This window comes from Pleurodeles waltl, chromosome 9, assembly GCF_031143425.1.
Source record: "Pleurodeles waltl isolate 20211129_DDA chromosome 9, aPleWal1.hap1.20221129, whole genome shotgun sequence".
Taxonomy (NCBI): domain Eukaryota; kingdom Metazoa; phylum Chordata; class Amphibia; order Caudata; family Salamandridae; genus Pleurodeles; species Pleurodeles waltl.
Window position 1 is genome coordinate 434470259 of NC_090448.1, and position 144179 is coordinate 434614437.

Sequence of the window (144179 nt, forward strand, 5' to 3'; positions counted from 1 at the left end):
GGACAAGCCAGATACGTTATTGCCAGCCTGCTTAGCACTGGCCATTGGTGCATTTTAGCATACCAGTACACGAATGTGCCTTGATCCACATACACCTCTTTTGAGTGATCCAAATACTCCTGGGATATCCTCTCAATGGTCATTGGTGCAGCCACTTGCTTGATCTCTTTTGCTTTCATCGCTGTACTGGACTTAAGCCCTGCCACTTGATATCAAGCCAATGCAGAGGTTGGGGCCATGTCTTCTGTTCCTGTAGTTGTGGTTAATGCTGTGTTCTTGTTGCTGGTGTTGGCTGCTATGAGACAAGACCGCCCTCTCTGGAAGTTTAAGGGGGCACCCCAGGACTTCTGCCCAGGAGTGGGACTCTAATATTTTTATATTAAGGAGTATGAGAAACCCATTGGAAGGCAAGGAGGTGTGGGTGAAAAATGCAAAAAAAACAAATGTGCATGTAATATAAAGCACTGCTCATCATAATCATATTCATAATATACTTATACTAAAATTATCCTCATGCATGTTATTAAAATGATAACAGGCAAAAGTAAAAAATGAACAAAATCAAAAAGCCACAGCCCTCTCCTATAAATCTCCCTAAAAATGGTTTTGAAACTGGAATAAATAAACTGGAACAAATAAAGGGTGGCTGCACAATATGACTGCTGGCCGCACAGGTCTGTAGTTAGCATTATATTTTTGAAGTGTCACGGTCCTCAGCTATGACCAAACATTAAAGCTCTGCTGTACAGGTGCATTTGTTTCCAAATACTGTTGCTATTACTAAACAACCCCCCCGAATATCGTGATTCAAGTATTTGACAGAATATTGAAAGAGAAGTGCATATAGATAAGCATAGATATATAAATATATATTACCTAGTGCCAGTTGCTGCTAGGTAGTTATAGTTAGGACCATGTTTCCATAGAAAAAGCATTGTGTGACTTGCCTATATCTTTAGCACTGTTTCACAAATCTTCATGAAATGTTTTTATTTTAAAAAAGTGTGCCAGTGATTTTTTTTGCACACTCAAAGTTTCAGGGTAATCTGTCAGCGGGGGCTGAGAAAAAGGGGGGAGTCAAAAAAGTTGCATTTCCCATGTTAATTCCAATAGGACCTTCAGACACAACTACAGCCTGAACCACTGGACGGATTACACCAAATCTGGCAGAAAGCTAGCTTTTGATACGCAGATTATGCATTTGCTTATTTGATGTAAATCCGTTCAGTAGTTTTGGAGATATTAAAGGGAAAATAAAGTTGTATATCTAGGGCAGTGGAACAATTGCAATGATTTGTGAAAAAAGATGAGCTTGTGCAGGGAAATTAACAGCTTTGATTGTCTGTCAACACTTCAAACCAGGAAGTGTTGGCAGCCGTCTTGTGACTCAGCTTCAGTCGAGTCCCACTAAAAATGTGAAAAAAGGAATAGCGGCCAGAGAAGGGACACCCTTGCCCCTTAGCTCTGGTGGCGGGGACCCAGAGGGACACCCCTGGGCTAAAAAGCATTTTTTTTTAAAGAAATGTTGCCTCAAATTCACGGCTACATTTTTTTTTTCCAAAGCACCGACTCCCGTGCTTGTTTCTGTAAGGTCTCCGGATGGGCCAGGTCCCCGGGAAATTTATATTTTTAATGCGGGAGGTCCCTCTCAGCTGCCCACAGCCCAAGAGACTGCAATCTCCCCGGGGGTTTAAAAAAATGAAACGCCAGGGGTCGCTTTGCCCCCCCACAGCCAAAGGGACCATCACCTCCCTGGGGCTTCAAACAATTGTAACAGGGTGTCTCTTAGCCCCTCCCACAGACTTAGGGACCACCACCTCCCTGAGGCCTGAAATAAATATATCAAAATGGGCACCCGGCACCCCACAGCCCCAGGGACCACCACCTCTCCAGAGCATTTCTAAAAAAAATATGTGCTGGGGGCTGCGCAGCCCCCTGCCGCAGACCCGGGTTCCACCACCTATCTGGGGCATTTCTGTAATTATGTGCGGGGGGCTGCCCACTCCACTGCAGCCCTTGGGACCACCACCTCCCCGGGGCAAATGTTAAAAAAAGAACATGAGTCTGCTTCGGACCCCAGCAGCACCAGGGACTACCAGCTCACCAGGGCCATTTTAATTGGAGAGGGCCACGTGACCCCTCAAGGAGCCACTTGTGGTCCTGGGGACCGCCACTCCCCAGGGCCGATTCCTGCTATGTCCAGGGATGACCAACCCTGGGACACCCTGTTTGCTGTGGCTTGGCGGCAGTTTTGACAGTTGCCGCAAAGTCACAGCAAACACTCTACTTGCAGCGAGGGAGAGCTATCAAACAGAGAAAACTGCTCTAACACAGAAGAAGCTGCTTTGTGACAGCAATGCCGGCTCCCACAGGGGGTGGTTAGCCAGATGGGACAGTGGGGGACTTCAGGCTCCCCCGTGGTCCCCAACATTTTCACTAGGTACCCTGGGGACACCCAGGTCACATGGCCAGAACCCAGGTAATGGGGTCGCTGGGTACAAGATCTGCCTGGGGAAGGGGGGCCGTGCTCCAGCTCCGGGAGATGGGGTCCCCAGGGTCGAGATCAGCCTGGGGAGGGAGGCCAGGCCCTGTGGCGAACCCCACTGCGCATGGCCAAAGGCCATGCCCAGCACTGGGTTGGGCTGCTATAGGGGTTGGCTGCAGGGCCTGGCCTTAGGGCAGGCTCTGCGGCCAACCACCCCCATGCACTGCTAAAGGCCATGCATGGTGGTGATTGGATTAACGCATTGTAATGAAAATTACTTTGTTAAAAAAAGCATTGAAATTCACTTAAAAAACCAAAGGTTAAAGGGATGTTATAGTTAAGCTCGCTTTTTAAATGTACAAAACCATAGAAATACATGTGTATTAGTTAGAGATATCTCAAGTAACTATAACTTGTGCCCCAAGGTAACTATAACTCACACCATGCCGTGCACTGCTAATCACCCCAAAAATTACAGCACTCATGACATCTCTAATAACATCAATGATGATATATCAATGTAATATTTGTAGTAAAATATTTGACAAAAAATGTGTTTGGTGGGAAGTGAGTTACAGTTACATTAGGACACAAGTTATTGTTAATTGAGATATATATATTGATATATATATTGCATTGGTACATATATGTGGAATGAGGAATAGAAAAGCTATACCTAGGTACCTGTCAATATTCTGGATTTGATGTTCTGTCCTTGATATTATGTGCAGTTGATATTCTGTTTTGATATTCTGGGTAATTCAATGTGAAGGAATATGTGGATTTTTAAGGTACATAATAAAGCACACTCAATCAACTTTTAACAATCCAACTTTAAAACCTATTAATGAGGTGGGACTTAAAGTAGAAGGATGTAATGTTGTAAAATAAGCTGACTTGCAGCTTTATGTGACCCTCAGCTCAGAGCCCTGCCCACCAGACCTCTTAGCTGAGGTGGTGGATGTACAGACTTCACACTTAAAATGTATTTGCTGGAGAATGAAATACCCGGGACATTCTACATCAGGAAATCATCACATCTGGAAGGCCCAAAAGGATAAATTTAACCGCAAGTAAAGTTAGGCAACTTCATCTGGTTCATAAAGTGTGGAGTTTCCTAATTTTGGCTAACTTCCTGAGAGATGTTTTAATTTAACTTGGAACTGATTTAAATAACTGTACAGAGACCCTGCAGCATATCCATATGTGAGAAAGGCCACTTTTTGTCCTGGTTAGCTTCTACGTTTTGACTGGTATGTGATGTAGCCTAAAAGTTGTTAGCGCCCAGGGCCCCTGCTAACCAGGTTCCCTGGGCCAAATCTCTTTCCCTAAAACCGTTGTGATGCCTTAGCACAATTAGTAACATCTTTAGCTATCACTATAAGTCCTCAGTAAATGGTACGTTGGTACCCACGGCATGGGGTACTAAGGGTAGGCCTCTCAGGCAGCAGCACAGAGTGCCCCACCCTCCAGGGCCATGCATCCAGAAGCATCCTGCACTGCCATTGCAGGCTGAGTGTTCTGATGCAATCCTAAAAGACAAACTTGACATGGCACACAGTCTGTGTACCCTGTCCACCATACACTGCATGCTCTATAGGTAAGTCACCCCTCTGGCAGGCCTTCCAGCCCTAAGACAGGGTGCACTATCTGGCATATGTCAGCATAGATGCACGAGCAATATGTCCTTAGTGTGTCCTTGCCAAAACTGGGACATGGTAAGTGAACAGGGCAGCTATTTTAATACATATTCTGGACACTGGTCAGTACATATTTCACAGCTACATGATGGCTACCTTGAGCCCTGGTATGTTTGGTATCAAGCAACTCAGAATAATAAATCCAAACTGGTACCATCATTGGATGTATTGCAACGTGTACCCAGGGGTAACCTTAGAGGTGCCCCCTGCAAAAGCCAACTACCCTGACATGGTTGCTGGCTGGTCAAATCCAGCCTGCCACCATCAGACTAGAGTCTGAATCCCTGGGGCGAGAGATCCTGCTCTCTGGGATTCAGAACACACCCTTCCTGGGTGTAGGTGCTAAACCCCCTTCCATCAAGAATGTGCACTGCCCTGCTAGAGAGCTTCAAAGGGCTTATCACCCTTGAAACTCGACACCAGGCCTGCTGCTAGCAGCAGATAGCTGCCCCCATTGCAAACCCCCACTTGTGGCAGGAGCAATCGCGGGAAACCAAACAAAGGACAAGAGGAGTGGTCAGTCATGGCTTGCACAACCGCTATTGTTGCATGTGAGGTGGCCTCTCCATTTCATTTTCCTACATCTTGCATGGAAGGAAAATAGCCAATCAGGTGTAGAGAAGTGACCTCTGACCACAGGAAATGGTCACTTAGTGGGTGTAGCCACCCTAAGGTAGATGAACCACTGGTCATTACTAGGTTCCCTCTAAAACGCCCACTAAATACAGTATCAGACACTGTAGGAAAGTACCATCTTGCCTGGCATGTTACCCCCATTTTTCACAAGTATGTACTTTTGTTTTTACCTGCCTCACTGGGATCCTGCTAGCCAGGACCCCAGTGCTCATAGTTTGTGGCCTGAATGTGTGTATCTGTGTAGTGACTAACAGTGTCACTGAGGCTCTGCTAACCAGAACCTCAGTGCTTATGCTCTATCTGCCTTTAAAATTGCCACTATAGGCTAGTGACCATTTTTACCAATTCTAATTGGCACACTGGAACACCGTTATAAGTCCCTGGTATATGGTACCTAGGTACCCAGGGTATTGGGGTTCCAGGAGAACCCTATGGGCTGCAGCATTTCTTTTGCCACCCATAGGGAGCTCAGACAAATCTTACACAGGACTGCCACAGCAGCCCGAGTGAAATAACGCACACATATTTCACAGCCATTTTACACTGCACTTAAGTAACTTGTAAGTCGCCAATATGTCTAGCCTTCACTTAGTGAAGGTTAGGTGCAAAGTTACTAAGTGTGAGGGCACCCTGACATTAGCCAAGGTGCCCCCACATAGTTCAGGGCAATTTCCCTGGACTTTCTTGAGTGTGGGGACACAATTATACTTGTGCACTACATATAGGTCAATACCTATATGTAGCTTCACAGTAGTAACTATGAATATGGCCATGTAACAGGTCTAAGATCATGGAATTGTGCCCCCATGCCAAATCTGGTATTAGGGTGCCAATCCCATGCATCCCCGGGGCTCCACTATGGACCCCAGATACAGCCAAACCAGCTCTCTGGGGTTTTCTCTGCAGCTACCGCTGCTGCCAACCCTCAGACAGGTTCCTGCCCCCCTGGGGCCTGGGCAGCCCAGTCCCAGGAAGGTAGAACAAAGAATTGCCTCTCAGAGAGGGTGTTACACCCTCTCTCTTTGGAAATAGATGTTAAGGGCTGGGGAGGAGTAGCCTCCCCCAGCCTCTGTAAATGCTTTGAAGGGCACAGATGGTGCCTTCTTTGCATAAGCCAGTCTACACCGGTTCAGGGAACCCCCAGCCCCTGCTCTGGTGGGAAACTGGACAAAGGAAAGGGGAGTGACCACTCCCCTGTCCATCACCACCCCAGGGGTGTGCCAGAGCTCCTCCAGTATGTCCCAGACATCTGCCATCTTGAATCCAGAGGTGTGAGGGCACAGTGTAGGCCTCTGAGTGGCCAGTGCCAGCAGGTGATGTCAGAGACCCCTCCTGATAGGTGCTTAACTGACTAGGTGGGCAATCCTCCTCTGAGGGCTATTTAGGGTCTCTCCTGTGGGGCTTTTCCTCAGATAACGACGTGCAAGAATTCACCAGAGTGTCTATGCATCTCCCTCTTCGACTTCTGCCAAGGATCGACCTCTAACTGCTCCAAGACGCCTGTAAAAACTGCAACAAAGTAGCAAGAAGACTACCAGTAACATTGTAGCACCTAATCCTGCCAGCTTTCTTTCCCGACTGCTACCTGGTGGTGCATGCTCTGGGGGCTGTCTGCCTTCACCCTGCACTGGAATCCAAGAAGAAATCTCCTTGGTGGTCGACTGAATCTTTCCCCTGCTCCAGCAGGCACCAAAAGACAGCACCACTGGTACTCTGGGACTCCTCTCATCCTGACGAGTGTGGCCCCTGGAACACAGGTGGTGGACCCCAGTGACACAGACTGTCCAGTGGTCCAACTGTCCAAATTTGGAGGAGGTAAGTCATTGCCTCCCCGCTCCAGACAGTAATCCTGTGTACTGCGTTAACTGCACCTGCTAGGGCTTCTGTGCACTTTTCCAAGGAATCCTTTGTGCACAGCCTAGCCCAGGTCCCAGCACTCCATCCTGCATTGCTCAACTCGCTGAGTTGACTACTGGCTTCGTGGGACCCTCTTTTGTAGTATTGAGAGAGCCGCTGTGCTCAGTTTTCTTAACCCTGTGTTCAAGTACTTCTGTGCATGGGCTCTCTGTGTTTCTGAGGGCCCCCTCTGTCTCCTCTTCCAAGTGGCAGCCTCCTGGTCCTTCCTGGGCCCGGGCAGCACCCTATTACTTTAACTGTAATCTTTGCGGCTAGCAAGGCTTGTTTGCAGTCTTTCTCCTAAGAAACAACTCTGCATCCTCCAGAACTCCATGGGACATCTTCTGTGCAAAGGAGAAGTTCTTGGCACATTTTGTTGTTGCAGAATCTTCAACTTCCTCCACCTGGAGGCAGCCATTTTGCACCTTCATACGGGGTTTAGTGGGCTCCTGCCCTCCCTGGACACTTTCACAACTCTTGGACTTAGTCCCCTTCCTTTGCAGGTCTTCAGGTCCAGGAATGTGTCTTCAGTGCTTTGCAGTCTGTTGTGGTCTTTGCAGAATCTCCTATCACGACTTTAGTGTGTTTCTGGGGAAGTAGGGTCAATTTACTCCTACTTTTCAGGCTCTTGGGGTGGGGTATCTTGGACACCCTTAGTGTTTTCGTATACTTCCAGCAACCCTCTACACACTACACTAGGCCAGGGGTCCCTAAGTGGTTCGCATTCCAATTTCTTAGTATATGGTTTGTGTTGCCCCTAGGCCTATTGCATCCTATTGTATTCTACAGTGTTTGCACCATTTTTCTAACTGTTTACTTACCTGATTTTGGTTTGTGTGTGTATTTTGTGTATTTTACTTACGTCCTGAGGGAGGATATCGCTTGAGATATTTCTGGCACATTGTCACTAAAATAAAGTACCTTTATTTTTAGTAACTCTGAGTATTGTGTTTCTTATGATATAGTACCTATATGATATAAGTGGTATAGTAGGAGCTTTGCATGTCTCCTAGTTCAGCCTAAGCTGCTCTGCTATAGCTACCTCTATCGGCCTAAGCTGCTAGAACACTACTAATCTACTAATAAGGGATAACTGGACCTGGCACAAGGTGTAAGTACCATCAGGTACCCACTATAAGCCAGGCCAGCCTACTACAGACACCTAGAAAGATGGTCCATTCCAGACTGAAAAATGACCAGGTGGAAGCCCCAGTCGATGGATTATGGAAACCACCTGGAACTCCCACCAGAGTGCCCCTACTGACCTGCAAGCGACTCTCAAATTGAAATGCCTCCTGCTTCCAAGGGTACCTTTGCGCACCGCTCCTGGCTCACCGATTAGCTCTGTACCTGACCGCCCTGTGCCCTGCACTGAAGATCCAGCTTTGCTCAAAGGGTTCCACACCCCTTGCGACTTCGACACCCCAAGGGGACCCACTGGATTTACATTTAAGTCTGCCTGTTCATTACTTTTCCAAGTGGTCCTCGTGGAGGTCTGGCACCAGCTCTGTTGATGTTTTGCAACTGCTCCTGCCGGAACCGGGAGTCACCCGGACTTCTCCAGCTGGTCCAGGGTACCCATTGATGAGCTCAACATACCTGCAAAAGGAGACATTGGTAAACACAATGCCTGATTTACTGTGAATTTTCAAAGTGATTCTCCATTAATTCCCATGGTGAATAATTGAGCACAAACAGATTGTATTAAAACTTTAAAATTTAATAACTTAAAAAGTACTTACCCGATTTTGATGATCTTTGTCTTAAACATTTTAAAAAAATCTGACGTATTTTTATAAATTATTCTTGAGCTATTCCTTTGATTGTGTGACTTGCTTTATTGATACTGTCCGTACAAAAAATGCTTTGCAGTTCTCCAAGACGAGCCTAACTGCTCGACCAAGCTACCATAAAAATTGGAGCATTAGGTGGTCTAGTTTTTAACTCTGTAAACCAATGTGTGGATGCCTGGACCCCCTGCACAGTGTTCCTAGCTTTGCATACTACATAGAGGGCCAGCCTCCTACACCATCAAGAACATTTTGGGAAGTTAGGGGTGAACAATCTGTTTAAACATTTTAGGGATGCAACAATGGGAAAAACGAAATACAATGTAAATGTCATTTTACAGGGAAAGTTGGGAAAGTCCCACAATTAATTTCACTGTAAGTTTGTAAGAAAAGATGAATAGTTCTATTACATTTCATCAAAAGCACCAATCAAAATGTAATTGCCAGGCTCTGACATATAGCCCTTACAGTTACAGGTTATGTGAATGGTGTTGTACAAAAGGAGACTTTTGTTAGACATCAACCAGCAGGACGAGAAGTCATGGTAAAGTATAGGAGACTGTGTGAGCCCAGGATGGGTCAATTTGAGGCCTGTGACCTGGCTGAGGTCACTAGCAGATGCACTGCCCCTAATGCTTTGAGTGATGGTTTCACAGTTTGCATCTAGGATCCTGCTCTGTGATAGCCTCTCTCTTTGATGGGGCTTACATGGTACCTCCTATTTGGATGTGTGGTTCTAAAAATTCTGGACCCATGTAATTTACTTTGCCACAGCAGTACGATTTTAGTATCAAAAGACCGATAATGACTAGTACACTAAGCATGAGCATTTTCGCCCAATTCCAGCAGCGTTTTCACCTCGAAATCGCCATTTTCGTCCTGCACTCGTGGCTCCCATTTTATACACGGCAGCCATTTTTAAAAGTTGCCCTCACATAGGCTTATAATACAGTCAGATTTGATTCCAAGGACACGTACACCTTGATTGACTTTTCTCTGACCTGGGCAAGCTGGAACCATTGCCTCAGGCCAAACCTGTTTGGTCAGTCCCTCTCCCAGTGGCCGAATCAGATAGCATCAAGGCACACCATGCCATAAAACCCTTATTATCGCTCACACACCCTGCCTAATCTTGCTCACACCTGCACCTGCTCTTTTCTTCTTCTTACTTTACGAGGGGGAGGTTCCCGTTTTTATTGGGGGTCCACACTTATCTGATGTAAAATACTAGTCCTTGCTGGGTAATTTATTATGGGTTAGATGACATGAAATATGAGGTTTCATCGTGACACTGTTTTTTCCTTTGTAGTGAAAACATGTGAATGACCAACCAAAATGTCAAGAATGTTTGCCTGAAGCTTAAAAAACTGTATATAAGGAAACCTGACTTTGCATTGAAACACAGTCTCCTGAGAACATACAAATCGTGCTGTTGTACTTCTAGGACGCTTGTCACTTGGTTGCAGCCAATAAATTCGATCTTTGACTTCACCTAGAAGACTCTGAGTTTCTGTGGTCTGAATCAGGAAAGTACCCGAGGTCTTTGGGTGTACCCTGGCACCGCTGGGTTACCGGATCAGTACCGGTTCTGAAAAACCCAGTACCTCAGATGCTACAGACTCCTCCATTTCCAGATTTATGGCCATTCTCTAATCCTTCACCTGCAGAAGGCTTCTAGCATAGGACCCTCAAGGTGCCACTCTATATGTGGCAAACATTGCTTGGACGAGCATGCTCATTTCTGAGTAATGAATGTAGAAAGCATGGCCGCCTGCCATGTGTACTGGATACTGAAAATATTTACTTGCAGATGGATTATTTGGCATTACTACTGGTGCATATAAAAGTCAAGCTTCATATTATGAAACAGCTAAGAAACTGCCATTTTAAATGTGCACCAGAAAGACAAACCTTTTTCTTCATAGAACTTTAACCTCTCAAGAAGTAGTCCAGCAAATGTAGACATGGCTGATATGCAATAAAAGAGAAGGCATCAACACTTCTCAACAAGAACACATACCAAAAAATAACAAGGGGGTACCACTGTTAAGCAATTTGCAAAAATCAATGAGTATCAAATAGCAATGGTTAGACCATACTAGTATTTTAAAGGCCACTAGGCAAGGTGATCATTGGATCTTACACTAAGATTCCTTCTACAAAATAAAGTGCAACATTATCATTTGAAATCATGTAAGGCCAGGTGTTTGGTCAAAACATAATAAGCTATAAATTCTACTTAAAATCTCCAGTCACCATTTCTCTCTGTGTACCTAGCTCTCATTTTGGTTCTTTATGCTCTCTTGTACTTTCTCTATTCACTCCCAACCCCCAATCTCTGTCCCTGCTGACTCTCTCAACCTTTTCCCTATATCCCTTTCTGTTTGCTGTTGCATCTGTCTTCCTATTCCTGTCTCCCCTCGTCTTGTGTGCTTTTCCTATTTACCCCCCTTTGTTTCTCTTAGTCTTGTCTATTTTTCTAGACCCTCTTCTCTCTATCTTCTCTTCTGCCTTCTGTGTATTTTTCAATACTTGTATTCTCACTTTAGCCTTTTTCTCCACATACCATTTATGGCAACTGAAAATGTCTCTTACGAATGCATGGCCATTAGCAGCACCTGTAACCTTTCTGCTACTCATTCCCAGGCGCCTACCATCCTGGGGGCATCCTCAAACTGAAGATGTCCGCTACAATAATGAAACAAATAAGTTAAAACAATATGCCATCATGTCCCTGAAGCTTGTTGTCAATTATTGTTGGACAGGATATAGGACTGCATGGATTTGGTGGGTTTTAACTGTTTTAGGGAAAAGGACAACCCACTGATGTTCACCACATTACTTTTACAGTGTGATTGACTTCAATGGGTCATCCACAGTAGCGGGCAAGAAAATATTTCTGGTTAAAAAAAAAAATAGAAGATTTTTTTTTTGCATACTCAAAGTCAGTATGCAAAAGAAATGCTTCCCAATAGTGTGAAGTTTGATTTTTGTTTTGCTGTATCGCGCACTGACTTTACACAGCAAAACAAAGTGAAAGCGAATCACACAAATGAAACTGAGGAAAACCACAAATGTTTACACTTCTCCCAAACGCAGTAGTATACCAGTTGTGTGAATGGGCCATCACCAATGAAAGGAATGGCTCCCTATGTTTGCTATGAGACAAAGAAAGATCATGATTTGCCATGCATATTGACTAATCCTAGCAAAGTGGGTAGCTGAGGTATTTAGGCCAGAGCGAGGTCAGCACCCACAGAAATCATAAAGGCCCAGACATTTCTGAAAACAAAATACCTGGAGAAGTCTGTAGTGTTATACTTTGTATGGATTTCAATACTTTTTCTTAGCCAGAATACCTTGCAAAAATAAGACATTGGCTAAATCACGGATTTTTCTTATATTTCTGTGAAGGAGAGTTCCAGAATCTAAGAGGATCCATAGAATTCCTAACACCAGGTGTTCCCACACTTCACCCAATAAAAAACTGCACAAATGTTTACCAACTATTATGCATTTAGTAGATTTCTTATACAAAACCTCATAACAGCAATTTATCTGCTTTGACCATACTTAAGATAAAGATAAAACAGAATTCTAAAGGAGTCAGTATATTTCAAAAAGCAGATTCATACTACAAAGATCATAAATTGCAATATACAAAAATTAGAAAATGTTAGTCGATGTTCAGCAGAGATGTTGAGAGGGGTCAATTATAGTACAACTTTCAACCTTAGATGCCTTGATTATGGCTTCCACAATATTTGTCTCAATGAGATAAATCTTCATTGTATAGACTCTGGCAGGGTTATCTAGATATTAAACCATTTTTGAAATATAGGTGGTCATTATGACATTGGTGGTAAATGCAGCTTACCGCCGTGGTGACAGCTGCCAACATACCGCGGCGTTGATGGATATCCATTTGCCATATTATGACACACACACACCAATCCGACAGAATACTGCCACATACACAAATCCGCCAGCCCAAAGGTCAGTGGTAAAGTGTTGGTACCAACATCCATACCGTTAAACCAACAAAACAACACCTACCACATTATGACCCACGAATCACTAAGGCGGACATTCAGCGGTTGTAAACCATTGACAGTACACACCGGCGTGCTCAGAATGGCCACCCAAATACAAAACAACACTACATTGGCCAAAACAGAAATCACACAACTGACACTCATACACACAACACATCCACCCACCCACAGCACCATAAACCACACACCCACATTACCCATAAACCTTTACGAACACCAATTATTGCCACCAGACTGAAACCAAGACCACTGAGACAACTACACACCCACACACCACAAACACCCACACATCCGTCACTCACCCCACATCTCACAACCTACCATATTACTCAATACCCTCCCACCAACACACACCACATAACATCCATGTCCCCACTAAGGCACCCCCGTTTCACAGATAAGGAGCTGTGGGTCATGGTGGAGGAAATAGCCAGGGTTGAGCCACAGCTGTTTGGAGCATCGGTACAGCAAATATCTATTGCCAGAAATATGGAGCTAAGGTGGAGAATCGTGGACAGGGTGAATGCTGTGGGACAGCATCCAAGAACAAGGGACGACATCAGGAAGAGGTGGAACGACCAACGGGGGAAGGTATGTTCTGTGGCAGCAAGGCACCAGCTCGAAATACAGAGGAATGGTGGTGGACCCTGACTTACCCCTCACAGCTCACCGCATGGGAGGAGCCAGTCTTGGCGATAAGACATCCTGAGGGACTCAATGGAGTTGATGGAGGACTGGACACTGGTGAGTCAATATTTACTACTTATCACCCCCATACCTGCATGCCATCACACCCCCTCACCCTCACTCCCATCATTCCACTACATCCCACACACTGCACCTACACATAGGACTAACCCCAATGCCTAGCCCTGCATGCTATACCAATGCATGGACAGCCGTCCTAGCCCTGCATGGACATCCATCACAAAAGCATGCACAGCATGGAGAACTAACAAGCCCACAATAGACCACCATACACAAACAAAGACAGCAGGGCAACAGCAATGATAGAGGGGAAGCCAGGGATGTACAATTTGTCACAGACATGAGGCATAATACATCACTTACATCCCCACAGGTGCACCAGCCAATCTCAGTGGAGAGGAGGTGCCACGTCTAACCAGTCCCCCAACAGAAGATGTCCCCAGTGATGACAGTAGCTCTAGGCTTCAAGATCTGGATGAACTACCTGGCCCATCAGGGACCACTGATCAGTTGGACACCCCAGCCCAGTCAGAGTCCACCGCAGAGCCTCCCCATCAGTATCCAACACCACAGCACTCACCCAACAACCCCACTCGTCTGTCCCCAAGACACGCCAATCAGCAGTGTGGCCACCTGTACAGGGACCCTGGTCCATACCTCACCCACAACACAATCAGGGTCCTGGGGTCAGTGACAGTGGGTACACCATTCAGAGGACAGAGGCATAGGGCTTCAGGGACACTGGGAGGACCACTTTGTGCAAGGGGGAGGACAGGCCCATAAAACAACTCTCCAGGAGGCACTCACTAATGTCCTGGGGGCTTACCAACAATCCCAGGACAAGATCGGCCCTATCCTTACCAACATGCAGGAGAACAAGCGGCTGCAGGAGGTACACCATCAGGAGATTAGGGAGGATTTGCAGGCCCTCAACACCACCATGATCTCCATAATAGGGGTGCTGTCATACATGGCCAACATTATGGGGGAATGGACCGCACACCAGCGGGCCCCTACCACTAGCCAGCCTACTGACCAGCCCCCCACTTCCGCTGCAGCTAGTGGGCAGGAGGCCCTGCCACAGGACCTACAGGCCACCGGCACCCCGCCCCCTGCAGAAGGGGAACCACCCCGCAAACATTCCATGGGACCCAGACAGAAGCCTGAGACACTTGCCAAGACCAAGACCAACGCCAGGAAATAAGATCCTCCTGAGTGTCCCCCTTGTGTTCCACCCTGTCACCTTGTCCACTATGAACTGCATTTGCTCCCCTTCCTATGGCCACTGGACACTGCACCTGTTCTACAAACAGAATGGAACCATAACCTGGACTTTATTCTACCTTCACCCCATTCCATTGCACTTTCCCGTCAATTATTTGCACTACAATAAACACAGTTGAACACAACTTGACTGATAGTATTTAGTGTGATGAAAATGAGCATTTATGGAAACAGCCACATCATGTGCAAATGATCTGAAAACTTTGCATACTATTAATGACTTGTAGCTATCTGTAGTCATCACATTAGAACTCTGTTGTAATATCACCAACATCTGCAAAATGAGAAGCCATTGGTGATAGTAAGTAGAGATGCAAGGAAGTGAATGCCATCCTGGTACAACCACACAGATAAAATCAATATTCAGAGGAATTGTCAGTTACACTGTCTCACCTATGTGTCATTGGAAGTATTGATGTATAGCTGATGTTTTGTTGTCCATATCTTCATCCTCTGCCTCCTCATCTTCACTGTCCTCAGGGTCCACTGCTGCCACAGGGGCATTTCCAGTCTCCTCCTCCTGCAGATAAGGCACATGTTGTCTAATGGCCAGGCTGTGCAACTTGCAGCATGCAGCATGCCACTACTATCTGGCAGACCTTCTCGGGTGAGTAGCACAGGTATTCACCTGTCAGATGCAGGCATCTGAACCTGGCCTTCAGGAGGCCGAAGGTCCTTTTGATATTATTCCTGGTTTGCCCATGTGCATCATTGTAACAACTCTCAGCCCCTGTCCTGGCATTCCTCACAGCAGTCAGGAGCCACAATAGATGTGGGTAGCCTGAGTCACCTGCAAGTATTGAGGGACAAACATTAGCCTTATACAATAATATGGGGTTAAAAACAGAAGGCATACACTGACATACATTGGGTGGGCACTCAGGCTCACCTATTATCCACACTATGTGCCTCTGTAGTTGTTCCATCAGCTGTGGAATGCTCCTATTCCTCAGAACAAACACGTAATGCACCGACCAAGGATACTTGGCAGTGACAAGGGAGATGTACTGGTCCACCAGGCGCACGATTTACACATTGAGTAAGTGGAAACTCTTCCAATTCATGAACACCTATTCATTCTGGCGGGGGGGATAAATTGCCCCAACAATATTTGGTATATATCCCATTGCACAGAATCCTGCTTTCACAGTGGCCAAATCTTCCACCTGGGGGAAAGCGATGTAGCTGCACATGTGTTTGACCAAGGAAGACAGAACCCTTGCCACCACAATTGAGAACATTGGCTGTGACACTCCTGCTGCCAAACCCACTGTCACTTGGAAAGAACCAGTTGCCGGGAAATGGAGCACTGATAGGACTTGCACAAGAGGGGGATCCCAGTGGGATGATGGATAGCTGTTATCAGATCAGGCTCCAATTGGGCACACAGCTCTGTGATTTTGGCCCTGTCCAGTCTATAGGTGAGTATTATGTGCCTCTTCTCCAGTTTAGCCAAGACCACAAGGGGTCTGTACATGGGGGCATGTCTCCTCCTCCTATTCATCCGCAGTGGCTGATGAAGGGAGATACCCTGAAACCGGTTCTTGGATGCTTGTTTCCAGTCCAGGGAGGACCTGGCTTGGCAGTTCAGGCTGGACTGTTCCCATGGGTAACAAGGTCAAGACTGATTTGCATATGGCTGGGTCCAAACTGGAATGGCATGGGTGACAAAAACAATGGGTTTAGGCCCAGATCTCTTTCCTTGAGGTGAATGTTTGACATTGTTCAGCATTCTGTCAATCACTTGTTCTTTTTGCAAGTGTAAGCTACAGCAATGAGAGTCAATTATAAATTGTACCTGACTTGTAATAACTCTGCTGTGGGACAATAGGCTATTAGAACAACGGAATGTTGGGAGCTCCACTGAAAACAATGGAATGCTCTGGGCTTCTAATGGATGGTAGAAGCTAGGAACTCCAACATTTCAGTGTTATCTGTCTTAAAGGCCTCACAGAGCCCGAGGGGATTTTAACACCCTCATGCTCTCTGAGGCCTTCACTTTAGTAATTAGAAACTTTTGGCCTCAAGGGGCATAATCTTCTAATAGGTTTAGAGCCAACAATAGCTGGCTATACTGGACATTAAAGGTCCACTCCCTTGTTTAAGGTCACTGGAGAGGGCCTTTAATGGATGGTGTAGCCCACTATGGCGGGCTCCAAGGCTGTAATAAAAGCACCATTCCATGTTGGAAATGTGATTCTTAAAGGCTAACTGAATAAAGAATTGAGATTTTATTAAAGACAAGAAGGCTAACATTACACATACATCTTTTATTTACTCCTTCTGAGCAGCCCCTTTAAAGCTTGTCAAATAGAACCTTGAAACATAACAATGAATAGAACTCTCAGTCCCACAAAAGAAGCCTCTCTTCCATTTTATTCCTCTTTTGTTTGAACTTCCATCATCAACTCTCAGTATTTCATCAAGTTTCCGTCTTCGTTATCATAAAGCAATGAACTTTCTATAAACAAACATTAAACATATGATCATTATATCACTATCCTTGGTAATCACTTTTATTTACCTGGAACAAAATACACTATCCACATACCAAGTCTTTCTAATAGAAAGATGTATATATATATATATATATTAGAATCACCATTCACCCGATAACCATCTCCCAAATCCACAAATCCAAATGGGAAGGGTGGGTGGGATACAATGCTAGCCTCTGTGTCTTTAATAAAATCTTGATTCTTTATTCTGTTAACCTTTAAGTATTGCAATTTTATGTCAAGGCAGGAGGCAAGCATTATGCATGTTCAAAGCTTTTGAAAGCATAATTAGACACATGTACTACAGCTTTAAAATAGAATTCCCTAAAAATTTCATAATTTGAAAAATCTGCTGCCCTTAACACATCTTCCAACCGTCCTCCTGATATGAATATATTGCTCGCCATCGCACCCCTAGTGGAATGAGCTATAAATGTGGTTAAATCTACACCCACTTCAATCATCACTGACTTTACCCAGCAAGCAATAGTCGCATTTGAATCCCCCTTAAAAGGTTTAACGTAGGATATAAGCAATTATTCTTCTCCTGCACATCTCTTGTCTTATATTCTGAACTCATACTCATTCAAACATTGTACCCCAAACAAATCCAGAATGGTATCAAAATAAGGATAAAATGTTGTACTATACATAGTTTCTATTCTTTCACAAGTTTCCCATGTTTGGGAAACCTCCAATGCTCTTACATCAGATACCCTTCTGAAAGATATCAAGCATAATAAAGCAAATTTCCAAGTCAGGTCCCAAATTCCTAAATACCTATTACTTGGCCAACTTTGAAAAATTTTAAGTAGTGCATTAACATCCCACAAAGTCTGACTCAGAGACCTTTTAAGTCTAATTCATTTAATTACCCTGCATGCTAAAGGGCTTCTACCACTAGAGATTCCTTGAACTAACAAATGTCCAGCTGCTATTGCTCATCCATAGCAGTTAACAATTCTGTGTGACATACCCTCCTGAAAAGGTTCTGTTAAGAATTTTGCAGCTTCTCTTTCATCAGCTTGTATGGGATCTAGATACCTTTCCATGCATCAACATACCCATACTGACCATGCCCCTTTTAACATTTCCTGGTACCTGGTGCCCATGAATCATTCAGTAAATCTGTAGCTGTTCCTGAAAGGCCCGAGAATGTTCCTAAATACCTGATATTTTCCATACTAGAAGGTTTTGTAAGCCCTCCTGAATTAAATGATGTTCCACTAGGTCTATTTCCTTCAAAAGACCTTTGCATGACAGTATTAAATATGGAATGACAACTGCTATTTCCAACAGTGTTGGGAACCAAGGTTGAGTGTTCCTGGGGTTAACAAAACAATCTGACATTTCTGTCTTCTCACTTGAATCAACATTCTCTGAATCATCAAAAATGGAGGAAAAGCATAACCCTGCAGATTCCTCCAATCCTGCGTGAATGCATCCATTGCTACCGCTCCTTTATCAGGCCTCCAACTCATGTACTTCTGTATATGAAAAGCCAGTCTGGAGGCAAAGAGATCTACTCCAAAAGGACCCCAAATCCTTAAGACGTTTTTGAAATAAATCCTTCCTCAACTTCTAATCACTGTCATCTGTTAGATTTGTTGAGTTCTAATCTGCTACCACATTGGAAATGCCCGAAAATATTTTGCCTACAAACTTAAATGGTGTTCCAAGCAGACTTTCCATATTTCTCATGTTAAATCTGACAGTTTCTTTGAACTGGTACCTCCCAGCTTGTTGATGTAAGTTACTGCAGAAACATTGCCCACATTTAGAAGACTAACATGACCCTCCAATGGTGTACTGGAACTCTGTAAAACAAAAAACCCTGCTGTCTATTCCAGACAGTTTATATGACTCTGTCTCTCCTCCATAGTCCATAAACCTCCTGTTTCATGTCCTGAATAAAAGGCTCCTCAACCTAAACTGCTTGCATCTGACTCTAAAACAAATTCCACTTTTGTTCCACATTTTGTTTTTCTATTCCATGTTTCCCAATTTTCCTTCCACTACTGTAAATCTACCTTTGCTTCCTGATTTAAATGTATCTTGTACCAATACCAAAGGCCTCTGGACAACCCCACTGTCTTTAATCGTTGGTGCCCAGTAACACAACAGACCTGGAACTGGAAAGATTGCTTGTATTGAAGAGGATGAAAAACCAGTTTCACAAGCTAATTCCCTCAATTGTATTTCTTCTTTCCTTAAGAGCAGAGAGACCTCCTGCCTTATTTTCTTTATCCTCTTCTCTGGTAACTGCAATTGAATAAAATTTGTGTCCCCCCAGAAACCCTAAGAATACAAAAACTTTGCTTTGGAATTAAAACAGAATTCTCCAGATTCCAAAAAACCCAGATACTCCAAAAAGTCCCTTCTCACAACCAACTTGTGTTTCAATTCTTCTGTATCCTGCGACATAATCAAAATATTACCAAAATAAATTGTCACCTGAATACCTCTTTCTCTCGGATATACCACTACTGGCTTTAAAAGCTGTGCAAAATACAAAGAGCTGATAAAAGTCTCCTTTCCACCTGAATCTTAGAAACTTCTCATATTATTCCTCCATAGGGATAGTGAAATATGCATCTTTTAGATCCGTCTTCACCAACTAATCTCGTCCCTGAAGTACATCCCTTAGTAAATGTGCTCCTTCTATTTTGAAATGTCTGTAGGTTACAAATTGATTTAAATGTCTAAAAATCATTACTGGTCTCCAACCTTTGGCCTTCTATTCCCCCCAAAAAACTGGACTTTCAAAACCTGCTTCTTCCATATTTGAAACGTTTCAGATTGCTCCTTTGTCTACAATTTGTTCAATCTCTTTTATGACTACAACCTCCAAATCCATATTGAACACCAACTCTTTTGGTTCCTTCTCTTGATAAGGATGACTTGTGAACTCAATTTTATAGGCTCTTACAGTTTCTAACACCCAATCATCCCTTGTAATCTCCTTCCAATGATTTTAAAATAGTTTCAACCTCCCTCCCACTTTTAAGTGGATGAAACCAGAAGATGCCTGCATACTCACCTTGTGTTAAATTGGAAGACTGTCCTTGTCCTTTATTACACTGATATCTAGGAACTTCCTTGCTTTCCTCTGTTGTTTCCATAACTCCCACCAGAAATGTGCCCAGAAATTTAGGACATAAATTTGCTTGCTCAAATGGTTATCCCCTCCTTCCAGCCCATCCATAAAAACTATTCCTGTAAAAGACTGTTCATGTTAACATCTGCCTAGTCTAAACTAGTAAAAGTCTGAACGTTTTTACCCAAAATATGTCCATGCTTTCGCCAAATAAAAGGCATTTTGCCTCTTCATTTTGTTCTTTCTTTGCCAAATCAGCCAACTTTGGGTTAATTTGCATCAAAACTTTGATTCTTCTCTCTGCTAAAAGTCCAGAGTTGGCATTTCTCAAAAAACAAATAGCGCGTGGGCACCAATCACTAAGTAAGTCAATATTCAGATCCTTCCCCTTCAAATAAGCATCTTCTATTAGGGAAAACACCCATTGGAATTTTCTGAGTTTTGCATACTTTGGATTTGTCATCCAATAAACTTACAAACTCTTCATCAATGTTTGTGTCATAAGATAAATCCAAAACATATTCATGCATATAAGAATTTTGAACCCGTCCATCATAAACATCTGATATACCATCAGTTGCAGTGTTAAACTGCCTCTCAATTGTGCAGCTTTGGAAACCTTCTCTATCTGAATCACATAGGATTCTTTTCTTTTTTAAAGACGCTTTGTTAGGCTTTCTCTTCTTAAAACATTTACTTCCAGGGCCTCTAAGATCTTCTCCATTTTCTGAAATAGAGAAAAACTCTTCATCATCAACATTTTTAGATTGTCTTTTACAGCTTCTTTTACAGTGAACTGTACCACATTACTTAATTCATCAGTGAATATTTTCCTAATCAGATCCCTGACTCTGGTCAGCATTGCCCCGTTCCTCCTTTTCCCGTAGAAGAGGGAAAAATCAACCAAAAATTATGTTTTTTATCAATGATAAAGTATGAATATGTTTGTAAGAAATATTGTTTTGTGTTAGTAATATAAGTGAGACCAGGCTCAATTTAGATGTACAAATGTTCTTTAAATGATCCTCCAACATGTTTTCTGAGAAGGGCCTCTCTACCCTGCTATCATTGCTAGGCAACGTCACATGCAGCATCAATCTCCTTAAGAAACAATTCACTGTATATAATAGGCCCAATTCCTTTTAATAGCCTATTTGCAGAGACCGTCGCCAAGCAATGTTTAAAACAACATGCGCTACATAGAGATGTGTTGAGCGGCATTGATGTCAACGGTTACCTCCATTTAATAAATGGCCAGACCAGTGTAATGCTCCATGTCTTGTAACGAACGCCGCCACCTCAGACTATGTTCTGAAAGCAACAAAGCTCTGTTCGACAGCAGACAATGGCCTGACCCATGTAAACACTCCGGGGGTCATTCTGACCCCGGCGGGCGGCGGTTGCCGCCCGCCTGGCGGGAACTGCCATTTGGCCGCTCCGTGGTCAAAAGACCGCTGGTGCCATTCCAACTTTCACGCTGGGCTGGCGGGCGCTACCCAAGGTAGCCCCCGCCGGCCCAGCGGGAAGGAGGCCTGCAACACAGAAGCCGGCTCCGAATGGAGCCGGGGGTGTTGCGGGCATGCAACGGGTGCAGTTACACCCGTCGCGCTTTTCACTGTCTGCTAAGCAGACAGTGAAAAGCCGCCCTGGGCCCTGTTAGGGGACCCCTGCACTGCCCATGCCAGTGGCATGGGCAGTGCAGGGGCCCCCAGGGGCCCCAGGACACCCGTTCCCGCCAGCCTCTTCCTGGCGGTGAACACCGCCAGAAACAGGCTGGCGGGAAGGGGGTCAGAATCCCCAAGGCAGCGCTGCTTGCAGCGCTGCCCTGGCGGATTCGCCCAGCAGGGTATTCTGTGTACCAAATTTGTCACTGTAGATTAATGACTTCATATTCTAATTCTTATTGGCACACTGGATCCCCCCTTATAAGTCCCTAGCCTATGGTACCTAGGTACCCAGGGCATTGTGATTCCAGGAGATCATTATGGGCTGCAGCATTTCTTTTGCCACCCATAAGGAGCTCATACAAACCTTTTTTCGGGATTGCCACTGCAGCCTGAGTGAAATAGTGGACACACTATTTCACAGCCATTTTTCACTTCACTAGGTAACTTATAAGTCACCTATATGTCTAACCTTCAATTACTGAAGGCTAGGTGCAACGTTACTGTGTGTGAGGGCACCCTTGCACTAGCAAAGGTGCCCCCACATTGTCCAGGGCCAATTCCCCGGACTTCGTGAGTGCGGGGACGCCAATATAAGCGTGTACTACATATATCTCAAAACATATGTGTAGCTTCACAAACGTAACTTCGAATATGGCCATGTGAGGTGTTTAAGATCATGGAATTGACCCCCAAATCTAAATATGGTATTGGGGGTCCAATCCCATGCACCCTGGGGGCTCCACCATGGATCCCGGGTACTGCCAAACCAGCTCTCTGAGGTTTCCACTGCAGCCCCAGCTGCTGCCTCCTTACAGGTTTATGCCCTCCTGGGGATTGAGCAGCTCAATCCCAGAAAGGCAGAACAATGCATTTCCTTTAGGAGAGGGGTGCTACACCCACTCCTATTGGAAATAGGTGTTACAGGCATGGGAGGGGTATCCTCCCAGAGCCTCTGGAAATGTTTTGAAGGGCACAAACGGTATCCTCGTTGCATTATCCAGTCTACAACAGTTCAGGGACCCCCAGTCCCTGCTCTGGTGCGAAACTGGGCGAAGGAAAGGGGAGTGACCACTCCCCTGTCCATCCCCACCCCAGGGGTGATGCTCAGAGCTCCTCCAGAGTATCCCTGGCGTTAGTCATCTTAGATTCCAAGGTGTGGGGACCTCTGGAGATCTCTAAGTGGCCAGTGCCAGCAGGTGACATCAGAGACCCCTCCTGACACGTGCATACCTGGGTAGGTAGCCAATCCCCCTCTCAGAAATATTTAGGGTCTCTCTGTAGGAAAGTACTATCTTGCCTGGCATGTTACCCCCAATTTCACTGTATGTATGTTTGTTTTTGCCCATGTGTCACTGGGATCCTGCCAGGCAGGACCCCAGTGCTCATAATGTATGCTCTGTATGTGGTCCCTGTGTGGTGCCTAACTGTATCACTGAGGCCCTGCTAACCAGAACCTCAGTGTTTATGCTCTCTCTGCTTTCTAAAATTGTCACTGCAGGCTAGTGACTAATTTTACCAATTCTCATTCGCACACTGGTACACCCATATAATTCCCTTGTATATGGTACTGAGGTACCCAGGGTATTAGGGTTCCAGGAGACCCCAATGGGCTGCAGCATTTATTTTGCCACCCATAGGGAGCTCACACAATTCTTACACAGGACTGCCACTGCAGCCTGAGTGAAATAACGTCCACGTTATTTCACATCCATTTTTCACTGCACATAAGTAACTTATAAGTCACCTATATGTCTAACCCTCACTTGGTGAAGGTTAGGTGCCAAGTTACTTAGTGTGTGGGCACCCTGACACTAGCCAAGGTGCCCCCACATTGTTCAGGGGAAATTCCCTGAGCTTTGTGAGTGTGGGGACATCATTACACGCGTGCACTGCATATAGGTCACTACCTATGTGTAGCTTCACAATGGTAACTCCGAACATGGCCATGTAACATGTCTAAGATCATGGAATTGTCCCCCCAATACCATTCTGGTATTGGGGGGACAATTCCATGATCCCCCGGGTCTCTAGCACAGAAGCCGGGTACAGACAAACTGCCTTTCCGGGGTTTCCACAGCAGCTGCTGTTGCTGCCAACCCCTCAGACAGGTTTCTGCCCTCCTGGGGTCTGGGCAGCCCAGTCCGAGGAAGGCAGAACAAAGGATTTCCTCTCAGAGAGGGTGTTACACCCTCTCCCTTTGGAAATAGGTGTGAAGGGGTGGGGAGGAGTAGCCTCCCCCAGCCTCTGGAAATGCTTTGATGGGCACAGACGTGCCCATCTCTGCATAAGCCAGTCTACAGCAGTACAGGGATCCCCCAGCCCTGCTCTAGCACAAAACTGGACAAGGAAAGTGGAGTGACCACTCACCTGACCTGCCCTCCAGTGTGTACCAGACCTCTGCCATCTTGGATTCAGAGGTGTTGGGGCACAATGGCCTGCCCTGAGTGGCCAGTGCCAGCAGGTGACGTCAGAGACCCCTCCTGATAGGTGCTTACCTCTCTTGGTAGCCAACCCTCCTTTCTTGGTAGCCAAACCTCCTTTTCTGGCTATTTAGGGTCTCTCCTCTGGGCTATTCCTCAGATAATTAATGCAAGAGCTCACCAGAGTTCCTCTGCACTTCCCTCTTTGACTTCTGCCAGGGATCGACTGCTGACTGATCCAGGACACCTGCAAAACCGCAACAAAATAGCAAGACGACTACAAGCAACATTGTAGCTCCTCATCCTGCCGGTTTTCTCGACTGTTTCCTGGTGGTGCATGCTCTGAGGGCTATCTGCCTTCACCCTGCACTGGAAGCCAAGAATAAATCTCCTGTGGGTCGACGGAATCTTCCCCCTGCCAACACAGGCACCAAACTTCTGCATCACCGGTCCTCTGGGTCCCCTCTCATCCTGATGAGCATGGTCCCTGGAACACAGGAGCTGGGTCCAAGTGTCTCCCACAGTCTAGTGGCCCTTCTGTCCAAATTTGGTGGGGGTAAGTCCTTGCCTCCCCACGCCAGACAGCAAACCTGTGTACTGCGTAATTTGCAGCTGCTCCGGCTTCTGTGCACTTCTCCAAGGATTCCTTTGTGCCCAGCCTAGCCTGGGTCCCCAGCACTCTGTCCTGCAGTGCTCAACCCGCTGAGTTGGACTCCGATGTTGTGGGACCCTCCTTTTGTGACTCTGAGTTCACAGATTTCTAAGTGCCTGTTCCGGCACTTCCGCTCGTGCTGCCTGCTTCTGTGGGGGCTCTATGAGTTGCTGAGCGCCCCCCATCTCCTCCTCCATGGGGCGACATCCTGGTCCTTCCTGGTCCCCAGCAGCACCCAAAAACCTCCACCGTGACTCTTGCAGCTAGCAAGGCTTGTTTGTGGTATTTCTGCCTGGAAACTTCTGCAACATCCAGCACGCCGTGGGACATCTTCCATCCAAAGGAGAAGTTCCTAGCCCTTTTCGTTGTTGCAGAATCTTTGGCTTCTCCCACCCGGAGGCAGCCATTTTGCACCTTCATCCGAGGTTTGGTGGGCACCTGTCCCCCCCCCCCCGGACACTTTTGTGACTCTTGGACTTGGTCCCCTTCCTTTACAGGTCCTCAGGTCCAGGAATCCGTCTTCAGTGTTTTGCTGGTGCTTGTGGTTCTTGCGGAATCCCCTATCACAACTATTGGGTCTTTCTCGGGTAGTAGGGTAACTTTACTCCTACTTTTCAGGGTCTTGGGGTGGGGTATTGTGGACACCTCCCATAGGTCTGGGGTCCATTTGTGATTCGCATTCCACTTTTGGAGTATATGGTTTGTTTTGCCCCCAGACCTATGTCTACCTATTGCATCCTATTGTGATTCTACATTGTTTGTAGTGCTTTTCTTACTGTTACTTACCTGTTTTGGGTTTCTGTACATATAACTTGTGTATATTACTTACCTCCAAAGTGAGGGTATTCTCTGAGATACTTTTGGCATATTGTCATTAAAATAAAGTACCTTTATTTTTAGGAACTCTGAGTATTGTAGTTTCTTATGATATTGTGCCATGTGATATAAGTGGTATAGTATGAGCTTTGCATGTCTCCTAGTTCAGCCTAAGCTGCTTTGCCATAGTTACCTTCTATCAGCTTAAGCTGCTAGAAACACCTCTATTCTACTAATAAGGGATAACTGGACCTGGCACAGGGTGTAAGTACCACAAGGTACCCACTATAAGCCAGGCCAGCCTCATACAATCTCCTCTGGGTGTTTCCTCAGATTTGGTTTGCAGGATTCCTCCAGGACTCCTCTGCATCCTTTGCTTCAGCTTCTGACCATTAGATCAACCGCAGACTGCTCCAGGAACTGCTGTAACTGCAACAAAGTATCCAGTACTACTCCTGTGACCTGCAACTTCAGCCCCAGCCAGCAATTGCAACAGTTTCCAAGGAATGCACACTCTGAGGACTGCCTGTCTTTACTCTGCACCAGAAGAACCAAAGGAATCTCTTGTGCAGTGACAGAGTCACTTCCCTGCTTCAGCAGGCACCTCTCTGCAATGACAACCAGTACTCTGGGACTCCTCTCTTGTTGATGAGTATGATCCCTGGAACACCGGTGGTGGACTGAACTGACCCAGACTGTCCAAAGGTCTAGCTGTCCAAATTTGGTGGATGTAACAGCTTGCCTCCCCATGCTGCAACTGTACTCCTGTGCACCACGTCTTCTGCAGCTCCTTGGGCTTCTGTGCACTTCTTCCAAACGTTCTTCATGCACAGCGTGGCCCAGGTCCCCAGCACTCTATCCTGCAATGCACAGCTCCCTGAGTTGTTCTCCGGTGTTGTGGGATCCTCCAGTGTAGTGCTCCAATGTCCGTACTTTGCATCTCCTTTGTCCCCATGTTCTGGGACTCCCGTGGGGGCTGCCTGGTCTTCTGAGGGCTCTCTGAAGTGCTGAGAGCCCCCTCTGTCTTCTCAGTCCGAGTTGAGACCCCCAGGTCCCTCCAGGGTCCAGGCAGCTCCTCTTTGACACAAATTGAATACTTGCTTGAACCAAGGCTTGTTGGTGGAATCCAGCAACGCAAACAGCCTGCATCCAACAATTCGACGTGGGACATCTCTTGCACCAAGCAGGAACCCACAGCTATCTTCTGTGATGCATTTCTGTACTTTTCTTCCAACCGGAGAATCCACTTCTGCACCTTCTTCCAGGTTGGCAGGGGCTCCTGTTCTTCTTGGACTCTTCTTTGACTTCTCAACTTTGTCTCCTCTCTCCACAGGTCTTCAGGTTCAGGAATCCATCAGTTGTTGCTTGCAGTCTTGCTTGTTTCTTGCATAATTCTTCATCACAACTTGTAGTGTGTCCTGAGGAAACTTGCTGTACTTTACTCCTGCTTTCCTGGGCTCTGGGGTGGGGTACTTTACTTACCTTTGGTGTTTTCCTACACTCCCAGTGCCCCTCTGTACACAACACTTGCCTAGGGGGAATTTTGACATCCGCATTCCACTATTTTAGTATATGGTTTGTGTTGTCCCTAGGCCCATTGCAATCTATTGTATTTTCTACTGTTTGAACTATTCTATGACTGTGTACTTACCTGATTTTGATTACTAGTGTATATATTGTGTATAATACTTACCTCCAGAAAGAGTATTGCCTCTAAGATATTTTTGGCCTTGTGTCACTAAAAAGAAGTACCTGTATTTTTGGTAACACTGAGTATTGTCTTTTACTGTGTATAAGTACTGTGTAACTATAGTGGTATTGAAGGAGCTTTTCCATGCCTCCTAGTTCAGCCTTGGCTGATCTGCTACAGCTACCTCTAGACAGCCTAAGCTGCTAGAGCACTGCCTGCATTTCACTAATAAGGGATAACTTGACCTGGTATAAGTACCTTAGGCACCCACTACAAACCAGGCCAGACTCCTACAAGCAGTCTAGAAATATTGTGGCATTTGCCAGCCTGCACCAAAACAAGTCTTGCACAAACGAATAAAACCAAATTCTTCCAGGCCCTGGATGGCGGAATTTATCAGGAACTCCATGTTACACGTATTAGCTGCTCCCATTTGAAAGTTATCACTTTTTGAATGTAATAAGGCAACCCAAGGTTATCCTATAAGAGAGGTAGGTCTAGTGAAAAATGAAATTAAGAGATTTTCACTACCAGGACATCTAAAACTTGCACATACAAGTCCACCATTTTAAATACACTGCACTCTGCCCTCTGGGCTCTGTAGGACCTAACCTAGGGGTGACTTATATGTATTAAAACGGAGGTTGGGCCTGGCAAAAGTTTTATCTTTCCAGGTCAAAATGGCAGTTTAAAACTGCCCATACAGGCTGCAATGGCAGGCAAAAGCCATGTTTACAGGGTGAGTCCACCACCATTTTTTTTCTATATTCTTTTGTATTGCAATAATATCACTCAGCGGCTGATAGTGGGGAATGCATGCACAGAACTTATCATTGGGGAACATTGCCGGGTATGTGATATAATGTGCCTGCCTCTGATTTTGGTTCTTAATAGATGTTTACAGGGTTACTTAAGTGGGTGGCGCAATGAGTGCAGCAGGTCCGCTGGTTGCATCTAATTTACAGGCTGTGGGTACATGTTGTACCACTTTACGAGGGACTTACAAGCAAATTAAATGTGTCAATTGGATGCAAGCCAATGTTACCATGTTTTGAGGTCAGAGAACAGCCACTTTAGCACTGGTTGGCCAATGAAATGAGATCAGCAAGAATGGCAGAGTAAAGCTAAATGTTTGGGGGAAGACCACCCTATGTCTGACAGGTCCAACAGGAGGGTTAGAATATCTGACTGATAGCGAAGCCTTACATTCCTCCCTTGCCCACTTCTTAGGTCAATATCCAAGACCCAAGCCTAAAATAATTTAGAGGGATTTATAGATTTGGCTTTAGTTATTGCTAAATGATGCATAGTCATGAATTTGCAGAGTCAGTCCTCCTCCTCCCCCTCAATTGTTAAATGGCACCATGACGTGAGCAATGGGCCAAATGCAAGAGTTTTTTGTTCTTCATGTGGAGGAGTAGTAAAATCATGGCAGATTGTCAATAGCTCCTCTCAAGACCTTGGAAAATCCTTAAATGAGGCAAGGGGAAGAACTGCCCATGGAGAATGAGTGATTGGAGGATTACTGACCATTAAGTGCAGAGGTTTTTTGTATACTGAGATATTCAGGCAGTTTTCCTAAATTGTGTGTTATATTTACCCTTTACCAATTGAATCACTAGGAGATGTTTGTTTAATTGTTAATTTTATTATAATACTTTGCTGGATTTACAGACATTTCACTGTGGGACACACACCAACTCATTCGCAATGATGTGTTTGTCATTTTCTTTTTCTTTTTTTACAGTGGGCACCCCACCATAGCACAGCACCCCTTCCTTCCTTGCCCACTGGCATTTAGCCACCTACAACAGCAGTGCTGTTTATGTAGGTGCTGCAGTGCAGGCGGTAAAATGTCTGTCAGCAGGAATTATGAGGCAAAAAACCCTCATACTGTTTGCTTACTGGCTGAAGGCCCAATTTGAAAACACCGATTGTCCTCCCCTACTTTTTATTACCATACCTAATATATATTAATGCTTCTCGTGTATGTATCCAATTCACAACCTGTAACATATAGGACAGTGAAAGGATGATATCACATTGAATGAATTTGTTTAATCCATACATGATATCCATGTATAATCTATGAAAAGAGACAACATAAAATTAATAAACATATTTTCAAAAAGACGAGAGTATGAATTACCTGACAAAACTGGTTTGGATTTCGTTTTTTTATTGCAGGACTGGAAACAAAAATCAATCCTGGCAGGAATGTTCAACAAAATCTAACATTGAAGGAGACCTTTCATAGTTGATCCATGGTACAAGGGGGCTTGTCATTCGGCTCCCTCAAACTGTTATTGACAATACATTATAGGAACAACAAATAGTGAAAATAACAATTCCTCTTTAAATTCCAGAAATATCAAGATCTGTCACTACGTATCCATCTTTCTCCTATCCCTTTTGCAAAAATTGAATGTTTTGTGTGCATCCTGGATATCAACCTCAGAATATTGATGGGACAAAAGATTGAAAAAAAATATTGACACATAAGTAAGCCTAGACTTTCTATCCATATCTCCACATATATGCAACTTCACAATGTATATATATATATCGTCAAGGTACATAATTGTGGAGTTAGGAATTGCTATTTGCATGAGATTATTTGCACCATGAGCACAAATAGTAATGTGATGTGGTACTAGGCAAGTTAGCATTGCTAGCTAAGTACTGCATTTGTGAAGTGATAAAAAGCACTGCAGTCGCCATTAATTGAAGACAGCTTTGGCAGAAAACCAGTGGTGTCACCTCCAGTGCAGCTGGATGATGAGAAATCCAGCTTATGACATCTCCTGTGCAGATGGATAATGTGAAATCCAGTGATGCCATTTCCACGGATGTCATTTAGAGGTCGCCAGGGGTCGCAGGTGCGACCCCCAGCTTGACCCTTACAACCCCTGGCACTGCCTCTGCGAGCCCTGGCATCCAAGGTCGCAAAATCAGTGCCAGGAGCAAAGGAGCAACTCATGGTTGTTGCTTGGGGCCCCACTCCCTTGCTGTTAATCGTTTTTTTATTACAGTAATAGTGACTAATATAATATTCATTATTTGTGTAATAAAAAATGGAGTGCAATCAGCTGGGATATGAACCTCCTTGGTTGCTGAGGTAAGTAAAAACATATTTACATGTATGCTGTGTGCATGCGTGCGGGTGAGATAGTTCTTATGTTAAAGAGACTGTATGTATGAGTCAATGTGTGTGCATAAGCATGTGTGTGTGCGAGTGAAAGTAAATATGGAATGTCGTGTGATGTCACTGACGCTACCCCTGGCACTTTGGTGAATTGACGTCCATGGCCACCTCCTGTGCAGATGGATGATGGTAAATCCCGTAGTGTCACTTTCTGTGCAGATGGGGGATGTGTGATCTGACTCTCTTAAGTGTTCCGTAGCCAAACCAGGCCCTCACATCACTTGGTTTGGAAAATACTTAACACAATTTGAGCCTGATTGTTTTGTAATCCGCTGGTGCTCAGAACCATTTAATATTTTGAAAATATGTTCTTGCTCTTTCACTACAGGGAGAAACAGTTTTCACTTAATTTTCTTGTGATCGAGTAGTCAAAATGAGACTCACACACAAGTTGAAAATGTAGTTTATTTGATGGAAAAAGGGAGAGGAGGAAAAAACACAGTTTCCCTGAAAAATATCCTTCAGTTGTTTCAGACGGGAAAGTATGAGGCGTTTTATAACAGAAAAAAGTACACAAACTCCCTTCTTGGATTTTATCTTATTAACGGCGAAGTAGATAATAGCCCGACTACATATAAACGTAATTGTGTCTTTAAGTACTATATGTGGCAGATTTATATGTATTTTCCTTATTTCCTCTTCATAAAATCATTTTTGTCCAGTGCTGCTCCTTTTTCCACTGTAGAAGAAAATAGCGATGTACCCTTCAATAGAATCATGTGGCTTACATCCAACTTGAGAAACATATTTTATATTATTTTCTAATGTACTAATTTTGGCCATGAAACAAAAAGCCTGCACAATGGCTCAGTGAGGTGAATGCTTGCCTGCTTCACAGGTCAACCGGTATGGAGTTTACTTTGCAGAATGCCGTACAATCGCCTAATGGCACCCCCTAAACTTTCCTCAAGTCGCTACGTTCCTGAAACCCTTCCACTCAGACTTAATTAACTTTTTCGCTGGGTGCACCTCCATGGTTGGCAAGAAATCTGACATACACTCATGGACGTCTGTTCACCAAAATGCCAGGGGTAGCCGAATTGACATCACACAACCTCTGCCCTTCACATTCACATAGACATACATTCATACATATACATTCTCTCACGTAAACACTCTCACCTGTAAACACGTACACAACATACATTGAAAAGCATTTTTTTACTTACCTCAACTGCCAGGGAAAATTCTATGTCAGCTCCATTTTGTATTAAAATAATACTGCAAAATGTAATTTTCTTCACTATTAAAGAAATAAAAACTTATTAGAAAACAAGGAGAATGGCGCCTTAATGTACATTAATAAGGACAATCTATGGAGCAGCTGCTGCTCTATTCCAGGCACTGATATTGCCCCCTTGAGGCCAGGGGTCGCAAGGGGAAACCCTTAAATGACGTCCATGCATACAATCTCTATGTTACACTTACCATTTTTCTCTTTACAGCTGGCTGGGCATTCACATCCTCTAACTCTACTCTCTTCCATGTCCTCTTTCCATTACTTACACGTGCTCACCTCCCACTCTCCCACCCATCACCGTCTCTTACACAGTAAACAAATTCCAGATCGCGCTGCTGCCTCTAGTATCACATACGTTCTTTAACTTACGGGTCCTCTTTCACAATGGGGATATAGGCATTGTCAATCTCCAGGATCCAGAAAGATGATAACCCTCCTTTATGACAACGTGTGTCTTTGTTTATACTCTCACGTGAGCTCCAGGCTGTTAAAAGAAGACTGAAGGCCAATAAGACACCCGACCAACCTATCGTGCAAGAAATTGCCCGCCCACTGGTGTTATGTATTTGTAAAAACAGAGCACTGACTGCTCCTGATGCTTATCTGAATGCACAGGTGGCAGCAGAACGTGACACCAGGACGCAGCCAATGGCGCTGAGGACTCATTGTAAGAGTAACATTACTGGCCCATTTAAAGCACTGGCTATCAAAATACATAACACGGGATAGTTCGTAAGTTTGATCGAGTACCGATAGACGTCTCTTGGCAACCACCTGATTTGAATCACGCTATTCTTGAGAAGCATAAAAGTGACCTTTGTCTTGACCTGGTGCAACATCCGGGAGGGAGATAGAAATGCTTCCATTCTTCAAGAAGTGGTGTGGGGCAAGTCCTCCTAAATATTTCGATAGCTCCCTTGTTGCTTCCCTCTCTGAAAGGTATATCAAAGTGACCCTTACACTTTCAGGTATAATAACATGTAATGTATTTAATCAAGACCACCGGCATAGCAATAGTTTAACTGGCGTAGGTAAGGAAGGAAAATAACGGACAATGCAGTGTTTTGAAAAAATGATTAAGCGTAGTAGCCTGTTTCAAGGCCATTGAAGATTGTTAAAGTCCCGAACCATCCCAGACCTGAGCTATAGCAGCAAGTGCCTCTAGCCAGGGGGAGGTGTTTCAAAAGCATTATGCCCCAAGGCAGAAGGGTTACAGGGATATCTGGCCTTTCCACTCACTAGGGGTAAAATGTCATAAATTAAAAAAGAGATAATCATTGGGATGTTGGAGCAGAAGGCTGATACTAGCCACTTTGGGACCTGAGCCACCACATTGCCTTGGATGGAGCTTTCAACATGACAGTATCTAATTGCTATTCATCCTTTATAGACCAAGATACACAGCACAGATTTGAAATTAAATCAACACAGTGCAGCAAGTGAAGAGCGCCTAGTCAGATGGTTGTGGAGCGAAATCGCAGTCATGATTTTTACCTTTGGACTTAGTCACACAATGGAAGTCTAAAAGTTCCAGGGGGACAAGGCAGAAGGCTATAGCCAGAAACAGTTCCATGAGGTCAGATAACCATTTGGTGAAAAACAGCTGAAACTGATTTGCTGCTCAGAGAAGAATGTAGGAGGAGAAGCCATGAAGTCAATGCAGCTGACGATGCACCTCGAGTGGATAAGCGAGCAGATTGTTCTTGGTCTCTTCCTATTTCCCAGAGCACTTTTTGGTCAAATGTTGTTCTAAGGCCTCAGTTTTGGAAATTTTTGGAAATTGGCCATCTGGGCACCTTTAGCACCACAACCGAGTATCCAGGAGTAGATAGACACCTCTTGGGGTTCAGGACTCACTCAGGCTAAGTCCAGGTGCAGGATCAAGATAGTGGCAAGCTCTTATGTTCCTGTGGCTCTGAACAGGAGGCTAGCAAACTAGCCCTTGGAGTCAGTTTTAGTAATCCTGTGTGCAGGTGTAGATGTAGGGTTCAATGGCAGACTGGCCTCTGAGGGTTTAAGATAGGCTCCAGACAGCAAAGCAGTCCTTCGAGGTACAGCAGCAGTCTGGCAGAGTAAACAATAGGTCACAGCAGCATGCAGTCCTCTGAGAGTCCTTCCACAGGTCCAGTAGTGAATTGAAGAGTGGCTCTGAAGGTCCTTTTTTTATACTCTGGTGCCCTTCTTCTTGAAGGTGGGAGAAGCTTCTGGAAAGGTTCTTTGAAGTGCTTGGAATTTCTTTACTCCTCTGACCTAGCTCTAGCCTTGCAGCAGTGACAACAGAAGGTCTATTGTGAGGAGACAGGACACAGCCTATTCAAGTGCAGGAGGGGCTGCACTCAGCTCCCACATCCTGCCTGTTGATGACCCATTGAGGTACACTTAATCCCTCCATTGTGTGGTTGTCTGGGAGGAATTCACAAAGTCTACACCAAGTCATGAGACCTAAGACAGGTTGCATGCAGAAAGGGCTAAGGGCAGGATAATACCAACTTTCTAAAAGTGGTACTTGCATAAGTGTAATGAAAAATCCAACTTTACCATTAAATAGGGTTTATCATTACAATTTCATATCAGCAAGCATAACGTATCCACCTCGCCTGCATTAGAAATTACAGCATATTAAATGGAATGAGGACTCTCCAATGTCATTCTATAGGATGGGTAGGCCTCACAGTAGTGAAATATGAATTTGGACATTTTCTACTACCAGGACATGGAAAACTTAAAAGTACATGCCCTACCTTTCAAGTACACATCCTCCTGCTCTGTGGTCTACCTAGGGCCTGTATTAGGGATGACATATGTGTATTAAAAGGGGAGTTTAAGGCTTGTTAAGGGGCTTTAAATGCAAAGTCGACATGGCACTGTTATACTTTATTCAGGCTGTAAACGCAGGCATTGAGCATGTGATATGGATGGCTACATTAGTGGGTGGCTCATTAAGTGCTGCAAGACCACTGGTACAATTTAATCTACAAACCCTGTATAGGAAAGTACCATCTTTCTTGGCATGTTACCCCCATTTTTACCTCTATGTTAGTATGTTTTTGCCTGTCTCCCTGGGATCCTGCTGGTCAGGACCCCAGTGCTCATAGTTTGTGACCTAATGTGTGTGTTGTGAATAGTGCTTAACTGTGTCATTGAGGCTCTGCTAGTCAGAACCTCAGTGCTTATGCTCTCTCAGCTTTTAAATTTGTCTCTATAGGCTAGTGACATCATTTATCAATTTCTATTGGCACACTGGACCCCCCCCCTTATATGTCCCTAGTATATGGTACTTAGGTACCCAAGGCATTGGGGTTCCAGGAGATCCTTATGGGCTACAGCATTTCTTTTGCCACCCATAAGGAGCTCAGACAAACCCTTTCACAGGACTGCCACTGCAGCCTGCGTGAAATAGTGCACACATTATTTCACACCCATTTTCACTGCACTTAAGTAATTTATAAGTCACCTACATGTCTAACCTGCATTTACTGAAGGCTAGGTGCAAAGTCACTAAGTGTGAGGGCACCCTTGCACTAGTAAAGGTGCCCCCACACAGTCCAGGGCCGTTTCCCCAGACTTTGTGAGAGCGGGGCGCCATTACAAGCGTGCAATACATATAGGTCAATACCTATATGTTGCTTTACAAAGGTAACCCCAAATACGGCCATGTAAGTTGTCTAATATCGTGGAATTGTTCCCCCATTCCAAATCTGGTATTGGGGAGCCAATTTGATGCATCCTGGGGGGGCTCCACCATGGACCCCAGTACTGCCATACCATCTCTCTGAGGCTTGCATTGCAGCTACAGATGCTGCCACCTCACAGACATGGTTCTGCCCTCCTGGGATCTGAGCAGCTCAGTTCCAGGAAGGCAGAACTAAGCATTTCATTTGGGAGCAGGGTGATACACCCTCTCCCTTTGGAAATAGGTGTTACAGGATGGGGAGGGGTAGCCTCCCCAAGCCCCTGGAAATGCGTTGAAGGGCACAGGTGGTACCCTCCTTGCATAAGCCAGTCTACACTGTTTCAGGGACCCCCAGTCCCTGCTCTGGCGTAAAACTGGACAAAGGAAAGGGGACCACTCCGCTGTCCTTCACCACCCCAGGGGTGGTGCCCAGAGCTCCTCCAGTGTGTCCCAGACTTCAGCCATCTTGCTTTGCAAGGTATGGGGACACTCTGGAGGCCTCTGGGTGGCCAGTGCCAGCAGGTGACTTCAGAGACCCCTCCTGATAGGTCCATACCTGATAAGGTAGCTAATCCCCCTCTAAGGGCTATTTAGGGTCTCTCCTGTGGGTTTCTCTTCAGATTCTACTTGCAAGTTCCCAGCATGAACCTTCTGCAACTACTACTTCATCCTCTGACCTCGGATCGACCGCAGACTGCTCCAGGAACCACTGTAACAGCAACAAAGTTTCAAGAAGGGCTACTTTTCCTCTGCATCTTCAGCACCAGCAAGCAACTTCCACGGTGTGCACACTCTGTGGACTCCCTGTCATCACCCCGCACCAGAAGGACCAAAGAAATCTCCAGTGGAGTGACGGAGTCACTTCCCTGCTCTTGTAGGCACCTTCTAAGTCGACGACCGGTTGCCTTGGACTCCTCTCCAGGCGATGAGCCTGCTCCTTGGAACACAGGTGGTGGACCCTTTGGACACAGAGCTGTTCTAAGGTCCTGCTGTCCAAATTTGGAGGAGGTAAGAGGTTTCCTTGCCCGTTAGTGACAGTACCCCTGTGCACCGCGTCATCTTCACCTCCTGAGGCCTCTGTGCGCTATTTGCAAGAATCCCTCATGCACAGCCATGCCGAGATCCCCAGAACTCTATCCTGCGATGCTCTTCGACTATGGAATGCCACTCTACCAGGGACGTATGAGTAAATTAAATATGTTAATCAAACCAGGTTCAGAGAAGTGAGCACAAACACTTTAGCATGGGGAAGTAGAAGTAAAGTGTACAGAGTCCTAAGGCCAACAAAATTAATTCATTAAAGCATAGGAGGAGGAAGGCAAAAAATGTGGGAGTGAGCCTTGCAGAGATGGTCAAGTTTAGCAATGAGTAACCTGCCATCGTCGGGGGCATGGCTAACCCAGCCAAGATGTTGGGCGTGTAATACAGTGGCTCCGTCAGGGCCTGTTAAAGATCCTGCAATACAGTCCCTCCCCGGGGACCAGCAGGGAAGGTCACGCAGGACCGGTCGATTGGATCCGGAGGGGAGTGGCAGAACCGCGTTTGAGGCCACTGGAGCGGCCCCACGCAGTAAGTGGGGGACGGCCATGACGAGGACTGGAACCCGGCCCTGAAGCTGGGTGCAGACGTAGGACAGCCTTGCCGGTGGCTGCGATGAGAGGCCGTGAGGCACGGCAGAAGACGTACGGGCGCTGCTGGACTTAGAGGTGACGTTGCAGAGGTACGATGGAACCTCTCTGAGCCCCGTTGGGCCCTCGGACCTAGCCTTCCCCCTGCAGAGCCGTGGGCGGAAACCAAGAGTTAAACCCTCATGCGATTCCAACAGAGAGGCCTGGGCTGGGGGTTGGAACCTGGGGGCGTGGCCTGTACTGTGCCCAAGGGTGCTGAGCCGGAGACGTCTTGGAGACGGCGAGAAGAGCAACGGAAGCCGCTTGGATCCCCCAGAAGCGTGGGGGTGCTGCATAAAGGTACGGGGAGCCTCTTCCCGGCTCCTTCGCCGCCTACAGGCCCAAACCGCATTGGTGGATGCAGGAGTGAAGGCCCGAGACTCTGGGAGGGGTGGGCCTGCTGGGGCGTTGCGACTGTTTGGAGTGGAGCGGGTGGAGGCAACGCCGGGCCACCGAAGGAGCTGAGGAGCCATGAGGGGCAGTCAGCAGCTGGCAGACCCATCCTGGGCCAGGGAGGGACCTCCCAAGATACTGGTCCCCCCATTTCGGCTGCCTGTGCGCCGCCTCGTCGCTGCCGCCATAGGCTGAGAGGGGTGAACACAGCTGGCACCTAGGCAGAATTGGATCGGCATAGTAGACATGTAGAGGGCATCTCAATTGGTCGGGGCCAGCAGGGGAGGCTCCCATCGGGCCAGAGAACCGTCGCTCCGACACAGTGACTCCTGCTGGGGTGCGCTCCAAATGTGACCGGCGAGCATCAGAATCATTAAAGCGAGAGGCCCCATACCAGTTGGACATTCAGAACACAACGCCGCATACTACCGATGACATCCAGGAGCCTGAACAAGGGCAACGTAATGAACCCGCAAAACCCCAACCGATCGCAGCAGGGGGAATATGGGAGAGCTCACCCAACCAACAGTGCAGGCTACACTGGATAAGATCCTAGGTGCGATTGAGGATACCAAGGCAACCCTGCAACACAATATCAATCAAGTGGCAGTGGAGATAGGTCTCCTGAGGGCTGACCACCAAAAGCTGACGGACAGAGTGCGGGAGGCAAAGACTACGCTGACGGAGCTAACACCGAAACAAGAAGACCTTGCAGCCACAGTAGTGAATCTAACTGACCGAGTTCTGCGCCTGGAGCGAAGGGCAGAAGAAGCGGAAGGGAGAAGCCGCAGGAACAATGTACGAGTAGTAGGTCTTCCAGAAGGTGTGGAAGAGACAAGCATGTTGGAGTTCCTTGAGGAGTGGCTGCCCACGGTGGTAGCGCCAGAGCATCTGACCCCGTTTTTCTCCTTGGAGCGCGCGCATCGGGTGCCTTTGAGACCCCTAGAGCCGGGGAGGCCATCCCGTGTGGTGGTGGCTAAGCTGCTGCACTACAAGGACAGAGATGCTTTGCTCCAGAGGGTCAGGGAAGCCAGGCCCTTCAGGGTGGCGAATGGTGAGGTGACGCTATTCCCAGACTTCACAATAGACGTCCAAGCTCAACGGGCTTCTTTCCTGGCTGTATAGAGGGCACTTAGGAAAGAAGGTATTCAGTACTCACTTCTTTTCCTAGCCAGGCTGAGGGTGATTGTTGATGACAAAACCACATTCTTCCAGAATCCCGAAGAGGCATGGGAATGGCTGGAGGCACACGGAATAGAGGGAGGGCATCATAATAGGAGTGACCAAGCAGGACGTGGACAGCGTAGGGGCCAAAGGAGACAGCGGAACAGACATCACCCACCGGCTGAACGACCAGGGCTCAAAAAGAATTGGCAAAGAAGGCAGTCTTGGAGGCAGCGGCGTCCATGAATAGGGAGGTGTCCTTGCCGGAAGGTAGCGGGGGAGACTCGGACCGTGCTTCTGTGTCCTCGGCGGATGGTTCTGGCTGCTCCGCAACCGCCCCAAGGTGACTCCACAAACTGCGGATGAATTGGGCTGAGTGAACCCATAGTTTGGCCCCGAGGTGAGGAGCACAGTATAGACAGTAGGCCGTGACAGGCATAGAGCCACCCCCCTACTGGTTTCTCGGTCACTCAGCTTAGAATGGCAAGATCTATATCTAACTTGCTGACTAAGCTGCACTGTTGCACTGTTTTCTGGGCCGCCTACAGTTGGAGAGGTGCCCTGGGGATGGGGATTTGGGATTTACAGTTCTACGTTTTGATGGTAATGTGGAAGATGAGGGTCGTATATATACAAGAATTGCAAATGGAGGTTGGGGTGCGAGGTCTCGGGGGGATGGAAGGTCTGGTTTGCTATAGATACATCAGCATCGCATATTATAACTTCCTAACGTGGAATATGAGGGGTATGGGGTCACCTACTAAACGACATAGAGTGTTGTCCTATCTGAAAATACGGGGTATACATGTGGCTATGCTACAGGAAACACACCTCACTGCAGGTGAAAGTGAAAAGCTGAGACGTAGATGGAGAGGGCAAGTGTTTGCTGCCAAGTACTTGGCTTATGCTAGAGGAGAACTGGTGTGGGTTAGAGCGGGAGTCCCATTTGAAGCTGTTTCTACTGAAAAAAAAAAAAAGAGTAACCTGCCATCGTTCACATACATTTGTTTATTCAAAACATTTTCCAATGTAAAGTCTGCAATTTAACAAATAAACACAAAGTACAATTAATGCATAACATGTCACTAAATCTCTATGCTTTCTGCTTTACTCAAAAGAATAAAGTCTTTCAATATTAAAGGAGCTTCCCTGTAAAAAAACACAAAACGTTAAAACCCTTTAGAGCAAAGATTGCTTAAATGCATCCTACCTACCCAAATCAGCTGATCCTTAGTTTCAATGAAAAATTGCTTTGATAAACTGACTTGTACCATTTATCAATTTTTCATCCTCCAGCAACTAGTTTTTCTAATTTCAAATGTCTTTTATCTACAGCTCTATAGCTGAGTGATCTGAGAATTCATTTGGATAAATGTTTGTTCTTCTATTCGAGAGGTTGAAAAAAAATTAAACTGAGCAGCTGAAATATACTTTAGAAATGTATGAGTAAATTAATTTATGTACCGGTTCTCTCTTTGACACACATCAATTAAATCTTAGGCCCAGATTTCTGGTGGCCTAGCGCCATTCCAATGCCACATTAGTGTCTTTTTTTTTAAGCTAATGTGGCGTTGGAAGGGCAAAAAACGGGCAACCATATTTATAAAGTGGTGCAATGCTTGCATTGCACCACTTTGTAACCCCTTGCGTCGCTTTATGCCTGTGCCAGGCATAATGTATGCAGTGAGGCATTCTGGTGCTAGAGGGGACCATAAAAATGGCGCAAAGGAACCTATGAGATTCCTTTGCACCATTTTTATTGGCAATTTTTAACACCTGCTAAGTGCAGGAGTTAAAAATAGGCTCCCATTGTGTTCAATGGGTCTCTGGTGCTTTGCAGGATTAGCTTAAAAAATGTTGACGTTAGTCCTACAAAGCGCTGGAGTAGCATAAAAAATTATGACGCTAGTCCCCCTGACTACTGCCATGGTGTGCCATATTTTAAATAAGGCGCAAACATGGTGGCGTTAGGGGGGCGCTAAAGGACTCTATGAGGTGCAAGAAGAGTGGCGCTGCACTAGGTGCAGAGACACCTTTCATAAATCTGGGCCTAAATCTATTAGATACTAAGGGCCAGATTTACAAGCCCTTAGCGCCTCTCAGCACTGCCATAGCATCATTTTTTTACGGTAAGTTGGCTCTAAAGAGGTCATTCCCCCTAGCCCTATTTACAAAGTGGGGCAATGCATCCATTGAGCCACTTTGCAACCCCTTACACCACATTATGCCTGTACCAGGCATATTGTGTGAAGGAGGGCTTTTCCATGCAGGGAGGCCTGAAAGCAGAGAAATGTACAAGATTTCACTTCCCCATTTTTTCAATCACTTAATGCCTGCCCAAGACAGACATTAAATTGACACTCCTGTATTAGCCTAAGAGCCTCCCTGTGCTTTGCTGCACTAGTGCCAAAATGTTTGGTGCTAGTGCAGCAAAGTGCTTCAATAGTGTTAACAATGTAGACACTATTGTGGTAAAGACCAACATGGTGCGCTGCATTGTAAATTTGGCACAACCATGGTGTCATTGGGGGGGCACAGGGGAAGCTAGAAAAGTGGCTAATCACAACCGATGCACCTCTTTCTTGTAAATATGCCCCTAAAAGTATATTTTCACAGTTTTAGGTTCATTTTTCTTTCTACTATGACTTGAGAAAACAAGAGTAATGTTTTGGATAACACTGAAATGTCCCCAAAAATGTAATCAATGTTTAGATGCATCCGCGTGAGAAACAGATTTATAATTTGTGAGGGATTACACTGTATCAGGGAATTGAAAATAGCCAAAAGCAGTTTTGAAGTTATGGAATAATGAATACCACCACAATCACTCCACAGTGTCTGACTCAAAGGTATGCATTTGAATGCCCAATTTTTTTTAGGACTACATTTCTAGCCTCTCATGCATAGCACTGGAGCCCAAAGAGAACCTGCATTTGAAGCACGATTTAAGCATTTTAAAATGGTCTAGCCTGTACAGTTGGATGCACATTTCTTATAACAAAATAACAGACTTTTTGTGTGATAGAATCAAATTGCCCGATTCACAAACTGCACGTTTCGTGAAGTTTACACTTTTAAGGTACGTTACCACTTTTCAGTATTCACAAATTGCACTTGTGTAGTAAGTAACACTTTTGTAGAAGCTCACACTTTTGAGATAAGTCCAGCAACACACATAGCCAATCATTCCACAAGAAATTAATGGAGGTAGGGACTTAAAATAAAACCCTATAAGAAATAATGTTAAATACAATTAAATCATTTAAAATAATTAAAATACTAATAAATATAAATTAATATTAAAATTATACAGATATACATATTTATTATTTAATTATAAAATAGTTCATAACCTATGAAATATTTTATAATTACCTTTATTTACTTATTAAACAGTTAACAGGCTAGTGAATATTTTGTAATTAAAAAATATATTGGTTTCCATTTTAATATATTTTTAACATTAATTTATATTTATTTATATTTTTAACTATTTTAAATATTTTGTTTTGCTTTAACTTTATTTAGTAAAAAGTGCAGTTTGTGAATGCCAAAAAGTAGTAAACATACTCAAAACTGGAATTGTGCTTGAAAGTGTAAGTTACCTTTGTGAATCAGATCCATGTTTCTATAGCTTTTTGCTTGTTATCATTGTTGAGACCATTAGCATTGTAAAAAACTTTACTATCTGAAAAACTTTAATATCTGAAAGCTTTCATGCAATAGTACAACTCTGAGTCTGCAGCCTAGAAGTTACTAGTATTAAAGTGCTTAGACCTTTCCATGAAATGCATAAATGCATAAGTATCTAGCTTCCCACAAAATAATTATTTTACCTGCATGTTTAGGCTTTTTGTTTTGATTTGCCTACTCATTGTACTCCCTTCCACCTTTGTATTTTTGCCTTCTTCATTCCTCCTCTACTGCTTCCATTCCAGGTGTCTCATCCCACCGTGGAATCACCGTGGAATCACCCAACCAAATTACAGTTAATAGGTGCCATATTGTGAGCCTCTTGTCCGAGTCTGCATCATTACATGTATGTAATCATTTTAATTAATCTAATCTAGATCTGGAGACTATTCAGGAAAAGAAAGGGAATGAGTGAGTAAATTAAAAAACTCAGTTTTTGGTGGCTTTTGTAAAAATGGACCACTTTAGCTTAAAGTACATTTTTAATGTTGCTTGTTGGAACATTTGTGAATCCCCCCGCCCCCGCCCGGTTTAAATTTATGAGTTATGAGCTTAAATTGTATTTTCCTTTCAGAATTTTTCAAAAGTCATATCTGAGTAAATTTGGAAAGAGAAATATGTTTTAATTGAGCAATTGTTGAAAGATGAATTCCTTTATTCTGAAATCGCTTGTGGTGATTTAACATTTCATGAAGGACTCATTGGCACTCTGTGCACTCCCAAAGTAGTTAAGTTCCTTTAATTAGCTTTTCAGGTTTGCCTTTGCATAGTAAATTCGCTGACTGTGAGCAGTTCATCCAAACCTTCATGGTTTCCTTTTATTTTGCCAATTCGGTTGTCTTGTTTATCAGCAATCACTGATCTTTAACATCAGAAAGTCGGCTACCGTCATCCCATAAATATGATGCCCGGCTGCCATATTGGGATGGCGCTACTAGGTGGTATACCTTTTTACGCTAAATTGCGTTAGCACAGTTTAGCGTCACAAAGTATAAACCAGGGCCATATTGTTTTATGGAATTTTTGCATTTCTTGTGTTTTTTAAAATTATTTTTATAAACATAGAAATCCATACGTAACCCCCGACCCAACCCACCCCAAAAAATTACTAAACCCACCCCCCAACTATACTCAATCTATCCTACAACTAACCTAATCTATATATCTAACCTATCACTACCCACCTAAAACCCACTAAAAACTATAACAGTATAAAACGGGAGAACGGAAGGGACTGGGAGGCTGCGCAACAACATTTTTACATCTTCTTAAGTTTTTTCTTGCAATATGTCAACAACTTGTAGTTTCTGTCATAGTCCTTCTCAAGTTGGTCCAACCGTGACATTATGGCTGCCATGCCCCTCCTCATGTTCGACCACAAAGGTTGATGATGTGGCTGCTGCAGGTGGCTGTTGCGGTGCATGAGTACCAATAGGAGGGCATGAATTTGAGGGAGTTGGACCAGTGGATGCCCCCCGACCCCAGATGTTGTTCCCGATGTGGCCTGCACAGTTGCAGCCTGTAGCAGAAGTCCTCCATGTTGGAAGGCAAGCCATGCCCCTGCAGATTTCTCCCGGCTATACTTACTGGCCATCTTATGGTATCCAGTCTGTACCTCTGTTTTGTGACAGAAACATTCTGACCTTATTTCAAAAGCACATTTCTGTGCTGTGGTCTTTGTGGTAGCTAAAACATGAGGAGAACATGACATCAAATAGAGCATTGTGTAGAAGTTGAACAAAAATGCAATTTATACCGCATCCTCAGATGACATATGCTGTCCACCAGACATTCGACAACAATGCCAATCTCCAAATCAAGAATAAACTGTCTATCAGCCATCTACGGTACCATGTACCTGATATCCATTGTTGAGCACTAGAGCCCAGAGGTAAGTGGACTACTGTGTCCTTGCGCATTATTTGTGTCATCATACCAGTGAGGATCAAGTGGCCCGACAAGTCCCAAATCCCTGTGCAATACTCAAAAAGCAGTGCAATATACGCAAGTCACCACATTGACACCCCTCGTGCTACATCAAGCCTTGGCCAGGCATCGTGGATGCAGAGTAAAGTTCATCCGGTAGGGGAACAGGAAAATTGGCACTGGGAATTTCAAGGAATGCCAAAGCTTTCCTTTCTGTTACACCCTCCGTTCCATAGCAGTACATATTGGCACTTGTGCAACAATCAATATATTCTCTATCCTCAACATTGCCTCAGACATGTGTCCACATCCTAACTCAGATGATATCATCTCATTGGTCACACATTACATTTCAACATTGCATTGCACACATCATCCCCTCTCACGCCAAACCCTGGAATGACACTGCTGCATCAAGGTCTTCAAATTGGGACACTTCTCCAACAGTGTAGGGTAGAGGCTGAGCAAGCAAGTCAACTTTGCTGTGGGACTGAACAAGTGAAAAACATTACAAATCTGTCAGTACGACAAAAGACCAGATAATAGAGGCCCTAGCACTACCAAAGCATTACTTTCTCTTTTGCTCCATTGGTGCTTTTCACTGCACCATATGTGCAAGGATTTGTCATTCAGCTCTTTGTAGCGTTACACCTCCATGTACATATGAGGCAGCATGACATAGTATTTTGCATCAGAGGGGCATACAATGGTTGTTGTAGTGGCTGTCCCATTGTAACACCCATTGGTTTTGTCAATGCCCCAGATGTTAAAGACATCTTACTTATTATTAGCGCTAAAAGACTGAAAACTGCCCAGGGGTGCTGTAAGCATTGCAAAGTGTTGAGAAATGCATTGATACTTCCTTGTTTCTTGCTTCTTATATGTGTACTTCATTTGAAGGCACACACAGTAGAGCTAAAATGCCAAGGATGTTTGCTTATGTGCGCATAGGTGTCCCTTCCTGCACATTAACAAAATTACATAACGGATGTTTTGGCACTACTTTGTTGGCAGCCATTGTCGCCATTGTAGACTCTTTATGTCCTGGAAGGGATATCAACCTGCACATACACACTCCCCTCAACACAGACACACTTGCACTGTGGTCCAAGTATGCCTGTGTTTGCGCAGGCTGCTGAGTTATGTGCTGGTGCAGGTGCGGACGCAGGCCTGCCCCGTACTCTTGGTAATACAGGGCTGGCCTATGTTACAAATTCAGCACATGTGTGTCTGATATTTGACACTTCATGGGGTGTATGTGTTACACAATGTACACAAAGAGGAATGTGCAAGTAGTCTGCACCCTGTGCATAGCTAAGCTCTCTTAAACACTGTTTGCTTAAGACATAAGCGGAAGACTTAGGAAAAATGGGGCTACACCTACTGCAGTGCCACTTTCCTGCACCGCTTAGTGCTCCCTTACCGCCACCACGTGTGCTTCGTAATTACAATACGGCGCACCATGGCGCAGGGTAAATAGGGGCCCATTATGTATAATGGTATGTCCCCTCTTAACTCCTGCTTTGAGCAATCATTAAAAGTGCTAAAAAAAATGGTGCAAGGAAATCTCTTAGATTTCCTTGCACCATTTATTTTGCCCATCCTAACAGGAGAATGCCCCCCCTGCATATATAAAGGCTGGTGCAGGCATAATGTGATGCAAGTGTTCCCAAAGAAGTGCAATGCATGCATTTCGTCACTTTGTAGATATGTGGTGGGGAAAATGCCACTTTAGCGCCACTTTAGCGTAAAAAATAATTATACTGTGGCAGCTCTAAGGTGGCGCTAGGGGCTCTTAAATCAGCCCCAAAACTTCCTGTCCTGACCCTTGACAAAACATGCTGCAGTCAACCTTATGTCCCCCTGTCATGCACATGCAAATGATGATGTTGCAATGCAAATGGGGTACTAACTAACTGGTCCACCAATCTGAATCCCCAGGTAATCCAGTAGATCTTGCTTTCGTGCAATCAGGTCTGCCCAACAATGTTTGATCTGGTGGTCAGTGTGCACTACTCCAAATAACCGTCTTAGATGGTGGAGCACCTTGCCCCACCACAGCTTCTGCGCCTCTGTTTTGGTAACCCTGTATGACCCGGCCACCCAAAGTTAACATGATGGGGAAACACTGTCTCACCAGCCCAATGAACCCTCACAGTTCTTTAGTACTCAAACTCTGTGCTCTCCCTTTTCCAGACATTTTGCAGTTTCCCCTCACTGCAAATCAAATAGTCCCCAAATAAAATAATAAACTACCTCACCTAACCCCAAATATCCCAACAGACTACGCTACCCTGAGACAAACACCTCACAATACAATAACAGGACAAATTCAATACACAAGACTCAGTAAATGTCAAAAAGCACAGGACAGCAAGAGGACACAGAACAAAGCTCTCCTTCACCACCACTCCTCGACCAGCAACAGCTCCACACACCCCCTTACAATCAGAGACAAAAAGATTGTAAAGTAAAAGTGAAAGTGAAATCACTGTACCATGTATGCAACAAGGAAGTCCTGTTTCATCACTTTCATCATTGTTCTTGTTACAAACTGTTGGACTTTTTTGCTTATGCATGGTTATCCACAATCTTTTTGCCTCCTGCCTCCTATTGTTTTCTGACCTGTTGCAGTTGGCTTTTGAACTCTGAGCACTTTACCACTGCTAACCAGTGCTAAAGTGCATATGCTCTATGTGCAAATTGTATGTGATTGGTTAATCCATGATTGGCATATTTGATTTACTAGTAAGTCTCTAGTAAAGTGCACTAGAGGTGCCAGGGCCTGTAAATCAAATGCTACTAGTGGGCTTGCAGCACTGGTTGTGCCACCCACATGAGTAGCTCTGTAATCATGTCTCAGACCTGCCACTGCAGTGTCTGTGTGTGCAGTTTTACCTGTAAATTCGACTTGACAAGTGTACCCACTTGCCAGGCCTAAACCTTCCCTTTTCTTAATTGTAAGGCACCCGTAAGGTAGGCCCTAGGTAGCCCCAAGGGCAGGGTGCAATGTATGGTTAAGGTAGGACATATAGGCCCTCATTCCGACCCTGGCGGTTTGAAACCGCCAGTGTGGAGGGCAACGGAAGCACTGCCAACAGGCTGGCGGTGCTTCCAGGGCTATTCTGACCGCGGCGGTAAAGCCACGGTCAGAAAAGGGGAACCGGCGGTTTCCCGCCGGTTTTCCCCAGGCCCAGGGAATCCTCCATGGCGGCGCTGCTTGCAGCGCCGCCATGGGGATTCCGACCCCCTTCCCGCCAGCCTGTTCCTGGCGGTAAAACCCGCCAGGAACAGGATGGCGGGAACGGGTGTTGTGGGGCCCCTGTGGGCCCCTGCACTGCCCATGCCACTGGCATGGGCAGTACAGGGGCCCCCTAACAGGGAGCTTTGTGGAGCTCTCCTGCAGTTGCTGCTTCTGCCAGAGTAATAGGGCAAAGACTGGACTTTGTGTGCCTTTCATCTTGTGAAGAAATCTCCAAGGGCTTGATTTAGAGCTTGCCTCCTGTTGTTTGAAGTCTCAGGGATAGCAAATACTTCTCTCTGCCAGCACCTGGAGTCTCTGAAGAGACTCCTGCTCTGACAAGTGGTGCCCTATCCAGTCCTGGGCCCTTCCTTTAAAGGAAAGCTGGTGGAAATCCAAGGAAATCGGCTTCGGACGACTTCGGACCGACGGCGCTGCTGAATCCGGTGATGCCGCCTGCAACTGACTCCGTGATCTTTCTCTGGAACGCGACGGCGCCCGCAGGCCTGACGCCGCTGCAGCCCTGCTGAAGTACGCGACTCCGTGGAAGTCACTGCACCAAGTTGTGACCGAGGCCGCTAGAAGTGCACGGATTCAACGTTTCGCACAGACGCTGTGATCCCCGACTTTGCGCATCGACTTGTTTTCACTCTTCACCGAAACTACTGTACTTGGGGGTCTACGCGACTCCGTGTCCGGTGCTGCTGGTGTCAGCTTGTTGGGAACGACTTTGTCACGACACCGTGTTAACACCTCATCGAAGCATTTTGTGTTTCTAAGCGCTATTTTTGAGTTTAATCTTTAAAAATTCATAACTTGACTTGTGTATGTCGGATTTTTGTCGTTTTGGTCTTGTTTTGTTTAGATAAATATTTCCTATTTTTCTAAACTGGTGTGTCATTTTGTAGTGTTTTCATTGAGTTACTGTGTGTGTTGGTACAAATACTTTACACCTAGCACTCTGAGTTTAAGCCTACTGCTCTGCCAATCTACCAAGGGGGTACGCAGGGGTTAGCTGTGGGGGATTCTCTTTTACCATGACTAGAGTGAGGGTCCTTGCTTGAACAGGGGTAATCTGACTGTCAGCCAAAGACCCAATTTCTAACTCAAACATAAATGGGTTATGTACTGACCTAGACATCCTTTGTCAACATATGTCGGGTGCTCCCACGGTAACATTGTTATGTTGTACAGTGAGTATTGGTCTATGTGTATACCTTCTCCTACATTACTGGCATATTTTGTTTGGAATTGATTTGGTCATACATTGCTGCCATTCTTTAGGCTGCTTACACTTACACATCTTTTACTGCAACATTATCCTGTCATACATGGGCAGGATGCTACATGTGACTTGTGTACTCACCTTCTACTACTGGCTATGTGATAGTTTTCTTCCCATTTCCAGGCTTTGAGAGATTACATGAGTTCCACTCACACATGACAGTACATCAGCCACAGCACTTGTGTAGTGTCCAAGTGACCTCCCTATGTTGTATCTCCAAGTGTCTGAGGGAGCGTACATGAGCATGCATTCACGTCTGTGTTTCAAAACCTGTCACTGTCCCCATGAGTGTATCTTGTTAGTTTATTAAATCATCTCAGCTATGATTTTTTGATTTGCCACATGCAACACATCTGTCCACTTTTTCAACCATACATTTAAGGGGGGTCTGTGACATGTTTGGAGTTTGCTAGACTTACATGCACATCCCACACCGTATTGGCATGTGGAGACCTAGACATTTTAGGGTATGAGTCCTAGTGGGTCACTTTCTCTTGGTCAGGCAAGTGAGTGTCAATGCGAGGTGTGTTTTCGCATGTGGTGTGCGATGGTATCATAGAGACTATACTGTACCTTGCTGGTACATATCAACCATTGTAGGTAATTTCAAACCCTTTCCTACCTAGGGCATACACCTGTATATCAGTCTTCTCATTTATACCCGGATTAGCTGCTGGCATATGTCAAGACAGCACAATTGTATGACATGTGTGTTAGAAGTGCCACAAACTCTGCATACACTCCATCCACACATTCATGTGGTTGTGCATTCTCCCATGTTATTGACCATTCCTGGCTATGGGGCATATGTGTGGAAAATGGATCAGCACCCATTGCTGCTTCATTTGTCTAGCGACCCTTAGCGCATTCCACAGCCAACATGTGTGTGCTATATTTGAGGTACAGCACACCATGTGGCAGGATTGGGGCCAATAGCGCTCAGGGTACTTAACACCATTGATATACAGTGCAGGGTTAGGCTCAAACGTTTGTCCCTAACCCTGTACAGTCCATGAAGGTCCATTGATACCAATATTGTTCCCCCTTGTCACACGTGCTCAGTGCTGGCGTTACAACTACCCACCTGAGATGTGACACTGTTATTTCCTTATTTTAAAATACACCATTTGGAAACAGATCCTACCGTATGTACGCTCCCCTTGCATACATCTTGTCTAGCGTAGCTATGATGTGGTGAAAGGGGTAGGAATTTGCAGTATGCCTATCTAACGCTGCTTACTTTTTCTGGTGCTTGGATCTAGGCCTTCGAGAGCCACTTGAGCGCGAGCTATTTCACGCTGATGTGTGGCATGGAGGCGCTAGACTCTCTTACATCACAACCTATGTTCCAACAATATTTGTAACTGTTGTGTTTTTTTCTTGCTCTCTGAGGTATCAACAACATTCCAATGGTATATGTAGTAGAGAATGACTAGACCATAGACAATCTGGTACAAAGTGATTTAATGTTGATATGTAAAAGGTGATATTAGTTGTACAGTGTCTAGCTGTAGAAGTGCTGTACAATTTGTTGTCTCCTGTGAACTCCAGCAGTATGTTTTGTTGTTGCCCCTCCCCCTGTGCTGCACTATTGTCATCCTCCTCCTCACTGGGGACATCTAACAGTTCATCCCAGGGGATATTAGTCATAAAACATGTGTAATGCAAGATTACACATACAATATCATCTTGCATACCAGTGGTGGCGCATACACAGGCTTCCTCCTGTCAGGGCCAGACGCCAGAACCATTACTTCAGGAGCCCAAATGTCCTCTCCACAACATTTCATGTCTTTATGTGCCCTTCAGTGTATGCTCGCTCTTCCACCATTGTCAGGATGCTAAAAGGAGTCATCACCCATGGCTGGATACCGTAATCTTGGTCGGCTGCAAAGGAATGAGAGAACATGGGTCGGTGATGCATGTTAGTAGTTTTGCATGTCCCATGCCAGATGTTATTTTTAGGTGGAGTGGTGATTCAGAATTGCTTCTTGTATTGTGTGTGTTTCTGTTTTGTTTATTGGTTGCATTGGTGTGTGGTGGTGGGAAATTCTATCATGGGATGTGGCTCAGGGACCTTTGGAAAGTCAAATTAAATCTAGACTGACAGTTCAACCATGCAATATGTGTTGTGTTGTCCATATTTGAGGGTGCGTCTTATTGTTAGTGGAACCTACCACCTCGTTGCAACACAATAGGTTCATTTGTATTGCCACTATGGTAGCCCTAAAAGGCCAAAATCAGGCCTCCATGTTACCATATGGCACTACGCATAAGGTGCGACATTTAGTGACACTAGTGTCAGATTATGCCTGTGCCAACCATCATGTGTACAAGGGTGAGATTCACATTATAGGAGGAGTAGCAAAATCGGTGCAGTGGAATATCTAAGGTTCCTAGACATGATTTAATACAGACTCTTCCAACACATGCACAAAGCAGGAGTTAGGAGGGGGCACATCATAGTTGTGAATGGGTCCCTATGTACTGTACATGAAATGGTCAGGTATGTTTTCAATACTCCTAAAGTCTTACTATGGCATCCATTATCTTGACTCTATCGCACCTACTCTACACCATAGTGTGCCATTTATTGTATACAGCCCATACATGGTGGCGTTAGGAGATGCTAAGGGGCATGGAGGCTTCGACACTATGACAAATGTGGGGCTGTGCCTATATGTGACTTTCTTTACATTGACATGGCCAATGCCATTCACGTAGCTGAGCTATTCGTTGTTAGGTGTTATGTGTGTGGGATCTGTATTTAGTTGTCAACCAGTGGACACTTGTAGTGGCTTGGGCCCAGCCTCTCTACAAAAAGGACATAGCTCCAACTGTCCTTCACATGGTGTGCCAGTCAGGTTGTAGCTGTATTATGTGGATATGGGTGTATGTGTGTGATGTGCAATGAATGCGGTGTAGTGTGGCATATGTGTTGTTGTCTGTACATCTGTGTTCCCCTGTCCATGTGTGTTTAGTGTGGTGTATGTATTATTTGTCCTACAAGGTTGGTGTGTTGTCTGTGTAATGATTGGTATGATGGCTTACCTACGAGTAGCCTATTGCCATATTGCCCATCTTAGAACTGCTCATTGACGATGGAGTGTCGGAATATGTAGGCATCATGGGCACTGATGGGATATTTGGCTAGGATGTTTGTAAAGAGCCCACAGTGGTCCACAATGACCTGCACATTTATAGAATGAGTGTGTTTGCGGTTTCCGTAGAGGTGTTCCATTGTAGCAGGTGGCACAAGTTGGACATTGGTGCAGTCCATTTCACCCAACACATGCGGAACCCAGCAATTTGATAAAAACCTTGCTTGGTCTCCTGCTCAGTTGCTGAGGGTTGGGGAAGCTGATGTGGTGGGGTGTAAGATGGATGATTACATCCAGAACCTTTGGTAGGAAGGCAGAGAAGGATGGCTGGGAGATGCCAGCCACTTTTGCGCCCGTTGTCTGGAATGTTCCTGATGTCAGCATATGGAGAACAGCCAGGAGTTTGGTCATGGGTGGAATAGCTGTAGGAGTTTCCACACTTGTTGTGATGTCTGGCGCAATGTGGTGCAGCAGGCGTACAATGGACTCCTGCCTTCTGTGCTACCTTTGTGGCTGCTGTGGTGATGTTTGGGGCTGCTGCAGTGGTGCTGGTGGGACCTGTTGTCCTCGCTGTCGTCTGCATCGTGTGCCAAGCTGTAGCATTAACAGTTCCATGTTGTCCAGGGGGTTGCCAATGCTCCTTCTGTGTGTTTTATTTAAGTAGAAGTGCGTGGGCCTCTTTTTAACCCCCAGTCTGACCAGGCATTAAAACTTGATGCTAATCAGACTTTGCATAATTTTTTGGGAACGGTTCCTTCATGTGTGTCGTTTGTGGGTCGTGCAGTAAATATGGCGCTGGACGGCTAGCATCATTTTTTTGGAGGGAATACCTACCTTGCATATCATTGTCGCAAAATGACGCAAGGTGGAGTGGTGCTCCCAAAAATTTACAGTAACTCAGAAATTTTGTAGCTAGACAGGCAGCACTAACTTTTCTTAAATATGGGCCTTAGTGTTTTTTCCATCTTTGGACGTTTAAACAGGGACACTGGTGTTGACATAATATGATCATTTTCTGGCTTGCTATTTTGTGTGCTGTCTTATCATGATACAGGAGTGCAAATCATTAGTACAGACACATTTTGTTTGCAGAAAAGGTCACTTAATCAATTGAAGTGTCTTTACAGGATCTTTCTCAGTTTTCAACAGTTTAATCATTTAGGGGCATATTTATGGGGATTTTTACAGAGTGCTGGGTAGCAAGTCACCGAGCATTACTGCATGAAATGGAAACAGCAGGAATGTGCCATATTTTAAAGAATTGTATGCATTCCTGCCTTTTCCCCTGCACTGGTACCGTTTTGGATGCCTACACCAACGATGGCACCATTGCACTGTGGTGCAAAGTTTCCTCTATTGTATGTAGGATTGTTTCTATGCAGGAAGGAATACCTTCCTGCACAAAAACAATCCCCTGAGGCTTTTTCCTCTTTTTACGTGTGCTGCAGAATGCACAGGGAGATCATCGACATAGATACTGCATGTAGAAGATGACAGAGCTGTAGTGTGCTCAATTTCAATCTCTGAACAACCAAAATCAGAAAGCAGTTGATGCAGTTGGATTTTAGGTACTTCTATTTCTCTTTCTAAAGGTGGAGTTTTAACTGCTGTTTATGGCATATACTATATTTTTTTTCGACGCCCATCCCCCATCAACATGACTCCTATCATTGTAAAGATAGGAGTCATGCCCCCTTGCCCAATGGCCATGCCCAGGGGACTTCTGTCCCCTGGGCATGGTCATTGGGCATAGTGGCATGTAGGGGGGCACAAATCAGGCCCCCCTATGCCACAAAAAATAAATAAAAAAATACTTACCTGAACTTACCTTAATGTCCATGGGATGGGTCCCTCCGTCCTTGGGTGTCCTCCTGGGGTGGGCAAGGGTGGCAGGGGGGGTCCCTGGGGGCAGGGGAGGGCACTCTGGGCTCATTTTGAGCCCACTTGTCCCTTAACGCCATGCCTGACCCAGGCGTTAAAAAGCGGCGCAAATGCGCCGTTTTTGGCCACGCCCACTCCCGGGCGTCATTTTTGCCCGGGAGTATAAATACCACGTAAAGGCCTGGGAGTCATTTTTTAAGACGGGAACGCCTCCCTTGCATATCATTAACGCAAGGAAGGGGTTCACGCTAAAAAATGACGCAAACTCCGGGCACTTTGGCGCCCGAAGCGTCTAACGCCATAGTATAAATATGGCGTTAGTTGGCGTTAGTTTAGCGTCGAATTTGCGTCGAAAAAAACGACGCAAATTCGGCGCAACCAGAGTATAAATACGGCCCACAGTCTCTCAAGTGTCTCAAGTGGGTGGGTTGCCCACTGCTTTATCCTGGGGAGTGCAAAGCCACAGTCTCGCAAGTGTCTCAAGTGGGTGGGTTGCCCACTGCTTTATCCTGGGGAGTGCAAAGCCACAGTATCACAAGTGGATGCCTTTCTCCACTGGTTCTGGAGTGGGCTTTGTGCCCAGAGTGCTTCATCCTGCCAAGGACAGAGGTAGTGGATGTATTTCTCTACTGGTTCTGGAGTGGGCTTTGTGCCCAGAGTTCTTCATTCTGCCAAGGACAGAGGTAGTGGATGTGTTTGTCCACTGGTTCTGGAGGGGGCTTTGTGCCCAGACTGCTTCATCCTGCCAAGGACAGAGGTAGTGGATGTTTTTCTCCACTGGTTCTGGAGGGGGCTCTGTGCCCAGAGTGCTTCATCCTGCCAAGGACAGAGGTAGTGGAGGTATCTCTCCACTGGCTCTGGAGGGGGCTTGGTGCCCGGAGTGCCTCATCGGATGAATGACCACTGGGGATGGCAGCCATGTCTGCGGTGGTGCCACTGGCTCAGGATGTTGTGTGGCTGCTGGCGGTGCTTGTGGCGGTGCTTGTGGCGGTGTCAGTCGCAGCGGTGCTTGCGGTGGTCTCAGTCGCGGTGGTGCTGGCTGTGTGCTCTGTGGTGGCGGTTCTGGCTGTGGGCTCTGAGGCAGCGGTGCTGGCTGCAGGCTCTGTGGCGGCGGTGCTGGCTGCGGGCTCTGTGGCGACGGTGCTGGCTGCGGGCTCTGTGGCGGTGGTGCTGGCTGCGGGCTCTGTGGCGGCGATGCTGGCTGCGGACTCTGTGGCGGCGGTGCTGGCTGCGGGCTCTGTGGCGGTGGTGCTGGCTGTGTGCTCTCTGGTGGCGGTTTTGGCTGCGGGCTTGTGGCAGCGGTACTGGCTGCGGGCTCTGTGGCGGCGGTGCTGGCCGCGGGCTCTGTGGCGGCGGTGCTGGTGGCGGACTCTGTGGCGGTGCAGGTGGCGTTCTTCTCCGCCGTACAGGTTGGCGTCGACGTGGACAGAAGGTGTGACACTGGTCCCTCAGTTGATGCCACCATGCCCTCTCCTGACCTGCCCTTTAGTTTCTGGCCCTTCCCCACCCTGGATGGTGGCGCAGCTGTCTTGCCACTATCGCCTTTTGTTTTCCCTGAGCCCTTGGTGGCAGGTGTTTTCTGCTTCTCCCTCTGGGATGTGGGCAACTTTTTTAGTTTTTCAGGTGGCGGAATGCCTTGCTCACGCTCCATGGCACACTGGCAGCCCTTATGGTTGGCGCCCTCCAATAGCCTGCAGTTGCTGGCCCCACTGTGCCTGGGGATGTGGTGGCGGAGGTGCTGGGATGGGACCTGGAAAGTCTGGCCCTAGGGGACGGACGGGTGGGGGAGGTGTAGGGAAGAGGTCAATATTAGCGAGGACACATTTTTTAGACACACTGGGAAAGGAAGATGGAGGGGGTTTGGGAGTGGAGGAAGAGGTAGTGGTTGTAGGAGGTGTACGTCTGCTGAATTTGGGTGAAGGTGCATGGGCTGGAGGCTGTGGTGAGGTGGATGGCTGTTGGGTGGGTGTGTGCCTGCGTTTGTGTACTTTGGGAGGAGGGCTCCCAGACACACTGGGATAGGGCACAGGGGATGTGTGAATGGTAGTGGGGTGGTGAGTGCACGTGAGCGGTGTGTGGTGATGGGCGTGCTGGTGATGGAGGTAGTGGCTGAAGATGCAGTGCATGCAGGTGTGAGTGGAGACGAAACTGGGAGGGAGGAGGGAGACGTGGAGGAGGGGTACACAATGGATGTTGTTATGTGTGCATGGGTATGGTGCTTGTGTGAGTGCCTGTGGGATGTGTGGTGCTTATGTTTGCCTGAGCCACCCTTGTGTGTTGAGGTGTGTGCATGCTGGTCTGATGGTGTGCTTGAGATAGGCTGAGGTACAGGGGATTGGGCTGGGTAGAGGAAGTTGAAGGAGGGAGGCTGGACACAGGGACAATGGCTGCCATCAGTGCTGAGGCCAGAACCTGAAATGCTCTCTGTTGGGCTGTCTGGCCAGAATTACTGCCCTCCAGGTATGCATTTGTTCTTTGCAAATGCCTCTCAACACCCTGGATGGCATTCAGAATGGTAGACTGCCCAGCAGTGAGGGATCTCAGGAGGTCAATAGTCTCCTCACTGAGGGCAGCAGGGCTGACTGGGGCAGGGCCTGACGTGCCTGGGACGAAGGAGAAGCCCACCCTCCTGGGTGAGCGGGCACGGGACACACCCTGAGGGGCTGCTGGGAGGGCGGTGCTGGTAAGAGAGGTGGTAGCTGTACCTGTTGATGCAGGGGGCACAGAGGGGCCCACCACCGCAAGGAAGCTCCTATCAGAGGAGGAGTCGCTGTCACTGCTGTCACCTCCTGTCCCCGCCATGGAGCTCCCCTCGCCCTCTGTCCCACTGGTGGCTTCAGACTCAGTTGTTTCACCCTCCAGGGCCAAGTGGGATGCAGCTCCCTCCTGCTCCGGTGCCACTGCTCCTCCGTCTGATGATGCTATTGCACACAAGAACAGGGAGACCACAAAAGAGTGGGGGAAAGACAGAAGAAAGGCATGTTCAGTGCATGCAACACAACTACCGTTGGCGGACACTACAGACACAGCAGACCTCTGCACTATGCCATGCAGTTATAGTTCCTAGATTATTCACTGGGCTATGGGGTACAAGGCCTATGCCCGCTTGATGCACACATGGAAGTCACAGGATCCTGACTAGGTGTAGATGGCACTAACCACTAGTGGGGTTGGGGTGCCACTGATCCTGCCTCATAAGGGACCTTGCCTACCAAGCTCGCCCTAGCCTAGGGGAACCCACTGGCCACCTCCCCTACCCAGGCACCTCGTAATGCGTGCAGAGTCAGATGATTGTGACTGTACCCACCCCCTTGTGGCTGCTGAGATGCCCTCAAGTGCCCATCCAAATCCGGATACGCCACCGCCAGGATCCGGAACATCAGGGGGGTCATGGTGCAACGGGCACTCCTCCCACGTTGGGAGGCCATCCCCAGCTGGGCCTCTGCTGTATTCTTGCTCCAGTGGTGAATGTCCTCCCATCTTTTCCGGCAGTGGGTGCTCCGTCTGTGGTGGACCCCCATGGTCCGGACGTCCTTGGCGATGGCCCGCCAAGTATCCTTCTTCTGGTGGGCTCTGACATAGAGGAATAGTACAGGGGAAAAGGATAATCTTTACCCATCCGGACTGTCATACTCATTGGCCCACATTCCCACCCTTGCCCTGACACACATACACTCACCGACCGCTCATGCAGGCCTCAGTCCCCCACATCCCATGTATCTTCCATCCACACCACTCCAAACAGGCATTGCCCATGCATCATGCTCACAGTGTACTCACCTGTTTGTCTGGAGAACCGTAGACTAGCGTTTACTGGGGGAGGACCCCATCCACTAACTTCTCCAACTCCTCCGAAGTGAAGGCAGGGGCCCTTTCCCCAGACACATGAGCCATCGTCGATTCCAAACCCAGGTCCCAGCAGCACTTGCAGTGCAGGTCCTCTCCTGTCGAAGGTCAGGTATTAAGTGAGTGATCAGACATAAAATGGCAGTCATGTCTGCGGCGGTGCGTACCGTCACCGCCGGCGTACATCGTCATTGGCTCCTGGAACCCATAGGGTCCAATGTTAACCAATGCAGGATTGCGCAGCGGTCTTCGACTGCCTACCGCAACGGTGTTGAACGCCAGTGCAGTTACCTCATATCCCCTTGTCCCACCTTACAGGTCAGGCAGCCGCCATTTCAGGGTGCCACATGGCATTAATAATAACTGTGTCACACCTATCTAGGCATTGTATACACACATTAACAGGCACATTGCGGATTAATAAATGTGTGCAAATGACATTTTGTAATACCTCAGTGTTAGCTGACTCTCTGCTCGCTGTTCTCGTCCATAGGGCACGTCCGCTGGGGCAGGTGACGAGATGCCAGCATCGTCCAGTGTACAGACCGCTGGTGGACCTGTCGACAATGGAAGAGAGACACGTAATAGTCACCTACAGACTCGATCGTGCTACATGAACTGTGTGCCTAGTTGGAGCTAGACCTAATGTCAGCTATCCGCCATCCCACAGGGATCCCCCCTCTAGTGCAGGTCCTGTCAGTACTCCATTTCCTGGCAAGTGGGTCTTTTCATACAACAGTGGCCATTGTATCAGGGATGTTCCAGCCAATGTTCTCTAACGTGTTGTCCAGAGTGTTGTCTGCCCTGCTGAAAGACATGCTCAGCTACATCATTTTCCCTCAGGTGTAGGATTTGCCTAGAGTGAAAGGTGACTTCTATGCCCTGGGACATATCCCCAACATCATAGGTGCCATTGATGGGACACATGTGGCCTTGGTACCCCCCCACAGGTGTACAAAAACCAGAAGAGCTACCATTCGATGAATGTGCAGATAGTGTGTTTGGCCGACCAGTACATCTCCCATGTGAATGCCAAGTTTCCTGGCTCAGTGCATGACGCTTACATTCTGAGGAATAGCAGCATCCCTTATCTTATGGGGCAAATCCAGAGGCACCGTGTGTGGCTAATAAGTGAGGACAAGGGCCCTATACCCTGTGAATAGTTGTCTGGGGTTGTCCCTATGGGTTAGTGTGTGTCTAACAGTTGTCCCTCAATATTTTCAGGTGACTCTGGTTACCCAAACCTGTCATGGCTACTGACCCCAGTGAGAAATTCCAGGACAAGGGCAGAGGAATGCTACAATGAGGCACATGGGCGAACTAGGAGGATTATAGAAAGAACCTTCGGCCTCCTGAAGGCCAGGTTCCAGTGCCTCCATATGACAGGTGGTTCTCTCTACTACTCACCAAAGAAGGTGTGCCAGATCATCGTGGCCTGCTGTATGCTGCACAACCTGGCTTTGCGACCACAGGTGCCTTTTCTGCAGGAGGATGTCCAGTTGGAGGTCTTGTGGCAGCTGTGGAGCCAGTGGACAGTGAAGAAGAGGAGGCAGAAGAAGAGGATATTGACAACAGAAACAACGTTAACCAGCAATACTTCATGGACAAGAGCTTTGTTACATCGGTATGTTGACATTTAAACTGACATTGCTATATTCCATAGTTATTGCAATTATACATTTGTGAAAGCACAGACTGACTCCAGAATGTTTTGTGATTGATGTGTGTTTATTTTTGTGCAAATAAGTGGAGGGGGTTGTAAAACAGTCAGGGGTGATGGTGGAGGAATGTTCTTGGCAGAGTCCAGTCTATTTGTTTCATAGGTGCATTGTCCAGAGGGGCATAGGAAGTGGAGCAAGGGCAGTTGAAGGATGGACAGGGTGACAAAGTGGGACAGAAGGATGACATTCAGGGGGGTCTCATTTCCTGGCGGTGGTCTTGGCAATGTTCTCTGTCTTGTTCCTGGATCTCAGGGACCGTTTGCGGGGTGGTTCTCTGTCTGCAGGGGGTGGTGGGGTGCTGGTGTGGTGGTCCTGTGGCAGTGCCTCCTGTCCACTAGCGCCGGCAGAGGTGATGGGCTGTTCATCATCCAGGCTAGTGTCAGGGGCCCCTTGTTGTGCCTCCTGGTCCCTCCTGGTGTTGTCAAGGTCCTGCAGCACCCCTACAATGGTGACCAGGGTGGTGTTGATGGACTTGAGAGGGATGGGCCCGCTGGGTGGGTGCTGTGCTGGTGTTTCCTGAGAAGGGAGGCTCTGTGGTGGCTTGTGCCAGTGTCAGGGGAACCGCCTGTCCCGCGTGCGGAGATGCTGTCATCACTGTGGGCCTCTGCTGTGGGGGGACTGGACATGTATGGAACCTCCTGTCCAGTGATGTTGGGTAGGGGTCCTGCCTGGGTGTAAAGGCAAGATTATTGCATCTGTGTGTGCCATTGTGTGCAATGGGTGAGTGACCCTGTACTCCAGTGCTTGCATTATTGCCTAGGTCCTTGTGTGATATTTGGTTTGGGGTCTGTGTGGGTATCTGTTGTGGACATGCTTTGGTGATGGGTGTCCATGCTTTGGTGTTGCATGCAGGGCTTTGTGTTGGGATGTGTGGGTTGTGATAGTGGGACATATGTGAGGTGTTGGAGTGATGGGGTGAGGGTGAGGGTGGGGGTATGTGATGGCATGCAAGTAGGGTGGGGGATATTATAGTTAAGAGATGCCTTACCAGAGTCCATTCCTCCTGCTACTCCTGCGAGGCCCTCAGGATACAGTATTCCCAAGGCTTGCTCCTCCCATGTTGTTAGTTGTGGGGGAGGAGGTGGGGGTCCTCCGCCAGTCCTCTGTACAGCAATCTGGTGTCTTGAGACCATGGAACGCACCTTCCCCGTAGGTCGTTCCACCTCTTCCTGATGTCATCCCGTGCTCTGGGGTGCTGTCCCACTGCGTTGACCCTGTCGACGATTCTGCGCCATAGCTCCATCTTCCTAGCACTGGAGGTGTGCTGCACCTGTGAGCCGAATAGCTGTGGCTCTACCCAGACGATTTCCTCCACCATGACCCTGAGCTCCTTCTCAGAGAACCTGGGGTGTTGTTCAGGTGCCATTTGTGGTGTGGGTGATGTGTGAGGTGGTGTCGGTTGTGATGTGTGAGGGGATGTGTTTGTGCGTGTTGTCTGAGGTGCATGGATGTTGTGTGAGTGATGATGTTGTGTGCCCGTGGATGCTAGTGTTGTTTCTGGTTGTGTCTCTCTCTAGCCTTCTATCGCAATTCTGGTTGTAACAGTTTGTGGGTGATGTGGGTGTGTGTTTTATATTGGATTGGGTGTGTGGGAGTGGTGTGTGTATGTGTATCAGGTGTGGGTATTTCGAATTGTCCAATGTGGTTGTGTTTTGTAAATGTGTGTGTATTTTGAGCGCGGCAGTGTGTACCACCAATGGAATACCGCGGTTGAAAGACCGCTGTGTGGATTTGTGTGTCATGATAGTGTGGGCGTATTCCTGTTGGCGTGACAGTGGAGGTTTTGTTATCGCCAGTTTATCACTGACCTTCGGTGTGGCGGATTTGTGTGGTTGTCTGGATTTTTGGTGGATTCCGAGCTGTGGGTCGTAATGGCTGTAGCGGTGTGTTGGCGGTCTTCTGCACGGCGGTAAGCGGGATTTACCGCCAGGGTTGTAATGAGGGCCTTAATCTTTTTATATGCGCGACTTAGAAAGGTCCTTCTCCTTCGAAAATGTTTAGCCGTCATCCTTATCCTAGACTGTGGCCTTTGTCTTCGACCTAAGCTTCCCTCTAAACACCTGACAAGTGCAGCGTTTTTTCACCTCTTACTGCTGCTGCTACAGAACTACTAAATACTGCTGCTTTACCACTTATAGGGACTGGTCCTGAGGTGATCGCCGGATCACGGGGTCCAGGACTCGGGGCTAAGAGCAGAGGGTGGGAATTAAAACCAAGGCTACACAAGTTCAGACAGTGGCAGACAGTGGCAAACAGCAAGCGTACCGGTCACTTTTCCACATCCTTCTCTGCCTCCTCTCCCCTTCTCCTTCTCCTTCCCTCCTCTTCCTTCTTCCTTCTGCCTCTTCCTTCCTACCTCCTTCCATAGGCACAAGCAATGTCACTGCAACGTCTTTGCCCAGGAGGCACAACAGGTCACTGGAGGGATTTTACCTTTCCTCTTTTCTTCAAACACCAGCCAGTTTTCCTCTCCAGCCGTTACTCTTTCTCCGTCCTACTCCTCGGAAGGCGCCAGTAGAAGTGCAACTGCAAGTGCCAGGCTGCTGGGCTGAGGTGGAATCAGGCTACTTGGCAGTTCTGATAGAAGTCCAGTGTCAATAAAAGTGCCAGTGGAAGTGCAGCGAATAGGGAGGTCAAGGGCAAGAGCCTGGCTGCTAGGCTGGGGCGGAATCAAACTATTAGGCAGTTCAGGTAGAAGTCCAGAGTCAGTAGGAATGCCAGTGGAAGTGCCGCAAAAAGAGGTCAAGGGCAAGTGGCACTACGAAACCTGGCTCCACTCCACCCCTTCACCTCATCTGGCCACACTTCACTTCTCTCCGGGATCTCTCGGCGTCTCTCTCCCAACGCGATGACCGATGACCTCCTTCGTGGCCTCCGACCACCTTCCTGAAGTTACGGGAGGAGAGGAGGGGGGAGAGGAGGCCTCACTTCACATTGTCACCTTGCGGCGTCTCTCGCATCTCGGCATCTCTCGCCTCACGCACACCTCACCGCCGATCGCCACCCGGCACTGGCATCTGCGTATACGTCAACAGCTCCAAGTCTTGGACAGCAGAAAAAAAACGCAATGCAAACAATGCAATGGGTCTCACGTTTGCTCGATTTAGAGCTATTAGCGTTGTAATTTCCTAAGTGGACTTGCCACATAAATTGAAAATGAAAAGCAAAACAGTTGACTTAAGCAAGTCAAATCAAAGTGCCACGGCCGCCATGAGCATGAGCGCTAGAGTTATCGGCTCTAAATGACTGTCTAGAAATGATCGCGGATGGGATGAAAAGCAAACCGGAGGAGGGGCCATAGCATGCTGTAACAGGAGGAAGCGTGACGTAGTGTGATGGCCAACAAAAATGTTCACTTAGTTAACTCAGCACACAAAGGAGGCACATTTCATAAAATGCACCAATAGAAATGAGGCATTTAAGACGAGCACAACAAAGAATGAGTACCGATAGTGGGCTTGGTTAAAAGTCCACAGAAAGATTACAACAGGCCAGAGAGCTTGCGGGCTCGACTCTAAAAAGGGTGATTTTCGGTGTGCCTTTCATGCCTCTATACACTGACCAACATACCAGTGGTGCTCAAGAATTACCACAGTTACTCTTGGCATGAGTATGGGTCATACAGGCAGAAACCATCTGCGGGTGGAATACAGCATGCGAATTCTCATGACTAACAGGCCAAAACTGTTGCCAGGAGTCACCATTTATAAATGTGTTTTTAATACAATTTAATGATAATCACTACAGCATTCTCAAGTAGGCTACAGTCGACTGTTTACGTCAGTCTTTTATAAAAGTGTTGGAAACCGAAGCCCGACATTTTTCAATCTCTGAACCCAACGCAAGTCTAAATTTTCCTTGGATCGGAGAAAAAAGGAACCAAATGTAAACGAATTAAAGATACCATGTTAGAAAGGCAACGTTATGAGTTATTTTCTGCACTGGATATTTCTCAAATGCAGACATTACTTACAGGAATACCGAGCTGTTCAACATCCCGGTCCATTAACTTGATCTCGTAAACGGACGCCTTCTCTTGATCTATACAAGAATAAATAACCACAATTAAAAACGTCTATTGCACATTTAATAAACATTCAGTACATTCCCTACTTTTAGCGCAGAATTACCGCAGAAGCCATGCACTCTATAGTGACTAAATTATCAATCGACAGGATCAACCTGCTTCTGACTTGCAATTGGGACTGCAAACTTGAAGATCAGGAATCAAAACATGTTGCCTTGGCAATGTTTGGTCATAAGCACTTGGCCTATTCTTGCATTATAGAGCACATTGAACTGGGGAAAATATGCACATATTGATGTTAGAAGCAACCTGTGGTTACATAGCACACATGTCTACGCCTAGCGAGATGATGGCAAACGACCAAATTAGTAAAGTGATACTCACTTGGGGCCTCGAAAACTAGCGTCATGGTGTCTCCATTGTTCTCTGCCTTAAGGGTTATGACGTCGTCACTCGCTGCACACTTCAAGATTTTTGACATAGTAAAAAAGAACAAAAAAATAAAGGAAAAAATGAAAAGAAAAAGTAAGTGTCTTAATGCATTTCATCTATCTGAAAACATTACCGCAAAACCATTAAATGTATTAACGTGTGATAGGTCATTTGGAAAAGAGTTAAGTTGATTAAAGTTAAATTCTGTTGAACGATCATATCAGCTACTAGTTCCAATGACCAAAGAAAGATCTAGCGTAATTAATCTGAAAAATCTTAAAATGACTGCTGATGGAATCCAAATATTGGTAATTACTTTCTTGTCAACCTTGTGCAAATGTGTAAAAAACAAGGCAATATGTAGATCTAAAAAAAACAACCTAAAAAAACAACTTTGAAATAGGCATTTGGGAGCGCTACCCTTCTACGCAACCCATGCTTTTGTCGTCAACACAAGTGTTAATCACACAAAAGCAGTTGTAGTATGGGGGCCCTAGGCCCTCATGCTCTTGAATGAACGCACGCAGACACAGTATGGTGGTACTACAAACTGGCCTCAGGCACGTGCGCCCGGCCCCTTTTATTGGCAGGGTCACCTGACTGGTGACGCCTGTGTTGGGTGGTGTAAGACCAGCCCTCAGCAGAGTGGCTGACAGAAACACTAGAACGAGTTCAGCTGGACTCTGCAGCAGTCATTGTTGCTTCTCGCTACAGCAGAAGCCTTAGCAAAACTCACGTATAAAGAATACAAGCATTTGTTATGCAATTGGTCTCGCGTTTGTTCGAGTTCGAGCTATTAGCGTTGTAACCTACTAACCGGACTTCTCTTGACACATAAACTGAAAAGTAAAAGTAAAACAATTTTACATATGCGAGCTGACGACCGCCATGAGCGCAAAACAGACACACAAATGGAAACAGAAGTTTGCTTCCAGTGAAACGTATCAGCAAAACTACACTTTTCCATGTTACCGGCAAAAGTGCAATTCTCTGTGTAACAGGGGTGATGTCATGCAAAGGGCTTGACTACTGCCCAGCAAGATCGTGCTGCCTACAAAATAAAGAGAAAAAGTAGTTTAGAAACCATACGGAAAACAGGGAGCCTCATATGTTTTCAGTACTTGGCCGGTGCGCTCGAGGAGGGCTAAGCACTGTAAACGGCATGACGTATGTATGTCCTTCACTAATGAAATCAAGTGAATTTTAAAAAGCAAGACCACGAACCAACCAAACGTACAAGGCCATAGAGATACGACAACAGGGACAGAGCACTTTGGGCGCCTGGCCCTAAAAACACCCCACTGTAATGATCACCCAAACCTTCTAGAAAAATGGAATGGCTTGTAAGGCCCATTACCCAGTGAAGATTCACAAGTTCATTTTCAGTACTCCACTTATGGAGGATGTACTAAGAGGGTGAATGCATGGAGACAAAGGGTTGCAGTTTCCCAAACCTATATTAGCAATGGTAAGGTTATTTGTCCTGATGGTCTTTCTTTTAGAGCAAGCAACGAGAGGGAATTTAACGTTTGACAGCCAAAATTATAATGGAAACCTAAAACAAACACCAATATTGGAATGCATTACATTTTGTAAATATTTGAAACCATTAAAGCAACAAGCAAAGTAGAGTCAATTGCCAGGAGCTCATTGCATCTCAAAGAAACGCCTAAAAACAAGCCTGTTATTGCCTTCCGTATAAAGCAGGTTATGGAAGCTGTTGAGCAAACTTCAAAAATATTAGCAGCCATTTTGAGACTCGGTTGCATGAGTCTCAGTCCTGGATTGCCACATCCTTGTTAGACAATTGGTGTACAGTCTAGAAGCCACTTTTGCGTTCACCTGAAGAGTATTCTGAATCTGCAGTGCAATGACATCTAGCCCCGCATTCTTGCCTGGTCATCTTGAACAAACCTGCCAATAGAATAAAAAAAAGAGATACATACCAAAAAATTCCAATTCAAATAAAACACACAAAATCCAGGCAATCAGACAGTAAGGTGATTTTCATAAGTACAAATTTGAGATACTGTGGTAAATTTAAAATGACTTATTAAGACACAGAAAATAACAGAACTAAAAAAAACATTTGAACAAACCACTTGACTCTCAAGTCTACAAGTTAATCAAGGAAAAGAATCTTCCAGATCTGAAACACAACAATACCTTGAGTGAAGAAGAAGGAAGAATAGTGCCCGACGTTGACGAAACATGGTTTGCAGCTTGTTCCATATCTCTCTCATCCATTCCCCATTCCCTTCTGTGTTCCTAGACAGTGCTTGCATACCTCAATCATTACGTTGAACATGGTAGGGCTAGGTGGATTTTCCTTCTACAGAACTCCCGCTGGGCTAGTGGCTACAGGTTAGTCAATTTGAACTACGTCTAGAAGTAGAATGCAGTTATAATAATTCCAACAGGAGCATTCAGAGCTCACCAATTGTCTAGACAAACGGTACTACCCGGCCTGAGCCATGGATATCAACTACAATCGTAGAAACTATCAAAACGTAACCACAAGAGGTCTAGGCTTCAGTATTGAAAGTGAAAATTCAAGGATTGAGCGATGCAGGATGCCTGTGCTTTCAAGAAAAGGAATATATGAAGCAAGAGGTGGGGAAGGTTGTGTTAGTTTGAAGCAGTGGACATTATCCCCACCATTGTCGATTGAAGGTGTTCTTTGACATAAACAACCACCTCGTTTCTGAATATAGGTCCTGCAAATGCTAGAGTTCAACCTCCACTGTCTCCTCACCTTAACATTTCAATACATTTAAGTCAGGCCGTTCAGCCACCGCAGATTCCTTTGGTTCCCTTGAGTGATGTTTTTGAGATCCTAAAAAATATGTGGTGTTTATTAATCAATGTAAGTTGCATTTCTTATGTAAACAAACTGCCTTTCTAGATGAACAAACGGAGACTGACTTTGTGGTGTTTTACCTGTGGGAAACATGGTAAGTTGATCCATCTCGACTTTTGAGAAGAAAAACGCAGCACTTTATAATTTTAGAGTATTCTGTGGGGGAAATGAAAAAGCTATTCAATAGAAAAACCCAGCCTTGGATAGAGAATTAATAACCAGGAAAGAGGGTTGACAGGTGTTACTTACAAATATATAGCAACGTTTAACAGTCTGATTTTTTATACAAAATGCTGTGAAGAATAAAGGACATCACTTTTTTAGCAAGGTCAAAGGGGAGAGCTATAACATATCTTAGCAGGGGTGGTAAATCTGCCTTATAGCTTTGTGGAGCTAATAGTGCTAACAGTGCAATTAGGCCATATTCTACCCAAGAGAAAAAGTGATAGATCAAGAAATGACCCAATAATAATAATGGAATGTCCAAGTAAACCAACAACTGGAGATGGCAGTAATGGCAGTAATGGGATAGAACCCATGCAAATCAACAGGTTCAGAGGGCCATTGTGCTTCTAAGAGTAGGAAAAAAGAAGAAAATGAAAGATTTGTATGTACCATGGCCGCCAAAGTGGGCAATGTATTAAGGATTGCTGAATCACAGGAAAAGTCCTGCAAGCAAACAACCAAGAAAAAGTCAATCAATACTGGCAACTGGTACTGTGAAGGAGTGGACTCAGAAAATGTATCATCTTGAATAAGGCCAATGTCTCTGATTCGAGAAAAGATGTCACTGAAGTCTTAGCTATTTTAGTGAATATCCAACAGAGTTGATTAACCCAGATTAACATATGTGTTCTGCTAGAAATACCCTCTGGAAATCAGATTGCACTATCTGTTCTATTAGAGTCTGGTGCCACTAAGAACATTATTGATAAAGGTTATGCCAGGCAATTGAAGGTTCCAAGGATAATAAAGGAAACTCCTAAACCTGTGTAGGCAGTTGATGGCCCTGCACTTACATCACAACCAGTTTGATATATATGTGTACCTTAATTCTAAAGTTGGGGGAAAGGTCATTTTGAACACATTATGTTCCACATTATTGATGAACCCCAGTTTAAATGAATCCTAGGAATGCCATTTCTGACGTTATGCTACACATTAGTCAGTGTGATACATGTTCTATTCAGCTGAACTCTGAGTTTGTGCCAACTGTTGTTTGTGCCAATCTTTGTTTATAGGACCAAGTTCAATCTGATACTACCAAAAGTCCAGAAAATCTCTTACTGCCAAGAGTTTGGAAAAACCTTGCCTAAATGATACAAGGAATTTCAGATGTGTTTAACAAAAAAGCAAGTCAACTTCCACCACATTGGGCATATAACAACTGTACAGATTTACAACTAGAAGCAGCCATTCCAGGCAGTATGATTTATGCGTTAACCAAGCCTGAAACATATTTGAAGGAATATTTATTTGAAACATAGCTGCAAGTTTTATGAGACCTCCATAATTGCCAGCATTGTCTCCTCTCTTTTTTTTTATCAAAGGGGGCAAAACCGTGTCTTACAGTCAGGGGTATTAAGAGCCATATAAATAAAATTGCATTGATTACTGAGCAATTAACTGGTTGGCAGTTAAGAATCGGTAGCCACTGCCTCTAGTTCCAGTTTTGCTGAATCATGTCAAAGGGGTAGTCATTTTCACAAAACTGAACCACTGCAGTATGTGCCATGTAGTCACACTCTGACATTGTGATGAATGGAGGACCGTATCTAGAACCTAGTTTGGTCTATATGAATACCAGACCATGCCTCAGACTCATCCTCGAAGTGTTTCAATATTTTGTGGATTATGTGTTACAAGATTATCTTGATGTTGTATGTATTGTCCATATAGACACAATTCCAAGATTCCACACATGAATATGTCAATGATGTGAAGATAGATCTAAGCAGATCCAAAGAATTTAATCTATTTGCTAAACTAGAAAAGTCTACATTTCATGTAATAATGCACAAGAGCGAGGTATTCCTGATAACTCAGTGGCCATCTCTCTCAAATATAAAGGCTCTTGATATCTTCTAGAGTTTCCTAAAGTTTTATGTGCTCTCCATTAATAACTTATCAGCAATAATTCAGAGTATAACATGTCTTCTGAGAAAGGGTACACCATTTGTCTAGAATTTGGAAACAGAGTAGGCCTTCAGAAGATTAAAGGAGCACATTATTCAAGATCCTGTCATACAGCACCCAAATGTTCATCTACTCTTTTTGTTAAAACTTGATAAATCCTACTATACCCTGGGGAGAAGTTCTGCACCAGAGATACACGGAAACTAGGCAAATACACCATGTAGGACACTGTTCTCAGAAATTCACCCCATGTGAGTTAAACTATAGTATTATAGTGTGAGAAATTGAGTTGTTGGTTAGGAGGGGTGAAACACTGCTCAATCAACAGCCACAAACCCTGTGATAGCCTGGCACAAAAGCAGTCAATTGTAACTCAGAGGCAATGCAGGAAGTATTTCTGCAGCACACTATCAGTAATAAAGTAAAAACATAACCCAAGAAAAATTCCACAACAAATTAGAAAAATAGAGTACATTTTAATAAAGTATTTGACACCAAAATGACAATAATACAGTCAGTAGAACTAGAGATGTGCTATTTGAAAAATTTCAGTTAATTATAGCACCTACAATCACAAAAGGACCATTCATGGCTCTGTGGTCAGGTGAGACTGGGTGAAAGTCACAAGTTCAGGCCGACCACGATAGAGCATGGGCCTGATACAGGGACCAGGTTAGTCCAGCTGAAAGAGTTACCTTTTCAAGTCCAGTGTGAAGAGTTCCGTTTGCACTGAAGGAGGTCATGAGAAGAAGGGAGAGAGTCGCCGGTGGTTATTGCTGTAGTGTGAAGAGAAGGGCAGGTATCATGATAGTCGTCACTGTAGTGCAAAGATGCAGTCAGGCATTGAGGATAGTCGTTGCTGGTGATTCGCACTGGTGGTCACTGCGGGCTGTTAGTGCTATAGCCTAAAAAGCAGATCTCGCATTGCTGGTCATCACTGGTGGTCATTGCAGCATAAGAGTCAGGATCACTTGAGTTTTACATCGGCAATGCACGCAGATGGGATGATCCTGGCAATAAACGGGTCCATTTAAGGTTGTGAAGAGACCAAAACATCAAGATTTCTCCTTTTCTTCAATGATTAGCTCGACTAATGCCACACTACAGGCCCAAGACCTGGGAGGCACCTCTTGGTGATCAGCAATTCACTCCAGCAGAGGCCAGCAGCACTCAGGTAGGTCTAGTTGCAGATCCAAGCAGATAAAGTTGTAGCAGGTCCGCTTGTTGTGTCTCTGTAGCTCAGAGGGGGAGATCAGTCAGCTGATCCTTGGAGCGACTTCAGACTGGGATGAAGAGTGCAGGTCCAATTTTCACTCTCAACAAGTAGGGCAGGCCTCAAGAAGCAGGGAAGCAGGATGTCCTTCTTTTGTAGTATCCACAGGCCCAGGAGTGCACTGAAAAGGGGGTCTGCGGGCCTTCTTCTTATACTTGGTGCCACCTTTGAAGTGGGAGAAAATTATAGGGTTCCCCTACAAAAGTGTCAGGAATTTCCTGCCTTCCTGCCCTGGACACAGTCTGTCTAGGGGCACAATAGGCTAGTGTGAAGTCATTTGTATATGAGCTGGCCCAGTGCTTTTGCAGTGCAAGTGTGGTTGGTGACAGCTCTGACACCCACTTCAAGCCTAAGATGGCCCATCCTGGCACACATAGTCCCTCTATTTTGTGACTATCTAGGAGGAATACACAAAGACCACCTGTCAGCTACACCTAGTCATATGAACCACAAACAGACTGCAAGCACCAAATGGTAAGGACAAGGAAAGGCCAGCTTTCTATAAAGTGACATTTTCAAAATTGTGACTTAAATGCAACTTTACCACTAAAGAGAATTGTACATTGCATGTGCTCAGACACCAAACATGACTTTCCTACTTGCTTCCTACCAAAGGTTACAACTTTTTTAAATGGAATAAGGTAACCCAATGTCATCCTATGGGAGAGGTAGGCCTCATAGCAGGGAAAATGAGTTTGTGAGCATCTGACTACCAGGATAAGTAAAACTTAAAAGTACATGTACAACTTTAATTACAATGCGCCAAGACCCATGCGGTGTCCAGGGCCTACCTTAGGACTGATGTATCTGTGATAAAAAAGGGAGTTTAGGTTTAACAAGGAGGCTATCTTGCCATGTCAAATTTGAAGTGCAAAACTGCTCACATGCTGCAATGACAGGCCTGAGACATGTTTAAAATGGTTATTTAAGTGGGTGGCACAATAAGTGCTTCAGGCCCAATAGTAGTATTCCATTTATAGGCCCTGGGTACATGTAGTACCATTTTACTAAGAACTTAGAAGTAAATAAATGTGCCAATTGGGTGTATGCCAACTATACCCTATTTTAGGGAGTGAGCACAAGTATTTTAGGACTGGGCAGCAGTGATAAAGGGCAAAGAGTCCTAAGGCCAACAAAAACAAATTCAGCAAAACAAGATTGGTTAGGCAAAATGTTTGAAGATGACCTTGCAGAGTGGGCCAAGTCCAACACATGGATCCTTAGTTGCTAGCCATAAAATGAGTTCCTAAAGAATGGTGCTAATATTTGATGGGAGATGGACATTCAATAGGAATTTACTCTCACCATCCAAACCTTCAGTTTCTAAAATCTGTTACATGTTTCTTCACATGACAACTGTATTGCTGCTATGCTTTTCAGATTCCTGTGTTGTCCTAACTTATCATCTCAGATCACAAAATGGGAAGACTGATGCAATTTCTAGCTCTCATGTCCCAACCGAAGAAAGTAACAAGAACTCTCTGGTTCTCATTACAACCCTGGCGGTAAATGTCACCTACCGCCGTGCTGACGGCCGCCAACATACCGTAACCGCAGTGGTATTCCGCTGCGGGTATTATGACCCACACTGAGAAATCCACCACTATGCAGACTCCCACATAAGTCCACCAGCCCAAAGGTCAGTGATAAATTGGTAGTACCAAAACCCACACCATTACACCAACAGGAATACGCCCACAGTCTCAGGACCCACAAATTACTGCAGCGGTCTTTCAACCACGGTAAACCATTGGCGGTGCACACCGCCGTGCTTAAAATACACACACACTTACAAAACTACACCACATTGGACAAATCAAACTACACACACCTGACGCACATCCACATCCACACACCCAATCCAATATAAAACACACACCCACATTACCCACAACCCCTTACAATGAAAAAAAAGATAGCTAACAGAGAGAGACAAGCCAGGAGCACATATCCAATCAGAGCCACAAAACACCATCACCTATACACCATCCACGCACCTCACACCACATACCCCAATTCATCACCCCACACACCCTCACACATACCACTCACACCACATCCATGGCACCCCAAAGACACCCCAGGTTTTCAGAGGAGGAGCTAAGGGTCATGGTAGAGGAAATCATCCGGGTAGAGCCACAGCTATTCGGATCACAGGTGCGGCAGATGTCCATTGCAAGGAAGATGGAGGTATGACGGAAAATTGTGGACAGGGTCAGCGCCGTAGGACAGCACCCCAGAAAAAGGGATGACATCGGGAAGAGGTGGAACGTCCTACGGGGGAAGGTACGATCCATGATTGCAAGACACCGGGTGGCAGTACAGAGGACTGGCGGTGGACCCCCACCTCCTCCCCCACAACTAACAACATGCGAGGAGCAACTCTTGCCGATCATGTATCCTGAGGGCTTAGCAGGAGTAGCAGGAGGACTGGACTCTGGTAAATCAAATCTTTACTACTATATCCCCCCAACCTGCATGCCATCACATACCATCACCCTCACTTCCATCACTCCACCACCTCACACATAACCCACTATCACAACCCACCCATCCCAATACCAAGCCCTACATGCCACAACAATCCATGGACCTCATTCACAGACCTGCATGGATACCCATCACCAAAGCATGCCCAGTAGAGAGAATCACCTAGCCTACAAAATCACCACGCACACATGGCAAAGCTGACAGGGAAATCACAACCATTGAGGGCAACACACCCATGCACAAGATGGCACACGCAGATACAATAACACTGCATTTGCATCCCCACAGGACCCCTACTCAACGTCACCGGAGAGGAGGTGCCAGCAACATCCAGTCCTCCCCAGAAGAGGCCCACAGTGACGACAGAAGCTCTGCACGCCTGGATCACGATGACCAACCTGGCCCATCAGGGACCTCTGGACAGTTGGTTACCCTGCCACAGTCCCAACCCACCACAGAGCTTCCCCCCTCAGGAAACACCAGCACAGCACCCACCCAGCGAGCCCCTGCCACTGTCCTCAGGACACGTCAATCAGAAGTGTGTCCACCACTACAGGGACCCCAGGCAACCCCACAAACCCAGGATGATCAAGGACCTGGGGTCAGTGGGCACGAGGTTCAGGGGACAGAGCCACAGGACAACTGGGAAGCTGGGAGGACTGCTGTGCGACAGGGGAAGGACAGGCCCAGGGAACCCACTCTCCAGGAGGCACTCACCAACATCCAGGGAGCATACCACCATTCCCAGGAGACGATGGGCCAGATACTGGCCAAGTTGCAGGAGACCCAGTGGCTGCAGGAGGGACAGTACCTGGGGATCAGGGAGGACCTCAAACACATCTACACCATCCTGGTCACCATTGCAGGGGTGCTGGCAGACATGGGAAACACCATGAGGGAGGCAGTGGCACACCAACGGGCCCCTGACATTAGCCACACCGATGAATAGCCCTCCACCTTCGCCGGCACTAGTGGACAGGAGGCCCTGCCACAGGAATAACAGGCCACCAGCACCCCACCCCCTGAAAATGGTCCATGCAATCCAGGCAGAAGCCAGAGAACATTGCCAAGACCCCCGCCAAGAAATAAGACTTTCCTGATTGTCACCCTTCTGTCCCACTCTGTTACTCTGTCCACCTTGAACATTACTACCCTTCCTATGCCCCATTGGACAATGCACCTGTGATACCAAGAGACTGGACACTATCTGGACATTCCTCCACCATCACCCCAGCCCATTGCACATCCCCCTCTACCTATGAGCACTTAAATAAACACCCTTGGAACAAATACAAATCTAGAGTCTGTCAAATGATTCAAATATGTATTAGTACGACATTATCAAAGCATTGCAAGTCATATGTACAGTTAAATTTACATTCAAATTACCTTTAATGGGCAGCAGTAAACATACCAGGAGCCAAAGTGGGCCACAGAGATCTGAAAATATAGATGCCAAAGGGTACAGTAAGTGGCCATAGACACACACTAACCCTTAGGGACAACCCCATACCCAGACACCAACTAATACTGGGTGAGGACCTTGGGCTCACCTATTAGCCACACCCGGTGCCTCTGGAGTTGGCCCATCACATATGGGATTCTGCTATTCCTCAAGATAAATGTGTCATGCACAGTGCCAGTATACTTAGCATTCACATGGGAGATGTACTGGTGCACCAAACACACCATCTGCACATTCATAGAGTAATAGCTTTTTCTATTCCGGAACACTTGTTCATTTCTCCAGGGGAGGACAAATGCCACATGTGTCCCATCAGTGGCACTGATGATGTTGGGGATACGTCCCAGGGCATAAAAGCAATCTTTCACTGTGGCCAATTCCTCCACCTGGGGGAATACGATGTAGCTGTGCATGTGTTTCAGCAGGGCTGACAAGACTCTGGTCAACATGTTGGAGAACATTGGCTGAGACATCCCTGATGCCATGACCACTGTTGTTTGGAAGGAACCACTTGCCAGGAAATCTAGCACTGACAGGACCTGCACTAGAGGGGGGATACCTGTGGGTTGGCGGATAGCTGCAATCAGTTCTGGCTCCAATTGGGCACACAGTTCTTGGATTGAGGCCCGATCAAGTCTGTATGTAAGGATAATGGGGGTTATTCTAACTTTGAAGGAGTGTTAATCCGTCCCAAAAGTGACGGTAAAGTGACGGATATACCACCAGCCGTATTACGAGTTCCATAGGATATAATGGACTCGTAATACGGCTGGTGGTAAATCCGTCACTTTTCCGTCACTTTTGGGACGGATTAACACCTCTTCCAAAGTTAGAATAACCCCCAATGTGTCTGTCCTCCATTGTCGCTAGGTCCACCAGGGGTCTGTACACCGGAGGATGTCGCCATCTTATATTCATCCTTAGCGGTCGAAGCTTATGGAGGAAAAGGGTGAGCAGAGGGTCATATTCACACATCAATTGAAATAATGATGCATCTTTTCCTTTACAGAACCGGTATGTGAATCCAAGAGTCAGTTGCTGTGCCAATGTCTGCTGTGACGCAGTTAGGTGCCATGCCATGTGCCCCCCTGAAATGGCGGCTGTCTGACCTCTGAGGAGGGACAAGTGAAAATGAGGTAATTCCACTGGCGTTGTGTGCCACTGCGGTAGGCGGTCGGTGACCGCCACGCAACTTCGCATTGGTTAGCATTGGGCCCTATGGGTTCCAGGAGCCTGTAGGTTTCAGGTGTGCAGCTAATGGCGTTAGGCATTGTACCTCATGGGCTCATGACTATCTTAGTAACTGGTAGTACATGGCCTAGTGCATAGGGCTGCTCCCTGTGTGTTGTGTAAGCCAACGGTAGTGTTGTTGCTGGCATTGACCAAGTGTATCCTCTGTCTCCCCCCCCTTTTTGTTTTGTCACCCTGTCCTTGTGTGCATTAGCATCATCTGGCGGAGAAGCAGAGGCACCTGGAGGCCGAATCCACAGACGGTGAGGGCAACAGCGGGACGGAGAGCGAGGGGAGCACCACGACTGGGACAGCAGGGGACACTACAGACAGCGACTCCTCCTCCGGTGGAAGCTCCCTGGCGGTGGCGAACACCTCTGTGCCCACCCCAACAACAGGTACAGCCGCCAACCCCCTCCCAGCACCGCCCTCCCAGCAGCCCCTCAGCATGTTTCCCGTGCCCGCTTACCCAGGAGGGTAGGCATCTCCTTCACCCCAGGCACCTTAGGCCCTGCCCCAGTCAGCCCTGCTGCCATCAGTGAGGAGTCTATTGACCTCCTGAGATCCCTCACTGTTGGGCAGTCAACAATTCTGAATGCCATCCAGGGTGTCAAGAGGCATTTGCAACAAACAAATGCATACCTGGAGGGCATTTACTCTAGCGTGGCGGCCCAACAGAGACCATTTCAGGTTCTGGCCAACGCACTGATGGCAGCCCTTGTCCCTGTCTCTAGCCTCCCCCCTCCAACTTCCTCTACCCAGTCCCAATTCCCTCAACCCCAGCCCATCCCAAGCACACCTTCAGACCAGCATTCACCCAAATCAACACACAAAAATGGCTCAGGCAAACACAAGCACCACACTTCATCTCACAGGCACTCACACAAGCACCATCCCCATGGAGACACACCAACATCCACTGCCTCCACTGTGTCCCCCTCCTCCTCATCATTCACCTCTCTCCCAGTAGCTGGGAAGATGGAGGGGGGTTTGGGAGTGGAGGAAGAGGTAGTGGTTGTAGGAGGTGTACGTCTGCTGTATTTGGGTGAAGGTGCATGGGCTGGAGGCTGTTGTGAGGTGGATGGCTTTTGGGTTGGTGTGTGCCTGCATTTGTGTACTTTGGTAGGAGGGCTCAAAGACACACTGGGAGAGGACAGAGGGGATGTGTGAATGGTAGTGGGGGTGGTGAGTGCACGTGAGTGGTGTGTGGTGATGGGCGTGCTGGTGATGGAGGTAGTGGCTGAGGACGTAGTGCATGCAGGTGTGAGTGGAGACGAGACAGGGAGGGAGGAGGAGGACGTGGAGGAGGGGGACACAGTGGAGGCAGTGGATGTTGCTGTGTCTGCATGGGGATGGTGTTTGTGTGAGTGACTGTGGGATGTGTGGTGCTTATGTTTGCCTGAGCCACTCTTGTGTGTTGATGTGTGTGCATGCTGGTCTGATGGTGTGCTTGGGATAGGCTGAGGTACAGGAGATTGGGGCTGGGTGGAGGAAGTTGGAGGGAGAAGGCTGGACACAGGGACAATGGCTGCCATCAGTGCTGAGGCCAGAGCCTGAAATGCTCTCTGTTGGGCTGCCTGCCCAGAATGAATGCCCTCCAGGTATGCATTTGTTTGTTGCAAATGCCTCTCAACACCCTGGATGGCATTCACAATGGTAGATTGCCCAACAGTGAGGGATCTTAGGAGGTCAATAGCCTCCTCACTGAGGGCAGCAGGGCTGACTGGGGCAGGGCCTGAGGTGCCTGGGGCAAAGGAGATGCCCACCCTCCTGGGTGAGCAGGCACGGGACATACGCTGAGGGGCTGCTGGGAGGGCGGTGCTGGTAGGGAGGGTGGCGGCTGTACCTGTTGATGCGGTGGGCACAGAGGTGCCCGCCACCGCAAGGGAGCTCCCATCAGAGGAGGAGTCGCTGTCACTCGTGTATGCTCCTGTCCCTGTCGTGGAGCTCCCCTCGCTCTCTGTCCCACTGGTGGCTTCAGACTCCGTTGCTTCACCCTCCAGGGCCAAGTGGGTTGCAGCTCCCTCCTGCTCCGGTGCCAATGCTCCTCCGCCTGATGATGCTATTGAACACAAGAGCAGGGAGACCACAAAAAGAGGGGGGAAAGACAGAAGAAAAACATGTTCAGTGCATGCAACACCACTACCTTTGGCGGACACAACACACATGGAGCAGCCCTCTGCACTATGCCATGCACTAACAGTTACTAGAAATTTCACCTGACCATGGGGTACGAGGCCTAAGCCCAATTGCTGCACACCTGAAAGTCACAGGAGACTGACTAGGTGTAGATGGCTATTACCACTAGTGGGGTTGGGGTGCCACATAGCCTGCCTCACAAGGGACTTTGCCTACCAACTTTGCCCTGGCCTAGGGGAACCCACTGCCCACCTCCCCCACCCAGACACCTCGTTATGCGTGCAGAGTCAGCTGAATGAGACAGCACTCACCCCCTTGTGGGTGCTGTGATGCCCTCAAGTGCCCATTCAACTCTGGATACGCCACCGCCAGGATCCGGGACATCAGGGGGGTCATGGTGCGACAGGCACTCCTTCCACATTGGGAGGCCATAACCCAGCTGGGCCTCCGTCTTCTTGCTCTAGCGGCACAGGTCCTCCCATCTTTTACGGCAGTGGGTGCTCCGTCTGTGGTAGACCCCGAGGGTCCAAACGTCCGTGGCGAAGGCACGCCAAATACCCTTCTTCTGGTGGGTGCTGACCTAGAGGAATTGGTACAGGGGGAAAGGAAATTACTCACCTGTCCGGACCATTATAGTCATTGCCCACCAGTTCCCACCCATGCCCTGTCACACATACACTCACCATCCGCATATGCAGGCCTCAGCCCCCCACCCCATGCATCTTCCATTCACACCACTCAAAGCATGCATTGACCATGCAGCATGCTCACAGTGTACTCACCTGTTTGTCTGGAGGACCGTACAGTTGCGTGTACTGGGGGAGGACTCCATCCACTATTTTCTCAAACTCCTCCGAAGTGAAGGCAGGGGCCCTTTCCTCAGACACTGTAGCCATCCTCGCTTCCAGACACAGGTCATAGCAGCACTTGCAGTGTAGGTCCTCTCCTGTTGAAGGTCAGATATCAAGTGAGTGAACAGACAGAAAATGGCGGTCATGTCCGCGGTGGTGCGTACCCTCACCGCCGGTGTACATCATCATTGGCTCCTGGGACCCATAGGGCCCAATGTTAACCAATGCAAAATTACGCCGCGGTCTTCGACCACCCATTGCGACGGTGTACAACGCCAGCTCAGTTACCTCATATCCCCTTGTCCAACCTTACAGGTCCGGTAGCCACCATTTCAGAGGGCCACATGGGATGGATAAAAACTGCGTCACACCTATCTAAGCCGGGAATACAGACAGATACCGGCACATTGCGGATTAATGCCATTTCTGCAAATAACATATTGTGATACCTCAGTGTTGGATGACTCTCTGCTCGTTGTTCTCCTCCATAGGGCACGTCCGCTGGGGCAGGTGATGAGATGGCGGCATCCTCCGGTGTATAGACCCCTGGTGGACCTGTCGACAATGGAAGAGAGACACATCATAATCACATACAGACTTGATTGTGCAACAATCCTGGAACAGTGTGCCCAGTTGGAGCCAGACCTGATGTCAGCTATCCGCCATCCCACAGGGATACCCCCTCTAGTGCAGGTCCTGTCTGTACTCCATTTCCAAGGCCAGTGGGTCCTTTCAAACAACATTGGCAATGGCATCAGGGAAGTCTCAGCCAATGTTCTCTAACGTGTTGTCCAGAGTGTTGTCTGCCCTGCTGAAACACATGTGCAGCTAGATCGTTTTCCCTCAAGTGGAGGATTTGCCCACAGTGAAAAGTGACTTCTATGCCCTGGGACATATCCCCAATATCATTGGTGCCATTGATGGTACACATGTGGCATTTGTACCCCACCCGCAGGAATGAATAGGTGTACAAAAACCGGAAGAGCTACCATTCGATGAATGTGCAGATGGTGTGTTTGGCAGCCAAGTACATCTCACATGTCAATGCCAAGTATCCTGGCTCTGTGCAAGAGGCTTACATTTTGGGAAATAGCAGCATCCCTTATGTGATGGGGCAACTCCTGAGGCACAGTGTGTGGCTAATAGGTGAGGCCAAGATCCCAATACAGTTGACACAGGTGTCAGGGTATGGGGTTGTCCCTAAGGTTTAGTGTGTGTCTAACAGTTGTCCCTCGACATTTGCAGGTGACTCTGGTTACCCCAACCTGTCATGGCTACTGACACCAGTGAGGAATCCCAGGACAAGGGCAGAGGAACGCTACAATGAGGCACATGGGCGAACTAGGAGGATAATCGAACGCACCTTCGGCCTCCTGAAGGCCAGATTCCAGTGCCTCCATATAACAGGTGGTTCCCTATACTACTCACCGAAGAATGTGTGCCAGATCATCGTGGCCTGCTGTATGCTGCACAACCTGGCTTTGCAACACCAAGGGCCTGATTCTGACCCCAGCGGTTCCTTACCGCCGGGGCCAGGGTCGGCGGGAGCACCGCCAACAGGCTGGCGGTGCCCCGCAGGGCATTCTGAGCGCGGCGGTTTTGCCGCGGTCAGAAGTGGAAAACCGGCGGTCTCCCGCCGGTTTTCCGCTGCCCTGGGAATCCCCCATGGCGGCGCAGCCTGCTGCGCCGCCATGGAGGATTCTGACAGCCCATACCGCCATCCTGTTCCTGGCGGTTCTCCCGCCAGGAACAGGATGGCGGTATGGGTTGTCGTGGGGGCCCCGTAAGAGGGCCCCACTTTGTATTTCAGTGTCTGCATTGCAGACACTGAAATACGCGACGGGTGCCACTGCACCCGTCGCACCTTCCCACTCCGCCGGCTCAATTCTGAGCCGGCGTCCTCGTGGGAAGGGTCTTTTGCACTGGGCTGGCGGGCGGCCTTTTGGCGGTCGCCCGCCAGCCCAGTGCAAAAGCCAAAATACCCTCAGCGGTCTTTCGACCGCGGAGCGGTATTTTGGAGGGGGGAAGTCTGGCGGGCGGCCTCCGCCACCCGCCAGACTCAGAATGACCCCCCAAGTGTCTTTTCTGCAGGAGGATGGGCCAGATGGTGGTCTTGTGGCAGCTGTGAAGCCTGTGGACATTGAAGAAGAGGAGGCAGAAGAAGAGGATATCGACAACCGAAACAACATCATCATGCAATATTTCCAGTGAGACACAGGTAAGAAGATGTAACTGCTTCCCACAACTCATACTATTGTTGGAGCTAGCATAAGTCTGTATTTTTCACTCAGGGGGTGATTCTAAGTCCGGCGGGCGGCGGAGGCCGCCCGCCAGACTTCCCCCACCAAAATACCGCTCCGCGGTCGAAAGACCGCTGAGGGTATTTTGGGATTTGCCCTGGGCTTGCGGGCGACCGCCAAAAGGCCGCCCACCAGCCCAGGGCAAATCAACCTTCCCACGAGGACGCCGGCTCAGAATTGAGCCGGCGTAGTGGGAAGGTGCGACGGGTGCAGTGGCACCCGTCGCGTATTTCAGTGTCTGCAAAGCAGACACTGAAATACAAAGTGGGGCCCTCTTACGGGGGCCCCTGCAGTGCCCATGCCATTGGCATGGGCACTGCAGGGGCCACCAGGGGCCCCGCGGCACCCCCTACCGCCATCCTGTTCCTGGCGGGAGACCCGCCAGGAACAGGATGGCGGTAGGGGGTGTCAGAATCCCCATGGCGGCGGAGCGCGCTTCGCCGCCATGGAGGATTCTGTAGGGCAGCGGAAAACCGTCGGGAGACCACCGGTTTTCCTAGTCTGACCGCGGCCGAACCGCCGCGGTCAGAATGCCCTGCGGGGCACCGCCGGTCTGTCGGCGGTGCTCCCGACGACCCTGGCCCCGGCGGTCTGAGACCGCCGGGGTCAGAATGACCCCCTCAGTGTATAGACACTGACTTGACACTTTGGCTTTCCATTTCAAAGATTTGTGTCACACTTTGTGCCTTCTGCTATGTTTACTCCTGGCCTACAGCTGTGTTACATTGGTATGTGAACAAGTACATTGACATTGCTATATTCTGTAGATATTGTAATACACATTTGTGAAAGCACAGACTGACTCCAGATTATTTTGTGATTGAAGAGTGTTTATTCCTGTTTAAATAAGTGGAGGGGGTTGTAAAATGGGCTGGGGTGATGGTGGAGGTATGTCCATGGCAGAGTCCAGTCTATTTGTTCCACAGGTGTATTGTCCAAAGGGGCATAGGAAGGGGAGCAATGGCAGTTTAAGGATGGAGAGGGTGACATAGTGGGACAGAAGGGTGACATTCAGGGAGTTCTTATTTCTTGGCGGGGTCTTGGCAATGTTCTCTGTCTTGTTCCTGGATCTCAGGGACCGTTTGTGGGGTGGTTCCCCATCTGCAGGGGGTGGGGTGCTGGTGTCCTGTTGTTCCTGTGGCGGTGCCTCCTGTCCACTAGTGCCGGTGGAGGTGAAGGGCTGTTCATCGTTCAGGCTAGTGTCAGGGGCCCGTTGGTGTGCCACTGTGTCCCTCCTGGTGTTGAGAAGGTCTGCCAGCACCCCTGCAAGGGTGACCAGGGTAGTGTTGATGGACTTCAAGTCCTCCCTGATCCCCAGGTAGTGTTCCTCCTGCAGCTGCTGGGTCTCCTGAAACTTGTCCAGTACCATGCCCATAGTCTCCTGGGAATGGTGGTAAGCTCCCATGATGTTGGAGAGTGCCTTGTGGAGAGTGGGTTCCCTGGGCAGGTCCTCCCCCTGTCGCACAGCAGTCCTCCAGCTTCCCTGTTATCCTGTGCCTCTGTCCCCTGAACCGTGTGCCCACTGCCACTGCCCCCATGTCCCTGATCGTCCTGTGTTAGTGGGGTTGCCTGGGTTCCCTGTAGTGGTGGACACACTGCTGATTGGCGTGTCCTGGGGACAGAGGGATTTGCCCGCTGGGGAGGTGCTGTGGTGGTGTTTCCTGAGTGGGGAGGTTCAGTGGTGGTTTGTGACTGTGTCAAGGGAACCGACTGTCCCGAGGTCCCTGATGGGCCGGGCTGGTCATCTTGATCCAGGCGTGCAGAGCTGCTGTCATCACTGTGGGTCTCTTCTGTGGGGGGACCGGATATGTCTGGCACCTCCTGTCCGGTGACGTTGGGTATGGGTCCTGTTCGGGTATAAATGCATAGTTATTGTATCTGTGTGTGCCATCTTGATCAATGGGTGAGTGACCCTCTACTAGTGTGATTGTATTATTGGCTTGGTCCTTGTGTGTTTGGTGATTTTGGGGCATAAGTGAGTCTCTGTACTGGACATGCTTTGGTGATGGGTGTCCATGCATCAGTGTTACATGCTGTGCTTGATTTTGGGATGTGTGGGTTGTGTGGGTGATGGGTGTGAGGGTAAGGGTGGTGGGATGTGATGGCATGCAGGTGGGGTGTCAGTGATTAGGTAGTAAAGATTTGATTTACCAGAGTCCAGTCCTCCTGCTACTCCTGCAAGGCACTCAGGATGCATAATTACCAAGACTTGCTCCTCCCATGTGGTTAGTTGTGGGGGAGGAGGTGGGGGTCCACCACCAGACCTCTGTACAGCAATCTGGTGTCTGGATACCACGGAACGCACCTTCCCCCGTAGGTCGTTCCACCTCTTCCTGATGTCATCCCGTGTTCTTGGATGCTGTCCCACTGCGTTAACCCTGTCGACCATTCTGCGCCATAGCTCCATCTTCCTTGCAATGGATGTCTGCTGCACCTGTGATCCAAATAGCTGTGGCTCTACCTGGACGATTTCCTCCACCATGACCCTGAGCTCCTCCTCAGAGAACCTGGGGTGTCTTTAAGGTACCAAAGATGTGGTGTGGGTGATGTGTGAGGTGGTGTCTCTTGTGATATGTGAGGGGATGTGTTGGTGTGTGTTGTTTGAGGTGTGTGGATGTTGTGTAAGTGATGGTGTTGTGTGTCTGTGGATGCTGGTGTTGTTTTAGGTAGTCTCTCTCTCTGGCCTTCTTTCAAAATTTTGGTTGTAAGGGTTTGTGGGTAATGTGGGTGTGTGCTTTATATTGAATTGGATATGTGGGAGTGGTGTGTGTATCAGGTATGTGTATTTTGAATTGTCCAATGTGGTTGTGTTTTGTAAATGTGTGTGTATTTTGAGCGCGGCGGTGTGTACCGTCAATGGAATACCGCGGTTGAAAGACCGCTGCATTGATTCGTGGGTCGTGATAGTGTGGGCGTATTCCTGTTGGCGTGACGGTGTCGGTTTTGGTTTCGCCAGTTTATCACTGACCTTTGGTGTGACGGACTTGTGTGGGTGTCTATATTGTGGCGGATTCCGAGCTGTGGGTCGTAATACCTGTAGTGGAATTCCGCAGCCGCAGCGGTATGTTGGCAGTCTTCTGCACGGCGGAAAGTGGGATTTACCGCCAGGGTTGTAATGAGGGCCTAAGTTACGTGATATTAGGATTGATAATTTAGGGAAATGAACATTCTAACTTGTACATAAAGATGTGGTTTTTCACGACCGAAAGGTCATGGTGAGTGGAAATTACTGACTCCTAAGATTATTGATGTTATTGATTGCCATTTCTATTGATTTGTATTGATACTGAGCCCTATGGTGGGAACTACTCTAAGCGCAGGCAAAAGGTCCATCAAACCTCTAACATACCCCCTTATAAATTAATGTAAATTAACCAAATAAAGTCAGACGCGCTAACTGGTATACCACAAAAGCAACGTGCGATTCACTGAAGGGGAACACCGTGTGATGTGTGGTGCTCTTTGGTGGAGCAATGCATGAAGGCCCTCATGGGAGAACTAGGTGATATGCGTGCATGACAGCATTGAGTGCAGTGCAGCAAGGGAGATGAGGGTGTTGTACATCAGCGAGCAATGGATAATATAAAGTTCAAGGGTACATGCCTGTTTGCATTTTGGGCGCTCAGGCTAATGCAAAGAACACAGGGTGACACTAGCCAGGGTCATATATTGCTGTACAGTAAGTCAAGACATTGAGAAATTATAGAATCTCAAACTGGCCTTTTCAAGCGTGAGCAGATTAATCAGTCATGGTTTTAAGGCCTGGTTAAAATAACTTTAGCGATTTCCTGGAACTTCAGTAACCACAGAAAATCCAGAAAAAATATTAGAACAAAATCAGAATATACACAGAAAAGAGATCTGCATCAGCCTACTTCAACCATTTCATAGTTGAAGTGTCATTTACATTTTGCCATTTTGAACGGAAGAGACTTTCATGATGAAAGTGTCAGTCAATTATATATTTGATTGATTACTCCAGCTGAGGTGGGTTGGTAATTACTATATCTAGAATCGGAGAATCAAGGGAAATGTTGGGATACATTGGGAGATTCTCCGTTTGCTGGGCCAGTGGAATCACATTACCCAGTGGTCCTTCCTCCAGAGCACTGCTGGGTCACAGTGATAGTTGTTTTGCCCCAGCTGAGGGCTGGATAACCATCGCTCACTTTCCCTGCTCCTATTTGCCATGTGTCATGGTGGAAACAGGACGAGAACATTTTAAATGCCCCCCCCCCCCCCACACACACATTCAGGAAACATGTCTCTACATGCCGGGAACATCTCATTTCCGTTTAGTGAAAGAAAAACAAACTCCTACATTGGCAGTTTTTTTTTTTTTAACAAAATAAAATCAGGCAGACACTTTATACACGTCACCCACTTGCAAGCTTTCAATCCTGTGAAGGGACCTATAATGGTGGCAGAATCCTTTGCAGCACTGAGAAACCCATCAGCTAGATCAGGATCTGTAAATATTGCAGATGGTCCTCCACCACGCTGGTGGAGGTCATGATCTCCGCCCTCCCAGGCAAACTTGAGGACCGTCCACCAGGGTCTCCATGTGAATACTTTTTAATATTCCTCTCTGTTAAGCCTTTTAGACCAGCCAAAGATACATCATTCAAATAATAAGAAACAGACCCAGGAAAGAGGTGAAGCAAAGCATAGAGTTTGCAGTTGGGCAGGTTAACCCTCAGATGAGATACTAGGCTGCTGAGCATCTATCAGCTGGTGAATTCACTAGGGTAGCATTTCACAAACTGTGGGTTGCGACCCCCTGGTGTGTCACCAGCCAATTTCTGGTGGATCTTGAAAGAGCAATAAATGAACATGCCGTTACATTTTGTATTTAACTTCTCACATTTTCTGTCCATTCAAAGACAGAGACATTCAAAGACAGAGGTGAAATATCAGGCTATGGGGCATATTTAAGAGACCTTAGTGCCACCTTAGCGTGCCATCATAGTGTCATTTTTTTGACAACGCTAAAGTGGCTTTTTCCACACGCCATATTTACAACGTGGCACAATGCACGCATTGAGCCACTTTTGGCCCCTTGAACCACATTATGCCTGCGCCAGGCATAATGTATGCGAGGGGTGCATATTTTTTTCAATGGGCCTCTAGGTACTTTGCAGGATTAGCATCAAAATATTTGACGCTAATCTGGCAAAGCGCCAAACTAGTGTAAAAATGTTGATGCTAGTTCCTAACTACCACCATGGTCGGTCGTTTGTTAAATACAGGGCACAAATGGGGCCATTAGGGGGCACTAAGGGGCGCAAGGAAAGTGAAGTTGCATGAATGCAGCGTGACTTTTCTTAAATATGCCCCTATGTCTTTTGACAAATTGCTCCATATTTTAACATGGGAATTGGTGGTTACTTTTCTCTCTCTGACTACAGAGTAGTGCCATATTTTTCCCCCATGCTAAAAATAAGCACGGGCCCTTAAATAATGGCACTAAGCTTGCTTAGCGCCATTAGTTAACACTTGGGTATGTGCAGGTCTTATGGGGCCTGTGGGCCTTTTTCAACAGTCAGAAACCATGGAAAGAGCCCACAGGTGCCCTTCCTTGGACCCAGGGACACCCCAACCCACACCAGAGGGACAACAGAGAATGAGGGACCCCATCCCAGGTAATTGTTTTAAAAATGACGAAGTGCCATGGGGGGGGCTAACTTGGGCCCCTCTACATGGCACTGTACCCAATGGCCATGCCCAGGGGACATAAGTCCCCTGAGCATGGCTATTTGGCTGGGGGGCATGACTCCTGTCTTTACTAAGACAGGAGTCATGTCCATGGGGTTTTAACGTCCCAAAATGACGCTAGCATGGTCAGGGGATATTTATGCCTCTGCCTGTACTAGCGTCATTCTTTGACGCTAAACCTCCTGTTCCCCTTACGCCTCCCCCACCCGGCTTGCGTCCTTTTTAAAGACGTTAGCCAGGCCTTACCGCTGGCTAGTACCATTCCATAAATATGGTGCCCGGCCAGCATCCAGGAATGGCACTAGCCAATGGTAAACTTTTTGCGTCAAAAAGTATAAATATGCCCCATAGTGGCTATTGCAATGAAAAATATCCTGCTTGTAAATGACATTGCTCTACCACACAAAGGGGCAGATTCATGAAAATTTGCACACCATGGTAGTAGTCAGGGCTACTTGCATCATAATTTTTTATGCTAGTCCGGCGCTTTGCAGGATTAGCATAAAAAATTATGAAGCTAATCCTGCAAAACACCCAGAGGCCCATTGAAAACAATGGGAGCCTCCCTTTAACGCAGGCTATAACAGCAATTAAAAATGCTGATAAAAATGACCCAAAGAAATCCTATAGATTTCTTTGCGCCATTTTTCCTGCCCCCTGGCACCGTAACACCACGTTGCATACATTATGCCTGGTGCAGGTATAACGTGGCGCAAGGGGTTACAAAGTGGTGTAATGCAAGCATTGTGATACCTCGTAAATATGGTGTGCTGTTTTTGGCCTTCCAAAGCCACATTAGCGTAAAAAACTTACGCTAATATGGCATTTGAATGACGCTAGGCCCTCTTTAATCTTCTGGGCCCATGTTTTAGAAGTATATTTGTGAAAGTGTGCTAAAAAATGCATCACCTGCTACATACTGCACCCTCACCACTCTCCTGTTGAATACATTGCTATAAGTTGTGTGAAGCAAAGATATTTCGCAATCCCTATTACTTCAGTTATGTAACAATGATGTCAGCTTCCCCATTTTAAAAATTGTTCCAGCACCACTAGTGGAAAGGTACTGAACTATGCTTCTAAGTCCAGTTTTAAAACAAACCCTTGCAAATATTCCCAAGCAGGACTCCAGGTAAACCTTCCAGTATTTTTAACTGCTGTTTGTTCTCTTCACAAAGGCATTTCCACCGACAACGTGCTTTCAATAGGTAATCACACACAATTGTCCCATTTGTGGATGACTTGTGTATTACTTAATCTCCTGTTCTTAAAACAAAATGAATCAGAGCTTAAGTGAATTAATGTGGGGCTCATGTAAAGCTATCCAATGCCCTTGGGCAGTGTTGGTGCTGTATAAAACTGAAACATGTATATCTACATATATAGGGCCCAGAATGCACCATTTGAACACAAAAATGGATATGAGGCCTTACCCGATATTCCGCTACAGAAGGAGTTTTTTTTTCAGATTTCCTGAAATCACTGGTATTTTGTGAGAAAGTCATCCTTTTGCCCTGACCACCCCCATTTTTTGTGTGACTGATACAGGTGGTTACTGACTCTGACTGTGCCCTGGGCTCTGCTAACCAGACCCAGGGCCACTGCTCAGTGTAAAAGGAATATGAAAATTAGGCATAATTATAATTGGCTATGACAGCCTACCTATAAGTCCCTTGTATATAATAGGGCATGGAGGATTAGAGGCCCCGTGGTTTTAATGCACTCTAGTGTGCACTGCTGTAGTACCTGCTATCATTTTATAGGCAACCCTGATTTCCAGGCTCCTTTTAAAAGTAAATTATATGCAACTTCGACTTTGGAAATAAAAGTACCTCCAAAGTCTCAAACCATCTTAGGTTTACATATGTCACCCCTAAGGTCTCTCCTGGGTTCCTTTAAGCCATAAGCAGGGCCAGTATAAAATATGTTTTATTTGCCGTGGTGTGGAAAATGGCACATTTCGTGTTTCCCACGGTAGTACAGTAGCTCCATAGGCTAACACAGGGAAACTTCATTAAAGCATAACTATCAAAAGGAAAGGGCTACAGTTTTCATTCTTGAACTTAAAATGATAGTTAGAATAATTCAAACAATTTGCCACTGTTAGATTTATCATAAATATAACAGAAAATAAGTTATATAACTTTTTTCTGTGAGACAAAATCCAACCTTGCAGCAGCTCTCCTCTAATTTCCCAGCCTCTGCTAGGCTGAGCCAAGCTGCCTTAATGAGGTGCGAAGTGGCCTGCATTGCGACAATTGGACATCTGGTGAGGGGAGATCTGCATGCTTCAGAGCAAAAGGCAGGAAGGGGGCTGAGTACCTAAACTGGTCTTCAAAGGGACAATGGCACTTAAAACAGCACACAGGCTAACTCCCACTTTCTGCCACCCTAGTCAGATGGGATCCCTAGTGATTAGATCAGCTGAGGGGCTGGAGGGGGAGTGTTAAGGAAAATAAGCCGCACCAGTGAGATGGCTTAGCCATATCTTAATCTCAAAGAGAGATTTCCTCAATCTTGGATTTTGGAAGAATGGTGCTTACTGGGATTGATTTTTGCCACACTATCTATGCCCAGCTACATAATGGTAACTCCGAACATAGGCATGTTATGTATCAAACATGTTGGAATCGTTCCTCAAGGCTTTTGCAATCATTGGTTGTATGATTCAATGCACTCTGGGAGCTCCTTAGAGGACAACCGGTATTGCTATTCAAGGTTTGCACGGAACTCTGGGAGCATCTGAGTGGCCAGTGCCAGCAGGTGACCTCAGAGCCCACCCCTGATAGGTGCTTAATTGGTTAAGTGACCAATCCCCCTTTCAGGGCTATTTAGGGTCTCTCCTTTGGGTGGCTCCTCAGATTCGGATTGCAAGACTCAAGCAGGAATTCTCTGAATCCTCCACTTTGACTTCTCACTGAAGAAACTGTATCTGAACCCTGCAGGAACCAAGAAGCTGCAACAAAGAAGCAAGATGCCTCCTGCAACATTGTATCTCTGGCTTCTGCCAGCAACTGCAACAGTTTCCCGGTCGTGCATCCTTTGACGACAACCCGTCTTCAGCCTGCAACAGAAGGAAGAAGGAATCTCCCTTGGGGTGAAGGAGTCACTCCTCTGCTTCTGCAGGCACCAACTGCGATGACGACCGGCTGTGTGGATGCCCTCTCCTGCTGAGCTGCGTGGATCCTGCATCACGAATGGTGGACTGAAGTGGTCCAGACGGTCCTCTCTTCCAGCTGTCCACTTTGGTGGACGTAAGGCTATTCTTCCCCACGCAAGACAGTACCCCTGTGCACCGCGTCTTTTGCAGCTGTCAAGGCTTGTTGGCATCCTTCCTCCAAGTCTTTCATGCATCTTGTAGCTCCAGCACCCAGCACTCTATCCTGCAATGCACAGCTTCCTAAGTGGTCCTCCAGCGGTGTGGAAGTCTTTATCGTAGTGCTGTGTGGGATCTTCTGCAACCTTCTTGTCCCCGTCCTGTGTGACTGCTGTGTGTACTGCCTGGTGTTCTGTGGGCACTCTGTGTTGCTGAGCGCCCCCTCTGACTCCCCCTCCTGGGCAGAGTCCACTTGGTCCTTTCTGGTCCCCGGCAGTACCATTTTCCGTTATCTGCAAGATTTGCGTATGCCAAGGTTTGTGGCGGACTCCGACGACGCAAACCCGACTGCAATCCTCCATCAGGTGTGGGACATCACTTTCACCCTCCAGGAACCCGACTTCATCTTCTTGGGTGCAGTACTGACTTTTCGTCTCCACTGGTGGTTCTTCTTTTCCACCTTCATCAGGGTTAGCAGGGACTCTTCTGTGCTTCTTGGACTTGGTCCTCTTTTTCAACACATCTTCTTGTCCACAAATCAACTTTTGGTGCCTTGCAGTCTCTTCTGAGTTTTGCATAATTCTTCTTCTCGTTTGTGTGTGTGTTCTGTGAAAGTTACTGCTTTCCTGGTAGCTGGGGTGGGTTGCTGTACTTACCTTTGGGCTTTTCTGGTACTTCCAGCTCCCCTCTATACACTACACTTACCTAGGTGGGGGACCGACTTTCGCATTCCACTTTCTCAGTATATGGTTTGTTCTCCCCGTTGGCCCATTTCTAACTATTGTGATTTTCAATAATTGTACTGTTTTCTTACTGTTTTATGCCTATTTCTGCAAGCTAGTGTATATCTTTTGTGTGTTACTTACCTCCTCAGGGAATATAGGCCCTCATTATGACATTGGCAGTAAATCCTGCTTAACGCCGCGCTGACGGCCACCAACATACCGCTGCGGTCCATTTTCCATATTATGACACACACACACCAATCCGACAGAATACAGCCACATACACAAATCTGCCATACCAAAGGTCATTGATAAAGTGGTGGACCCAACACCCATACCGTTACGCAAACAAAACAATGCCCATCACATTATGACCCATGAATCACCATGGCGGACATTCAACGGCAGTAAACCATTGGCGGTACACACCGCTGTGCTCAGAATGGACAACCGCATACAAAACAACACTACATTGGCCAATACCAAAAACACATACCTGAAACACATACACAACCCTTTACCAACAACGATTACTGCCAGGAGATTGACACGAACAGCACAGAGACAACTAGACACACACACCACTCATACCCATACTACCCTCATGCACTCCACATCACACACCCCGCCACATTACTCAACACACTCTCACCAACACGCACAACACAACACCCATGGCACCACAAAGGTACCCCCGTTTCACTGAGGAAGAGTTAAGGGTCGTGGTTGAGGAAATTATCAGGGTAGAGCCAAAGCTTCTGGAGCACAGGTACATCAAATATCCATTGCCCGGAAGATGGAGCTATGGCGGAGAATCGTGGACAGGGTGAATGCTATGGGACAGCACCCAAACACAAGGGATGGCTTCAAGAAGAGGTGGAAAGACCTACGGGGGAACGTATGTTCCATTGCAGCAAGGCACCAGTGCGCCATACAGAGGACTGGCGGTGGACCCCACCTCCTCCCCCACAGCTCACAGCATGGGAGGAGCAAGTACTGGCATTACTGCATCCTGAGGGACTTGCTGGAGTAGCAGAAGGACTGTACACTGGTAAGTCAACATTTAACACTTATCACCCCCATACCTGCATGCCATCACACCCCCTCACCCTCACTCCCATCACTCCACTTCATCCCACACACTGCACCTACACATATGACTAACCACAATGCCAAGCCCTGCATGCTATACAAATGCATGGACAGCCCTCCCAGCCCTGCATGGACACCCATCACTAAAGCATGCACAGCATAGGGAAACTAACATTCCCACAATACATCACCATACACAAGCAAAAGGTGGCAGGGCAACACCAACGATAGAGGGGAATCCAGGGATGTACAATATATCATATACTTGAAGCATAATACATCATTTACATCCCCACAGGTACCCCAGCCAATGTTAGTGGAGAGGAGGTGCCATGAATATCCAGTCCCCCAACAGAAGATGCCCCCAGTGATGACAATAACTCTGCACTTCAGGATCTGGAGGACAAACCTGGCCCATCAGGGACCACTGGACAGCTGGTCAGCCAAGCACAATCACAGTCCACCACAGAGCCTCCCCCATCAGGATCCAACACCACAGCACCCACCCAGCGTACCCACACCTCTGTCTCCAGGACATGTCAATCAGCAGTGTGCTCACCTGTACAGGGACCCCAGGCCACACCTCGCCCCAAAGACAATCAGGGACCTGGGCTCAGTGGCAGTAGGCACACCGTTCAGGGGACAGGGGCACAGGCCAACAGGGACACTAGGAGGACTGCTATGCACCAGGGGGAGGACAGGACCAGGGAATCGACTCTCCAGGAGGCACTCTCAGAGATCCTGGGACCCTACCAACATTCCCAGGATACGAAGGGCCAGATCCTTGACAACGTGCAGGAGAACAGGCAGCTGCAACAGGGACAGTATCAGGGGATCAGAGAGGACTTGCAGGCCATCAACACCACCCTAATCTCCATTGCAAGGGTGCTGGCAGACATGGCCAACATCATGAGGGAGGCAACAGCACATCAGTGGGCCCCTACCACTTCCAGTCAACTGAACAGCCCTCCACTTCCGCTACCGCTAGTGGCCAGAGTGCCCTGCCACAGAACCCTCAGGCCACCAGCATCCCTCCCCCTGCAGAAGGTGAACCACCCCGCAAACGTTCCCTGCGACCCAAACAGAAGCCAGAGACAATTGCCAAGACCACCGCCAGGAAATGAGACTCTCTTGTCCCCCTTGTGTACCACACTGTCACCTTGTCCACCTTGAACTGCCTTTGCTCCCCTTCCAATGGCTATTTGGACACTGCACCTGTGCTACAAACAGACTGGAACAGATTGGAACTTTCCTCCATCATCCCCCCATTCTATTGCACTTTCCCCTCAATTTCTTAGCACTACAATAAACACCCTTGAACACAGCTCAAATACTTGTATGTCATGTGTTGAAACAGTTACATCCGTTGCAAATGAGCTGTCCAGTGTGAGAGCACATAAATAATGACCTGTAGCACCAACATCTGTAAAATGATAATCCATAAGTGACAGTAAGTAGAGGTAAAAAATGGGTAATGCCATCATGCCACAGCCACACAGGATGCACCAATAGTCATTGAAATGTGAAGTTGCACTGACTCACCTCTGTGTCTTTGGAAGTACTGACGGATAACTGTGGTTCTGTTGTCCTCATCCTCTTCTTCAGCCTCTTCATCCTCACTGTCATCAGGGTCTACTGCAGCCACAGGGGCATCACCAGTCCCCGCCTCCTGCAGAAAAGGTACATGGCTTCTGAGGGCCAGGTTGTGCAACATGCAGCATGCCATGACCATCTGGAAGACCTTGTCGGGTGAGTAGCACAGAGATCCACCTGTCAGATAGAGGCACCTGAACCTGGCCTTCAAGAGGCCGAAGGTTCTCTCGATGATCCTTCTGGTTAACCCATGTGCCTCATTATAACTTTCTTCAGCCTTTGTCATGGCATTCCTCACAGGGGTTAGCAGCCATGATAGGTTTGGGTAACCAGAGTCACATGCAGGTATTGAGGGACAACATTTAGCCACACACTATCCTCAGAGGTTAACACCAAAGGCATACACTGGATGGGGACCAAGGCTCACCTATTAGCCACACCCTGTGCCTCTGTAGTTGGGCCATCACATTTGGGATGCTGCTATTCCTCCGGACAAAGGCATCATGCACCGATCGAGGATACTTAGCATTGATGTGGGAGATGTACTGGTTCTTTAGGCACACCATTTGCACATTCATGAAGTGGAAACTCTTACGATTCCTGTACACCTGATCATTCTGGTGGGGGGGGGCAAACGCACTATGTGTCCTGTCAGTCGCCCCAATAATATTGGGGATAGGTTCCATTGCATAGAATTCGGCCTTCACTGTGGCCAAATCTTCCACCTGGGGGAATACTATGTAGCTGCACATGTATTTAACCAGGGCAGACAATACTCTTGCCAGCAAAATTGAGAACATTGGCTGTGACATTCCTGCTGCCAAGCCCACTGTCACTTGGAAAGAGCCTGTCGTCAGGAAATGAAGCACTGATAGCAATTGCACAAGAGGGTGGATCCCAGTTGGATGACTGATGTCCTGACCATCAATAGGCAAAGACCTACACTGTATGGGCTGCTGTGACCTGTGTCTGAAACCTACTATGGCCCGTGTGACCGGGGAAAGGGCCCCAGTCTTCACTGGAGCGACCAGTGGATGGGGTCCTACACCAGTACAGGCATCTGTATGGGCCTCCAGACCAAAAGGTGAGTACACTTTGGGTACGATGCATGTGGTATGGATGCATGAAGATGTGTATGAAGGCATCGTGTAAGGGTGGGGGGATTGTTTGTTGGTGGTGAACATGCTGTGAGAGGACCTATGTGTGTGCCAATGGGGATGAAAACGGGTATGGTGGGCCATGACAGGTTGGACTGTTTGATTAATGCAGTTCTCCTGCATGTATTACCTCTGCAGGTCAGCGCCCATCAAAAGAAGGGATTATGGCATGCCATCGCCAAGGAAGTGTGGACTCTGGGGGTCTATGGCAGGCGGAGCTCCCACTGTCAGAAACGGTGGGAGGACCTGAGACGCTGAGCATGGAAGACCGCGGAAGCCCAGCTGGGGATGGCCTCCTAACGAGGAAGGGGTGCCCGTCGGACCCTGACACCCCTGATGGCCTGCATACTGGCAGTGGCCTGCCCTGAGGTGGATGGGCACCACAAGGGGTGAGTACTGTGGGTTTCATTACATATTTTTGCTGGTGGGGTGGTATCCGGGTGGTGGATGTGTGTTAGTGGGTGCCCCTAAGGCCAGGCCAGACATTGCAGCATGGGTCATCTTTAGGGTAATGGTTGCTTGGCAAATACAGGTAACCTAGCTTGTTAATAGTCCATTTCAAGCAGGACATCGTGGGTCCCAGGTGTGCTGTAGTTGGCGGTGTGTGGTCCTCATCTTGCCTTAGTGACTAGCTATTTCACTGGTAGTGCAATACATAGTGCTTAAGCCTGTTTCCTGTGTGTGACGGTGATGTGCATGCCAATTTTGTTGTTGATGCAGTCATTGACCAAGTGTATCCTTTGTCTCCCCCCCTTTCTTGTTTTGTCATCCTGTCCTTGTGTGCATTAGCCTCATCTGGCGGAGGAGCAGGGGCACTGGCGACAGAGGGAGCTGCATCCCACAGAACCTAGGAGGCAGAGTCCACCAACACAGAGGGAACCAGTGGGATGGAGGGCGAGGGGAGCACCAAGGCGGAGACTGGAGGAGACAACACAGACTCTGATACCTCCTTCGATGGGAGGACACATCTGTGACCACCCCAGCTGCAGGTACAGCCGCCACCCCCCATTCCAGCACCACCCTCCCAGTATCCCCTCAGCGAGTTGCTCACGCCCGCTCACCCAGGAGGTTGGGCATCTCCCTGTCATCCCTGCTGGACTGACTGAGGAGGCTATTGACCTCCTGAGATCCATCTCTGTAGGGCAGTTAACCATAGTGAATGCCATCGAGGGGCTGGCATCCCAGATGCAGCAATGCAGCACATTCCAGGAGGGCATTCACTGTGAATTGGCGTCCCAACAGAGATCGATTCAGGCTCTGGCCTCCTCTCTGATGGCAGCCATTGTCCCTGTTTCTACCATCCCCTCTCCAACTCCCACTTCCCAGTCCCATTCTCCTTAACCCCAACCCATCCCAAGAGTGGCACAGGGAAACACAAGCACCACACTTCATCCCACAAGCACTCACGCAAACACCATACAGTTGCAGACACAACAACATCCACTGCCTCCACTGTCTCCCCCTCCTCCTCTTCCACCACCTCCCTCCCAGTCACGTCCACACTCACACCTGTATGCACTACATTAACATCCACTATCAGCATCACCACACCAAGCAGAACAGACACCTGACTGGCAGACACGTACACAACAGCAATGTACGCGTCCCCTCTGTCCTGTCTCATCCTGTCTGTCCCCCCTCCTAAAGGACATAAACGCAAGCATTCACACACTCAAAAGCCATCCACCTCACATCAGCATACTGCCCATGCACCTGCACTCAAGTCCAGCAGACATACACCTCCAACAACCACTCCCTCATCCTCCACTCCCATTACTCCTCCCGCCCCACCATCCCTAAAAAGCTTTTCCTTTCCCAATTGGACCTCTTCCCTACCCCTCCTCCGTCCTGCCCGTATGGGCAGGGTACCAAGGACACAGCCCAGCACCTCAGCCAAACAATTCATGGGGACAGTGGTAGCACCACCTACTCCTGGTGGTAAGGATACCACACCTCCATCAAAGAAGAAGAAGGAGCCAGCACCACCAGGGAAGAAGGGGAAGGATCCTGCACCACCTGGAAAGAAGGGGAAGGGGCCTGCACCACCTGGAAAGAAGGGGAAGGAGCCTGCTCCACCAGGCAGAGAGGGGAAGATCCCGCCCACACCTGCCAGGAAGGGTAAGGGATCCACGCCCCATATGCTGGAGGAGACGAAACCCTATACGCCAGCAGAGGCTGTCAGACTGACACCTCCACCACCACCAGCTGTCACGGGCACCCACCATCAGCTGGGGAAGTGCAGCCATCAGACTGCACTTCCCAAGTTCCTGTATTCGGCTGAGGTGAATCCCCCCCATCCTCCTGAGGTGTCTTCCCACTTGCAAAATGATGCCCCAGCAATGTTCTCTCCAGATGTGTCAGGATACATGTTGGGCCTTGGACTTTTACCTGTGGCCTTGTGTGCCCTTATGACTTTGGACTGGGCATTGGCCCTTCATGTACACCTGTAAAAATATTTGGTTTGTGTGGTAGGTTTTGCTATGCTAATACATTGTCAGTACTTCAGCAATGTGGTCATTGTTTTATTATGCTGTGTGTTGTGTGCCATTGGTTTGAATATGGTGTGTGTGTGTGGGTCGGGTGTGTTTCATGCATGTGTGTGTCACTCTCATTTTCCTACCACACTCCCTTGCGTGCTAGGTGTCTGTTCTCACCGTTGTCGCCTTAGTTGGCGTTGGTGTTCCAGGTGAAGCATTAGCTAGAAGATCATCAGGAAAACTTTCAGTTTGGGTTCCATGGCAGCGTACTTCTTCCCTGTGCTCCTATGGTGAGTCCTTTCACTTCTGAGCTCTGTTTCTGCCAGGCTTTTGTAATAGTTGGTACTGCCCCTGAAAAGGTGGAGGTTTGCTGTGTCTTAATATGGTGGGCGGTACTTTGTCTTCCGCATGGCTGTTGGCGGCTACAGCTGTGGTGAGTGTTGTTTCCACCCTTGAGGTTGGTGTGGTACAGTGGCTGTCCATGGAAGTTATCACTGCCATGGTCATAATTTGGCGGAACTTACCACCAGCCTGTTGGCGGACTTACTGCCACTTTATCACTCACCGCCAGGGTCATAATGAGGGCCATAGTCTCAAAGGTATTTTTGGTATTTGTGTCACCAAAATAAAGTACTTTTATTTTTGTAACACTGAGTATTTTCTTTCATGTGAGTGAGTACTGCGTGACTAGAGTGGTATTGCATGAGCTTTGCATGTCCCCTAGATCAGTCTTGGCTGCTCATTCACAGCTATCTCTAGAGAGCCTGGCCTTTAGACACTGCCTACACTATACTAATAAGGGATAACTGGACCTGGTATAAGGTGTAAGTACCATCGGTACCCACCACACACCAGGCCAGCCTCCTACAGTGCTGTGTCCTACTTATTTCATGTATTGGTGTTTTTAAATGTGTTCCACACCTGTTTCCTAAGTTAAGCCTGCCTGCCCGTTGCCAGTTACAAGAAGTTGAGCAACAGATAAATGCACTGAGATTCTGACTGAACCTTTTATTGTGCTTGTTGTCTTTTTACTAGTGGCAGGTCCCTACTTATCACTACTAATAACCCACTTTCCCACATATCAACACCAAGGTTTTTCCAGAAGCTTTGTGATTTAGTTAACAGATGCCACATGCCAGCCCCTCAATCTGAAAAGTGTTCCAGATTCAGTGCAATTCAATATCTGCCACGATTCTGGGTGGATCAATATCTTGGCCATAGACCAATAAAAAGATATTGAAGGGTGAGGTCAGGGGTGTGACATTTACAAGCAATTGCTGTTTGAAAGGAACACAACAGAGGGCGCCATAGAGCCGGAATGCAAGATGGCTGCACTTATGTGAGACTCCTATGTTCTGGGAGCATAATCCACCATAATCATCAGCATTTTGTGACTAAAATAAGCTTCCATCAATTTACCACCACCTGATGGGAGAGGAATGGAGAGTCAGCTGCTCGCAAGTAAGCATAAAAACATCAGGAAACCAGGAGACTCACTGGTGGCTCATGATGGTGGCCGCCCAGAGCCTGGGCCGATCCGCAAACTGAGAAGGGAACTCTGCTGATAGACACAAGTGTGCAGCTGAATCTAGGGAGCTCTGTCGCTTTCTGAACGGCACCTGAGGATGTGCTGGGATCTGCTGTGTGAAGATTGGTGGATCCAGGAACCGCGAGGGAGGGATATGGGGAAGTTACTAAGTTTTGATTATTTCTACTATGTTTGGCAAAGGTCACATCAGGGAGTAACTCTTTGGACTGGGCACTAACCTAACCATTCCATTATAATATATTGCACTCATGCCTAGTCAAAGTAGACAACAAAACACAGATTCATGTATGGACACCACTCATGAGCCACTGAGGTGTCTCACGTGGAATGTACAGGGTCTGGGGATCCATATAAGTACAGACACATATTAGCCTACCTAGACAGACATGACATCTACATTAATCTATTACAGGAGATGCATTTTGCCCCCAAGGCAGGAGTGACATTTGCTGCTAGATAGGGTGCATGTCAGCAGATTTTGACACACTCCTTATACGCGCGTGAGGCAATTACCATTATGTGCAGTGGGTGCCTTTCTAATCTCAGGGTTCGCCTAATGATGATCAAGGTCGATACACTATAATTTGGGGCAAGCTGAGATCCGCCGCCGTAATGACAAATTGCTACGGCTCTAACATAGATGATCCTACTTTTTATGATAAGTTGTGGGGGTTGATCTCAGATATTGATCCCTCCTTTATACTACAAGGGAAGAGACTTCAATTTTGCATTAAACGCTGTGGCCGATAGATCAGGGCCAACCTACTTCTGATGTAGTGTGGCAACAATGCATTTTGCTGATATCATGGAGAAAAATTACATACTAGATGCTTGGAGGCAGGCTAATCCAGAAGTGCTATAGGGTATGTACTATTCGGGTGTACACAATAGCTGGTACAATATAGATTACTGGCTTGTCTCGAGGGGAGTGGGTCCCTTGATGCGGGAGGCCAGCATCTTGCGAGAATATATTCTGATCATTCTTCCACTGATACTAAATGTGCCCCAGAAATACTTCTAGGCACACCATTCAGAGAGGAGCTGAGAAAGAAAATTGCAGAATTCCTGAGCAGAAACATAGATTCTGTCCCAAGCATTAGTACAGTTTGGGAGGTCTTTAAAGTTACCATTAGAAGTATTTGCCTCGCAAGGAGCTACGGGGTGCAGTGTGCCCTTTGCAGTGACCTCCAAAAATTAGAGGCAAAACTTAAATGCCTCGAACCACTCCAAAATACCACTGCTGATCCTGAGGCACTGCCCACTATATGGGCAACCCTCTCAGAGGAAAAGGAGGAGGCAGAGAAGGAGCGCCCATATTGAGATGAATATGCCAAGGCCCGTGCTTATGGGGAAGGAGAAAGACCAGGCCACACCTTGGCAACTATGACTCGCAAAACATTGGCAGTCAATGACATTCTCAAAATCAAGACACCAGAGGGGATTACTTGCAGAGAGACGGTAAACATATTCTTAACATTTGCATGCTTCTATGAGGATCTTTATGGTTCACACAGGGTGTTGCAACCTGATTTCTCTCTGTACTTTGATAATGTAGTGTTAGGCTGGAGTAGTGATACACAGCATGAATTCCTAGCTGTTTGCTTCACAGAATAGGAAATACATGAGGCAATTGCATACTTGTAAATGATAAAGGCCCCAGGGCCCGATGGCCTCTATGCAGACTTTTATAAAAACGTATGCAGAGTTCTTGATACCCATAATGCATAAGGTGTACAATGAGTCAGGAGAAAGCGGAGGGCTGCCCCCCAATATGCAGGAGGCGCTGATCCCAGCCCTACTGAAACCTAGCAAATCCCCTAATTAATGCTATTCATTTAGACCTCTGTTTCCTATCAATTGCAATGCTAAAATACTAGTGAAAATGCTTGCAAATCGCCTCTTCCTGCTCCTCCCATTTCTGGTTCAGACAGATTAGTATGGATTTGTCCTAGGAAGTTCAAACTCACATAATCTGAGAACAGTGTTCGCAGTCATGCCTGATTTAGACCTCGATTTGTATGCAGCGGCTATCTTTTTAAATCCTACTTTGATTCCCTTGAGGGGGATTACTTGATGGCAGCGCTGCGTCACATGGGCCTCCGTGGAAGCTTCATGGACTGGATAGCCCTCTTATACACACAACCCACAGCAAGAGTGTGCATAAATGGCTTGCTCTTTGATCCAATGTGAATCTCTAAGGCACCAGACAGGGGTGTCCACTGTTGCCACTTCTTTTTGTGCTAGCGGGGGAGCCCCTGGCTGAAAAGCTCCTGCAAAACCACTGAGAATATGCCCGTTACTACCCCTTTGAGATATCTTCTGATGTCACTCTATGGGGATGACATCACTCTATACCTGAAGGAACTGCAGATTAGCTTGAATGGTGTGCTTCGGGAATTTAATCATTTTGGGGAGCTATCCAGCATAGAGATTAATTGGGGAAATCTCATATTTTTCCATTGATGCCCCATATGCAGTTCTTCACCCCAGACTACCTGCTGCAATGGTGCTCCACTGAGCAAAAATATTTAGGAGTGAGGATTACTCTAAACACAGAGGAAAGGCTTAGGGCTAACTATGGGGTGGCACTAACAAATATTACTGATAGTGTAACAAGGTGGATATCCCTGCCATTGTCCTTAGCAGGCCATATAGGCCTTATGAAGATGATCATACTTCCTAAGCTCCTATGCCTCTATGTAAACATACCATGCCGGCCCAGGCCCACCTTTTTTCAGGCCCCTGCACTCAAATGGTCCGATTAGCATGGGCGGGAGGGCAAGCTCGAATTGTACTGCATTTTCTAGATTCAGCAGACTTCACAGTGGCATGCACTACAGCTGCATGGCATAATCTAGTGCAACACGTAGGGGCTTCTGTACTATAATCCCCACTCATCCCACTTCCTCATAATCCTATGCCGACGGTGTAGGAGGCTGGCCTGGCTTGTAGTGGGTACCAGAGGTACTTACACCTTGTGCCAGGTCTAGTTTCCCCTTATTAGTGTAGAAGAGGTGTTTCTAGCAGCTTAGGTTGATAGAAGGTAGCTATGGCAAAGCATCTTAGGCTGAACTAGGAGACATGTAAAGCTCCTACTATACCACTGGTGTCATATGCACAATATCATAAGAAAACACAATACACAGATATACTAAAAATAAAGGTACTTTATTTTTATGACAATATGCCAAAAGTATCTCAGTGAGTACCCTCAGTATGAGGATGCCAAATATACACAAGATATATGAACACAATACCAAAATTATGCAGTAATAGCAAAAGGAAGTAATGCAAGCAATGTAAAGTTACAATAGATTTCAATGGGAGCACATAGGTATAGGGGCAATACAAACCATATACTCCAAAAGTGGAATGCGAACCATGAATGGACCCCAAACCTATGTGAGGTTGTAGAGGGTCGCTGGGACTGTAAGAAAACAGTGAGGGTTAGAAAAATAGTTCACCCCAAGACCCTGAAAGGTAGGTGTAAAGTGCACCTACTACCCCTAGAGAGCACAGAAGTCGTGATAGGGGGATTCTGCAGGAAAAACAAACACCAGCAATGCAACAACAGTGGATTTCCAGACCTCAGTACCTGTAAGACAAGAGGACCACGTCCAATAGTTGTGACAGTGTCAAGAGTGGGCAAGAGCCCAGGAAATGCCAGCTGTGGGTGCAAGGAAGCTGCCACTGGTTGGAAGAAGCTTGGAGTTCTGCAAGAAAGAAGAGGACTAGGAACTTCCCCTTTGGAGGATGGATGTATGATGTTGTAAAGAAGCTTGCAGAGGTGTTCCCACGCAGAAAGACCACAAACAAGCCTTGATAGCTGCAAGGGTCGCAGTTAGGGTTTTTGGGTGCTGCTGTGGCCCAGGAGGGACCAGGATGTCGCCACTTGAATGAGGAGACAGAGGTGGCGCCCAGCAATGTAGAAAGCCCTCACAGAAGCAGACAGCACCCGCAGAAGTACCTGAATAGGCACTTAGAAGAAAAGTGAACTGGAGTCCACCCAAAGTCAGAAAAGGGAGTCCCACGACGCCAGAGGACAACTCAGAAGGTTATGCACTGCAGGTTAGAGTGTCGGGGAACCATACTTGGCTGTGCACGAAGGAAATCCTGGAAGAGTGCACAGGAGCCGGAGCAGCTGCAAATGACGCGGTACCCAGCAATGCAGTCTAGCGTGGGGAGGCAAGGACTTACCTCCACCAAACTTGGACTGAAGAGTCACTGGACTGTGGGAGTCACTTGGACAGAGATGATGAGTTCCAGGGACCACGCTTGTTGTGCTGAGAGGGGACCCAGAGGACCGGTGATGCAGTCTTTTGTTGCCTGCGATTTCAGAGGGAAGATTCCGTCGACCCACAGGAGATTTCTTCAGAGCTCCTGGTGCAGAAAGGAGGCAGGCTACCCCCAGAGCATGCACCACCAGGAAACAGTCGAGGAAGCCGGCAGGATGAAGCGATACAAGGTTGCAGTAGTCGTCTTTGCTACTTTGTTGCTGTTTTGCAGGCGTCCTGAGCAGTCAGCGTTCGATCCTTTGGCAGATGGTGAAGAGGGAGATGCAGAGGAACTCTGGTGAGCTCTTGCATTCGGTATCTGAAGAATTCCCCAAAGCAGAGACCCTAAATAGCCAGAAAAGGAGGTTTGGCTACCTAGGAAGGAGGATTGGCTACTAAGAGAGGTAAGAGCCTATCAGAAGGAGTCTCTGACATCACCTGCTGGCACTGGCCACTCAGAGCAGTCCAGTGTGCCAGCAACACCTCTGTTTCCAAGATGGCAGAGGTCTGGGGCACACTGGAGGAGCTCTGGGCACCTCCCCTGGGAGGTGCAGGTCAGGGGAGTGGTCACTCCCCTTTCCTTTTTCCAGTTTTGCGCCAGAGCAGGGCTGGGGGATCCCTAAACCGGTGTAGACTGGCTTATGCAGAGATGGGCAGCATCTGTGCCCATCAAAGCATTTCCAGAGGCTGGGGGAGACTACTCCTCCCCAGCCATCACACCTATTTCCAAAGGGAGAGGGTGTCACACCCTCTCTCAGAGGAAATCCTTTGTTCTGCCTTCCTGGGCCAGGGCTGCCTGGACCCCAGGAGGGCAGAAACCTGTCTGAGGGGTTGGCAACAGCTGCAGTAGAGACCCCGCAAAGGCAGTTTGGCAGTACCCGGGTTCTGTGCTAGAGACCCGTGTGATCATGGAATTGTCTCCCCAATGCCAGAATAGCATTGGGGTGACAATTCCATGATCTTAGACATGTTACATGGCCATGTTCGGAGTTACCATTGTGATGTCATACATAGGCAGTGACCAATGTATAGTGCACGCGTGTAATGGTGTCCCCGCACTCACAAAGTCCAGGGAATTTGCCCTGAACAATGTGGGGGCACCTTGACTAGTGCCAGGGTGCCCACACACTAAGTAACTTCGCACCCAACCTTCACCAGGTGAAGGTTAGACATATAGGTGACTTATAAGTTACTTAAGTGCAGTGGTAAATGGCTGTGAAATAACGCGGACGTTATTTCTATCAGGCTGCACTGGCAGGCCTGTGTAAGAATAGTCAGATCTCCCTATTGGTGGCAAAAGAAATGCTGCAGCCCATAGGGATCTCCTGGAACCCCAATATCCTGGGTACCTCAGTACCATATACTAGGGAATTATAAGGATGTTCCAGTATGCCAATGTGAATTGGTGAAATTGGTCACTAGCCTGTTAGTGACAATTTGGAAAGCAGAGAAAGCATAACTACTGAGATTCTGGTTAGCAGAGCCTCAGTGAGACAGTTAGTCATCACACAGGGAACACATACAGGGCACATAGTTATGAGCACTGGGGCCCTGCCTGGCAGGGTCCCAGTGACACATAGACTAAAACAACATATATACAGTGAAATATGGGGGTAACATGCCAGGTAAGATGGTACTTTCCTACAGCCGGTCACCCACGAAGCACCCTGCCGGACACTCCTGAGGCGGATAGGCTGCTCCAGCTGGAGCAACTTGTATGAAAATGGCAAACTCAAAACAAAAGAGCATTTGTTTGCAGAAGGTGAGCCAGCCCCACTATATACATTCCTATAAATTAGGATTAGATACAGTATTAAAGCTGTCACCCCAAGTTTCCCTGAGGAACCACAAACACTGAACATACTACACACACTGCTACAGGCAGAATAGCAGCAGCAGCTGGTTTCTGCTCTTTATCGCACTATACAAAGGGAGGCCACACCGGAGGAATCCGAGCCCATGATAGATGGCAGGCCAAGCTCTGAGGGGAATTGACGGATGACATCTGGTTGGAATGTTGTGCCCATACTTGGAGGGTTGTGTCCAGTAGTCTTCTCCGCATTACGGTATACACTATAAATACTTACACAGAGCTATCTATACTCCGCGTAGATTATACCAATATGGGCTGCCAAAAGATGACAGATGGCAACGTTGTAAAGCGGGGATGGCTGATTTCCTCCACTTAGCATGGAAAGACGGCTGTATTGGAGAATATTGGCGTGATATAGAAAAGGCTCTAAGGGATATGATGGACTCATCTCTTATGCTCACTCCCTTACTAGCCCTACTGGGATACTGACAGTAGCTCGAGCCCTGTTTATATCACTGGTGTTGCTACTGGCCAAATGGAGAATTAAATGTTGATAGAGGAGGGGATGAGCTCCTAAATTTAAGGAATGGTTAAATGACCTTGTCTATTGTAATGACCAACTGTCACTGTATGCGGAAACCTTGCCCCTGAACTCTGGGCCCAGGGATGTCTGGGACCTGCTGTCTCATCCAGATGCCCTCTTGTTCACTCGGCCAGCCATCAATCTTCATGCGATCCACTATGAGGTACCCTATATCAAATGGATGCTGAGCAAGCTAGGGATTCCTGAGAATGCTGTAAGGGATATGCACTATAATAATGTCTGATCATATGGATGTCTGATTCTTGAAAAGTTACTATTTCTCATTGGTGATATGGGTTAGAAATTAGTGATGATTAGTAAAACATGAAAAGCAATTTTGGAGGTAGGTGTTGGATGTAATGGACGAGGCAGGTGAATCAATGAAGCATATGTTTGCGTCTCTTTTTTATGCTTCATACGTAAAATCTCTCTGTCACCAATCAATATGCAAGTTGTTCACTTTGATTTTGTTGTCCTTCCTTTGTTAGGCTTAAGCTTGTTGAATTCATGAAAATCAATAAATAAATGTTTAAAAATTAATGGAAAGTTGCCCATGGTAGCTAAAGTTTTCACTCACAAAAATAACATTTATAGCGAAATTCCTTGAATGATATCTATTTCAGGAAGAAGCTTTGGTGTAAGAATGTGAATTCAAGACATTGCTACAAAGAGTCCATGCTCCTGAGATCAATACCTCAGTCAATTGAATGAGCAATCACTGACGTTATGCACTGTTGTGCTCAATGGTATATTTGCTCTGTCAGTCACTGTTCCATGGAATTTTTTCCTCTGCAGTTTTGCATTTACATCTTCCAGATATTCTTCGGCGCGACTTTGTAGCTGTAGCATCATACAGGTTTTGTGCTCAGCTGTGGCCGAAAAACATGTTGTGATGCGTAAGGGGACAAATATGTCCATGCCAAGTAAGTCCTCTGTGAGAATGTGCTTATGTATAGTTGTGCGTGATAAATTCAGCTCCGCCAGTAGAGTTGGGGGAAATTTTGCAACTCCGCATTACACTTGTAATGCAGAGATCCGGCCAAATTCAACCAACCACCAAATAGCAGAGTTTTTTCTCATGCGGCACTTGCCAACGGTAAGAATTGGCATCCTCAAGCATGATTTTCAGGCAGTAGGAGGGTACCTGGAGAGATTTTCCCAACACAGGTGGTCGCAGCCGTTCACAGTGAGAAAGCAGCCATTCAAGTAGTAAATCTCTTCGAACTGCAGCAAAAGCAACTCAAAAGACAACACCCTCTGGTGTACTGTGAGGTGCTGTTGGCACTGATTTTTCATTGCGGAACGAGCTCCCAGGGCTAAAAATTAGGTTGAGCAGTGCGATGTGCCGACTTCCACTGGTTCGCTGATCTCTGCATAAACTGACGGAGTTATCATATAACTCAGTGGATTTCTGCAGAGTGAAAGTTCGCGAGTTCTGCCCACCCCTAGTTTTGTATGCATTTATTTGTATGTGATGACTTGTATGGGATATGTGTGTGTGGTTGGGTGTCTTTTTTTAATAGTATCTGAATGCATGGAAATCAATGTGTGTTGCGCAAATTTGGCTAGCAATTAGTGTCTCCTTATATCTGATAAATCTTTGATAAACTCATCATTGAAATAGGACAAAGGTACTCTACCTCGTGGGCATTTTAGGGCTTGCTTCAAAAGATTTTGATATATGTTTCTATAGATTTAGGGGTACTTGAGGAAGCATCAACCAGGCATCTACAAATTTTAGGCATGGGGCAAGTCACCTAATGGTGTCTTAAACTTTGCTGTGATTGTGATTTCTGTTACTGTTCTTGGCACATGCCAAATTATTGTTTTATTGTAGGGCCTGCATGTAACTCCGAGTGACCCAGTGTGTGTATCACACATTAATTTGCTATATTTATTATTACTATTTACTGACAGCTGTACAGCATGTATAATGTGTTTTTTGTGCTAGTGTGATTTTTGTGGATGTTGCATGAATGGCAGTACTATCTTTACAAAGAAGGCTTGTACCCTTGGTTCAGGATAAATAAAAGGAAAAGCAAACCTCTTGCTTGCAACACACAATGTGGTACACGCATGACGCAGACCACTAAATCATTATTTTGAAGCCACACAAAGCCTCCTTGCGTGTTGTAAGACAAGGCAGCACAAATCGCTGTGTTGCCTTACTTTGCACAATGGAGGCATTCCATGGGCGTTGCATGGGTCTTTCCATGCAACTCTCATGTTTTTGATGAATCCCAGATTTTCCAGCCCTGGTAAACCTGTGACTGCATCAAAACCCTACACTTCCCCAGGTGAGGCATAACAAGGAAAAATATCTTTATTTCTCCTCGTTTTTTCCTGTTTCTATTTGTGCTGTATTCTACAGCATACATAAGAAGAGGAAAAAGCCTTGCAGGATTGTTTTTGTGCAAGGAAGGTGTCTCTTCCTGCACAAAAACAATCCTGCATGCAATGCAGGCACCCTTGTAAAATGGTACAAGGGTGCCTGCGTTTTGGCTAGGCTGCCAGAAGGGCACCAGCACAGGGGGAAATGCCAGGAATGTGCCATATTAGTTAAATATGGTGCACTCCTGCTGTTTGCCTGCGACGCAAGGCAGAGGAGCATAGTGCCTTGTTGTACTTCCCTGCGCAACAACTTTCATGATTCTGCCCCTTACCCACTTACATTGTCTATGGAAAGGAGCAATGGTACGTTTGACAATATTCACACAGAATACTTGTGTTAGTGTAACCTGCCCACAATACACCTTCGGAATAGAAAACAGTTCATAGTCATCGGAGGTACAGAAAAACCCAAGTTGCACTGAGAAACTGTGCCTCCGTTGGCATGCTGCTTTTATTGTTGGTCTTGTGAGAATTTGGGTGGCAATTTTGGCATCAGACTATCCCATGTTAATATCTGGTTCGCACTTGAGTCTAGACAAAGACATAAAAAAATGTCCATGTCATGTGCTGCAGTAACAAAGAAATGTTTTGTGTTTAGAATAAAACTGTGGCCTAAAGAATGGTACGCGACACAAGTGGAATGTTTTATTAGAGTTTTGGGATGTAAAATCCCTTCCAACTGAGCCTGATATAAATGATGTTTACTCCACGGAAGCCTACTGTTCCTTTTTAGAAGCACATTGAAAAAAGCCACGGCGCACAGCTGTGCTGTCACATCAGGCCTAAAAATGTCATGAGTATAGGTACACAAATCTTGCACACAAGTAAGCATATCTACATAGCCAGGAGATTCAGCGGGATTCCTGTTCGATCAATTGATTGCATATTGGATTACAGGAATGAAATCTATTTGGAGATCATGAAAATTCCACTAACTGCCTCACAAACAGCCCAGAGTATGGGGATATGCCCAGCAGCTGAGGGAAAACATCAAATTAGCCTTGCCAGAAAATTCCCCCCAAAATATGGGATCATTTCTGGTGGAGGTAATGCGGTCTCAGACTCTGTTTGAAGAGGAATGCTAGGAGACATATCTGGTGATTGGGGTCGTTTGACTTTGGTGATCGAATAAAGTTTTAAAAGTAAAGTAAGACTTTGGTGTCCATCCTAGTATGGCTTTGCAAACTGGGCCAGGTGCAACTCTTCCATACTTGACTCTCAGTGTAGTGAAGGTGAGCTTATCAGGGAGGTTGTGTGGGTGACAGATACGGCTAATTAAAACAGTCAAACAATAGACTATTTCAGTGTCCAGCCTATTGCTTAGCTTAATAAATAGAAAGCAATGGAATGTCACAGCAGAACTAAAAATGTCACATCGTAATTGTAACTCGATTTCAAGACTCTTCAGTTCCATGAACAGCCTTTAGCTCATACTTCCCGCAATGGTCCATCTCCATTCTGAATGTGTCCTTAAATATATACAATGGCCTGACAGAACTAAAAGGGCATAATAAATAATCAGGCACAGGAGTTCACTATCATGTTCGGCAAGCAATTGTCATGTGAGTAATCCGTAGGTCAGCTGGTTTGATTTTGAGCAACAGAGTTCCCGCTGCCAATTGTTCTACTTATCTGTTTCTTATGAGCTACAGTTACAATCTCTGTCTTTGAGTTTCAGGCGCCATGTTTCCACTTAGTTGAAACACAGCTTGGTGCAGAGCCCATTGTCCGTTCTTCGCCGAAATAATGTCGGCAGCTCTTCCAGTAAAACAGGATCACAGGCAGCAGTGTTGCTTCTCTCATGGTCTGCTGGGAATGATCAGCACAGTAGCCTGGTGTAGGAGGCTGGACTGGCTTGTAGTGAGTACCTAGGGGTACTTGCACCTTGCACCAGGCCCAGTTATCCCTTATTAGTGTATAGGGTGTCTAGCAGCTTAGGCTGATAGATAATGGTGGCTTAGCAGAGCAGCTTAGGCTGAACTAGGAGACGTGTGAAGCTACTACAGTACCACCTAGTGTCATATGCACAATATCATAAGAAAACACAATACACAGTTATACTAAAAATAAAGGTACTTTATTTTTATGACAATATGCCAAAGTATCTCAGAATGTACCCTCAGTGAGAGGATAGGAAATATACACAAGATATATATACACAATAGCAAAAATATGCAGTATAGTCTTAGAAAACAGTGCAAACAATGTATAGTTACAATAGGATGCAATGGGGACACATAGGGATAGGGGCAACACAAACCATATACTCCAAAAGTGGAATGCGAACCACGAATGGACCCCAAACCTATGTGACCTTGTAGAGGGTCGCTGGGACTATTAGAAAATAGTGAGAGTTAGAAAAATAACCCTCCCCAAGACCCTGAAAAGTGAGTGCAAAGTGCACTAAAGTTCCACTAAGGACAAAGAAGTCGTGTTAGAGGAATAATGCAGGAAAGACACAAACCAACAATGCAACAACAATGGATTTCCAATCTAGGGTACCTGTGGAACAAGGGGACCAAGTCCAAAAGTCACAAGCAAGTCGGAGATGGGCATATGCCCAGGAAATGCCAGCTGTGGGTGCAAAGAAGCTTCTACTGGACAGAAGAAGCTGAGGTTTCTGCAGGAACAAAAAGGGCTAGAGACTTCCCCTTTGGTAGACGGATCCACCTCGCCGTGGAGAGTCGTGCAGAAGTGTTTTCCCACCGAAAGAATGCCAACAAGCCTTGCTAGCTGCAAATCGTGAGGTTAGCGTTTTTGGACGCTGCTGTAGCCCAAGAGGGACCAGGAGGTCGCAAATTGGACCAGGAGATAGAAGGGACGTCGAGCAAGAGAAGGAGCTCTCTTAGCAGCAGGTAGCACCCAGAGAAGTGCCAGAAACAGGCACTACAAGGATGCGTGAAATGGTGCTCACCCGGAGTTACACAAAGGAGTCCCACGTCGCCGGAGACCAACTTAGAAAGTCGTGCAATGCAGGTTAGAGTGCCGTGGACCCAGGCTTGGGTGTGCACAAAGGATTTCTGCCGGAAGTGCACAGGGGCCGGAGTAGCTGCAAAAGTTGCGGTTCCCAGCAATGCAGTCTAGCGAGGTGAGGCAAGGACTTACCTCCACCAAACTTGGACTGAAGAGTCACTGGACTGTGGGAGTCACTTGGACAGAGTTTCTGGATTCGAGGGACATCGCTTGTCGTGCTGAGAGGAGACCCAAGGGACCGGTAATGCAGCTTTTTGGTGCCTGCGGTGGCAGGGGGAAGATTCCGTCGACCCACGGAAGATTTCTTCGGAGCTTCTAGTGCAGAGAGGAGGCAGACTACCCCCACAGCATGCACAAGCAGGAAAACAGTTGAGAAGGCGGCAGGATCAGCGTTACAAAGTTGCAGTAGTCGTCTTTGCTACTATGTTGCAGGTTTGCAGACTTCCAGCGCGGTCAGCAGTCGATTCCTTGGCAGAAGGTGAAGAGAGAGATGCAGAGGAACTCGGATGAGCTCTTGCATTCGTTATCTAAAGTTTCCCCAGAGACAGAGACCCTAAATAGCCAGAAAAGAGGGTTTGGCTACTTAGGAGAGAGGATAGGCTAGCAACACCTGACGGAGCCTATCAGAAGGAGTCTCTGACGTCACCTGGTGGCACTGGCCACTCAGAGCAGTCCAGTGTGCCAGCAGCACCTCTGTTTCCAAGATGGCAGAGGTCTGGAGCACACTGGAGGAGCCCTCGACACCTCCCAGGGGAGTTGCAGGTCAGGGGAGTGGTCACTCCCCTTTCCTTTGTCCAGTTTCGCGCCAGAGCAGGGCTAAGGGGTCCCCTGAACCGGTGTAGACTGGCTTATGCAGAATTGGGCACATCTGTGCCCAAGAAAGCATTTCCAGAGGCTGGGGGAGGCTACTCCTCCCCTGCCTTCACACCATTTTCCAAAGGGAGAGGGTGTAACACCCTCTCTCAGAGGAAGTTCTTTGTTCTGCCATCCTGGGCCAGGCCTGGCTGGACCCCAGGAGGGCAGATGCCTGTCTGAGGGGTTGGCAGCAGCAGCAGCTACAGTGAAACCCCAGGAAAGGCAGTTTGGCAGTACCAGGGTCTGTGCTACAGACCAATGTGATCATGGGATTGTGCCAACTATGGCAGGATGGTATAGAGGGGGCAATTCCATGATCATAGACATGTTACATGGCCATATTCGGAGTTACCATGGTGAAGCTACATATAGGTAGTGACCTATATGTAGTGCACGCGTGTAATGGTGTCCCCGCACTCACAAAGTCCGGGGAATTGGCCCTGAACAATGTGGGGGCACCTTGGCTAGTGCCAGGGTGCCCTCACACTAAGTAACTTTGCACCTAACCTTTACCAGGTAAAGGTTAGACATATAGGTGACTTATAAGTTACTTAAGTGCAGTGTAAAATGGCTGTGAAATAACGTGGACGTTATTTCACTCAGGCTGCAGTGGCAGGCCTGTGTAAGAATTGTCAGAGCTCCCTATGGGTGGCAAAAGAAATGCTGCAGCCCATAGGGATCTCCTGGAACCCCAATACCCTGGGTACCTCAGTACCATATACTGGGGAATTATAAGGGTGTTCCAGTAAGCCAATGTAAATTGGTAAAATTGGTCACTAGCCTGTTAGTGACAATTTGAAAGAAATGAGAGAGCATAACCACTGAGGTTCTGATTAGCAGAGCCTCAGTGAGACAGTTAGTCACTACACAGGTAACACATTCAGACACACTTATGAGCACTGGGGCCCTGGTGAACAGGGTCCCAGTGACACATACAACTAAAACAACATATATACAGTGAAAAATGGGGGTAACATGCCAGGCAAGATGGTACTTTCCTACACAACCCCCCCCCCCCAAACGAAGGACAATAAGACTAGCCATGACCTGATGAGTCTTCATTGTCTAAGTGGAAATATCTGGAGAGTCCATCTGCATTGGAGTGGCTACTCCCAGGTCTATGTTCCACTGTATAGTCCATTCCCTGTAGGGATATGGACCACCTCAACAATTTAGGATTTTCACCTTTCATTTGTTTTAGCCAAAGTAGAGGTTTGTGGTCTGTCTGAACAATGAAGTGAGTGCCAAACAGGTATGGCCTCAACTTCTTCAGAGCCCAGACCACAGCAAAGGCCTCCCTCTCTAGGGCAGACCAACGCCTTTCTCTAGGGGTCAACCTCCTACTAATAAAAGCAACAGGTTGATCCTGGCCCTCAGAATTAAGTTGTGATAGGACTGCCCCTACTCCTAATTCAGATGCACCAGTTTGGACATAGAATTTTTTAGAGTAACAAGGGCTTTTCAGGACAGGTGCAAAGCACATGGCCTGCTTCAGCTCCTCAAAAGCTTTCTGACAGTTTGCCGTCCATAATACCTTTTTAGGCATTTTCTTGGATGTGAGGTCATTAAGAGGGGCTGCAATGGAGCCACAGTTCTTAATGAACCTCCTGTAATACCCAGTGAGGCCTAGGAAGGCTCTCACCTGAGTCTGTGTGGTAGGGGGAACCCAATCAATAATTGTTTGGATTTTCCCCTGAAGTGGTGCAATCTGTTCCCCACCAACAAGGTGTCCCAGATAAACCACCTTACCCTGCCCTATCTGGCACTTTGAAGCCTTGATAGTGAGGCCTGCCTTTTGCAGGGCCTCCAAAACTTTCCATAGGTGGACCAGGTGATCATCCCTGCTGGAGCTAAAGACAGCTATATCGTCCAAATATGCTGCATTGAAAGCCTCCAGCCCTTGCAGGACTGTGTTCACCAACCTTTGAAAAGTGGCAGGTGCATTTTTCAAACCAAAAGGCATTACTGTAAATTGGTAATGGCCTCCAATGGTTGAAAATGCAGTTTTAGGTTTAGCATCTTCTGACAATTTGATCTGCCAATACCCTGCAGTCAAATCAAAAGTGCTTAGACACTTGGCAGATGCCTGTGTATCTATGAGCTCATCTGCCCTGGGATTAGGATGAGCATCAGTTTTGGTTACCAGGTTGAGACCTCTTTAGTCTACACAAAACCGCATTTCCTTCTTTCCATCTTTGGAATGGGGTTTTGGTACAAGTACCACAGGAGAAGCCCATGGACTTTCAGAGTGTTCAACCACTCCTAGTTCTAACATTTTCTGTACCTCTTGTTTTATGCAGTCCCTGACATAGTCAGGCTGCCTATAGATCTTACTTTTGACAGGTAAACTGTCTCCAGTATCTATAGTGTGCTCACACCAAGAAGTGGTACCTGGCACAGTAGAGAAGAGTTCAGAGAATTGATCTAGGAGATTTATGCAATGGTCTTTCTGCACAGCAGTAAGACAATCAGCCAAAACTACACCTTCCACAAGAGCATCTTGTTCTGTGGAAGAGAAGAGATCAGGTAGAGGATCACTGTCTTCTTCCTGTCCCTCATCAGTTGCCATGAGCAGGGTGAGATCAGCCCTGTCATAGTAGGGTTTCAGGTGGTTTACATGGAGTACCCTAAGGGGACTCCTTGCAGTGCCTAAGTCAACTAAATAGGTGACTTCACCCTTTTTCTCAACCATTGTGTGGGGACCACTCCATTTATCTTGGAGTGCTCTTGGGGCCACAGGCTCCAAGACCCACACTTTCTGTCCTGGTTTGTACTGAACCAAAACAGCCTTCTGATCATGCCATTGCTTCTGGAGCTCTTAGCTGGCCTGAAGGTTTTTACTGGCCATTTTCATATACTCAGCCATCCTTGATCTGAGGCCAAGTACATAATCCACAATATCTTGCTTAGGAGCTTTTAAAGGTTGTTCCCAACCCTCCTTGACAAGTGTGAGTGGACCCCTAACAGGGTGTCCAAAGAGGAGTTCAAAGGGGCTGAAGCCCATTCCTTTCTGGGGTACCTCCCTGTAGGCAAAAAGGAGGCATGGTAACAGGATATCCCATCTCCTGCGGAGTTTTTCAGGGAGACCCATAATCATGCCTTTGAGAGTTTTATTAAATAATTAAATCTCTCCACCAGTCCATTTGTTTGTGGATGATAGGGTGTAGTGAACTTGTAAGTTACACCACACTCCTTCCACATGGCCTTTAAGTATGCAGACATGAAATTGCTTCCTCTGTCTGATACTACTTCCTTTGGGAAGACCACCCTAGAAAATATTCCCAGGAGGGCCTTTGCCACTGCAGGTGCTGTAGTGGTCCTTAAAGGAATAGCTTCAGGATATCTTGTGGAATGGTCCACTACCACCAAGATAAACCTATTGCCTGAAGCAGTAGGAGGGTCAAGGGGGCCAACTATGTCAACCCCTACCCTTTCAAAGGGAACCCCAACCACAGGCAGTGGGATAAGGGGTGCCTTTGGAGTGCCACCTGTCTTGCCACTGGCTTGACAGGTTTCACAGGACTTACAAAAATCTTTTGTGTCCTCAGACATTCTATGCCAATGAAACAAGGGAACAAGTCTGTCCCAAGTTTTCATTTGTCCCAGATGCCCAGCTAGGGGAATGTCGTGTGCAAGAGTTAGGAGGAACTTTCTGTACTCCTGAGGAATCACTAATCTCCTGGCAGTTCCAGGTTTAGGATCCCTTGCTTCAGTGTACAAGTGGTTGTCCTCCCAGTAAACTCTGTGAGAGTCACTGACATCCCCATTAGCCTGCTTGACAGCTTGCTGTCTTAGACCCTCTAATGTGGGACAGGTTTGCTGTGCCACACTCAGCTCCTCCCTGGCAGGCCCCCGTTCACCCAAAAGCTCAGCAGTGTCTGCTTGAAGCTCCTCTGGTGTAGGTTCTGCACAGGGAGGGAATTCTTCTTCCTCAGAAGTAGAATCCACTGTAGAGGGAGGGATAGTAGGAAGTGGTTTGCTTCTACTAGCCCTAGCTTTAGGGAGCACTTGGTCCATTGTTCCAGGATCCAAGCTTCCCTGTCCTTTTTGCTTTTTGGCCTGAGCCCTGGTTAAAGCAAAAATATGCCCTGGGATGCCCAGCATTGCTGCATGGGCCTCCAACTCCACATCTGACCAAGCTGATGTCTCCAAATCATTTCCTAGTCGACAGTCTACAGGTAAATCTGTGGCTACCACAACTTTCTTTGGACCAGTAACCCCCCCCAGTTGAGATTAACAACAGCCATGGGGTGGCTAAGTGTGTTGTTGTGAGCATCGGTTACTTGGTACTGGTGACCAAGTAGGTGTTGTTCAGGGTGGACCAGTTTCTCTATGACCATAGTCACACTGGCACCAGTGTCCCTGTAGGCCTGAACCTCAACACCATTTATTAGGGGTAGCTGCTTGTACTTATCCATATTAAGGGGGCAAGCAACTAAGGTGGCTAAATCAATAGCCCCCTCAGAGACTAACACAGCCTCTGTGGCCTCCCTAACAAGGCCAACCCCAACTAAGTTACCAATAGTGAGCCCAGCTACTCCCTTTGATTAGCTATTAGTAGGTTTGCTCCCACCACCACTGCTATTAGTAGGGATACTAGGTGTAGCAGTAGGGGTTGTAGTGGTAGGAGGCTTGGTGCTTTTCTTTGGACAACTGGGATCTGTTGTCCAATGGCCTTTTACTTTACATAAATAGCACCATGGTTTCTTTTCTTTGTTTTGATTAAAGGAGGATTTGGACCCACCACCCCCACCAGAGTGTTTTTGTGGGCCTGATGAAGACTCATTTTTAGATTTGTCCCCACCCTTGTCAGAAGACTTACCATCCTTCTTTTTGTTGCCATCTTTGTCACCCCCTGTATGAACTTTTCTGTTCACCCTTGTTCTGAACCATTTGTCTGCCTTCTTTCCCAATTCTTGGGGACAGGTCAGATCAGAGTCCACCAAGTACTGGTGCAACAAATCAGACACACAATTATTAAGAATATGCTCTCTCAGGATCAAGTTATACAGGCTGTCATAATCAGTAACTTTACTGCCATGTAACCACCCCTCCAAGGCCTTCACTGAATGGTCAATGAAATCAACCCAGTCTTGTGAAGACTCCTTTTTGGTCTCTCTGAACTTTATCCTGTACTGTTCAGTGGTTAAGCCATAACCATCCAGGACTGCATTCTTAAGAACTGTAAAATTATTGGCATCACTTTCTTTCACAGTAAGGAGCCTATCCCTACCTTTTCCACTAAATGATAGCCATAGGATAGCAGCCCACTGCCTTTGAGGGACATCCTGTACAACACAGGCCCTCTCAAGTGCAGCAAACCACTTGTTAATGTCATCCCCCTCCTTTTAAGGGGGAACTATCTTATGCAGATTCCTGGAATCATGCTCTTTTGCAGGATGACTATGGGGAATACTGCTGCTGCCACCATGGGTTTCTAAACCCAGTTTCTGTCTCTCCTTCTCTACTTCTAAAGTCTGTCTATCCAAATCCAGCTGTTGCTTCTTGAGCTTCAGTCTGGTTTGTTCCACTCTCAATATATTGAGCTCCCTTTCTAACAATCTGTCATCAGGGTGGGTGGGAGGGACATGTCTTGAAACAGAAGTATGATGAGAATGGACAGAAGGAGACCTGTCCCTTACAGAGGACACCCTAACAGCTTGGCTAACAGAAACATCATTTCTACTGTGATGAGAATGAATGCTCTTGCTATGATGTGAGACAACACTAACTGTATGGTGTGACTCAACCTCAGTACCAGCTATGCTAGACTGTCTAGTAATGGGCAGGCTTTGAAGTTTCTTTCCTGAATCTTTTCCTGGGGGAGTTCCTGGATCAGATTGGGAACCATTAGCTACTTTTTCTACAGATGGGGCACTTTTAGCCTTATCCTGTTCTCTAAGCATGTTAAGTAACAGTTCCAAGGAAGGATTATTCCCTACACTCAAACCTCTCTCTACACAGAGACTCCTTGCTCCTTTCCAGCTAAGGTGGTCATCTGCAAGTTTGGACAGATCAACATTTTGGCCTGTGCCAGACATTTTTAGAGAGTTAAAGTGATAGCAAAAGATAAAAAGTTTGTCAGAGCTTTTAGAAAGACAGAGAAAAAAACTTTTAAAACTTTTTAGAAAGTTAGAAGTACTTTTCAGCACTTAGAATAGAGTGAAAAGAGGAAATGCAAAACTTTTTGGCTATGTGTATATACACTGAACTTGTTTTGTATATTTTTCTCTTATGAAAAGTACAATGACAAGAGTGGTAAGTAGTCTCAAAGCACTTATCCCACCGCTGCACAACCAATGTAGGAGGCTGGACTGGCTTGTAGTGAGTACCTAGGGGTACTTGCACCTTGCACCAGGCCCAGTTATCCCTTATTAGTGTATAGGGTGTCTAGCAGCTTAGGCTGATAGATAATGGTAGCTTAGCAGAGCAGCTTAGGCTGAACTAGGAGACGTGTGAAGCTACTACAGTACCACCTAGTGTCATATGCACAATATCATAAGAAAACACAATACACAGTTATACTAAAAATAAAGGTACTTTATTTTTATGACAATATGCCAAAGTATCTCAGAATGTACCCTCAGTGAGAGGATAGGAAATATACACAAGATATATATACACAATAGCAAAAATATGCAGTATAGTCTTAGAAAACAGTGCAAACAATGTATAGTTACAATAGGATGCAATGGGGACACATAGGGATAGGGGCAACACAAACCATATACTCCAAAAGTGGAATGCGAACCACGAATGGACCCCAAACCTATGTGACCTTGTAGAGGGTCGCTGGGACTATTAGAAAATAGTGAGAGTTAGAAAAATAACTCTCCCCAAGACCCTGAAAAGTGAGTGCAAAGTGCACTAAAGTTCCCCTAAGGACAAAGAAGTCGTGTTAGAGGAATAATGCAGGAAAGACACAAACCAACAATGCAACAACGATGGATTTCCAATCTAGGGTACCTGTGGAACAAGGGGACCAAGTCCAAAAGTCACAAGCAAGTCGGAGATGGGCATATGCCCAGGAAATGCCAGCTGTGGGTGCAAAGAAGCTTCTACTGGACAGAAGAAGCTGAGGTTTCTGCAGGAACAAAAAGGGCTAGAGACTTCTCCTTCAGTGGACAGATCCCTCTCGCCGTGGAGAGTTGTGCAGAAGTGTTTTCCCGCCAAAAGAACACCAACAAGCCTTGCTAGCTGCAAATCGTGCAGTTAGCGTTTTTGGATGCTGCTGTGGCCCAGGAGGGACAAGGAGGTCGCAAATTGGACCAGGAGATAGAGAAAACGTCGAGCAAGACAAGGAGTCCTCTTAGCAGCAGATAGCACCCAGAGAAGTACCAGAAACAGGCACTAAAAGGATGCGTGAAATGGTGCTCACCCGAAGTTACACAAAGGAGTCCCACGTCGCCGGAGACCAACTTAGAAAGTCGTGCAATGCAGGTTAGAGTGCTGTGGACCCAGGCTTGGCTGTGCACAAAGGATTTCCGCCGGAAGTGCACAGGGGCCGGAGTAGCTGCAAAAGTCGCGGTTCCCAGCAATGCAGTCTAGCGAGGTGAGGCAAGGACTTACCTCCACCAAACTTGGACTGAAGAGTCACTGGACTGTGGGAGTCACTTGGACAGAGTTGGTGGATTCGAGGGACCTCGCTCGTCGTGCTGAGAGGAGACCCAAGGGACCGGTAATGCAGCTTTTTGGTGCCTGCGGTGGCAGGGGGAAGATTCTGTCGACCCACAGGAGATTTCTTCGGAGCTTCTAGTGCAGAGAGGAGGCAGACTACCCCCACAGCATGCACCACCAGGAAAACAGTCGAGAAGGCGGCAGGATCAGCGTTACAGAGTTGCAGTAGTCGTCTTTGCTACTATGTTGCAGGTTTGCAGGCTTCCAGCGCGGTCAGCAGTCGATTCCTTGGCTGAAGGTGAAGAGAGAGATGCAGAGGAACTCGGATGAGCTCTTGCATTCGTTATCTAAAGTTTCCCCAGAGACAGAGACCCTAAATAGCCAGAAAAGAGGGTTTGGCTACTTAGGAGAGAGGATAGGCTAGCAACACCTGACGGAGCCTATCAGAAGGAGTCTCTGACGTCACCTGGTGGCACTGGCCACTCAGAGCAGTCCAGTGTGCCAGCAGCACCTCTGTTTCCAAGATGGCAGAGGTCTGGAGCACACTGGAGGAGCTCTGGACACCTCCCAGGGGAGGTGCAGGTCAGGGGAGTGGTCACTCCCCTTTCCTTTGTCCAGTTTCGTGCCAGAGCAGGGCTAAGGGGTCCCCTGAACCGGTGTAGACTGGCTTATGCAGAATTGGGCACATCTGTGCCCAAGAAAGCATTTCCAGAGGCTGGGGGAGGCTACTCCTACCCTGCCTTCACACCATTTTCCAAAGGGATAGGGTGTAACACCCTCTCTCAGAGGAAGTTCTTTGTTCTGCCATCCTGGGCCAGGCCTGGCTGGACCCCAGGAGGGCAGATGCCTGTCTGAGGGGTTGGCAGCAGCAGCAGCTACAGTGAAACCCCAGGAAAGGCAGTTTGGCAGTACCAGGGTCTGTGCTACAGACTGCTGTGATCATGGGATTGTGCCAACTATGCCAGGATGGTATAGAGGGGGCAATTCCATGATCATAGACATGTTACATGGCCATATTCGGAGTTACCATGGTGAAGCTACATATAGGTAGTGACCTATATGTAGTGCACGCGTGTAATGGTGTCCCCGCACTCACAAAGTCCGGGGAATTGGCCCTGAACAATGTGGGGGCACCTTGGCTAGTGCCAGGGTGCCCTCACACTAAGTAACTTTGCATCTAACCTTTACCAGGTAAAGGTTAGACATATAGGTGACTTAAAAGTTACTTAAGTGCAGTGTAAAATGGCTGTGAAATAACGTGGACGTTATTTCACTCAGGCTGCAGTGGCAGGCCTGTGTAAGAATTGTCAGAGCTCCCTATGGGTGGCAAAAGAAATGCTGCAGCCCATAGGGATCTCCTGGAACCCCAATACCCTGGGTACCTCAGTACCATATACTAGGGAATTATAAGGGTGTTCCAGTAAGCCAATGTAAATTGGTAAAATTGGTCACTAGCCTGTTAGTGACAATTTGAAAGAAATGAGAGAGCATAACCACTGAGGTTCTGATTAGCAGAGCCTCAGTGAGACAGTTAGTCACTACACAGGTAACACATTCAGGCAAACTTATGAGCACTGGGGCCCCGGTGAACAGGGTCCCAGTGACACATACAACTAAAACAACATATATACAGTGAAAAATGGGGGTAACATGCCAGGCAAGATGGTACTTTCCTACACCTGGTTAGCGGGTGCTTTTCTGTAGGCCTTTCTCTATGGCGGCTTTTTATATTCTTGGAGGCTGCACAGCCCGTCCAGGCAGCAGCAAAAGTCCCCCTCGGGGCGCCCTGCAGTGGTGCTACAATATAAACTGTTGCTTTGGATTTGCAGTTACTTTTTATAGTTTGCCACATGAAACAAGGAGGGAGGTGAGGTAACCCCTTTTCTTAACTCAGGTTGGTGCTAATTGCGCTGTCTAGTAAATCGACTGCTTCTGGGTGCTCCATATGCTGGTAATATAGCTGCACATTTCTTTATAGATACCCTCTCCTCCTGATGGACAAGGCATTCTCTCTCCTTCCCTATTTAGCAGACAAGCAGGTTTCTAGGCTCTATGTAGACCCACAGATACTTCAGCACAGTTTGTAGGCTTCAGTTGTAGTCACCTCACAAAGCAGCCAGTTTGTGCATGATTTAGGTGCCGCAAAAGAAAAATCACAGGCAAGGCCAAACATGAGTGTCTGGATTTGTTTGTAAGGAAGGAGATATACCTGGTTTTGTGTCCATTCCCCACTACACACAGCCTGTTGCAGGTTTTGGGTGGATGGTCTAGCTGCAGGCCACGACCTGTGTCCATTACTCACAGTGCATCCACTTCCTGCAGTAAGTTGGAAGCAGGGCATGGAACATCCCAAGTCCTGCACTTAACCAACCGCTATGCATGGCCGAAGCATGTGCGAAGTGGTGGATGGGATCCAAGGGCAGGTTGGGTGCATGCCCTGCACCAATCCCTCAAAGTGAACAGCCTTCGTCTATTAAAATTACATTTTGCACTTCGAGTATTTGTGATGCTTGCTGGCTATTTTTGCATTAAACTTCTGTTTGACTTCTATGAGTTTTGTGAGTACCTGATTGGTTATACACAATGCACAAAAGACCTGTTTGCCAATGGCACACATACACAAACAGAGTTAACATAAGAACAACATGGCAGAATGATATGAGTCAATTTGTGCGATGTGTGTCTTCATAAACATAACTGGTGTATTTAAGTGGTTTTACGCATTTGAGCCAGAAACATAACTCAATTTTTAACTGTGCTTTTTCAGTGAAAAATATATATGTATAATTAAAGCCCTATAATTAAATGGCAAAAACATAATTGCAAGTACCAGAATGCAATCTTTTGTGGGTAAAGCTCACAACTTACTAAAGTGTCACTTCTGTATTTTTCAGGTAAGACCTTGGATCAATGGGTGATATAGAAACATACGTTATCTTAACGATGTTGTTCATTTGACTTATTTTTAGTTTTGGTTTTGCAAATTCTGATCATGCAATCTACTACTGGACGTATTTCTTCTAAAAAACATTTATATAGCTAGTCTTTAAATCTCAATTCAATAAGGAAGACGTTGGAATGTGAAAAAGTAATGGCCTTAGTGAAGCTCAGTTAGGCACTGCATTAATTGACTGAAATGATTTCTGTGAAAACAAGGGACCTGACTCACATAGGGCCTCCACACTCATGACGGAGGCCACGTAGTCGTGAAGAAGTCTCCACATTCGATGCAGAATCTCCGCAAATAGAATTCTCATTATCAAGTGCGCAGGCTCCTTGGGAATCAGGTCCTAGATGTCTGTCTAACAGGGCAGCAAGAAATATTAATAATGTGTAATTTATATAGACTAGCTGTTTATAGTGCATTGTGTAGTACATAATAAATAATATTAATCTGTAATTTATCAAGGGTTCATGTTCAACCTGCATGATATAGGGCAGTGTATATATCAGTCTTGAAAATGAGAGAAAAGAGGGGGGAAATAGTGAAACCATGAGAGGCAGTGAGCAAAAAAAGAGGGCTAGAATAGGGTAAAGTTGATTTCAACAGTTTAGTTTCTCTGTTTACAACATTGAGGTGAAGGAAACATGAGGAGTTATAAGAAAGGTATTCTCCCTTGCTAATTAGGAAAGGTTTAGCTAAGTTTACCTAATGCTAAGAAGATCGATTCAAGGCACTTGCCGATGGAGTGTGCGGAATTCATGTTCTAGAGTCGGTAATCATATGTCATCAAGTTGGTAGAATGTACAAGAGGTGCGGCCCAGAGGGTGGCTCACCATTAAATCGTCATTCATGAAATGGTAGTCTGCACATAAGGGCACAAAGGTTCTGTTTTTATGCAAAGAGGTGTTGATGCACATCCTATTAGTGAATATGTTGGATTCCATAATTGTTGGAGCTTAGAAGTTCATGTGCAAAAGTCTGAAAATCATTTAGCACTGGGCCAATGAAGGGGAATTATGTAAGGTCAGTTGTATTGCAATAAATAGTGCTGTCATGGTCATTGTGACTAACGCAGTACTTTGAGGCATCCCCTCCTAGGCGCACCATTTATGAACTTTGAATCAATATGAAACGACATGGATTCCAAATAAAACCGTTCGACTCACATTACTGACAGCAGCAGAATACTTTGATTTGGGCCTGGCTGTATATATGTACGATATTATGTGCAAATATATTTTATTTGTAAGTTTTATATTTTTCCTTGCAACCTCCACCTTTGCTTTTTGTTAACCAAAAAAACTGCTTCCTACCTCCGCCATCTTAGTGATGAAAAAGTCCATATAGTCCCTTGGACAGATGGGATCGTGGGTTTCCAGATGGGATTTGATTTCACCTAGAATCACTTCTGAGATCCTATTAAAGTTTGTAAAAATCCTTTGGTGTTGTCCTGGGAGGTAGTCCATGATATCTGAGTAGGCATTATACATCAGCAATGAGAAAACAAAATGGAGAAGTAGAAATTAATTGAAGGTAAATTTGTCTATGGAAAAAAACAATGGAAGCACACAAAGGAACATTTGACTGTTGCCATTCTCTCTATGTACACAGAGTAGTTTACTACCAGCTCACAAACCACTTCAGCACCTCCTCTAGGAGGTGATGAATACAATCCAATGTAGCATAAAAGTTCCTGATTGTATGAAACGTACCCTACAACTAAAGATACACAACTTCAACCTCCATACAAGGACCTGTTTATATAAGGAACTGCATAATGAACATGCATGATATATATTTAAAAAAGCATGCCACAGCATGAAAATGCATGACAACCAAACACTAAGCATGAATAAATAATGAAAACATGCATTCCTCTGAAAATCATTTCAACACTGCACCACATAAAGTGAGCACTATATAAGTAACCATACCATGCAACACACCATATCTTACCATACAGAATATCGGTCTCAGCACATTACCTGTCCCAGTGTTGTCCCAGAGTTCAGTATCAGAAGGTACAGGTGTAGTGTTTTGTGAGTTATGAATGACAGAACCCTTTTCACTCTTAAAGGACTCAGTAGAATTGTGATGTAAAAGTTAGAGCATGGTGAAGTAAATGCAGGTTTAGAATGTTGAGTTCGCATTTCCATGCAGACGAATATCGATGGGTAATACACAGCTGTGTGTGTGGTGTAGTTATTGGTGGGTACCAAGGCTGGGGAAGATGATACAACTAGTGATGAGAAGGGGGTGAGCAACCCAAAGATCGATAGTGCTTTCCCAGAGAGTTTGTGTGTTGCACGGCAACTACTCGTCTATGGCACCTGCACCTTCATCGAAGTGCACAATGAAAGTCTGCTGTATGTGGAGTCCAGATGGTGTGAAGAGTTTGAAGATAAAGAAAGCTTCACTGAGAAGTCTACAAATCGTTGCCCAAGAACTTGCTGGCAGGCCGTACAGGGAGGTAACACACTACTACACAATATAAACCTATACAGTAAACATTAAAGGCACCATCAAATATATACAGAAAGGAAGCGCTGAAACTACCTTAGTCAAATGCACCTAGGACACAGAAGAGTGCTGGCCGACAGAAAATTATCAATAAAGCATACTTTCATTACACTTACCAAAGCCTCAAGAAGAGAGCTGTGCGACCTCAGCAGAAGACAAGGAGACCCAAGAAGAAGCACAAGAGTTGTGCTTACTGAGCTGGCCAATACCTGAAGTAGCACACCATCAAAACTGCTGGGTTGTGACTCAGACAACTCCAGAGGTCTCCAAAAAAGTGAAGGGCTCCACAGACTGTCCAAGGTGACCCAGGGGCCAGCACATCACAGGGCCTTAGAGATGGCACAGAAGAAGCGGGTCCAAGTGGAGAGCAGACAGTATCAGAAAGAACTACATTTTCAGTGTCAGCCAATAATGTAAACAGTTATAATGCTACCACCTACCTGAAATCACCACCACCTTTCAATACCACCAAAAAGTAGAATGTTGACAATAAATGGACTGCTTTGATAGAGACGTTTGATGATTTAATTGATGCACTAGATAACAAGAATATTGTCAAATACCACAAGAATCTTGATGGTGAAGGTGTAAAAGAAGTGATAAAGAAAATGCTGCGTGTGGATAAAGTTACGCACTGTCAAATTTAAGAAGCCTTGAATCTCATGTTCAATCCAATGTCGAATGTAGATTATGAAAGGTACATTTTCAATCAAGAAGCACAACGTTGGTAAAACCATAGATGAATTTGTTGACAGACTGGATAAGCTCATCAAACACTGTAAATTCAATTAATTTAATGATGAGGAAGCAATATGTGTCAGAGTTATTGACGTATGTCTGTCAGATTCATTAAGACGATGAAAGATGAGAGAAACTTTTAGTCTCGAGTGAGTTCCCATGGCTGCCAGAGCTGAAGAGCATGCCAATCAACAAGTTGCTGACATGGAAGCTTGGGTGCCTAAAAATAAGTCAGTCATGAACATGAAAAGCAAGCCGAAACACAAGGCTGAAAGACACATGGTGATGTCTGCACAAAGAAGGTAGTTGTGTTTCAGGTGTGGAATGTCATTTCCACAAGAAAGTAACTGTTTCGGCATTGAAAAGATATGAAAAGGCTGTGGGCAGGAGAACCATTTTGCAATGGTTTGCAAGGTGAAGTGAAAAGAAAGTGAGTCATTGTGGGAAGAGAAAGTGGAAGTAGACCTTTTCAGAAGTGATATTCAACGCATGCCCACAAGGCCAAGCAACATCACCAATTGAGACAAATCAACACCAAACAAAGTTGATCGTTATCTAAATAATTGTGAACAAGTTCTTCAGTATCAACATCAAGTAAAAATGAAGAAGATGATTGCTCATTGTCAATGTTTACCTCAGAAAAATGTGCACATGTTAGGCTGGCAGCTTGTGAGGAAAAGTACCAGGGAAAGAAAAATCACCATGCAAAAGCACCAAAGCTATTCAAACATTATCCAAAGATTACACTGAAAATAAACAATTGTTCAAAACCTTTCATAATCAACAGTTATGCATCAATAAATATTATGTCTGAGAAGAAATATAATTAACTATCTCCAGTGCCCTGACTGACGCCTTAGAAAACTAAAGTATACACATGGTCTGTACCAATACAAATGAAAACTAAAGGTTTATTCGTAGCGACAATGAAACACAAGAAGACAAAAGTGCAAGAGCCCATTCATGGACTTCAAGGTACAGCGTTAAGTGCCTGTTTACTCAGTTTCAGCACAGCTGTTGATATGGGACTGATCACAGTCCCTTTTTTGTTTCATGGGTTAGGAAAGCTTACGACTATGAAAGTAGAAATGTAAATTAGTGAAGACGTCCATCCTGTTGCTCAAAGACACAAAAGAATTGCATTTCATTTACATGAAGCTGTTGAAAAGGAACTTGAATCATTACCCAAACATGATGTCATTGAGTGTTTTACTGATCTTATTACATGGGCTTCTCCCATAGTGGTAGACCCAAATAAGGACAGTAAAGGAGCTGTACGCATATGTGTGGACATAAATCAGGCGAACAAGGTGACTGAAAGAGAAGGACATCCAGTTCCACACATTGCTGACATGATAACACAATTGAATGGTGTAAAAGTCTTTTTTCACCTTTTTTTCAAATAAAGGATATCATGAGTTGGAACTCGAGGAGAATAGCAGGTACATTTCAATCTTTTCCACACATGTTAGTCTGATCCGATATAAAAGACCAAGGGGGTCATTCTGACCCTGGCGGTCATCGACCGCCAGGGTCGACGACCACGGAAGCACCGCCAACAGGCTGGCTGTGCTTCCTTTGCTATTCTGACCGCGGCTGTAAAGCTGCGGTCGCCTAGCCGGGTCCGACGGTATCCCGCCGGATTTCCCCCTGCTGGGAGAATCCTCCATGGCGGCGCTGCTTGCAGCGCCGCAATGGGGATTCCGACCCCCTTCCCGCCAGCCTGTTTCTGGCGGTTTTCACCGCTAGAAACAGGATGGTGGGAACGGTTGTCGTGGGGCCCCTGAGGGCCCCTGCACTGCCCATGCCACTGGCATGGGCAGTGCAGGGGCCCCCTAACAGGGCCCCAGCAGGATTTTCACTGTCTGCTTTGCAGACAGTAAAAATCGTGACGGGTGCAACTGCACCCGTCACACCCCTGCAACACCGCCGGCTCCATTCTGAGCCGGCTTCAATGTTGCAGGGCCTTTCCCGCTGGGCCGGCAGGCGCTCTTTTGGCGGTCGCCCGCCGGCCCAGCGGGAAAGTCGAAATGGCCCCGCGGTCTTTCGACGGGGGAAGTTTGGCGGGCGGCAACCGCCGCCCGCCAAACTCGGAATGACCCCCTAAGTGCCACTATGTCATCAGTTGCAGAGATTTTTCAAGATGTCATTTGACACATCATACAGCCTGTCATAAATGCTTTCAACTACAGCAACGACATATTCGTTTTCGGAGCTACACAGAATGAGCATAATAAAGCTCTCAAGCAAGTGTGTTGTTTACTTGTTAATACAGGTTTGACTTGAATACTGAGAAATGTTAATTCAATAAGACAAAGCTAACATTCTTTGGTCATATCTTTTCTGATGGAGGAATGACACCAGATCCAGCAGAAGTGCAAGCATTGCCAACTGCAAGTCCCACACAAGATGTTTCCATTTTATTTTCATTCCTTTGCATGACCAGTTACAGTTCCAGAGACATACAAGACTTTGCCATTGTGAGAACTCTATTGAGAGACTTGATGAAAAAAAGAATATTCAGTTTAATTAGTCACATAAATGTGATCAAAGCTTTAAAGGAATCAAACAAGCTATTGAAAACGCTACAGATATGGCATATTTCAAACCAAAGCTCCAGACAGAGGTCATAATGGACACTAGCCCAGTGAGGTTAGGCGCAATCTTTGCACAGCACAGTGGACACCCAAATGCTCAAAGACATATTGTGGCATATGCAAGCAAAAGTTTGTCCCAGACTGAACTTGCTTATTCACAACCTGAAAAATAATGTTTAGCAGTGGTGTGGGCTTGTGAACAATTCCACATGTTCTTATACAGAAAGCCTTTTACACTTTTATGTGACAGATCATCAAGCATTGCTGACCTTCTTTGGCAATCCAAAGGCCAAGATGCCTCCTCACATTGAACTTTGGAGTCTATGATTACAAGAGTACAACTATACAATTGTGCATCAACTAGGGCAGCTACTTCTCCAGAGTGCCCATACAGTGTCCTGGTACCCCTTCCATAATGGCTAAAGCCTACATAAACTTCATTGTGAAATCAAACACACCAGTTGCCATTTTGTTGGAGAAAATTGTCACTGACATGAGTCAAGATTGTGACATGTTACCACTGAAAGACATTATTACACAACAGTTATGGAACCAGCACACTCAACCTCTTACCAGTGACAGTGAATACCAGACGTTAAAGAATGTCAAAGATGAACTGTCTGTGACTCAAGAAAGCATTATCCTGAAAGGTTGAAAACTTTAAACTGGGAAAGACTGTGCCAACAGATAATTGAAGCAGCCCATGAAAGACATCATTGAATCGTTGTTACAAAATAAGCTCTCCAAGACTGAGTCTGGTTTCCTCATCTTGATGAAAGGATTATAGAGAGTTGAAAGCATGTCATCTATGTAACTGCCTATCGTCAAAAATTACTCAACACCCCTTATGCATGTCATAGTTGCCAAAGCATGTGTGGGAAAGAACTGCTGTTGAATTTCTTGGTCCTTTTGACAATGGGCATGACTTGATTGTGATTGTTGACAAATGCTCCCTTTTTCATCTATTACTCAAGACAGAGTCACCAAGAGGCTAGATGGCATGTTTGGGGCATTACTGCGATTTTGAAAATATGACAATGGCCCACCTTTCAACAGTTGAAAATTCTGAGACTTCCTCACTCATCTTAACTTGAAGCATCATAAGAGCACACCTGTTTGGCCACAGGCTAATGGCCTTGTTAAATGTTTCAGGATAAGGTTGAAGTAAGGTGTTCAGAGTGCTGCACTGGAAAAGCTTGACATTAAAACTGTCTTGAATTGTTCCCTACAAGCTTACCATTTTACTCCTAACACAACCACATGTGAAAGCCCTGCAACTGTGATGTTCGGGAGAGCTATGACGACCAAGTTACCTCAATGGATCAATACAAAATCAAGTACTGAGGAAGATGCCTGTATTAAAGACTTGGGGCCTCATTTACTACAAACTCCTATTACTACATCACTCAAAATGCACCAGTTTGATTGAAGCACCCTGCAACCCCATAACAACTCCATGTAGCGCTGTATTTACAACACAGTGCACCATGGTGCTCTTTATCACAGCTGCATCAGAATTTGGTGGTTTGCTAGACTAGCGTACAATTTTTTGATGCTAGCCCAGCAAAGCGCGGGGAGGCCCATAAAACAAAGCACAGTGCACTTTAATGTCTGCCCTGAGCAGGCATTAAAAATGACATTAGAATGATGCAGTGAAGTCTTGTAGATTTAACCGTGCCATTTCTAAGGGCCGCCTTGAGGGGGAACGCCTCCCCATGCATACATTATACCTGGCGCAGGTATAATGTGGCGTAAGGGTTTACAAACTGGCACAATGGTCTCATTACCCCAGTTTGTAAATATTGTGCGGGCGGGGGACTGCTCTACACCGCCATTGTATCAGAAAAAATATTATGCTACGGCAGCGCAAGGGGGTTGTAAATAAGCACCTGTGTTTGTAAAAGGAAAATGAAGGCCTATGCAGACAGGGGACGACATGCAAAATACATTGATTTCACAAGAGGATATCCATCAGCCAAGAAAACACAAGTCTGATACTCCCTTCGATGCTGCACTATTCCATGTCATAGACAGCAAAGGATACATAGGCCCTCATTTTGAGATTGGCTGTAAATTCCGCCTACCGCCGCAGAGACGGCTGACAAAAGACCGTTGCCGCGGCTAACATCCATCCGCCAAATTATGACCACAGCTGGATTACTGCCACAAGAAGGGCGGATATCCGGCTGTGGCCATACTGGCAGATGGAGTTAAGTAGACCGCTGCCAGCTGTAATATGACAAAACATACGCCTGGTGGTGTTCTGCTGGTGGGTGCTGCTGGGGTAGCAGCGCCCGTCCCGTCCCCTGCCAGAAGACCCCCTGGATGCAGGTAAGTTGGATTTCTGACAGGGGAGGGAGGTGGGGGCTGTTGTGTGTGTGTGGGGGGGTATGTGCATGAATGTGTAAGTGTGTGCGTGACAGCGAATGTGTGGGTAGTGTTGTTTGCGTCTGTATGTGCAGGTGTGAGAATGCGTGTATGAATGGAAATGTGAATGCGTGTCTGCGTGTCAGTGTGAATGTGTACAGATGTGTGCAAGAATGAATGGATGCATGCATGTGTGAATGTGTGTATGCCTGTGTGAGTGTGTGTATGTGTGGTGCATGCTGTGAGTGTGTGTGTATGGGGGTGGGGGATTGGAAGAGGGAGAGCATGGCTGGATGGGGTGGGGACATCTGGGAAGTGTTGGGGGGTTGGTGGGCCTCCTACCAGTGACAGGGAAGGAATTCCCTGTCACTGGTAGGGCCTACCACCGTGGTTTTCGTGGCGTTGCGAACACCATTAAAACAATGGCAGATAGCAGGGTCAAAATGCGGGCGGCGGTACATTAGCTGCCGCCGGGTTGGAGATTGTTATCTCCGGCCCGGTGGCTGCTATCACCATGGCGTTCGGAGTGGTATATTTGCGGATTGGCTTCAGCCAACCCGCAAATGTCATAATGTGGATGTATATATAGCCAGTCTGTTGGGGTACTACCGCCTCATTATCACCGACCGCCGGGGTCCTAGTGACTGCCAAAAATCCAGAGAAATACATTACACAAGATTCCCCACATTTCAGACATGTGACTCATCACTCATCAGATACTGACGTCAACATACAGAATGGCATCAAAAAGGACAATTGAAAAAACCCAGACTCTTGTCGCTCCTGTGTTGCCGTAATGGATTAAGGCGCTTTGAAGTCTTATCATTTGTGTATATGTTTGTAAAACATTGTAATTTTTTATTCAACAGAGGGGGAGATGTAGTGTCAAGTTGATTTATGAATGTCAGAACTCTACGGCTCCTGAAGGACTCCGTAGACCTGTGACTCAAGTGTTAGATTGTGGTGAATAAAGGTGTGTAATACACAGCTCCATGCGTGGCATAGTTATTGGTTGGTACTGAGGCTGGGGGAGATGCCACAACAGGGACAATTGATTAATGATCTCTATGCTTAATCAGTACATTTATATCCCAAGTGATATCTGTGTTAGAGAGTGGGTGGTAAGACAGAGAGGAGAGAGTGAGAGGAAAGGAATCTTCTTTGGAGGTGAAAGTCATAACTTGGCATGATATGATCCAGCATAAGTCTGGACTAAACCTCATTGCAACCTACTGATGTAACTTCTCTGGGGGAAGTCCTACTTTTTACACAGGACGATAATCATCTCTTGTAATCTATATGCCAAAAATAAAAGGTCATTTTAGGGGTTATTATGGGTCGCAGCTGTAACTCCTAACTTGCCCCATGTGAGCCCTGGCAATTCTTTTGTGACCCCAGATGTGGAAAAGTTAATGCCAAGAAGACTTGGCAGCTCACTCTTTTTGTCTTTGGTGCTCTGCTGTCTATGTATATACTACCCATTAAACTTTTCACTATTAGTGTAATATAAAATGAACCACCGGGAGGTGGAACAGAAGCTTTGCTGGCCGGAATTGTATGTAGAAAAATACTTTTAAATGTATGTACTGTGAGTGATTGCAGTTGAGAGTGTGTTTGTGTGAGAAGGACACAGTGTGCATGTGCAAGCCTGCTTGTCTGTACATGTGAGCATTTGTGCATGAGTAAAAGTGAGTGGGTAAAGGTCAGTGCCAGGAGGTGAGTGAGAACAAGTGAGATTGAGGTTCATCAAATAAGTTTAAGGAGTCATACTAAATGAGAATGAGTGAGTCAGAGTAAATATAATTGCAAGTGAGTGTGAGTAGATGAATGAGAATGGATGAGTGGAAATGAGTGTGAGGGAGTGTTAGAATATGCAAGTGAGAATGACTGAGCAACAATGAGTGTGTCATTGTGTGAGAGAATCAGTAACAGTGAGTGAAAGTGATTGTAAGGGATAAAGTATGAGTGAGCAAGATTAAAAGTGAATGTGAGTTTGAAATAATGAGGAAGAATGAGTGACTCAGACTGAAAATAAGTGAAAGTGAGTATGAATGAAGGAATGGGAGTGTGAGTGAGTGAGGATGTGTGAGTGAGTCAGAGTAAGACTGAGTGAGAATAAGTGGGAATGAGTAAGTGCAAAAGAGTGAGTGAGAATGAATGAGTTCAAGTGACTGAAAATAAATGAGTGAGTCAGAATGAGTGAGAGTGAGTGAATGTAAGAGGGGATTAGTAAGAATACAGTGTTATGCTTGCAAGCCTACCATTGCTGTAGCATACTGAAGTTTATTCTTAATCTATGAAGACGCTTATGGACAATACTGGCACAGGTATGCTGCATACAGTTCTTAGCATGGCATGCACCTGTCACAAACTACTGATATTGGCATACTAGCTGTATTATGTTGCATAATGGGCACCCATGTTAAAATACTAGTGATGGCATACTAGCAGTGATTCTTGGCATAAGAGGCATCCACTGAGAAATACTTGTTCTAGCACAGTGGAGGTAATTCATGTCATAAGAGAGGACATCCATGGTGTATTGAGGGGGCAACCATGACAAAAAGCTGGCCCAAAGATACTAAAGGTACTGTTGAAAATAAGGGTCACCCATGATATTTAGATGACATTAATAGAAAAGTTCTGGCACAGGCATACTGCAAGTGGGTTCTGGCATTAGGGGCATTCATTGCGTGTGAGGGGCACCCATGACAAAAAGCTGCACCTGGAACAATGGAGGTTATTTTTTCACATACAGCGTCTCCAAAAACAAAGTCTGAAAAAAACTGAGTCAACTCCTGAGGAGCATCAGTTTTCTTTGGCTGGGAACACGTTTCAAAATGTTCTCATGGAAAACCCTCTTGAGCCCACTCAGAAATGGTGTGGCTCACTCACTTCACTCATTCTTATTAATCAGGGCAAGTATTACTTTCCACCACTTTCAAAGATAATGTCAGCACCCAAACATAGGTGGTATCCTCACCAGACATTTGTTTGTGTTGTGTTGACTTATTAATCATTCAGTTATTCTGGAACTTCAGCAATGCCAATGATTGTGGTATCATAAGAATTAAAGACATGTGACCTCACTTTCTGGGAAGAGTCAGGGGTCGAAAGTCATATGATGTTGCTTCCTTTGATGTCATCAATGTCAAAGTGACTGGTGTCACTTCCGCTAACCTTAGCATTTTGGTGAAAGGACATCCATGAAGAGATAGTGACAGCAAGCTATCATTCTCAGGGCCAGCTAACATCCACACTCTCACAAAATGTATCTGGCATCAAGGTTTCTTCCAGCATAATGTTTGCCCCAGAGCAAAGTCAATGGATCTTCATCCTGTGCATGAAATATGTGCAGAAACAGGAGTAGGACCTACCCAGGCAGAAAAGAATCCAGACACATTTATTTCCAATTTGCTGATAAAAGAGGGAAGAATGTATAGTGAATAGTGCTATTGAATGAAAATGTATGTCAATTGTTAGAAATGGGGTGTATGGTGGGCAGCCAGTCTACACTCTGTCCAAGCAGTGACCCTCACTCTAGTCAGTGCAATGAAGGTACACACTCAAGATAATCCCTGCTCACCCCCTTCGTATCTTGGCACAAGCAGTCAGGCTTATCTCAAAGGCAATGTGTAAAGTATTTGTACCAACATACACAGTAATACAGTGAAAACACTACAAAATGGACACCACACCAGTTTTGAAAAACAGGGAATATTGATCTAAATCAAAAAAGACCAAAACAACAAAAATCCAACATACACAAGTCAAGATAAGATTTTTCAAAATAATAAGAGTCTTACTCCATAGAAAACAATTGAAAGATTGATTTTACACAAAGTACCTGGTTTGCGTCAAAAATAAAGCCACAAGGGCGAGCGTGCGTCGAAAAAGTCAGAAATGCAACGCTTTCTCACTTGCAAGTGTTGTTTTCTCCTCCGGTCGGGTAATCGCTACATCGATTTTCTATCCCGCATGAGAGCAATGCATCGATTTCCGAACTGGCACCTCAGATCCGAGCAGGCTTGCGTTGACTTTTGATGCCCAGCGATGATGTGTGTGAAACATGGCTGCATGGTGATAGAAAACCGTGCCTGCGAGTCTGGCTGGTACTGGTCCCCTGACCTCTGCCCACCTGGCAGAGCCTGGATCCCCCAACCCAGAAATGGTATCACCAAGGTCATTCCTGAGGGGATCTGACCTCAGAGCTGACCCCTGACTCTCCAGGCTCTCCACTGGGGCCCGCAACCCCCTCTCGCCCCTCTGTCTGGACTTCTGCACCCCCTCGCTAGGAGTGGTACTGCCAGACACCAGAACTGGTGGGACATTGGCTACAGCCAACCCCCCCAAAGTTCTCCTGACATTATGGGGTCTCTCTCAGTGGATGGCCCTATGGTACAGGTGCGGCTCCCCTCCTGGCGTTCACTCAGGGAACCTTCCAGGTTCTGGGACTGGATCTTGGGCACCTTGGGACTCAGCCCACCCCCATTCCCTCTCCTCTGAGACAGGACATGGGGTTCCTCACCCATCCCACTACACTGGGACCTACCTGGGACACTGCAAGCTTTTCCCACCTCACCTGGGTGGGAAATACCTAGACCACTCCCTTCAGGAGCACCCTCATATGCCTCTTCAGACTCTCTGGCACTCACCCAGAGGTCTGCCTCCAGTACAAGTACCCTGCGGTTAGTGAACTCACACTCCACCTGGTATTGGCATAGTTCTGGAAAACAAGGATTGGACAAGGACTGGATATATATTCTCCAGCAATCACATCACACAGCCCATCACATGTGTTAACCAAACTGCACTTCACCCAACCATCCAGTGCTTCAGCCATGAAAAAGTACCCCACATCACCCTTCTAAGACTGGTGAGACAGCACCTGGCTCTCCCTAACAATCTTCTGGGGTGTCTCTACACTCCACAACCAGGTCCTCTACCTGGGGGGAACCCCTCTCCCTGTCACCTAGAGCCAGTAGAGTGTCCCTCCAACACAAGGAATATGACTCTCCATGTCATTTCCCCAATCCACCTCAGGGACCCTGCGCACCACTAGAGCTACCCCATACCCCTGAACCTCCTGGTGTATGTTAACACCCTCCTTCAAGTTGAGCACCAAGGGGGTCATTCTGACCTCGGCGGTAAAAGCTGCTTACCGCCGGTCAGAAGGCCGCCACAATACCGCCGCGGCCGCGGTCAGCCGCCACGGACATTCTGACCCACAACTGCAAAACCTCCGAAAATCCGCCCTCCACTGCAGTCCACCACATCAGCGGCCAGCGGTAAACTGGAGAAGACCAAACCTCCACCGCCACGCCAACAGAAATACGCCCATCCCATTATGACCCGCAAATCGACGCGGCGGTCATTCAACCGCGGTATTCCATTCCATTGGCGGTACACACCGCCGCGGTCAAAATACACACACCTTTACAAACCCCTACCACATTGGACAATTTGAAAGGCACACACCTGAAACACATACACACACCACTCCCACACATCCAATACCATATAAAACACACACCCACATCACCCACAAACCCCTACCAACAAAAACCAGAGACGAAGGATAGAGAGAGACACATCAGAGAATAGATAGCCAAACACACAGAGGCACACCGCAACATCACACACACCACATAGAAGCACAAGGCACCACACACCAACACACACATCACACATACACCACCCCACACCTCATACACACCACCCCATGGCACCACAAAGGCACCCACGCTTTTCGGACCAAGAACTCCGGGTCATGGTGGAGGAGATCATAAGAGTGGAACCCCAGCTCTTCGGCTCACAGGTCCAGCACACCACCATAGCAAGGAAGGCGGAGCTCTGGCAGCGGATCGTGGACAGGGTCAACGCGGTGGGACAGCATCCCAGAAATCGAGAGGACATCCGCAAACGATGGAACAACCTACGGGGGAAGGTGCGCTCGATGGTCTCACGACACAACATCGCAGTGCAGAAGACTGGCGGGGGACCCCCACCCACTCCACCCGAATTCACAACATGGGAGCAAGAGGTACTCAACATCCTGCATCCCAATGGCCTCGCTGGAGTACACGGAGGAATGGACTCTGGTAAGAACAAGGCCAACCACTTCACCCCCCCCCCCAGCATGCTAACCCCCACCCTCACCCCCAAGCCCCCAGCACACATCCTTCCTGAGAATGTCTCCCCAGCACAACCCACCCAACACCAACCCCTGCATGCCACCCCCAAACTATGGACACCCATCACCTAAGCATGACCACTGCACATACCTATCACCCCCCCCCCCACAAAACACCCTCACAACACCTCCCCCAAGGGAATGCCAGCACTGGGGGACAAGGGCACCCATAAAACGCAAGCTAATGCACACACAGAAACAATAACCATACCCTCTTACCCCATGCAGGACCCGAACGACAACACACCGGTCAGGGGGGACCAGAAATGTCCAAGCCACCCCCGGAACAGGCCCCTAGTGATGACAGCAGCTCTGTCGACCTGGAACCTGACGACCAGCCCGGACCATCGGGGACCTCTGGGCAGTCGGTTCCCCTCACCCAGACACAGGCCACTGCAGACCCAACCCCCTCTGGGAACAACAGCACAGCTCCCACCCAGCGGGCCCATGCCTCTGTCTCTAGGACAGGTCAAGCAGCGGTGTGTCTACCACTACAGGTCCCCCAGGGTAACCCACCAACCCAACAACAACAGGGACCTGGGGGCAGTGAGAGTGGGCACACCGTCCAGGGGACAGAGGCCCAGGGAAACAGGGCAACTCGGAGGGCTGCTGTGCGACAGGGGGGGGAGGAGAGGCCCAGGGAACCCACTCTCCAAGAGGCCCTCACCACCATCATGGCAGCCTACCACCACTCACAAGAGACGATGGTGACGGTACTGGCCAGGTTCCAGGAGATCCAGGCACAGCAGGAGCAACGCTACATGGGGTTCAGCGACCAACTCAGCAACATCTCAACCGCTATGGGGAGCATAGTCCAGGCCCTGAACCGTATAGAGGACACGTTTCGGGACCATGTGGCATCACACAGGGCCCCTGTCACTAGCCAGGAACAGGAACAGCCTACCACCTCCGCCGGTGCTAGTGGACAGGAGGCCCCACCACAACGACAGCCCACCAGAACCCCACCTCCTGCTGAACAACAACCGCCCCGCAAAAGGAGCCTGAGATAAAAAAAAACGACAGAGTAGGATGTCAAGTTCCCCGCCAGCATCACATACCCCCTGAAGTCCTCCCACTGTTCCACATTGCCACCCTGTCCAACCTTGAACTGCCCCTGCTCCATCCTGCCACAGGCATATGGACAATGCACCTGTGAGACTGAGAACTGGACTCCGCCATGGACATTACTCCACCCCCACCAATCACTGTTTCACTATCATGTACCAATATCTATGCACTAATAATAAATCACACATTGCACTGAAATCAATCAGGACTCAGCCTGTCTTATTTACAAATGTATGACACATTACATATCAATTACGTATAATTAACATTGTGAATTACACATACCGAGGTAACTTAGCATTAGTCCATGGGCCAACCAAGCCGAGGTCACGCAGTGGCTCATACAGCACAGAAAAGGGAAGGGAAAATCAAACATCATGTTTATAGGTCTGGGGGGAAACCGACAAAGTTGAGATGCAGGAGGCTTTCAGGAAATGTAAAATGGCATGGGTGAATATTACCTGTGTGCTACTGGAAATACTGTTCTATTACTCTGTCCCTGTTGTCTGTGTCGTCCTCTGAGTCTTCCTCCTCTTCACTCTCCGCAGGCTCCACAGCTGCTTCAACACCACCATCTGCACCATCCTCCTGCAGGAAAGGAACCTGACGTCGCAATGCCAGATTGTGAAGCATACAGCAGGCCACGATGATGTGGCACACCTTCTTTGGTGAGTACATCAGGGATGCCCCAGTCATATGCAGGCACCTAAACCTGGCCTTCAGGAGGCCAAAGGTCCTTTCGATGATCCTCCTAGTTCGCCCATGGGCCTCATTGTACCGTTCCTCTGCCCTGGTCCGGGGATTCCTTACTGGGGTCAGTAGCCAAGGCAGGTTGGGGTAACCAGAGTCACCTATTAGCCACACACGTTGTCTCTGTAGCTGCTCCATCACATAGGGGATGCTGCTATTTTGCATCACATACGCGTCATGCACTGACCCTGGGAACTTGGCATTTACATGGGAGATGTACTGGTCAGCCAAACAGACAACCTGGACATTCATCGAATGATAACTTTTTCTGTTTCGGTACACCTGCTCATCGTCTTTTGGGGGTACCAAAGCCACATGGGTCCCATCAATGGCACCAATGATGTTGGGGATATGTCCAAGGGCATAGAAATCACCCTTCACTGTAGGCAAGTCACCCTCCTCTGGGAAAATGATGTAGCTCCGCATGAGTTTCATCAGGGCAGACAACACTCTGCTCAAAATCTTAGAAAACATAGGCTGAGACATTCCAGATGACATGGCCACTGTGGTCTGGAATGACCCACTTGCCAAAAAATGGAGGACTGACAAAACCTGCACCAGAGGGGGAATCCCTGTCGGTTGGCGGATGGGGGACATCAGGGCTGGCTCCAGCTGGGCACACAGTTCATGGATAGTGGCACGGTCAAGTCTGTATCGAGTATTATATGGCGTTCTTCCATTGTCAACAGGTCCACCAGCGGTCGGTACACGCGAGGATTCCTCCTTCTCATCGCAAGTCCCAGCGGACGGTGCCTAGGAAGGACAACATGGAGCACAGAGTCAGGCAAACCACAGGTACGTACAGACAGCTTGCACAGTTAAAGAATGGCAATGGGTTGAAAGGCGTGTATGTGTGGCAATGCAAGGCCTAGGCCTGTGTGTCGCAGTCAAAATGAAGCCATGTAGGCCCTTGAAATGGCGCCTGCCTGACCTGTGAAGTGGGACAATGGGATGTGAGGTCAATGCGCTGGCGGGGCACACCTTGGCGGTAGGCGGTCGAAGACCGCGGCGCAAAGCCGCATTGGTTAACATTGAAGCCTATGGGTTTCAGGAGCCAATGACGAAGTGCGCCGGCGGTCGCGGTACGCACCGCCGCGGTACGCACCGCCGCGGGCGTGACCGCCATTTTCTATCTGCTTAATCACTCGAGACCTGATCATCCACAGGAGAGGACCTATACTGCAAGTGCTGCTGTGACCTCGGTCTGGAAGATACAATGGCTGCTGCGACTGGGGAAAGGGCCCCTGCCTTCACGTCTGAAGAGTTGGAGAAGCTCGTGTATGGGGTCCTCCCCCAGTATGCGCTACTCTACGGTCCTCCAGACCAACAAGTGAGTACACCGGGTGCACATGGAATGGGCAATGCCTCTGTGGATTGGGGTGGATGTAAGTTGGTGGGGTGGGGGGCGAATGAGGAGTGCAACGCCCGACAGATGAGAGCATGTGCCATATGGCAAAGTTGGTGGGGGGGCCAATTACATCTAACATGCAGGTCATTGATGATTTCCTCCTTTCCACCCTGTACATGTCAAATAGGTCAGCGCCCATCAGAAGATCGAGATTTGGCGTGCCATCGCCAAGGAAGTCCGGAACTTGGGGGTCCACAACAGACGGCCCCCACCTCGGTAGGGTGACAAGTACAGCCATTGAAGGTCCAGCATCTCCCATGTGCGCGTTTGACGTCTCTTGGCCTGTTGTCCTAGTCAGTAGTACTGAGTAGTGTACCCCGAATGCGCAGCTTAGTGCATTAGGCTCCTGTGTCTGTCCTCTCCGCCAACGGTGTTGACATTGCATGCACTCAACCTGGTCTTCTTTTTTCTCCCCCCACCCTTTCTCTTCATCTTCTTGTGCATGTGTGCATTAGCATCATCAGGCGGAGGAGATTTGGCATCGGAGCACGAGGGAGCTGCAGGACACAAGGCCCCGGTGGGCCCAGGAACAGACACCGAGGGCACCAGTGATCCGGAGGGCGAGGGGAGCACCACGACGGGGACCGCTGGTGAGAGCAGCGAAAGCGACACGTCCTCGGATGGGAGCTCCCTAGCGGTGGCGGCAACATCCGTGCCCCCCGCCTCTACAGGTACAGCCGCCACCCAGCGCACCAGCCCGCCCTCCCAGCAGCCCCTCAGTCTTCGCTCTGTGCCCGTTCGCCCAGGAAGGCGCGCGTCTCCTTCGCCCCAGGCACCTCAGCCCCTGCCCCTGTTGCCCCTGCTGCCCTCAGTGCGGAGCTCATTGACCTGGTAAGGACGCTCATTGTTGGGCAGACGACCCATTTGAATGCCATCCAGGGTGTGCAAAGGGAGGTGCAACAGAGCAATGCGTACCTGGAGGGCATTCATTCGGGTCAGGCTGCCCATCAACGAGCGTTCACTGCTCTGGCCTCAGCACTGACGGCAGCCATTGTCCCTGTTTCCAGCCTCCCTCTTCTTACTGCCTCCAGCCTTTCTCTGTCTCCTGTTCCTCAGCCTATCCCATCCACACCATCAGACCAGCCTGCACACACCTCAACACCCAAGAGCAGCTCATCCAAACACAAGCACCACAGATCCCACAAACACTCACCCAAGCAACACCCAGATGCAGACATGCCAACAGCCACTGCCACCCCTGTGTCCCCCTCCTCCTCGTCTCCCTCCTCCCTCCCTGTGACGTCTACACTCACACCTGCATGCACCCCAACATCAGCCAGTGCTTCCATCACCACCTCACCCTCCAGTACAGTCCACACTCGTGCAGTCACCACCCCCACTGCCATTTACACGTCCCCTGTGTCCTCTCCCACTGTGTCTGTCACCCCCTCTTCCAAGACACACAAACGCAGGCAGCCACCCACCCAACAGCCATCCACCTCACGACAGCCTACAGCACCAGCACCTTCACCCAATGACAGCACACCTGACTCTCCTACAACCACCTCCTCTACCTCCACTTCCATCTCCACTTCTCCTACCCTTTACCTTGGCCCTAAAAAACTTTTCATGGCTAACCTTGACCTCTTTCCCCCCGATGAGCTCCCCCATCCATCTTCAAAGAGTCCCAAGAGCACCGCAGCCACCACCAGCCCAGCTTCGGGTGTCACTGTTGTGCATGGGTTCTGGAGCCCACCCTTTGCCAGCAGTGACACATCGATCAGCAGCAAGGACACGTCCAGCCCCCCCCCCGGCAAGAGGACCCGCAAAAACAAGGGCCGCCATGCGAGGACCGACAGGGTTGCCCCCAAGGAGCAATGTGCGGCCACTTCACCACCCACACCATCTAGGGGAGGCAAGGGCCCGAGAGCCCCATCAAAGGAGCGGAAGGGCAGCAGGAGCGCGGAGAAGGTGGACCCCACATGCCACATCCCAGCTGGGAAGGAGGACACTAAGGAGGCCAGGAGTCCGTCCCCGAAGGGTCCAGAAACGTCACGGTCCAAGGGCGACTGAGCAGGGAGTCCAGGCCAGGTCTGGCTCCCTTGACCTGCTGGATGAGCACCGCTGAACAGGGCCCGCGGGGCAGAAGAGCACCGCTGAACAGGGCCCGCCGTGGAGAAGAGCACCGCTGAACAGGGCCCGCCGTGAAGATAGGCACCGCTGAACAGGGCCCCGCCGTGAAGAAGAGCACCGCTGAACAGGGCCCGCCGTGGAGAAGAGCACCGCTGAACAGGGCCCGCCGTGGAGAAGAGCACCGCTGAACAGGGCCCGCCGCGGAGAAGAGCACCGCTGAACAGGGCCCGCCGTGGAGAAGAGCACCGCTGAACAGGGCCCGCCGTGAAGATAGGCAACGCTGAACAGGGCCCCGCTGTGCAGAAGAGCACCGCTGAACAGGGCCCGCCGTGAAGATAGGCACCGCTGAACAGGGCCCGCCGTGAAGATAGGCACCGCTGAACAGGGTCCGCCGTGGAGAAAGGCACCGCTGAACAGGGCCCGCGGTGAAGAAGAGCACCGCTGAACAGGGCCCGCCGTGGAGAAGAGCACCGCTGAACAGGGCCCGCCGTGAAGATAGGCACCGCTGAACAGGGCCCGCCGTGCAGAAGAGCACCGCTGAACAGGACCCCGCCGTGCAGAAGAGCACCGCTGAACAGGGCCCCGCCGTGCAGAAGAGCACCGCTGAACAGGGCCCGCCGTGAAGATAGGCACCGCTGAACAGGGCCCGCGGTGCAGAAGAGCACCGCTGAACAGGGCCCGCCGTCTCAAGCACCGCTCCGCTGGGCCCTTCTTCTCAAGCACCGCTCCGCTGGACCCCGCTGTCTCTCCGCCTCTCCGCTGGGCCCTTCCTGTCAAGCACCGCTCCGCTGGGCCCTTCTTCTCAAGCACCGCTCCGCTGGGCACCGCCGTCTCAAGCACCGCTCCGCTGGGCCCTTCTTCTCAAGCACCGCTCCGCTGGACCCCGCTGTCTCTCCACCTCTCCGCTGGGCCCTTCCTGTCAAGCACCGCTCTGCTGGGCCCTTCCTCTCAAGCACCGCTCCGCTGGGCCCTTCTTCTCAAGCACCGCTCCGCTGGACCCTTCTTCTCAAGCACCGCTCCGCTGGGCCCTTCTTCTCAAACACCGCTCCGCTGGGCCCCGCCGTCTCAAGCACCGCTCCGCTGGGCCCTTCTTCTCAAGCACCGCTCCGCTGGACCCCGCCGTCTCAAGCACCGCTCCGCTGGGCCCTTCTTCTCAAGCACCGCTCCGCTGGGCACCGCCGTCTCAATCACTGTTTATGGTTCACTGTGCCCACCATGCCTCCTCCTTGACTAGTGGAGACTGTCATCCACCTGATGGACTGTGGCTTTGCACTGCCCACCCACTGTAGAGACATTGAGAGACTGTGGCTTTGCACTCCCCAGGATGGTCCAGTGGGCAGCCCACCCACTGTAGAGACATTGAGAGACTGTGGCTTTGCACTCCCCAGGATGGTCCAGTGGGCAGCCCACCCACTGTAGAGACATTGAGAGACTGTGGCTTTGCACTCCCCAGGATGGTCCAGTGGGCAGCCCACCCACTGTAGAGACATTGAGAGACTGTGGCTTTGCACTCCCCAGGATGGTACAGTGGGCATGGTGGCTCCTCGTGGATCTGGCGTCGTGGACTCATGTGGCTGTGGTGCCCCCCCTTCCCTTCCCCCTGAGGTGCCTGTAGTTTTTACATCTGATGCCCCTGCAGTGTTCTCTCCAAAGGACTCAGGTCTCCTGTGTGGGCTTTGCCCTTGTTTCTCAAAACTTTGGCCCACAGACATGATGAATTCGTAGGATGTGCAGGACTTGTTACTTCAGTTATACACTGATGTGTATGTCATTTGTTTTCTTGTGAATATCTTTCATGGTTGTACGATATTTTTCAGGACCTTTTTGGTACATAAATATTTATTCCAAATTTGATTATGTCCTAGCATTTTTCTGGGGTGTTTGGGTGGTGTCACTGTGACTTGTTGCTCTGCATTGGTACATAGTTGGGGGGGGGGTCGCATATGTGTGTGCCCGTAACCTTTCGTCCTCCCCCCTCCCGTGTGTCGTAGGTGCAGTACTCACCGTTGACGTCTGCGCCGGACTTCGTACTCGTGGTAGATGAGAAGATAGACGAGAGCAGGTAGGATGTTTAATTCGGGTTCCATGCTGTCCTCCTTCCTCCTGGAGTGCGTAGTGGTGAGCGTTTTCCCGTTCGTAGTCTGTTTCCGCTGTGTTTTTATCGGCAGTGCTCCCGCCCCGGAAAAGGTGGCGGATTGGTGAGTTGTGATAGGGTGGGCGGTACATTGTCTGCCGCCTGGCTGTTGGCGGTGACCGCCGCGCTGTTTGTTTGTACCGCCGTGGCGGGCGGAGTGTTAAAGTGGCTGTCTGTGTTGGCGGTTCCCGCCAGGGTCAGAATTCCATATTTTTTACCGCCAGCCTGTTGGCGGGTTGGCCGCCGCTTTAACACCAACCGCCAGGGTTAGAATCACCCCCCAAGTCTCTTGGCATGTGCACTTCTTCATCAGTACTGGATGTAACACTTTTGCTGCCACCATCAGAACTGGACTCAGCCCTCCTGGCTTCCATCTTCAGCTCTTTACAGCTCAGCTCATGAGCTATAAACATGTATTTTTCCAGGGCTAAGGCCCCATCAGCCTCAGCCCTCGCAAGCTCTTTATCTCAATCTCTCAGCCTCTGCTCCTGAGCTAGGAACCATCCCTCTCTTACATGTTCCCTTTCAGGGCCACTGCCCTCCTCATCAGAGTAGTCCTTCTCCTCAGAATCATCTGGTATGGTTGCTTCCCAGTGTTTCATCTCATACTGAAACAGCACTGTC